Source organism: Corvus hawaiiensis, chromosome 2 (assembly GCF_020740725.1).
Source record: "Corvus hawaiiensis isolate bCorHaw1 chromosome 2, bCorHaw1.pri.cur, whole genome shotgun sequence".
NCBI lineage: Eukaryota > Metazoa > Chordata > Aves > Passeriformes > Corvidae > Corvus > Corvus hawaiiensis.
Window position 1 is genome coordinate 39,490,321 of NC_063214.1, and position 144,179 is coordinate 39,634,499.

The 144,179-nt window shown below is 39.5% G+C and overlaps 3 protein-coding genes and 1 long non-coding RNA gene across 9 annotated transcripts; 3 read left to right on the forward strand and 1 right to left on the reverse strand.

Annotated features, from left to right (window-relative positions):
- Nucleotides 1–14,564: 14,564 nt before the first annotated feature.
- LOC125321902 (glutamate carboxypeptidase 2-like) lies at nucleotides 14,565–41,841 on the forward strand. 3 transcript variants are annotated; one of them, XM_048295323.1, is made up of 19 exons: nucleotides 14,565–14,741; nucleotides 16,110–16,218; nucleotides 19,241–19,427; nucleotides 20,215–20,316; nucleotides 22,182–22,307; nucleotides 24,246–24,432; nucleotides 25,582–25,675; nucleotides 27,824–27,922; nucleotides 29,621–29,706; nucleotides 30,699–30,818; nucleotides 32,176–32,258; nucleotides 32,524–32,587; nucleotides 33,110–33,177; nucleotides 35,135–35,226; nucleotides 36,034–36,124; nucleotides 36,925–37,189; nucleotides 38,021–38,102; nucleotides 39,390–39,482; nucleotides 40,490–41,841. In XM_048295323.1, exons 1-19 carry the CDS (start codon nucleotides 14,624–14,626, stop codon nucleotides 40,677–40,679), a joined length of 2,256 nt encoding a protein of 751 aa, XP_048151280.1. In that variant the 5' UTR covers nucleotides 14,565–14,623; the 3' UTR covers nucleotides 40,680–41,841. The 3 variants fall into 3 exon arrangements, 2 of the variants coding, with proteins under 2 accessions (XP_048151280.1, XP_048151281.1); XM_048295324.1 differs by lacking the exon at nucleotides 14,565–14,741 and adding an exon at nucleotides 15,214–15,848; XR_007201757.1 differs by lacking the exon at nucleotides 40,490–41,841 and having other exon boundaries at nucleotides 36,925–37,035; nucleotides 39,390–39,478.
- A 6,800-nt stretch (nucleotides 41,842–48,641) lies between these two features.
- Nucleotides 48,642–81,106, forward strand: LOC125321524 (N-acetylated-alpha-linked acidic dipeptidase 2-like). 4 transcript variants are annotated; one of them, XM_048294515.1, is made up of 20 exons: nucleotides 48,642–48,773; nucleotides 50,283–50,394; nucleotides 53,340–53,526; nucleotides 55,113–55,214; nucleotides 56,028–56,153; nucleotides 56,802–56,988; nucleotides 58,081–58,174; nucleotides 58,457–58,555; nucleotides 60,243–60,328; nucleotides 60,934–61,053; nucleotides 61,450–61,532; nucleotides 64,492–64,555; nucleotides 67,344–67,411; nucleotides 71,248–71,339; nucleotides 72,778–72,868; nucleotides 73,530–73,794; nucleotides 77,042–77,123; nucleotides 77,554–77,670; nucleotides 78,120–78,212; nucleotides 79,800–81,106. In XM_048294515.1, exons 1-20 carry the CDS (start codon nucleotides 48,686–48,688, stop codon nucleotides 79,987–79,989), a joined length of 2,346 nt encoding a protein of 781 aa, XP_048150472.1. In that variant the 5' UTR covers nucleotides 48,642–48,685; the 3' UTR covers nucleotides 79,990–81,106. The 4 variants fall into 4 exon arrangements, with proteins under 4 accessions (XP_048150472.1, XP_048150474.1, XP_048150475.1 ...); XM_048294517.1 differs by having other exon boundaries at nucleotides 55,149–55,214; XM_048294518.1 differs by lacking the exon at nucleotides 77,554–77,670.
- Nucleotides 81,107–88,363: 7,257 nt separating this feature from the next.
- CHORDC1 (cysteine and histidine rich domain containing 1) lies at nucleotides 88,364–104,658 on the reverse strand. Its single transcript, XM_048294520.1, has 11 exons — nucleotides 104,501–104,658; nucleotides 101,083–101,132; nucleotides 98,991–99,047; nucleotides 98,343–98,503; nucleotides 97,682–97,782; nucleotides 96,697–96,755; nucleotides 95,610–95,680; nucleotides 95,228–95,333; nucleotides 94,109–94,228; nucleotides 93,414–93,476; nucleotides 88,364–92,887 (listed from the first exon to the last, which is right to left on the reverse strand). Exons 1-11 carry the CDS (start codon nucleotides 104,562–104,564, stop codon nucleotides 92,744–92,746), a joined length of 996 nt encoding a protein of 331 aa, XP_048150477.1. The 5' UTR covers nucleotides 104,565–104,658; the 3' UTR covers nucleotides 88,364–92,743.
- An 8,634-nt stretch (nucleotides 104,659–113,292) lies between these two features.
- LOC125321606 lies at nucleotides 113,293–118,377 on the forward strand. The gene is made up of 3 exons (XR_007201609.1): nucleotides 113,293–115,976; nucleotides 117,056–117,176; nucleotides 118,254–118,377. It is a non-coding gene; the product is annotated as an uncharacterized LOC125321606 (long non-coding RNA).
- Nucleotides 118,378–144,179: the final 25,802 nt, after the last annotated feature.

The window sequence follows — 144,179 nt, forward strand, 5'->3', positions numbered from 1 at the left end:
TGCTGAATGATGGATAGAAATAAGGTACAGGTAGGGGGAGTTTTGTTGTCTGAGTGAGGCAGGGATGGAGTTGGGATACAGTGGCCCATGCACTAGAAGGAAAAGATGCAATACCACAGCATAACAGGCAATATTCTGGTTTCAGACTTCTTTTCCTTCCACTTAATTCTACTTTATTTAATACAGAGAGGAATCTATTGGTCATAGTACCTGAGGGTATGTTCGAAAATCCTATCATGTGTTAGAAAACAGCATGACATTCCTAAAGTACTGGTATTTAACTTCATAGCCCCATTCACATCCTCCAGACCACTGGTCTGTTTAGGGTTTCTGGGCATCGTGAGTATTTAAGTCCATGCCAGGTACTCAACAGGGATGTACAGAATGGCACACACACCATTGGTCTGAAACACTACAATGCTTTGTCTAAGATGTCATACACAGAAAATACTGCAGTCCTTCAACAAAAAATACCCTCCAAATTATTTTTGGGTGAAATTCAAGGCAGTGAATCTGACTATTCAATCTCACGTTGATCTAGGCTGTTCAACAGCTTTCAATCCTTTCAGCTACGCCCATCTCATTTTCTTTGTTCCAAGCAGTGTGTTTTTTCTAGCTTGATCACTTTCTCCCTTTGCTCTACTGTCTTCTACATAGGAGTAGGAGTACAAATGAGGGAAAAACAAGAACCATTTCATTGTAATATTTTTCATTTGAGGACTGCTTTATATGTTTATGTGAATGAAACTGAAATGTGAATAAAATTGAGTGTGCTCTGTTTTATTTTATAGAAAAGTCCTGAAAATAACAGAGAGGATCATTTTCCAGTTGACATAGCAAGTCAGAGCCAGAGATCTCGGGTTCTCAGATGTGAACATTCACACACCTCAGAGAGAATGATTTTCCAAGAGTAGATTCCAATGCCTGTCTGCAATTTAAATGAATAACAGCAAGATAAGGTCTTTTGATTTCCCTCAAATTGAAATATTGCAATAACTGGGCATTTTTGAAAGTCTTAACACAGGTTTCTATTGCAGTAGTTAAATAACACTTTTCTCCAACATGCAGTCCAGAGTGGCATATGAGAAGCACACAAAGATATAAGGGCATACATTGCAACAGATATAGCTGATGGGGTTGTAAAGACACAGGTATTTTTGTGTCATCTCAGGAGCAGTACCAACATTGCTCACTGCAATATAAACAGATAACTTCTGTAATAATAATAAAATTTCAAGATGTTTCTATTCTAAAAAAACTAATATGCAAGATGGAATTTCCTCATGTTTAACATCTGGTAGAAATAACCACGGAGCTCTTCTGTTGCCATGCAGCATGAATGTGTCAAAAAGGTCCAAGAGTTGAGTCTATTGCACAACCAGTTCCTGAAGCAGTAGGATCAAGACAAGGACCAACAGTCAAACTGAGCTTCACAAACATTTCTCCTATTAAAAGTGACTGACTGGTGAAGCACCATAGCATCATTCTTCACTGATGACTCCATTCACAAAATGAGGAAGTATCCCAACATCCCAGTAAAATACCACATAAAGAAGTTTTCAAGGGTACTTTATCTAACATAAAAAAAATATCTTCCACCCCCACTTAAGCAGTTGGCAACTTCAAGGATCTCTCATAATATAAATATTCCACGGGCAGTATAAATTCAAATGCATTTTCAAAAAATAACATTACTCTGGTTTTGCAGCAAGAGGACTCTGGCAAGTAATTTACAGTTTCTGCAGTGCTCTACACTCTCTGTTGCTCTTAGGTAATAGCAATATAATGTGTGGTTTTTTTCTGCATATCTGTGTGCTGAAAGTGCAGAAACCTATAATATAGAAGCTATTAGAGATCTATAAATTATACAATATATATTCTAGGAGGTCAGATTTTACCACTACTCTAATGCAATACTAAGCTGAATAAAACCAATTTTTTTATTAAGAATCATGATATTGTTTCAAAGCAACAAGCGTCGGCTTTATACTCTTAGCTGTGTGAAATTGCTTTTGTGCTTGCTTGTTGGTTTCAGTTTTTTAAGACATTAGGAAGTCTCAAAAGCTCTAACAGAAATGAGCAGTAGCTTAACTATGCAAGACCCATTACCTGACCTTCAATCTGGAAACAAAAAGCATCATCAGCTTGGGGTGTCCATGCTGGGCTCAAAACATCCTGAAGATAAGGATGCGGCATATTTTCTTTTAGTGAAGAACTGGCAGTTAATATCCAAAGCAGAAGCTCTAATAGGCATGTTCTTTCACATTACCTAAACTGAAGGCAAATGATGACCTTGCCCTAGGGCATGAGTAACATTCTTTTTTCCTAAGATGAAAATAAAAATAGTATTGCCTGTTTTACTTTCCAGAAGAGAATGATCAGCAACTGCTGAAAACCTTCCCGGGTGAAATAAAGTAGGTCAGGAAGCAGTCAATGGCAAAGCCTTTCAGAAAACTACCAGCAAATGAAATGTGTGGGAAGGAAAGAAGTGGGCCTGTGATTTCTCATCCGTTCAGCCTTTCAAATGTGTAGGCTGCTGTTTAAGGTAGAACTGAGACACAGCTACTTAGACATCAACTCCTTAGCCATGTTACTTTTGAAGACCAGTTCTCAGATCAAAACCTAGGAAAAGAAAACTGGAATAGCAGCTCCAGAACCAAGACATATCCTGCCTCAGCATCTTGTCTTCTCTTTCAGTCAATGTGAAAGAGAGAGGGCAAAAGCACGAGGGACCCATGCCAGTAGCCCCCTCTTTGTGCTCCCTCCTAGGTACATCAAGGTGTGTCATCACAGCTTCGTTCCTGCTAACTGACTGAAGGTGTTGGCTGCAGCTGGCTGGCCTGAGCTTCATCCCACCACCGTGCTGCACCTTTCGATCAGATCAACAGAGCAAGAGGAGAGCCTGTGGCACTACCCCTCAGCTACAGATTTACAGTCCAACACGGTCCTGTTAAAAAGGATACTGTCCTACTATGAGACATTTTGATCTCAATACTCTAATACACTTTTCCATTTGAGCTTGCACATGCCTTGATTTCCATCAGCCTCGAGTAACCTCAGAGTGACACTAGAGCCTGCTGAGCCAGGAGCTTGCTGGTGACCAGGATGTCATGCTGGAGAATGATTAGGTTTTTCAATAGAAAAGTAGTAATGCAGCAGGATGGAAACCTTCCCTTTATTCATCCACATCACATGGTGACTGAAGAAACAAAAATTACCTTACTTGGCTTCTTACCTCCTCAACCTACACAAGTGTAGGATTCCCCAGCCACTATCACATCCCAACCATGCAAAAAGTTTCATTTTTTTCTTTTCCACAGATGAAAGACATACACCTCCTACCCCACACCATTCTAGATTAAAAGGCAGTTTTGGGGAAAGTTCTAACATTATTTCTTGTCATCCACTCAGTCATACAATTTTTCCTTTTGGATTTAAGCTTCATTTGAGGGATGGCTTCTTTTTTTACTTTTTCTTCTAAGGATAAAAGGTGTTCAAAGATAAATCAAAATCCAACAATCCTCTTAGAAAAATACTGTCAAGGCTGGATAAAGTCCAATTAGATAGATAGCCATTTGCTGCCCTTCCTTGAATCCAGGAAATCCAGAGAAACTACACTAATATAACGAGATTTTCTCTGGAAAGAAGCAAATGTCATTTAGTCACTAGGCCTTATTTTTTTTTTAGTATTCATCCCTGTTGTGTACGATCCCTCCCAGGCTGCTTACTCAAATTATCCAGTGGGGCAGCTTATCCAGTGGAGCAGAAGGAGTATTAAAATTCTAGGGTTTTCTATGTCCTCCAAACCCTGCCAGTTCAGAAAACCTCTCAGCACACAGGCAAAATAAAAGCCGAATACAAAGCACACATCTGTCAACTCACAGGAAAAATCAGCTTCCCCTGTTGCTATTCTTGTGTCCTCCTTGGACAGTAATTTCTAAATTGAGTAGCCACTACACTAAAATTGAAACCAGTTCTAAGAACTCCAGAAAACAACAGGAGTTAATAGATATTGCTTATACAGTGAATGCTACAGTGCTAGTGACCCAGAATCCCTGGGATCTCTCTTGGTTCTGTCTTGATAAACTCTGTGATCTTGGACATGGCCCTGCGCATTCCGGTGATAACTCTTCCAGACTATTTAGATAGCAAACCTTCTAACAAAGTCCCACCCCATGACAATTTTGCACAGGGTCCAGGCCAGCAGAGTTACATCTCTACAAATTGCTGGCAATTACCTCTGATTGAAAAAATTAAGCACCTGCTTTCAAAGTATCCAAGTCAGACGTCAACTTTCTTGCCCCTGATGATGTGAGAGTGGGAGAACTAAGTTATGTTTTTAACATTGGTATATAGGAGTGGAAGACTGGGCTGAAACAAGGAGATGAGATCCTAGCATGTTCCTCACAGGAGAAATACTCCAAGTAAACGACAGTATTGCCATATCTCCCACACAGTAGGCATGACACGGAATGAAAGAAGGCATAAGAAGGCAGGAAAGAATACATGGGGGTTAAAAAGTCTGGACAGACCCTCTCACATTGAATGTATGAGATTGATTGAGTGTTGGTGCAGTCAGCTGCATGTCACCAGATGCTGTCAAACTGGGGCTATTTTTTTCACAAGCTTAGGCCAGTGTGAATTGATTGCATGTGTATCATTGTTTAGTTCCACAAGCTGAGGACCTGACCTGACCTGACCAGATCAGAAAAGGAGCTGTAAGGAGAACATAACTCTCAAAGAATGAATTAATTTCGTTGATTTAAACGCATTATATTTGCACACATATACAACCAGATTCCTCACTTTCCCAAACGGTAAATGCTGTAGCTGCACTTATATAAAGCAAGCATAACTGGAAATCAGAAGAAAAAAATTGCTCAATTTTCAGTTGTATTTATTTTTGCTGACTTCCTTGAAAGCAACGCAGCTCTTGTTAGACTATGGTCTCGGGTCATAGATGTTATATAAATAGGAGGCGGGTATGCTCCAGTCAGTGGGCAGTCTGTGGCTGCCATCTGGTGGGTAAATGTAAAAATTACATAAGGAAAATAAGGAAATACTCCTATCTCTCGATCAAGCTTTTTTAAACTGCATTTTTAAAGAATATGTGTGTATTATCTGTTTCTTTTATTTCGGGGTTAGTAACATGTACGAGATATTCCAAGAGTCATTATTAATATATGCAAGTTCTCAGGAATTTAATTCTCATTACCTTTTGCTTCCAGAAATCATCAATTATTGTGTCCTCCCTCCCCCTCCCTCATGTAACTTATGCTCTGAAGACTAGATGTAAAAAAACTTGCTCTAAAAAGTAGTTGCATGTAGAAGGGCAAGAGATTCTCATGTGGTCTTCATCCCTTGTCTAGCAGAACACCAACCCTGCAGTCATTGCCACCCCCACCACTCCTGTACCAGCACATCCCTAGATCCTTTAGAATCTGGACTATATTGTCACACAGTAACAGAAGGTGTTGATTGGTTGTGATGTCCAGGAGGCTGATATTGAGGAGGTCAAGAGCTCCAGAAGAGGGACTGATGATATGCACATTGTGAGGAAGTCTAATGACTGAGGTTTAATGCTACTCAGGATGCAATTCTATTAAGTTTATGTAGGATAGATTGTTCGCTTTCACTTCCCCATCAAAATCCTTGCAATTTAGGGCTGTTCTATTTACATTTTCAAAATAGCATTTATTCTCCCCAGCTTCCCTCTTTCTATGCTGTCTTTTCAAATAACTTTGTCTTGTTCCAACAAAAGAACAAGTTGCTATTGGAAACATTTCTTTTTTAATCCCTTCTGTAGGACTGTCTGAAGGATTCACCCTGGGGTTCAGAATGTAGAACACAATTTCTCCAAGGACTCGGTGAAATACTGTGAGTAAGTCTGACTGCCTTTATTTAAATTCTTCAGGTGAGGAAGAAATGATTACACGTTTTGGTAAAATACTCATGTAAAACCTTCAGTCAAATATATATGGTTACAGTGCCATATTTCACAGGCATCCCTACATATGCATAGCACTAGTCCCACCTGAGGATGCAGGTGCCCCTATAGCACAAATTAATAATACAGCACATGAAATCTCACATATGATCCACATATGAAAATTAATGTAATTTTATTCCAATGATCACATTTATAGATTTGGATGCTAAATGAAGTCAACCTTCACAGCTCCTTCTTAGCATACAAGAAATATCCAGCAAGTTCTCAACAACTTGTTTATTTTAGTAGTCTTTTAGCAACAAAACCTAAAGTCTGAATCAATTTCACTGACCATCATCAGCTGCTGATGGGACATACTGAACTGATCACCATACATACCTACTGCCATATATTTTTTCGCTTCAGTCATCCACTGTGGAGGTGCAGGAATTGTGTTTGGTTTGTATTTCTCACATTTGTGAAGAGATCTTTTTTCATGATAATGGTATTCAGCAACGAAAACAGACTAAGACATGAATGGGACCTGATCTCTCATGCCTGCCATTCACATAGAAAGAAACAAAAAGATAGACATGGCAGGTCTCCTCAGAGTCACTATTTTCATTTACCTCACACTTGAAGGTTCAGAGGTAGATGTAATTTTAAACCACAGAGGCATTGGAATTATTAAGTTATCTCTTAAGAAGAAAAGGCATTTACAGCTGAAGTAAGTAATCTTGTCGTGAGAAGGACTGGACCCCACAGAACCAATTTCATTCACCTCGAAAGCTGGCAGAATCTCATTTCAGTCAATTTAGTGTAGTGCTTGTTTCAAGCTCCACTAGAATGCATTTTCAACATAAAAAGGCTCAGCAGAAGAGGGTTTTTCTTACACTGCTGGGTAGGACAGCCAACATGACTGAATTCTTGAAGTGAATTTCTTTCTTCAAACAATATCAAATTCACTGTCTGAACATGGAAAAACAGATGTTAGCACTTCCTTTTCACATAGAGTTTCAGAGAACTGATGACTTCTCTTTAGAGGTCAGGGCAGGAGAATGAATTTTTCCCCTTACACTGCAGGACTTCCACAAGAGTTATTTATTTTAAAGAGTTGTTTATTTCTTGCCTTGCCTTTCTTCAGCTTCTGTCTTTAATCTGACCTCTGTCCTTTGCTCACATTTTTTTCTACAGCTGCATATACTTTTATTGCTCTCCCAATTGCTTTCTTTATCAGGAGGTTGAGTGCACTTCAATTTGTCCTTCACATGGTGATCACACAAAGTTCAGGAGTCTGATTTACTTGTGTATCATTCCAATTTCACGCCAGTGCAGTTTCTTTTTAAAAAGACTAGAGAGGAAAACTGCTGTGGTTCAGGCCAACACTACAGGTTTGTATGCAGTACTCAAAATCATTCAAGTATTTAGGTGCCTGGGGGACAGTTCCCAGGCCACTGGGATATTCCTCAAGGAAAGACAGTGCTTGAAATATGCAGACAAACGGAAGGGAGGAAAAACCTCCCCAATTTTAACTGACAGTGGAAATTATGATACAGTAAGTAGAACTTTCTCTGGTAGCATTTCATTTTTCTACATGCACACAGTGCATAACTATCTTTGTCAAAACAATTTTCCTTTGCAATTGCAGCAGTTGCACATGCAAAGAACTAGTTAGCTCATTGTCTGAAAGAAGAATGCAGACTTATAGAATACTACAGTCTGGCTTTGGAATATTGTAGTCTTGTGGACACAGTCCAGGACACAGTACTGAGAAATCAGAGAATTTTGTGTCTACTACAATGACCTCAGATAAGTCAGAAAGACTCTGCACTTCAGACTCTATGAGGATCAAAAGTATAATGCATAAAGTGTTTCAAACAATCCAGGACAAATGGTGCTAAGGCCAAGTATTCTAATTTCTCTGTATAATAAAGAGCATAAAAAGAAGTAAAGGAGCATGAAACCTTCAACCACAGAATTATCCTGAATAGGACAAAAGTTGAAATAGACATTGTAAACTTCTTGAGCAAATACTTATTTCTTACATCTGACCACAAAAATCCCACTGAGAATTATTAGCCTCTCATTTCTGAGAAAATAAAATTCACAACAGGAAACTATTAAAAAAATAAGCTTCATATTTTGTATTATGATGTAATCACACAACAAACACAAATGTCCATAACAGCAGTGCCTATTTTTAACTTGTTTTTAAAAGTTAAAGCCACTATGTCTTGTACACCAACATAATTGAAATGGTTTTCTGCTTCTGTCTACTAAATCTCTTCCAGCTGCAACAGAAAATTTTAAAGAATAAGCAGCTAGGAACAGACAAATAGCCCAAATGCATACAATAGTGATAATCACAGCAACAAAACTATTCTATAAAATTCCAAGAATACATGCTGGCTAACTGTGACTCACCGTCAATAAAGAGGGGAATTTAATGTGCAAATAAGCACAGAAAAAAACCCCTCTTTTCTTTTGCTCCTGTAGCATGAAAAACCTAGGATATTTGTAGGCTTCAGAGCCCTCCAGTGCAGCTTTGAGGAAAGCAAAAATGGTCAGGATGCTCATCTTAAGGCAGCTGCAACATGACTAAACTGCAGTTTATTGATTTCTTGAGAGGCACATATTTTGATATCAGCTATGCTCTAACATCTGAGAGAGTTTCCATGCATACATTAGTCTGCTTCATTCTCCTTGTTTTCCACACTGACACCCCAGTCTTTGGTGCAAGAACAACAGGAAGAATATGTACTTGCGGTACTTACAATATGGGAAAGACCAGTGCCCTGGGAAGGCAAAAGCTGAACACACAGAAGAAATTCTGTATATTTCTATAAAAACTTGTTCTTAAGCTGTAGAATGATTCAAGGCAATTCAGCCATGGTGGAGTCAATTCTGCAGAAACAACAGACCATTTATGTTCTCATGGTGACCTTAACACAGGGCACCTTGAGCTGATTCAACATTCTGCTGCCAGAAAAGGGGCAGATACTCCCTGCTATCACATATGCAGCCTGTCTGCCTCCTCCACATACCAAATCAACACCATAATCCAGCAGTAAACTGAAGTTGAGAGCAGTAAATACTCTTCTGTGCCATAGTGATGAAACCTAATGAATCCATTCATCAGCAGGCCAGTGAGTACCACAATTGGAAGAGAACTGAGTTGTGAAGCCAAGAGCAGTAGTAACAGCAAAAGCTACTCATTCTATATGAGAAGCTTTTAAATCAGCGCAGGCACCTTCCCTTAACTTTGTACCTCTGCATCTTGCAACACTGGAGCTGCTGTTACAACTGGTTACAGTTGCGAATTTCCTCAGGTCTTTCCATGTGTAGCCCAGATCCTTGTGGGCCTTTACACTAGTTCACAGTACCTTCCTCTTCCTTCTTTCACAGTGTACTACCCAAAATGCTGTACTATTTGAATAACCAATCTCCCTTCTGCAAATAGATGGATATTTACTTCCATGACCTCTGTAGAAGTTAGTGTTCCAGCATTTCATTAGGAAGGCCCAGAAGATGGGAGCACAGGTATTTCAGACACAGTAACAAGTAGCACCACTCAAGACAGAAGGGAGTCAACAAAAGAGTGCACCTGGACGGGTAGTTACTGTGGCAAATTCATTACCATTTCCTTTAGGGTGTAAAAATTAATTCCCTTGGAGACCTTTAAGATCTGGGAGAGGAGGAAAGAGGATACAAAAAGAACCCAGAAGAGGGAAGGAGGACAAAATGAGTGAGCCACGACAGTAGAAAAGCAGCCTTGCCACTGCTGCTTTTTTTGACAGTCACCAGAGTCACAGGAGAAGGAATCTTATCACAGCAAATACTCCACAGATCTCCAAGCTCACAGCATAGGGTCAAGGCACAAACCCAATACAGCAGGTAATAAACTTGACTACCAATTATTCAAATCGAGGATGTAAGAGAAATAAGGAGACTTTTTTAGTAGGGTCTGTTTTGATAGGACAAAAGGAAATTATTTTAAACTAAATGAGGGTAGATTCAGACTAGATATAAGGAAGAATTTCTTTACAATGAGGATGGTAGAACAGTGGAACAGGTTGTTCAGGAAGGTGGTGGATATCTCATGCCTGGATAGATAAAGGCCAGGTTGGAAAGGGCTCTGAGCAACCTGGTCTAGTTGAAGATGTCACTGTGCATGACAGGGGGGTTGGCTGAGGTGGACTTCAAAAGTCTCTTCCAGTCCAAACTATTCTGTGAACCTATGATTCTAGGATTGCTTAGTGCTTTAAGTAGGCACAGAAGCAGCATTCTGACTTCTTTATACAGAGACCTGTAGGGAGAAAAATATTAAGCAAGCTCACCTTTTCTTTCCAGTACATAGCCATATGTGGCACCTTGCAGAACGGGATATTTCAGAAGCACTGTAGGGACTTATGAAAAATCAAAAGCAGCATGTTTTCTAGGCACCTTCGAAGTTTAATCTAGGCACTTTCTTATGCAAATACATTGAGAAGAGTATATAGTATGGGAAAGGAAAGCATGAGTTATAAAACTAATTATTTGCATGCCTGATACGAATAAAAAGTGTGAAACTGATATTTTGAATTGTTTGAAAATACGAAGTTAGAATAAAGCACAAGAAAATATTTCTAGGTGAAAAGACTTCTAGGTTTCATTTCATGCTGTTCTATTGAAATTTTACAACAATTTATGCAATTTATTTCACTTGTGAAGTATGTAACAATAACAAAATACATAAGATTTAATTAGTGATTGTTTCTATAGTATAATAAAGACTTGGAACTCATTAATTTGTTTCTTCATTTTTTTTTTTTTTTTTTTTAAGAAATAATTTCATCCTATAGAACCCCTGGGAAATAGGCAAGTCTTTTTATTTTACTATCTGTACCTCAAATTTTCAACAGAGAAACACAGACTTTAACATTTACAAAGCAGACCACATATTAATCCACAAGCACCTCTCTATTAAAATTACAGAATCATAGGAAACATTAGAAGGCACCCCAGAAGGGCAAGTCAGACTGACTCCTGCTCAAAACAGAGCTAGGATCCAAGTTAGATCAGGTTGCACAGGGCTTTGTTCAGGTGTTTGGAGAAATTCCAAGAATTTTTATGCCACATCTTTGGTCAGACTGCTCCCATGCTGAAGGCCCTGCAATCATGAAACTTCTTCTAGTTGTTTAAAGAAGGCTTGGCCCATTTTCTCAGCTTGATAGAGAAGTCAGTAGCAGGTGACCCCCATGATGTCCTCTTGCTGGCCTCCTCTCAAACCCTGACACATAATTCCACAGCAGAACTCCATGCGTTTAAGCATCTTCTTTTCATCTACTCTCTCACAGTTAAAACCGTAACAAAGACTGGCAGCTATAAGCAGACACATCTTTATTTGACAAATTATAAAGGCTGTCCTTGGACACCACATTAGTGTTACCTCCACACTAAACTGGCTGTTCCTCCAGCGGGTTGTAAGCGACACCACCAGTTCCACCTTCTTTGTTTTATGTCCTAAACAAAAGAATTCAGAACCTACTAACTCTAACATCTGTCAAAATAGCTTTGTGACTCAGAGTAATGAAAGGCTACTGCAAAAACCAGCACTGAGACAACTTTTCTCCATCCCTTCCCAAGTCCCAAACCTGAGTAAACTCAGAGCATGCATTCAGTAGGTATATGAAGAACCCTCCCCACAAATATTTCCGAGTGTTACATGCAGTAAATTACTGTGACATTTTCACATGCTAAAGGGCCAGCAAAGAATAGAGTTAACCTGCAAGTGTATAAAAAGAAAGTAACACAGAAGTTGAACTTATTGTATCTGTATTTGAACACCTTAGCATACAAATAGGTTCCTCAACATCTGCAAGTAAAGATCCTACCATTGGTTGCAGCCGGACCTAAGCAGAACTGTGTCACGGTAAATTATATATAAGTGGATAATCCTAAACAAAACATTGCCCAAAATTTGCATCTCAAAACCAGCAAGTTTGTTTCTTCAAGCAGGTGAATTGAAAAAGAAAAATTTTCATACATTCCTTGAATCTCAGAGATAAGAAAAAATAATTTCTAGTACTTTGATTAGTAGAAGATTTTTCACAGAAACAGGAGAAGCATTAACTTTTCTTACTTTTGGTTTAATGAAACGGCTTTGCCTACAAAGTGACCTGTATGATTCTGTATAGAAAAAGCATAACATTTTATGCATTTATCACAACCACCATTTACTCTTGAATAAATTTTTTCTATGACCTTTGGATGCTGCTATTGTATGTTTAAAGTTCATAATGTGCTGCCTAAGCTACAAGCACACTGAAAAATGATATATAAAACATCTCAAAGCAGTAATTCAGAACTTCTAAGTGGTGTGGGCAGGTCAATTATTTTTAGAGTACTGAACAGCACCAAACTTTTGACAATATTCCCATGTCAATTTCCTCACTGCTCCTTTCCATCTTATTTGACTTGAAAAAGTATGGCCATAAACCACTGGGATTGATGAAATCCCTCTGGAATATTAATCAAGAGATATGTTTTTGTTCAGTGCCTAGTCCCATGGTGCTTCATTAACCTAATTTCCAAGTGCTTCAAAAACTAATTAACTGATCCAGGGGCTCTCCCAAAGGTTCCTTATGCCCAAAGGTGCCCTGGCCATATTAATCTTTCTAAGAATACCAAAAGACATGTCCATTCTTCAGCCCACTTAACACTGTCTTGGTTCCATCATCCACCAGTGAATAGTTGAGGAGAAGCAAACACAGGCACATTCTGCAGGTACACGATGGGGAAGGAAAACAGACTGCAGGATAGAAGTAAAACCTTCCACCACGCACATTTCCAAACCAACTGTCAATAAGCTGATGGCAACTTGTCAGGCATCTGAGTTTTACTTTACAATGTGACAGAGTACCCTGCTCAGAGTATCTCTATAAGCAGGACTTTTGCACAGTAGTGTCAGACTGCATACGATAGTGCAAAGCAGGAGACATGACCAGTATCACAACCAACACTTCTGCTTTCGACTACCTCAAATGTTCCTGTATCAAGATTTCCTAGTGCAATAGGCTCTGCAGATGAGGCAATGCAAAGTCCAATGTCTGGAATTCATCCTAGGTTCAGGTTTTGCCTGCATCAGCAAGTAGTGTGGCTCAATAGAAGCAGCCCTGTAGAGTGCACAGTCCTTGCGCTGCTGCTGCGTACAAACTGCCCGTACTGTATGTGGACATGGGTACAACACAGTTACAGACTTTTTGTCTTAAACATCAGCTGTCTCCCTTGCTGGAGCCTGAGCAAGGGTTCTGAGGATGAAAATCCACACAGAGCCAGTGAGGTCACCTCTGCAGGCAAAGTTCCACTCTGTTCACGGCCTTAAAGGTACAGTCTTATCCCAAATATGACAACTGAACTGAATGGGGGGGTTTTTTGCAAAATCATACAGTGAAAATCTTGAGAGGAGAAAAAAAGACACCAGCAAAGTCAAAAGTGCAGAAAGTTTCAGCCTTGTCCTCAAACCGGCAGCTGGATGAACCCACTCTCTTTGGGGCTGTGCCTCCATAAAATGGAAGGAAGCACAGGGCATGGAGATACATGATAGTCAACCCACCCTCACAGGGGCACATATCTCTCTGAAGAGTCTTTATAGCCTGTCAGAATGTGTTGGGTATTGGAGTAAAATGTTTCTTAAAATATGTATTTTAAAACACAGGCTTTTACATTTCTTCCCCCTCAGATTTGCCTTGCTGGTGTTGCCAACTGTGGTGTGTGGCCCGTGGAGGACAGCATGGCATAGCACAGTGTGACAAATCCACAGCAAGCCAGGTGTGGAAGTCATTGCTCTGCGTTCTCACTTAGCTTTGTAATAAATCAAAAGAACTGTGTGCCCAGGTGGCCAAGAAGGCCAGTGGCATTCTGGCCTGTATCAGCAATAGTGTGGCCAGCAGGACAGCGAAGTGATTGTCCCCCTGTACTCAACACTGGCAAGATTGAACCTTGAATCCTGTGTCCAGTTCTGGGCCATTCACTTCAGGAAGGACACTCCAGTATCCAGAGAAGGGCAATGAATCTGGTGTAGGGTCTGGATTGCATGTCCCATGAGAAGCAGCGGAAGGAGCTGGGGACGTTTGGCCTGGAGAAAAGGAGGCTCCTTATCACTCTCTACAATTGCCGGAAAGGAGGGTGCAGCCAGGTGGGGATCGACATCTTCTCCCAGGCAACCAGTGACAAAACAAGAGGGGATAACCTCAAGCTGTGCCAGGGGAGGTTCAGTCTGGACATTAAGAAAAGTTTCTTCATAGAAGGGGCGATTAGACATTGGAATGGGTCCAAGGAGGTGGTGTAGTCACTGCCCTTGGAGGTGCTTAAGGAAAGACTGAATGTGGCACTTGGTGCCATGGTCTTCTTGATGTGGTGGTGTTCGGTCATAGATTGGACTCGATGATCTCAGAGGTCTTTTCCAACCTAACTGATTCTGTGATTCTGTGAAACACGGGGCGGCAGGATACCGGAGGGGTCTGGCAGAGGGGAGGTGGGCAGCCTGGAGCAGCCGCCAGGGCTCCGCCAGAGCGGGGGCCGGGCGTGCCGGCGGGAGGGCCTTTCCACGGGCGGGACGGGGCGGGGAAAGCGGGGAGAGCGGGGCTCTCCCGGCCGCGCCGAGGCGGGAGCCGGCGGGGCACAGCGAGTCGTGAGGCTGCCGGGCCGGCAGCCATGTGGACATCGCTCGGAGCCCGCTCGGAGCCGGCCGGCCCCAGGGCAGCCAGCGGCCGCTTCTGGGCTGTCGTCCTGGGCACAGCGGCGGGGCTCTTCCTCCTCGGGTTCCTCATCGGTACAGTGCAGACTAACCCTCCTTCGCATCGGGGCTCGTCCAGCCGGGGGACGTGGCTCGGAGACGGGCCGAGGAAGGGCCGGGGTGGGGGGAGAAGCGGGCGGGTTTCCAGCACCCGGGAATTTGTGCCAAGGGTGCCTGAGGTGAGTCCGTGCTCAGCCGGCCGATACCACCCTCCCTGCTTCCCTCCCTTCACACCGGGCAGGTACAGTCAGTGACCCTCTCTGGGATATCCAGCTCCTCCGCAGAAGAAGGGGTTTTTGTGTCTTTGCCTTGTTTTTCTATTTACTTTTTGTTAAAGTTAATAGAAATAAAATAATGCTGTGGGCAAAAGAAAGGGGCGCTGGGTTTGTGAGGAGGGGACAAAAGACATACCCCTCGACCCTGCTGCCTTGAAACAGCCTCAGCCCCAGCCAGAAAACCTGGGGCTGGCGGGGCACGGACAGGAGGGGAGAAATAGTCTTTAATTCAATGTCTCACCTACTCCTCGTCCCAAGCAGACAGGACTGAGGATTGCTGTCGCGAGAGATTCCCCCTCTCTACCTTTCTTTTGGTTCCACGTATGAATCAGGATGAGCTTAGGGGAGGAAGGAAAACAAAAGAGGCACTTGTATTTTGCAATGCCATTCGGTATGTACTTGGGATTGGTGCCATTGGGAAGTCCCGACTGAATTCCTCTCTCATGTAGAGCCTTTCACTGTGCCCGTGACCATTGCCTCATTGGTGCCAGCTTGTTACCCTCTTCAATCCACTGGTTCTCTCATTCCCACTACCCATGTAGCTGCTGCTGCGTAAGCTCTGAATGTGTACAGTCTGACTTAAAAACAGATGTCAGGAACACTTCTCTTTCTAGCCAGGTGTTCCTCTCATCACTTACTCTGATAGTGCTTGCTCAGTAAGGGAATGATTCCAGAATAAGAGCCAGACAGACCAGAGAGTGAGAAAGGAGTTAAAAGACATCTGTTCCTTACAAAGTGTGCCTGTGTTTCTGTGCATTTTTGTAAAGCTGCTGCCTTATTATGGAGGTAACTGTATGACTGACAGCATGATGTTCTGGCGCTCAAGGAAGACAGATAAGTCTCCTTAGCATCTACAGGAAAATAACAGGTGAATAAATATATATAGAGAGAGTATATAAATATATAAGAATATAGTATTTTATATCACTCAACATCTACCTAGGCAAATAAGTTCTCTTACCATTTGTGGGATTAACACATTAGGTTATGGTTGCTTGTATGTGCTGAAATAAAAACAGTTGTAAATGTAAAACAGTGCAAACCTTGTGGGGAGACCAAAGAGAAGTGGTGTATGTCATAAGAATATTGCTCTGATGTTTTTACTGTTGTATTTTTATGTGTTGTACAGGCTGGTTTGCAAAACCTACAGAAAAGAAGACATCTCTGAGTACTCATGAGGAGATGAGGACAGCATTCATGGCTGAGATGAAAGCTGAAAACATCAAACACTTTCTTTAGTAAGCAGTGTGTAGACTAATCAGTTCAGACAAGAAAAAAATAATCAAGTGGGAACCAGCCCAAGGATCACAGAATTGTAGAATGGGTTATGTTGGAAGGGACCTTAAAAATCCTCTAGTTTCAACACCCGTGCCATGGGCAGGCACACTTTCCACTAGACCATGTTGCTCAGAGCTCTCTCCAACCTGGCCTTGAACACTTGCAGGGATGGGGCATTCACAGCTTCTCTGGGCAACCTTTTCCAGTGCCTCACCATCCTCACAGTGAAGAACTTCTTCCTGATATCTAATCTAAACCTGCCCTCTGACAGTTTAAAGCCATTATCCCTTTTCCTATCACTACATGCCCTTGAAAAATGTCCCTCTCCAGCCTTCTTGTAAGCCCCCTTTAGGTATTGGAAGGTGCTGTAAGGTCTTGGAGCCTTCTCCAGGCTGAGTGGCCCCAGGTCTCTCAGCCTTTCTTCTCAGGAGGGATGCCCCAGCCCTCTGATCATTTTCATGGCCTCCTCTGGGACTTGTTCCATCAAGTCCTTGTCCTTATTAATGCTGGGCCTCAGAGCTGAGCACAGCACTGCAGGTGGGCTCTCATGAAGCAGAGTAGAGGGGCAGAATCACCTCTCTCAACTTGCTGGCCATGCTTCAAACAATTCAAAACAATGGAACATGACAATATAGATATTTTAAAGTCTATTAGAATTTAATGTAATAAATTTCTGTATTTTAGTAACTTAGAAGCTTTAACTGCAAGTACTTGATCTGTTTGTTTTAGGGATCTTATAAATGGATTATTTTTCTCTTAAGAGAATGTAGTATTTGTTAAAACTTGTACTTGATTTGTTTGTTTTAGGGATCTTGTAAATGGATTCTTTTTCTCTTAAGAGAGTGTAGTATTTGTTAAAACTTGTATTTACTCCAGTCAATAATAGACCACAAGTCATAGTTTATTGACAGGAATTTAGTTTCAGTGTAAAGAAAGAGCATCAGCTATTGTAGGAATAATCAACAAATTTGGATTTGCCTCATACTCCCAGTCTGATTACATAACATGGAGTTATGCAAAACTAAATTACTAAAAGACCATTTTCAGTTTATAAGATTGTGGCAATCCCACTGCTTTCATTCTAAGTGCATTTGCCATGAACTATTGCAAAAAAATTACGTGGAAAGTATGGTCTCTTTACTACATAGCAGTCATGTACTGGACTATAACATACACATTCAAAACCAAAGATTTAGGAGTTTTTAGAGTCTTAACCTGTGTTTTGGCTCCTGCAAAGTCAACTGTTGTTAAATAGCTCTGTGAAAAGACCTTCCTGCCCTCTAAACTCCCTGTCTGTACATAAACAGAAAACATTGTACCTCATTAACTGTCATGTGGCCAGACCTGCAGTGAAATAAGGCAGATGTTTAGTCACTCCTCAGAACTACCATTACAGGCAGTCAGATTAGAAGAGAAAATGAAGAAAAACACAATGTTCAGTTAAATGGGAATGTAATAGAGGAAAGTGTTATTGCACAAATCAGCTTTTAATGAAAATGTGATACTTAAACACTTACAGAAAACTTAAACTCATACAGAAAACAGCCATTCTCACTCACAATAACACATAAGTGTGGTCTTGGTTCAGTATATGTCATCCAGAAGACGATGCTGTCACTAAAACAGTGACTTTAGTACAGTATTAGATGTTGGCATGATCAGAGGAATGTGATTTTATACAGCAGCATTTGGCTGCCAAGGACTTTGTCTAGTTTGGAGAAAAGGAGGCTGAGGGACAACCTCATTGCTCCCTACAGCTTCCTAAGGAGGGGATATGGCAAGAGAGGTGCTCATTTTTTCTCCCTGGTATCCAGTGGTAGGATGCATAGGAATAGTTCAAAGCTGCACCACAGAAGCTTCAGACTGGACATGAGGAAGCATTTCTTTACCAAGAGGGTGTTCAGACTGGAAACAGGCATTCTAGAGAGGTGGTCAATGGCCCAAGCCTGTCAGTGTTCAAGAGGCATTTGGACAATGCTCTTAAGAACATGTTTTAACTTGGTCAGCCCTGAATTGGTCAGGCAGTGGGGCTAGATGAATGTTGTAGATCCCTTACAACCTATACTATACTATACTATGTATAGTTCTTTCCAAGTGCTTTCTTTGATGGCTTTGGTCTTATTTGAACTCAAGAATTTAAGTTTTTCCTAATCTCACACCCCTTCGTAATCGAAGATACAATTTCCTTCATTAACACCAGCTGGTGCCACACATGCTGCTGTGGCATGTTTATGGCATGGTCATATGATAGAATGAGGACATCATGATGACAGCCTCATTCAACTGAGGGTTTTTTCAGCTGGCTTCACCACTGGGCTTTCACAATGGTCTGGACAATTTTTTTTTTTCAGACAATGGGCTGTTCACTATTTATGTTCTCTTTTGCTGTTTGTTATTCATGCTGGCATGACTTTTAAGTCACAAACTGTTGAGTTTTTCTTTTCCTTGTTTATACAGTACTCAAAACTCACTCTCTTTTACTTACCAACAAGACACACTAGGAGTGAACCTTTAAATAAATCACTATTTGTGCCAAAATTAATTAAAATAGTGGGATCCAAGGAGAATATCTAGTTAATTGCAAGTAAGTATCAGAGTAATTATGCACTTTTCTAAATTGAATACACTAAGATAATTTTACTCAATTCTTTTATCATTTCACAGTGATAAAGTCTAATTGTGCATACGCCTACTGCTGCTCACAAGACAAGCAGTAAAAAAAGGACAACACCCCATAGCTGGTGTCATCACACCATTCTTGCTAAACCATGCTGCAAGGAAGATAAAAATACCTGTGCTAGATCAGGACAGCCTGAAACCCTTCACCTCAACAGAAAAACTCATAGATGCAGAGAAGTCTTGGTCCTTATTTAGCCTGAGTATATCTGATCATTTCTATGATGTTTATTTCCAGCTAGTCTAAGAGGAGTTCTGATTATGACCTTCAATGCCTGACCCTGCTCATTTCTTCCTTTTCTCTAGCAATTTTACACAGCTCCCTCACCTAGCGGGAACAAAGGAAAATATGCATCTGGCACAGCAAGTCCAAGCTGAGTGGAAGAAATTTGGTTTGGATTCAGTTCAGTTGGTTCATTATGATGTCTTGCTCTCTTACCCTAATGACACTAAGCCCAACTACATCTCAATAATCGATGAGCATGGCAATGAGGTACAAAATCCATAATTTTTCCAACCAGGGAACAAAATCACCTTCATACACCTGGGAAGGCTGTGAGGGAAAACTGTCCTCTGTTCACTTAATGGTTTTGGGCCTGATGCAAAGTTCATGGAAATCAGGGATTCCAGTTTGCTTTTATATTTTGCATATTTGTTTCATAATATATGTGCTAAGAATACTAGTATTTACCCTGATTCATACAGCATCCTGACATGTGGATTAAAGGACAATTATGTAAGTGAATTACTCCACGTAATTCAATTGTTTGAAAATCACTCCATTATTTAGAAAGAGGAAAGAAACCATGGTCAGCACCATTCTTTGCACTGATTTGTTGTACAGTATTGATGATTCTGCTAAATTCAATTTCTGGAAGATTAGAGTTTAGGCCTTGAGGTGTGCTATCACAAGGGGCATGAGTTCATTACATGCTAGCTCTAGTGCATGTAGAAGCTTCAGGGATGAGCAGAATGCAAGCAGTTTTACCACTGTGATCTAACCTGCTTTTATCTGCTGTACTGAGACCACTTCAGGGAACCCTGTGTTCATTTATGCAGGATTCTCTGTGAAGAGTGGAGATGGGATTTGTGTTCACACACTGAGCATGCCTACTGTAAAGGATGCCCAGTGCTTGCTGAAGTTTTGGCCACTTCTTTTGTAGAATTCTAAAACTAGAGTCCTTTAGTTTGCAAAAGCTTGTGAAATGTGCTTGTGAACAGAAAGTACTTATTTTCCATATTGCCTTGTTTACTTTATTCCTTTTCTCCTTTCCCATCAGATTTTCAACACATCATTGTCTGAGCCTCCTCCTCCAGGATATGAGGCTGTTAGAGATGTGGTGCCGCCCTACAGTGCCTTTTCAGCCCAAGGAATGCCTGAGGTAACGTAGTAGGAATTGAAGTAGTAACAGAAGTAGGAAAAGAAGCAGAGGCAGAAATAGAAATAATAGTAATAGAAAAGATGGAATACCACAGTGTACTGTAGCATAGCACAGAATATCAGAGAGCAATACAGAATAATGTGAAATTCCTTAGGCTTTAGTTCAAAACCCAACTTACCCCCAGCAGGAAAAGTGACCTAGCTCTGATATTCTTGGGATTATTGTCATGAAGCCATGTTCAAATTGAGCAGTCATACGTATCTTTGATTTTTTTCTCTAGTTTGAGTCAGAACTGGATTTTATTTTTTCTTTTCCTTAAAAAATATGGCAATAAATCTTTAATACCAGCTGCTGTAAATTTCCCCAGACATTTCTGTAACTATGCACCATTGTTTCCCTTCTTGGTGGACAAATAGACTGTTACATTTACACAGCCAAATGAACAGTCTCACTTTTCAAAATGCTGCTTGCCCAAGGCTCACATTGACAGGTATAGCTGCACAGTGTTGAGTATGCTTGAAAAGCTATTGGTGGCGATGGAAGTGTTGCTGTGATCTGAATTTAATGCTAATCCTTCATGTCTTGTTATAAATATGGTACCAGCTGATGGACTTTCTTTGATAAAGCTAGCCTGTGAAACAGGAGTTTTCTGGTCTGTGATCATTAGTGGTTTCAATTAATGTTTTGTAAGATTAGAATTTCTTGGTGTTTTTCGCAATATCTTTCCTGTCTGTACGTAGAATAATTTAGGTTGGCAGAACCCTGTGAAGTCATCTGGTCCAGGCTCTGCTAATGCTTCTGTTCACACAGCTGAGTATTATATCAGTCATGTACTTTGTGAAGTTTGTTAATAAGCTGTTCAAGTCCAGAAAACAAAAGGTATACTGTATTCATTTGCCTCAGATACTCAAAAGAAAGCTGGAGAACCAGGCAGAAAACCAGCTGAAGAACCGGTACAGAATCTGTACCCTGGGACATAAGAGTTTTGAGTGTTTCAAGAATTGCAGTGGGAATTTTGGAGCATAGAAAGATAAAATTAATGGGGTTTGACCTTTTATCATAATATATCACCAAAGAAAGACAGAATAACATCACTGCTTTATTTGGTTTGTGGAGAGAGTAAGTGATGAGATGTGGGAAATAATGAAAACAAGTTTAAAAAGCTTTAGCGTCCTTCTTTAGGAATTTGTTTTATTTTAATTAAATATAAGAACCTTGTAACCAATGAAAACAATACCTAAAGACAGATTGTCTTCTCAAAATATGATGCTGATTTTCACCTTATTATAAAATAATAGCTTGACAAGACCTCCAGGTTCTTAGCTAGGGCTATTAGCAATAGCATTCTCCAGTGAGCTGTTGTCTGCATCTATACTGCAAACAGCACAGGAGGAGCACGTATAAAGCTCCTCAGCAGGAATACCCAATGGGGCCAAGGCTCTTCTGAGTCCTTGCAGGCCAAGAATTTTATGTTAAAAACCATTCTATTAAACAAGCTGTGAACTGCACTGCATAAAATACAACTGAAATTTACTGTGGTGTCTGTGTCCAACATACTTACAGCTATCCAAGACTGACTCCAGCTTAAGCAGACTACAAAGAGAAGCAAATGCTATCTGAGCACTTACTTTAAGTTTCTGATACAGAAGTCATATGTGAACATTCTCTGTTTTGCACAAAGTCTGGCAGCTTTGGATTGCAGGATTCACTAAAAGTCACTTGTCTACGTAATTGCTTTACAATCAAAGGACTCATACTGCAGCCAGTCTCAGAGATCATTGTTCCCAGGTTGTTATCCTACTAGATCACATCCTCCTTTCAACATGCTCTTTGACATTGTTTCAAATCCTGCCTCCTTCTCTCAGGGTGAGTTGGTGTATGTGAATTATGGCCGCACCGAGGACTTCTTTACATTAGAACGTGTAATGGGAATTAACTGTACAGGAAAGATTGTTATTGCCAGATATGGGAAGATCTTCAGAGGAAATAAGGTAATCCCTGTGTATAAAAATGTTACTGCCCTTCTCAGTGTTATTCCCACTTCAACTGTTCTGCTCTTCAGCATTTTCAAGAGACTGAAACACTTCCCTAAGCTGTTCTGGAGATTAGAGAGTAACTGAGTTTTCATAGACCCTGCGTTCAAAGATGATTCTTTAGTAGAGCTTGTCAAATGTACATTTCATAAATATGTAATACATTTGTAGGATAAAAGTAAATCAGTTGGAAAATGTTCCATATTTTAATATTCACTTGCATTCTATAAATTGTTCCAAAATATCACTAATAGAGTGTCATACACTTAATTCTGAACTAGATCATTCTTCCCTATTGGTTCAGCTGTTCTTTACCAGGTCAATGTTGTGTTTCTTTATAATGGTTCTGTACACCAGACAGAGACTATAACTATATGGAGGTTATTTTAAATTCTGTATTTGTTTATTCAACGTCCCCGTCATATAAATTTATTTTTAAACTACAGTTTTAGGCAGATTTCCATGACCTAACAGGAAAGGACATAATCCTGTACATACTTCAGGCATACACTCAAGTTGTTTCTCAACAGAGATGTAAGAAGACAGTCTATTTTAAGTGTGTTTGGCTCTTGTACAACAACTAGTTTGACCCTAATTTAAGCAGGTCTGTGATTTGTATTTGTCAGTCACCTAAGGGGGTATCAAGCATGGAATTCACTGGAATGCCAATTCTTATTATATGCTGTTGATTAATCTTGTGTGAAGCTTTTAAATAGATAACTCACTGGTTTACAAATATATCATTTTCACCAGTGAAAAGTGGTATATAACTCATATTCTGGGTCAGATAATATTTTCACTTAATTGTTTACCACTCCAAAAGATACTATCTGAATGGAAAAGACTTAAAAATTGACAAAGGTTTTATTGTCTGTGAATCTTTTCTTAAAATGAAACACCAATACTTTAGAGTTGCTACTATCTAGAGAGGCAGTTTTCCTGTGATTTGGAAATTATATGCCCTTGTTGACACAAAGGGATATCTTAATTCTTACAGTAGTATTTCTAATGACTGCTTATATACTGAAGAATTTGGTAGCCTGTATAAAATCTGGAGGACTGTACAGAAAGTTTTTCAACTTCCTAATGGTGTGCAAAAATAGGATGGAGGATGAAGGCAAGTACTGCATTTCCTTTAAAAAAAAAAAAAAAAAGAAAAGGAAAAAAAGCTATGATATTTCTGAGTTAAAGTACCCAAATTTAAAACTGTTGAGGATTAGTTGTCACTCAGTCACTATCCATCACTTTCATATCTAGTAGCAAACCAGATTGGGATGTCAGAATGACATATATTGTACAATAATAAAGTCACACATGAACACTTTTAAAACAGCATCCAGGTCAGTCCTTCTGCCACAATAAGCCTAAAATATGGGCTCTCTGCAGTTAATCTTGTTCACAAAGAAAGAAACAGCCAAAGGCAGTTTCAAGCTCTCCAATCTTCCTGCGTAGTCTGAACCCTGAGATACATTCAGGAGTCATTTAGGTAAATAAGGTAAGTACAAGACTGCCTGAAAGATACTGTTGCATTAATGTGATACAGTTTTTTCTGTTCATAGTGTGTACATTTCAATAGTCAGCTGATTGTATTGATCTGGATGACTGAATGAAAACTCAGGTTATGCAGCAATACTGTGGAGGATGTTTTCCATGCCACTGTTGTTATCTCCCAACTAAAAGTCAAAGCAGCAGCAGACCTTTGACTTTCATATGAAACCTGATATCTGCATATATATTTTTCAGGAAATTATGAGACAGTTATGGGCTTCTTACTTATCCCAAGCACTGTAAAAGACCCTGAGAAAAAAATCATTGTAATTTATACTTTCTTTTTCCCCTTGGACTCTGGGGTCAAGCTATAAAGGACTGGATAGAGACAGGAGATGTACTTTGCAGGTGAAGAATGCTGAATTGGCGGGTGCCAAGGGAATTATTCTGTACTCTGACCCTGCTGACTACTGCGCACCTGGAGTAGATCCTTATCCAAATGGCTGGAACCTTCCAGGTGGAGGAGCCCAGCGTGGGAATGTATTAAACCTGAATGGGGCAGGGGACCCTCTGACACCAGGTTATCCTGCAAAAGGTGAGTGACTCTAGAGAAGGCATTCTCTGAGGGTCTGGTATCAGGAAAGGGCAGGGGGTGGGGATGTTTTCTCCCTTGTAACAACACACTTTTTTCTTAGTCTTTGTTGCTAAAAGAGGCAGCTTCAGGTTTCACTGCAGTGGGCCACTTCTGTAAATGGTGCATGAGAGAAAGCGAGGGGATATTAGGGGGAGCCCTAGAGTGCTGATCTGTATTCACCACCTTCACCTTAGGCTTCCTCAGCTGCTTGAGCTGTGCCTAAGCTGTTTCATTTAGCAACTGAACCAGATAATTTTGACTGAAATTCATTAAGAACTATCTATGCCAGCACTTGGGCCAGCATATCTGAGAGAGGCAGTCACCTCAAGAAAAGTAGTCCCTAAGTGAGGGGCAGTGTTGCCTCTAGGCAGCAGAACTTGAGCTGGAAGGAGATACATGTTCAAAACAGCAGCATGCCAGAACAGACCAGGAAGAAAATTTCTGGTTCCTCATGCTAGAGTCAGTGGTCTCACAGATGAATCCCTATCTCTCACACAAAGGGTCCCTGTAAATGTTGTATTAAGGAGGAAACTCTTCCATATACGCTTTTGTCCACATCATGAAGAGTAAGATTCTTATTTGTTTAAAAAAAATTATTTGTATTTGAGCTTTGTCAGAACAAAATCTAGATTTTGTTTTGTACACAAAAACAACAATCCAGAATATTCAGCAGTCCAGTGTATAAGATTTTATCTGCATCTCTTTCTCAACAGACAAATTTTTTTTAGTTCCCAGCTGAATGTTCCAAGCATCAGACTATGGGCTCCCTCTTTGTTCTAGTTCTTTCTGTGTAGCTTAGTCTGAACTTCTTTGTCAAGAAGAGAAATATTTCTACGTAAAAGTACTTCAACACAAAAAAGGAACAAATAATTTTAAAATTTCCAGCCATCTTTAAATGCATGACTGTAGACACTATAGGAGAACCTTCATTAGTGTCTCTCTGAAAACACATTGATAAAGCACAAAGAATAAGATCACTGGGAAGATGTCAGCTCAGCTTCCAGGAAAATGAAATGATTATTCCTGACTCCAGTGTTAGGACTGTGCTATGAATTGTGCAGCTTCCTTCTGAGACTTGTAAATATACAAATATCTGTTGTTTGCTTTCAGAATACACATACCGATTAGACAAAGCCAGCGGTGTAGGGCTCCCAAAAATTCCGGTTCATCCTATTGGCTATCATGATGCAGAGTTATTACTGCGGTAAGTGCATGGGGGGCATGAGGAATTTTTAGCAGATTGTTTTTTTGGAAGTTATGGGAGTATTTGAAAAGAGAGTAAAAAGACTTTTGTACTGTGCTTCTCCTGTAGCCGTTGAAATAATATGTTTGTTCCTCATTAGGAGGTAAGTGTGGTACCTATTGTTACATACCAGGTATGTTCAGAGTTGAAAGGATCATTTGTTATACATCTTGGTCAGTCAAGTATATTGGAATTACTAAGTGCCTCTCAGTGTGAATAAAAGCAAACATTTTTGCTTATCATGCCATTGAGGCTGGCATGATACCTGTCATGTAAAAAAGACCACAGATGAAGTCATTCATTTGTCCTGGGAAACAGTTGCCATGAATGTTTGATGAGACAATATCTGTCCTGTTCGCTGTTAAAGGAAGGTGTATTCTCTCTCTAATCAGGTGTATTATGTTGTTTAAATATGAAATGATGCTAGTGAGGCCACTGAGGAAACTGGGAGTGTGACAGGGGATTGAATAGACAACTACATGTAAGTAAGTGTGCTTGCTAAACATGCAAGTGGCATGGAGGCAGGCTACCAGCTTGCCAGTGGACAGCAGTCAAATTCATAATGGTTTTAACAAGCCAAATAAGTTCTCTAAAAAAAACCTATGATGTGATTGAGTTGACATACATGTATCATTCCCCTAAAAAATGTAGTAGAAATCATCTGTATCAAATGTAGAGATGCAGAGCAGGAAATGCCAGGGTTGGCAACAGTATGATGGATAAGTGTTTAGGGCAGTAAATGAACATAACCCTGGGTAAGTGTTTGTATAGGAATTTTATGCCTAAATCACATGAGCTAACATTCTGCTCTGTCAGATGCCTCTATTTGAATACTAAGTCATAAAAAAAAAATCTGTTGGTTCTCTATGCAAATTTCCCTTACAGTGTTGAAGCTATTTATTTTCATGTGAGGCAGGATTTTACTGTCTTTGCTGTTTTTGCATACCTGATGTTCATTAACACTGTTCTACTGTTTTTCCTATTTCCTCCCAAACTTTTATGGACTAATCCATCTACAAATTGTCTTTTGTTTAAAACTTTATAGTCATCACTGTTACCAGGATAACTGTGATGTCTATAAAGGTATAGGTTAAAAACCTCTTTTATCCACTGCCTATTAGTAGTGATAGAGCAGATTTATGTATAAATAAGATGTAGCCAGACATTTCTGTTTAATAAGTGGTAAATAATACTAGAACTTGATTTTAATAATTATAAATGAAACCTAAATCCTTTAAAAATACTGGATCATTGTTTTCACTTTTGTCTTGAGAAGTCATAGCTTCTTGTTATTGCTGCTATCACATTTTTATATAAAAAATTTAGTAAGGGCCTGAAGACTTGTTGAAGTGTTCTGTGGAATAAAGCTTGACTGAGTATTCATTTACAGTAGAAGATATGCTTTCATTTACAATAAATGTATTTTGCTTCCTGAGAGCCAGAAAATCCAGCATACCTTCTTTGTATCTCAGAAGTTCATGTCAAAAATATAAATCCTTCAGGGGAATAAGTCTGGGTGATTGCAATCCACTGAATTACTGCATTTCCAGTTGTCTTAACAGGAAAAACATATCACTTTTGACAATGGAACAAGAAAGGGTGACTTGGACTGATCATGTTTCTCCACTTTAGCCATCTTTGACACCCATCGACTGTCTATGCTATGAGATTAAACAGTGTGCAGGGACAGGCACCAGAAAACAATGGCCTGTGCTGTTGAAGAGTTGGAATAGGCCAAATTGCTCTCTGCTAATTCAAATGCAAATGCAATCCAAGGCAGTAGAATGTTCCAGGGACCATTTAGAAGAGGCAGTTTATATGCAAGACCTTTTGAGGCCACCACTGTTTCCCAGGGTAGCTGGAGGCCATTCCAAGCTAATCTCTATGCTCAGGATTATTGCTTTGTGTTAGTTTACTAGTATTAGTGTACCTAAAACTCCAGGCTATTCTCCTGCCAAAGCTTGTAGTATAAATTGTCTAAAACAAAGACCAGCACTGGTTTGTGTGTGCATGGGACCTAGCAAAGTGTGGTTTCTGGTTCCTCATTTGAGTTTGGTGCTGTTCTAAGGTGTCTGTAGCTAATAATGATTTCTTTTTTTTCCATAACAGTAATATGGGAGGAGAGGCACCACCTCATAGTAGCTGGAAAGGAAGTTTGAATGTATCTTACAACGTTGGTCCTGGTTTCGCAGGAAATTATTCTACAAGGTCAGTTTTGTTTCCTAAGGAGAGTGTGCTTGGGATAGAGGAAAAAAAGGTAGAGCAATAGAATTTGACCAAAGATAGAGTAGCTGGCTTTATTTACATAACTCCTTTAATTTTGGCTATTTCCTTGGCTCAGATACGCTCAGTGCAAAGAATTAGTACACTATGTCTTGATTTTATGGATATGACCTACTTCTTTAGTTTCCAGCTAGTCCTGAACCAGTTTCATTTGACAAGCATCTAGCCTTTGAAAAACTATTTGTTGAGAGTGAATTAGTGATTTTTTTTTTTAATTTTTGTTGTCTTTTTTAAATTCATGTGAGTCTAGCTTCTTGTCTTAGCTATTGACTTATATAAAGCAATATTAAACTGCTTTATATAAGCAGTTTTTCCAGTCATCAGGTTTTCCAGAAAAAGAGCTTAAACTACAATGTCAATTTATTGCTTCAGATTGTTTTTAAACTGAATTAGTAATTACAGTTTAGGACTAAAGTCTATGTGTTTCAATGTTGTCTGAGTGCAATGTACTGACTTCATATGAACTGTTTAACTTCATATTCAATTGTTCATACTTTTTGAACTTTATATGAACCCTTGGGGCTGAGTTGTTACACCTTCAGCTGTGGCACAGATAAACAACTCTTGATGTTATAGAAAAAATCTCTTGATGCACCTCAGGTTGTCTGATTTTCTGCTGCCTGAGATGCTGCAGTAGTATTGATTGTGCTGGAGTGTTCTTGTTTTGGCTGGGGTAGAGTTTATTTTCTTCACTGGTGGCTGGTATGAGCCTGTTTTTCGTTGGTCATGAACACAGGGTTGATAATACAGAAATGTTTTTGTTATTGCTGAGCAGGGCTTACGCAGAGCCAAGGCCTTTTCTGCTTTTTGTGCTGCCACACTGGCAAGGATGTTGGGGGTGGCTGGGAGGAGACACAGCCAGGAGAAGCTACCCCAACTGCCCAAAGGGATGTGCCAGACCATATGACATCATGCTCACTACATAAAGTGGGGGAAAGAAGGAGGAAAGGGAGACATCTGGAGCAATGGTGTTTGTCTTCCCAAGTAACCATTACACATGATGGGGTTCTGCTCTTTTAGAGATGGCTGAACACCGGCCTGCTCATGGGAAACAGTGAATTAGTTCCCTGTTTTGGTCTGCTTGTGTGCATGGCTTTTGCTTTATGTATAAAATTGTCTTTAGCTCAACCCATGAGTTTTCTACCTTTTATCCTTCTGATTCTCTCGCTGCTGGTGAGGGGGTGAGCAAGTGGCTGTGTGGGGCTTGGATGCTGGCTGGGGTGAAACCAGGACATGGAGTCAGTTCTGATTTGCACCAAACTGGAGAAAATTAGAACTATTTACCTTTTTAACATTAGATGTTTTCCATTTTTCTTGCACTGTTTAAAAAGTAGCTGCTAGCAAAAGATCTTTGGAGTTCTGATCCCGTTATCTATATAAATATTGTTGTCATCAGAAATATTACATAGCTGTCGTGGGCTAAATGCTATTCTCATTTGCACAAGTATGAATCCAGAAAAAACTACACTGTAATATTTTCAGATTTACTTTGGTTTAATAGGAGATAAATTTGGTCAAAATGCTTTCCTTATCATTTATTTTGTACACTTTTGAAAGGCGTCAAGACGTTTGATTATCTAATCTGGTGGATTTTCTCTTTGTATTTTCTTCCCAATACACTAGAAAGGTGAAAATGCACATTCATAACAACAATGAAGTAAGAAGGATTTACAATGTGATTGGTACCATCAGAGGCATGGTGGAACCAGGTAAAACCATTTGCCTTCAGCATAATGTGAGTGAGCAGTGACCTTCATGGTTAGAAGGGGGACATGAGGAATATAGTTTTCTCTGAAATACTGCACTGCATGATCTTTGGTGTTGAAATATTTATTGCACTGGCTTTCATATGGTTCAGGGTATGTCAGTACTTTCACTGTAAATGCTAATTTTCAAAGGGGAGTCATAACCAAGATGGAAATACTTGTCTTCAGGCAAGTAACTTTGCAATTGAAAGAATATTCTTAAGTGGATATTCTTCCTTAATAAACATGGCAATGGATTTTGCATTCCATTGGAAGACACTAGATCCACCACAATTGACTTTTTGTCTGTCTTACAGTCTCTTGTAACCAGTGTGATTTTATACTCCAAAAAACCAGATATATAGACACCCCTATGAATGATGATAACAACTTTTATCTTCTAACTGCAGCACTTTCCTTTTGCCTAAACCACAACTATTAACCATATTATAGTAGAACAGAGACCTAGTCTGAATTTTATCTCAATAATCGTATCTCTGCCATGATTTGGACAACCCTTTTTGTGATTGATTATATAGATCCAGAGAGAAATACTTCATTCAGCACACCCTAATGTTGTGAATTTGTGTGCTGTACAGATACAATTAGTGTGTCAGCTTCTCTGTGAAACATACTATTGTGAAGTATGGAAAGATGCTTGTATCTTTAGAGTAAACCTGTAGTATGTTTAATAATAGAAGTAACAATACAGAGTTTGAGGTTTTAAGTCGTGTGGGATCCAGTTATTGGGTTTGACAAATTCTTCAGCACTGACCGAAAATACAGAGAAATGTCTTCAGAAATTTAAAACTTTTTTACCTTTCTATCCTGTATTTTATAAACTTTTAATCTCTGTTGCCTGATACATACGTGGAAAATTAGAAATTACTTCAAGTTAACATCTCTATGTCAGGAAAAAGTTTTCCTAAGTAAACCTCCAAAATTAATTTCTCTAGACAGGTATGTCATCCTGGGAGGCCACCGTGACTCATGGGTATTTGGTGGCATTGATCCTCAGAGTGGGGCAGCTGTGGTTCACGAGATTGTGAGGAGCTTTGGAAAACTGAAAGAGAAAGGTAATGTAATGAAAGAATAAAGCACATCAAAGTAGCTGCTCTCAGCTGTGCCCATTGATTTCTGTGAGATTTAAAAATATGCTTGAAATTAAAAATGTGTTATTTCACTGATGTCTTGAATAAACACACTGCTGTGCACCTTGGTACATGTGAAGTACTTCTGCTCAAGAGATAGTACACCTGGAGGGAAACAAAACACACAATGGGGGATGCTGAAATAAACACAGCATTTAGGTACAATTGACTACTGTGTATTTGAGGCTGGTCAGACTGGATATGTCAGTGGTGTTATAAAGGTGACACGGTGGTAGACTGATAAAGGCTTCATCAGGGCAACACTGAGAGCCTTTTCAGCACTTGACTGTTGCTGGGAGGCATACTCAAGAATAAGTGAAGGATGTCAGTGTAATGCAGAAAATGAGCTGTGCAAACGTAGTAGGAGGTAGTGGTTAAAAATACCTCATGCCTAGTTGCATTAGAATAGGAACAAATGTCAACTGCACCAAGTTTCTGCTCCTGTCAGAGCAAATGCTGTCTCCCTATCTGACATTTAATGGAGAGAAGCTCTGACATAAATACTATGCAAGAGAAGTGTTCTTTGCCTGCCTATTACACATAAAACCTATTGACATTTAGTGTTATTTCCATTTCCTCCTGGTAACTGAATATCAGGGGAAGCTGTCTCTGGAATGCAAATGGGAAAAAAATTAAAAGTTAAAAAAGAAAGGGACTAAAAGATGAAAAAGTTCCTGTAGCTTCAAAGAAAACTTTGGGCTGAGACACAGCAGAAGGGCAATAGAGCCTGTTCCATTTGGCCTGGGTTTAAATTGAATGGAGGACTTCAAGTGAAAGATTTTTCTTTTGAAGGTGATCTGTCAAAGTTACAGGGAATCTCTTAGGTTTTGAAATCTGTCATTTGAAAGACAGGTCAAAGAATTTCTGTAGCAGATATGAAAATATGCCACTTTTCAGTCAGAGTAGACACTGGTATACAATGTATACTAAATAGAACCGACCAATAGGATTAGAAAAGCCTTCTTTCAAGAATTTGTGCACAGCACATTATTTTTCCTTGATCAGTTTTAGATTCTAGAAAATTTTCTTGCATTTAAAGGTCAGAGATGCAAAGGAATACATTATTTGGCACAATATTGAAGTAGAGGTGAGATTGCCACAACAACAAATCATTTCTTAAATTAGGTTACTGAAGTTGATGCTAAAGTTCCTTATAAATATCTCATTCCCCACAGATCATGGTAAAAGATGAGCCCCCCAAAAATGCCATATGTTTTCACATTAGTCATGTAACAAGCATCCTTTATTTTTGTAATACAATTTTCATGGTCTCTCACTGCAGGATGGAGACCAAGGAGAACAGTGATATTTGCAAGCTGGGATGCAGAGGAATTTGGCTTGTTAGGATCAACAGAGTGGGCTGAGGTAAACCAATAGTGTTCAAAAAGAAATTTCCATGGTAGCTGCTCTTTGAGAAATCTGCACTAGAAAGCAGCACTTCTTCCCTCCCTCCCCCTCTTTTCCTCACACACCACATTCTCCCTCTCCCTTGAGTTTCCTTTTGAACTACCAAGAATCTCTAGCTCCTTGCAGTATATCTTTGAAACATCTGTTTCTTTCATGAATGGGAAAGTAGTTCTGAGGGAAAAAAAGTTTATCAGCATTTTCTTCCTTTTTCTCTTTCTCACAGGAAAATGCCAAAGTATTGCAAGCACGGGGAGTGGCTTATATCAATGCAGATTCTTCCGTCGAAGGTACATGGATTTGACTTGTGTTTTACAGGAATAGTGATGGTATGACTGGGAGGGATTTTGGCTGGGAGATTTATAAGACCTTAGGTGTGATAATTTTTGTTGCATTAATTCAGAAATGGATATGGGAAGAAACTGTGACCTGGAATCATAAAGTATCCTTCAGATATTCCTGTTGTGTCAGGGAAAAAGTCCTTTACAGTAGCTACACTATTTGGGAGGTCATAGGAGAGGCAGGAAGTGTTATGCCATGAGTTCTGTGGCTTTAGAGTCAGCTTTTTCTCTTATAACATGCATAATAATCATGGGGCATAAGAAAAGCTCTTAAGACTTGCTTCAAAAGCTGGGCTGTAATTTATCCCAGCCAACAGAAATGCACTGAGAAGATCACAGGAAGGCTCTTGTCAGCTTGCTTCTCATAAAGAGTGTAGCTCCTTAATCCCTTTCTTGTTACTAAACAATGGCATGAAATTTCAGCTGAGGGAACTTCGTTCTTCAAATAAATAGCTTTTCATGTTTTTTCAGGAAACTACACACTGAGAGTGGATTGCACACCACTGATGTACAGTCTGGTGTACAGTCTGACTAAAAAGGTAATATCACTTGAAACTTTTAGCCAGTATGTTCAGTGCTCACTTACTTGATGGGGTTCTGTCTGTAAAATATGGTGTGAGATCTTTATTTTCTGACTGCAGTATCCCTTTTAGGTCAATAGCTAAGGAACTGGAGTTTTTTCCCAGGAGGGATAAGGGGATTCCAAGCTTATACCTTTAAATTATTAGCTATTCAGGATTAGGGGATTTTTCCACTCCTCCTGTGAAAGCATTACTTCTAAGAACAAAAGAATAAGGGAATGCTGTGAACTAGAGGACAGAAACAAGCACAAACCTGGCTGCCCAGATCAACTACTAGAATGCCCATGGTGGTGGGAGACTCTGACTCCCTTTAGGCAGGGGAAGAAAGTAGGGTGGCTACCATGTTGCTTTTGTGTGATGTGACAGGTTTGGTCAATGTGCTCAGCTTCAGTGTACCCTGTTAGTAATTCATTGTCTCTGACCATGATGCTCTCACACATTCGTGTGGAACACGAAATTAAGAGGTAGGGACCTTTCTCAGGAAATAGCCACAACATCCTAGATGTAAGATGTTCCTTGCTCTGGGAGTGGGTCTTAGAGGCTGGCATTTTATTTCTGAGGGTTTTTTTTCTGTTCAACTGTATCAAACAATGAACATTTAATTAGTTTTTGTGTATGTTTTAGATGCCAATGTAATGTATATTCAACTACTGTGTATATTCTGTGATCTGCTTTATGTATTCAGTTATCTGTCTTTTCTTGGGTTGATAATTTATTATCACTTGGAGGCTGGCATTAGACTGGTGCAAAAGTAAAGGAAAAGTAGTAAATCAATATAAAAATTTTCTGACAATTAAAAGACAGCAAATAAAATGTAACTCTGTTAAAAGTAGGTACCCAGATAAAGATATTTCTGTCCTGAACTCCAGAAGAGTTGATCACCTGCAGTTCCCATGGTAACCTGTGCTAAGTGAAGGTGTTCAGAACTGTCAGGAAATCAGGTCAGCAGAGCCTCAGTTTGGACACCAAAGAGCTGTCATTAAAATGTTGACCTAAATCCCAGTAAAAATGCTTGTGTAACCCTTCTTCGAGCTGGGAAGCAAAGGCTGATGAATGCATGTAACCACAGCTTGTTGGTGGCTGACGTCTGAAGAGAATACTGATCACGAAGCATGTCCCATGTGGTCCCATCCAAAGTTAATCTGTGGTTAAAAGTCTTCATGGTGATAATTCTGTTCTATGAACAAGTTCCTTCATGGACAAAAACCCAAATAAATCAGTTTTAATTTGATTCCTATTGTGGAGTAATTCTTAGATAGAAGATAGGTATATTAATAATAGAATGTATATTAATAATCTTTAATAGATCCAAAATAGTAAAACCTCAGCAGTCCATCAATATAAAGATGAAAAAACATCCACAGTGTTTAAGCTGCTCAGTTACCTGCAAATTAGCCAGTGATAGGAATGAACTTTAGAATGATCATGATTTGTATGCCCCTCTAGCAGCTATGATGACATAAACACCAGGTACTGTGCACTTAGCCCTTCTAAGGTGCTTCTGCATCCATAAACATATTTTTTGTGAATTGAAACAAGGTAGAAACAGTTCTGGATTTAAGTAAGACAAAATTGAAATTTCCTGCCAAAGGAAAGCAGATTGTTTTGGTTTTGTTAAGAGGTTTCTCTGCTGAATATTTAAATTAAATGGCTGAAAATCTCATAAAGAAATATCAGAATGTAAATATTGACTTGAAATGTTTTGCTTTCCTTGTGTTTTCTTCCCTCTAAAGTTACCTACTTTTTAGCAAATAAACTATTTTTCTGGAAAATGCTATGCATTTGAAGTGTTAAAATGGAAATGCAGAAAGGTTGAGGGACTTAAGATGATTTGCTCACTGCCCTAAGCCATAGGCTTGGTGTGATAACAGGTTGCTTGGTAACATTTAAAATTGTACTTTTTGTCTTTTTCTAGATACCAAGTCCTGATGAAGGGTTTGAAGGAAAATCTCTTTATGAGAGCTGGTATAAAAAAAATCCATCAAGTGAATATAAAGAGGTCCCCAGGTCAGTGAAAAAAGGAAACAAATTATATACCAAACATTATTATAACTTGTGGATTGTGGGTTTTAAAGAAATACTCCTATGAAATGCTGAGTGCTGAAAAGAAATGGTATGATTCTCAGCTGGTATTAATTTCAGAGTTGCAATGATTGCAGCTGATACCCTATTGTAACACAGTTTTGTGAACATGCCTTTGTAGATGAACAGGAGGCTTTATATATGAAAGTTTATAGAGATTTAGACAAATAATGGTAGTATGCACAAGCCAGTGGCAGGTGCACAAGATGTTAACTCAACAGCTTTCCTTTGCACTTTTTTCCTGTCTCCTGGAAGGCCTCTGAGTTCAGGTGGCTGGGGAGCACACCAGGCAGGATTTTGCAAAATTGTCCTTCAAATTTACCAGGGTGTTTCTACAGAATCTCAAAAACTGATATTATTTCATGAAGCCATGCTGGTACTGCTGTGATTTCTCTGAGTTGAGAGCTTGGGATAGTGGAAGCTCAGCAGAAGGAAGGTCATTGGTTCTTGTCAGTGATAAACGACAGTGAGGTGAATTCTCCTCCTGAGAACTGGGTGTCTCTGGCCTGGAGAAAGGAGACTGCCCCTCTGAGAATGCAACTGATGAGGTGCAGGTAATGTAGGAGTCAGAGGCAGTTCATGGTGTATTGACTAAAAAGAGCACACTAGGAAAAGACTGTGTAGTGTGTAGTGACTGACTGCTGAATAAATAACTGCCATGGTATACTTGAAAGCAAACTAAAATTATACTTTAAGTATTGTCACTCAAGACATTTTCCTCTTTCTTTAAAGAATAAATAAACTGGGTTCTGGCAATGACTTTGAAGCCTTTTTTCAACGTCTTGGCATCGCTTCAGGCAGAGCACGTTACAGTAAAAATTGGGTAAGTCTGTGTCTTTGGAGTTTGGTTTCCCTTGTAACTGCCTGAATAACATCACCTGTAAAGGACCCTTTTAGACTTCCAGCTTTTTAGGATAGTTCAGTTCAGTGTGTCAGAGTGGTGTTAATTACTACAATTGTATGTGCTACCTCAACACAAATATGTAATAAATAAGAATGATTAACTTGGTGTTAATCAGATAAAAGGACTTTTGCTCAGGACTAATGAATGTGCTCAAAATTATCTATGGTTGATGAAGGCTTCTGAGTAGCTTATGGTGACTTTTGAATGATTTGTAACACTTTACAAAGCTTTGAGTTCAAAATGGTTTGTATTTTATTGAAAATATGGGTTGGGCTCTGGAGCTTACTGTGAGAAGAGATTAACTGAGAAATGTTGAAGGAGCAAACTATTCAGTGCGGTCATTTCCTCTGAAAAGGAAGAAATATCCAAAGACACAAATGATCGTTGAATCCAGCAAGAGAGGAAGTCCAATCTCACCTGGATTTAGCCAACTGAGAGTTACGTGTCTGTGCTTAGCTACCTTCTTTGGGCTGTGTATGTGGTCAGTGGAGAGAGATTTCTCCAAATGACCATTCATCTCATCATAGGTTAATGTCTAAGAGAACCACCACTGACCAGTTTTTCTCCTTCGACTGTCTATAGTGACTACATAGGATTAGTATGAGCTGAACACATAAACTTTACTGTGCCTTGAATCCCACAGCAAAGGTTTTCAAGCCACACTGAAATATTCATAGCTGAAGAATGGTTTTGTTTTGGTTTGGTTTCTTCTGTTCCAGAACGTAGAAAAATACAGCAGCTATCCAGTTTACCACAGTGTCTATGAAACCTATGAAATTGTGGAACAGTTTTATGATCCCACTTTCAAGAATCATCTGACAGTAGCTCAGGTACGGGGAGGGCTGGTGTTCGAATTGGCCGACTCTGTTGTGCTTCCTTTTGACTGTAGAGATTATGCCTCAGCTGTGAGCAGCTATGCTCACATCATCTATAATTTGTCAAGGAATCATGAAGAGGAGCTGGCAACATACAATGTATTCTTTGGTACGTACAGTCTTTCATCACATCCTTCCTCTGTTAATGCTAACAGTGCCTTATATTAATGGATGTCTTAGTCACAACCTGGTATTTACCTGGTGCTGTATGAACAGTAAATAAAACAAGAGCAACACCCTCCATTAATTTGAGATGGGAATTATTTGGTCACTAGAATGCCTATGTAGGGACTATGCCACCACTAAATAGAGCTAACACTGATAGTTGCATGTGTTTTGACCTGCGTGTAATTTGCCAGTGTTGACAACAATATATCATTGCCATGTTTCCTTAAAAAAAAAAATCACACAGCTTTGCAGCTTATAGTGTTGGGTAATTCTGTGCCTGAGAAGCGTTTTTTTAATTAGCAACATTATAGAGTATTCAGTTTAGGATTTGGCTGCTAATGACCAAGATCAGGTACACGTGCATGTGTGTGGACACACACGCATGTTCTCAGTCTTTCTCAAAACTCTGTGTGGAGGGATGTAACAGTAACACACAGGTTGCTGGGATTTATAAAATCTACACAGTCTGGTTCTCATTCCATGATCCAGTTTTTGATATTTCTGTATATTCTTCAAGTAGCAAATAGTAAACAATATTCACAAAAATACTTATTTCTATTGTTTCTAAGAGAGGTTTTCACACAGAATTACATATTTTTAATGTAGGAATATGGGGTCACCTTCTTTTCCTTCAGTGAGACTCCTTAAGTGAGACTTTTAACAGTTCATGATCATGATCACAGTGGAAGATAAAGCTTTAATTGAAGAATTTGATTTGTTAAATGATATCTTCAGAATCTGAAGTTAAATGCTTTCTTCCTGCTCCCTCCAGATGCTCTGTTTTCAGCTGTGAAGAATTTTACAGAACTTGCTGCTAGCTTTCATGAGAGACTGCAACAAATAGATACCAACAAGTAAGTTTAACTCATTTTTTCTTCCAGTCAAATACTCCATGTAGTTCTCTGTGCTCAAGAGGGCTTAGTCTTGACTTGGTGCCACTTAATTGAAAAAAAGAAAGAAAATGAAGCTGCAGTTGTCGCAAGCGTTTTGATGAGCTTTCAAGAAATTCTATGCACCACCTATGCCAAAAGGCCTAGTTTGCACTTGACTTAATTCTTAATGTATTCTTTGTAGGCCATGCCCAGAACGACAAGCCAAACTTCCTTTTGTATATACATATATGTATGTTCCATTTCTTGGGAAGAATCTACTTTAGCCATATGCCTACCCTTAGGGAACACTAACTGAGAATAAAAGCCATCTTTTTAATGGCAGCAACTTTCAGATAAAGGAGATAACAGTAACCTCTTATGCAAAAGACAACATTTATGACGTATGACCTGTATGTGATATTTTCAAAATGGCTTTATTGATGGATGGCCAAAATCTATGCTTTAATTCAACCAACCAGTTTCAGTTTCTGCTTGCACCACTGTAAACTTGAAGCAATTTCCTTAGTGATAGTAGAATTAATCCAGGTTTACTGTGATATAAATTTTAACATTTTTTATTGTTGAATGCCTTTGAAGGTCTACAAGTTACTTTGGATGTAAACCACCAAGCCCACATATACTCTGTATAACCTTCTTCACAGTTCTTTTATTTGTTAAGCATCGACAGTATGCTCAGGGCTATTCAAAGCACACAGACACAGATGGTCTATGCTCTAGGGAATTTAAAATCTACCATCAGAAAAACTCAATCTCAGATGGCTCAAAAGATGATTGTACCATCACAGGGTTCCTTTTTCTGAGATGTTGTGATTTTACATAAAAAAGAAATGCAACTTTATTGAAGTAGTTTGTGGCTGGCTGGCTTTGTGGAAAAGAGGTTCCTTAGAAAACTGTTGTACAAAAGAAGAGAATGCTCTGCCTAAGCATCCTCATGAAAAGGAAATAAAGGAATAAGAGGCAACATGAGACAAAATACCTGAAATGCTGTCTTCTTCAACACTATCACTTGGCCTTTAAAAACAGCTTTAAGAGACTTTCCAGTTACGAACCAGACTCTGTCACAGGATAGATCAGCATAATTCTGTTGTGCAGGTTGGCTGACATGGGCTATCTTTTGTGGGCTACACTTAAAGTTCAACATCACAGATCTGCTGTCCTTCATAAATACCAATGTGTATGCCAGGATAAGAGTAGGTCAAACACACTGTAGTTAATGTATTCAACATATTGCCTTTTTTTTTTTTTTAGCCTGCTTGCTGTCAGATCACTAAATGATCAGCTCATGTTTCTAGAAAGGGCTTTCATCGACCCTCTTGGATTACCTGGCAGGCCATTCTATAGGTGAGAAAGGCTTACTTTTCTCAGGGAGTATGCTATGAGAATTCCTTTAAGATTTACAGGTCTCTAAATGGAGCTACAATGATTTTATTCACCACACTAAAAGTAGATGAGACAGGAGGAATAAGACTGAAAAGGGGAAACGACATTGGGGGAAACTTCAGTGTGACACACTCTACAGAATGAGGAAGAGTCTTGTAGGAAGCCCATTCAGATAATTCCTCTTGGTTTCATGTGACTTCTAAACAGATGTAAAAGTTTCGCCCTGGAGTCATTTTAAGTAATTTTTGTTGTAGGGACTTCAGGAAGTTGTTCTTATTATTTGAAAGTGAAATAGAGTATAATTGAAGTACCTACAATTTAAATAATTTTAAGAGCACAGTCATGGTAGCAAATGTAGTGTGGAGAGCAGTACTGAAACAGCTGGGAAGGAATTCAGTGGTCCTCTCATCCAGTTCAAGAAGTAAATCTTATTTAAGAGGCAGTGAATTAAGTCTAGCTTTTTGGTCCTTTTACCAGTCTGCATAATTAAGAACAGTAATCTCTCCACTAAAAACTAACTGCAGAAGGAGAAATTAAGATCTACAATCTTTGTACCTCTCATAGCTCATGGTTAAAAATCTACTGAGAACAGAGTCTCTTGTTAAAAGTCTTTCCTACCTCAAAGCCTGCCTGTATCTGATGGAGACTCTGTATAGCTCTGAGAAAAAAAGTTGGCTTTTTAAAAATCTTTTAATTTCATCTAAGTTGAGGGAAAGGAAAATACTTTAGTTAACTTTATCTCAAGTAGCTAAAAGGCTGTGGAATTCATATGGCTTAATGTAGCTTATGTTATTTTCTTGTTTCATGGACTTTAGCTACTATTGCTGCAATAATCTTATTTATTTACATCTTCAGTGTCAAGAGTTTACAGCTGGTATAGAAACAGACTAGTTTTATCCATAAAATAGTATGTTTTATTTTCCTAATGCATAATACTGTTATTTTTTTTTCCCTCAACTTCCCCACAGACATGTTATCTTTGCTCCAAGCAGCCACAACAAATATGCAGGAGAATCCTTCCCAGGAATCTATGATGCCATGTTTGATATCGAAAGCAAAGCTGATCAACATGAAGCCTGGGAAGAAGTGAAGAGGCAGATTTCCATTGCAGCCTTCACTGTGCAGGCAGCAGCAGAAACACTGAAAGAAGTAGCATAAATATGAACAATATAGTTGTCAATGAACACTAAATGTGACAGTTTGCAGAGGCCTTAAAAGTGGAGCATTTGAAAACACTAGGAGGATTATGACAAAGAATAAAAAATCAAAAAAGTCTTGGTCTTTGCAAATAATATACCCAAGTGGAATGCATTTAGTAATGTTAACAAGGTAATGTACTCCATTCTGAGAGCTCAGGATTTAGATGTCTTCTGAAGTGAGAGTGAAAATGTTTCAGGTTTTCTCTCAGCTTTGTATTTTAATAGTTGCTAACCACTGGATTTATTTTCAGAATTTTGAATTTTTCTAGCTTGATTATTATAGTGAGCTTCATAGTTCTTCAGGAAAAAAGAACTCATTTCATGTTTCTATCAGTTACTAATTTTGTTGTTGCCTTTTTGTTATTTACCCTGGGATTGCATAATTATACTTCAAGACAGACCTTTCAGCCCTCCTTTTACACAAAGATTCATGGATGGAGATGGGAAAACTGTCACATACCATGTGCGGGATGTATAATAATCATAACAAGTTTTGGGCAGCCAGCCCAGAATACTCATCCATGACATTCTTTTCCTCACATGCTGAACCTTGCAGCTGTTTGCAAATAAATTTAAGCAAGAAGCTTTTAGTCACTGGAATTAAAACAAGGCAGTACATCTTGTCAGACATATAGTCATCTCACAAAATGTCTTTCGAGATGAAGACCCTATTGTTACTCTTTTACCCAAAATCCACCCGTGCTATGCCTTGCCCATATAAAGGTGTTTTTAATATGAAGACAGAAGCAAAGAAAATTCATCATGTCCTTAGTTTGAAAGGATATCAAATTATTACCATTTTTGTAGAGTCTGTATGTCAGGTTATCATGTGCTGCTTACTCTTATGATGGACCGTGGGACATCCAAGATCAGACAGGGAAGACTCAGAAAATCAGATCCCTTCACCTGACATTTTGCCACTGGAGGATTACTAACCTCTTGCAGAGCTAATATTTTGTGTGATTTGATGTGCCATGCTAGCTGAGGACTCTACCATGTCTTAAAAAAACTATGATCTGATGGTTTTCAGTATCATGGTAGATTATTTTCTTTTCCATGAGGCTTCATTTATTCATAAATATTTCTATACTTCACATTAAAACCTTTTAGACAAGTTATTATAATTAAGTCATTATCTTGCTTAACTGTTGGTCTTTCTGATAAAATAATCTAGTTTACCAGATAATGGGAAATGCTCTTATAGTTATTGCCCAGTTATTTTCACATTTTTTATTAAATTGATAGGAGTAAAACCATAGAGATATCTTCCCCCAAATCTAGTGCTGATGGGAGACATTGCTGACTCTGTTTTCTCACTGCTGGCTGCTCCACTGCCCCACTTTTACCAGTGGAGAATTCATTATGAATGTCTATAATCCACCTCTGAAAAAAATTAACCAGGTTAGTTTAGTTATCTTAACCTAGAGGATTTTGTTTGCAGCAGTCAGGAGATTGATAAGCAGAGGGAGGCAACAATAAACAGCTCCTGTTGACCAGCTGGACACAATCACAGTATTTTTCTATTGCTAAGGAGGCTGAACTGAAGTGCCAAACTCCAAAATTGTGGAGATCTTTCCCTATGTGACCTGTATGCTGCTTCAGGAACTTTTTATTTCAGTCAAGAAGACATAATTTTTTAACCTCTGGCCTAAACATAGCATTGTTTCATTTGAGTTTGATTAGGGCCCTTTTTGTTAATAGTTAGCAGATAATATACAATGTCAGGGCCCAGGACCACACAAAATAGAGAAGTAGTCGCACTTAAACTACAGCAACATTCATGAAAAAAATCTGTTGCCTGTTCCCTAATCACTGCAAGGAACAGGATACAGGAATAGAAGTTCTCTCTCTCCTGTTGAGTACAAGCTGGAGACATAGGCTTGTGTGAACCTTACAAACTTCAGTGGGGCTGAGGGCCAGGTGCTGCTGTGTCAGGGAAATTCCAAGCACAAATCCAAGCTGGGCAGAAAATGGATCAAAACTAGCCCTAGGGAGAAAGATTTGGAGGTGTTTGTGGATGAGAAGCTCATCATGACCTGGAAAAGTGCACTTGTGGTCCAGAAAGCCAGCTGCATCCTGGGCTTCACCAAGAGAAGTTGAAGTTCACCATCAGGTTGAGGGAGGGGATTCTGTCCCTCTGGTCTGCTCTTGTGAGACCTCACCTGCCGTGCTCTGTCCAGCTCTGGGGCCTCAATGTAAGAAAGGCCTTTTGTAAGGAGTCTAGAGAAAAAACACTAAATCACAGGGCTGGAGCACCTCTGCCATGAAGACAGGCTGAGAGAGCTGGTGCTGTTCAGCCTGGAGAGAAGAAAGATCCATGGAGACCTCGGAGCACCTTCCAGTACCTAAAGGGCCTAAAGGAGGCTAGAGGGGGATATTTTATAAGGATATGCTCAATAGGACAAGGATGAATTGCCTTAAGGTGAAGTGCACTGTCCTTCTATTCAGTGCACAGTCCTTTACTCTCTCTGCCTCACTGGGTACATTCCTCCTGTGGAAGAAAGGGTCAAAGTTTGCAAGCTGCACTTGTCAGCAGTCAGCAGTGTAAACTTTATTTTAGTTGGAATCTGATAATGGTCTCCTGAAGCTCAAAATAACAAAGACTCCAACTCAAGGCATCAACATCTACTACCATTTTAATCTGATAGAAAGACAGCAGAGGCCGTGAGAGAGTTCAGGAGACTGTGCAACTGGCAGAGTCAGAAGGAAACTACTGATTTGAAACTGCGATTGAGCATTCCCCTGTTGCCATTTTTCCTGCCAGAGCTGTCTTTCCCACAGACCAGGGTCCCTTGATCTCTCAAGCCACAAGTTCAACCCTTAGTCAAACAGTAGGTCAAGCAGCACAACCGTAGTGTATCTTTCTTGCTGCAGATATTAAACTTTAGGGCCCACTTGCTGAGCAGCTACAACCTACAATTTACAAGCCCTGGCATCCGTCCTGTGTTTCATGTACCATGACTGGCTTTACTAATTGGCTGAATAGCATAATTATGCATTCAACACAAAAATGCATGCTAGTTTTGCATTTGGCATGTGTATCCTTGCCATTCTTTGAGCTTTTTTAGTTTACCAGGGAGTTCTGCATTTTAAGTGAGTAGAGGGTATGTAGCTCCCTGCAAGTGCTCCTAGCTTCAGCTGAGCTTCATTCTTGTTTTCACTATCAGAATGAGCAAGTCTCACCACTCCTGAACTCAGTATGAGGCATATGTGGTAACTGATAATTTTCCTCATAATTCTAAAAGTGATATTAATTTAAAGAAGTACTGTGCATTCAGGAGTTTATGGTTTGGATCATTTTTCTCATCTGCGCTAAGAAAAGGAGTCCTTTTACCCTGTAATCTTTTCACAATTTGCTTTGCATAATTTCTCTGACTACTTTGGCTTGGTTTTTATCTCCTTCCAGCTTCAAACCTTTGATTAAAATTAGATCAAAGTGTGTGTTTTCAAAATTGAGTAAAATACTCAGCTATTATCAGCAATGCCCTTGTAGAAGTATCTCACACTGGTAATACCTTAGTTCTAGCTGGAAAAGCCCAGTGTAAAAGAACAGGGTGGCTGATGGATGTGGCTTTGATTTCGCCAGGGAAGGACTTAAAGGAAGATGAGTCTTTTGGGCTACTGATCATCTCAAGAGCTCTGAGGTCACTCTTTGGGTAGGAAATGAGATGATCAGTAACAGCTACGACTGAGATGAGGTTTGGGTTGGAGCAGCTTCTTCCACCTTCTCACATATGTGACTTTGCATTCCTGACATGCTTTACTTCAGATCTTGCATGTCAGGCCCATTTTTCTCTTGACTCCAGGTATTCTGAGGAACATTTGTAAGACTTCATACGATGCCTTTAGCTTTGTGGTTGAGTTGTGTGTGTGTGTGTGTGTATGTATGCATGCAACCACACCTCATCTCGCTTCTGTTTCACCCAGATGAATGGTAATTACTCAGCCTTCATATGCTGGTTTTCTTCCAAGGAGTTTGTAGGTGAGATAACTCAGGGATGCTTTTGCAACCTGTCAGCAAGCAATTTCAAAATGTTTGTATATAAAACAGATATGATCCAAGGGGAACAACTAAAATTCTTGTGTAGTAATGTCACTCTTTTCAGCGGTCTCCACAGCACACCAAGCTGATTCATAGAATAGAATAGAACAGTTTGGGTTGGAAGGGTCCTCCAAACACCATCTAGTACTTTGTTGCTGCCTGTTCTGAGCTTCCCTTCCCCCTCCCCAAGACAAGCCAGCACTTGCCTCTGCCATGTGCTCTGACCTCCTTTGTTCCAAGCGTGGGCAAAACCAAATGTAACTCAAACTTGTCAGCAGTGTCTGATTGGCCGGTCACCCCGGGTCTGGCCCCAGTCCTCCCCTTTCCCCTTCTCCGAATAAAAGAAGGGCCCAAGAGGGGGCCCACCCTCTTTGGCTTTGCACCCCTTCTGCGAACATCTGTGTGTCTCTGTCTCTGTTTGAAAGCTTCTAATTTCAGGAATTGGCAACGGAAGGCTGTATTTCTGCCTCTTTGCTTCTGCTGGTGGTATCAGCTTTGCAGCTACCATTTTGCCGCTTTCAGAGCTACTGAAATGCTGGATTGCCCGTGCTATCTCTCTAGGCTGCCCGACGCTTTCTAAGGCATTGAACTACAAGCATAGCTGGTAAAAAGCTGTGAGTATTTCCACAGTCCTTTCCCTCCCTGCAGTGAGCAGGGACATCTTCAAGTGGACTGTGGTGGCCGGTTGACCTGTGGTTCAAGAGACAGAGAGAGTTCTTGGTAAGACAGTCACTGGCGCCAAAGACCTACCGGTTATGGTGATGGAAAGGAGCCTCTCCCAGGATGCCTTGTTTGGTTATGGTAATGTACCCCAGCTATGCTTCCCCGGTTGGCTCCTGGTGTTAGCCACACCCCTGTACTTAAGCTCGAGCTGTCACATGCTCAGGGTCATTTGCCTCTAGAACCCTTCACAAGTTGTAGCAATAAACTGCTTTCGTGGAACTCTACACAAGGACCCTTCTCAACTCCTTGCCATCGGCTTAATATTACTGAAGCCATCCCTGTGTCTGTGTGCTTATGCATGTGAGCCACAGAACCCTAGGGGACTCAGTAATAATGGACCAGGTGGGTCACAGCCCTGTCCAACATGACAGTGAATGTTTCCAGGGATGGGGCATCTACCACCTCCCTGGGAAACTTGTGCCAGTGGCTCACCACCCACATTGTAAAAAATTTCTTCTTTATATCTAGTCTGAATCCACCCTTTTTTAGTTTAAAACCATGTGTTGACCTATTGCAACAGGCCCTACTAAAAAGTCTGTCCCCATCAGTACTGGGTTTGTGTGGCAAGGCTTTGGTAGCAAGGGGCTACAGTGATGGCTTCTGTGATGAGCCCTGGAAGCTTCCACTGTGTCTGACAGAGCCAATGCCAACCAGCTCCGAGATGGACCCACTGCTGGGCAAGGCTGAGCCCACCAGTAATTGCAGCAGCACCTCTGGGACAGCAGATTTTAGAAGGGGAAGAAAGTTACTGTGCAAAAGCAATTAGAGCCAGACTAGAGAGGAGTGAAAAATGTGTGAGACGAACAGCCCTGCAGACCCCAAGGCCAGTGCAGAAGGGTGGAAGGAGGTGCTCCAAGTGTCAGCAGAGATTCCTCTGCAGCCCGTGGTGCAGGCCATGATGAGCACCCTGGCTGCCCAGAGCAGTATTCAGTTGTCTGAAAACAGGCTCTGCAGTTTCACTTCAGGTGTTGGGAGAAGTCTCACCTGGCCTGCAGCTCTTACGTCAGAGCTGGACACAAGTGCTGCCCTGTACTGGTTTGCTCTGTCTAGAGGTTTTGGACACTCCATGAACTCCCAAATGGCACTGGCTGTTTTTCTGTTAGGAAACAAACACTCTCAGTACAGAATAATTCAAGTGCTTAAAGTTAGGTGCTTATCACACTTTAGGATGTCTGGCCTGATCCCAGGATGGCCTCTGTGTTGCATATGGTAATCCTATGGCAGTGAAATCGGCAGTGAAGAAGGTTAAACTGAAAAAAATAGTTGCATTGTGGGAGAAGATGTCAATTTTTGGCTTTGTTTCTCACTATCCAAGTCTATTTTAATTTGTAATAAATTATTTTTCCCTAAGTGGAATCTGTTTTCAGATTGCCATATGATGGTAATGGGCAGATAATATCTCTGTCTTCACTTCAACCCATGAGCTTTTTCATCTTATTTCCTGCCTCGGTCTTGTTGTGGAGAGCATGTGATTGAAGACAGATTTACACTGTATGTTACACTTGCATTTAATTGTAACATAATATACTGCACCTGTGCCCAATCCATGGCGTGTAAGAACATGTCACAACTAACAACTTACAGTAATAGGACTGTATTTTAAGTGGTAGAAGCCACTTGGCTGCTGCTCGTTGTTCAACCTCAGCATTGCTAGTGCCCTTGTCACTTTAAAAAGACGTACGCATAGAAATAAATGCATTTCATACATTCTTGCTGTTGCTATTCTTGCCTTCTTCCTCCACTGATGTTATTATCATGTGAGGTCTAATTTTGATAGTAATCTCCAAAAGCCCTTGTCACTTTGCTGTCTATTATGTGCCAGTCCTACACCTGTGGTGCTATATAAATGCTAATAATACATCAATATGCTCATTCTTTTTGAATTCTGTAGGTGGAATTCCATCTGGTTTGTATATGTCAATTCAGATGCTGGTGTGAAATGTCATTGCTGTTCAGAATTTGTGATGGCTTATGAGCAGTTGGGAAATGACAGGAAAAATCACAAAACTGGACGTGTTTATCATTTGAACAAAGACATCCAGCCCTATGCTTAAGACAGTGGCTGTGACTGGTGCAGAATACCCAAGTGGTGTAATTTTTCTCTGAAAAGCCTTAGTTTAAGTAATTGGGACATTAACCAGTCTTTTCTGCTTTTTCTGAATATTTTCAGCTCATCAAAATGTATTTAAGAAAATTTTGATACTCGGAGTACTGAAGTTTCTTTCACAAAATGTATCTACTTTGTCCTTTGGGAGTGAGTGGTAGGAATTTGGAGCAATCCCAGCCTCCCAGAAAAGCGTTCCTGCCTTCAGCCATATAACTGGTCTCAAATGGGTGAGTCCTCAGTTCCAGAAAGGTCAGTCTTGGCTTCTGTGTCCCCATGAAGGGACTCAGCAGCAGGGAGTGATGTGCAAGGTCAGAGCAAGTTTGTGCAAAATGTAACGATTCTATGAATGTATGTTTTGGCTATTCCTTGGGCTGCAGTTGTTTCCTTCCCCATGAGGTACTGATGGATTTGAATAAAGTAGACTAGGAAAACTTGATCTCGAGAACCTTGTAATTCTAAGTGCAAGTTGCTAGAGAACCCAGGAAATAAATTTGCAACTTTTCCCAGTTGCAAATTGGATGATATCTGGAAGTGTTCTTGCTGGCCGATCTAAATTCTGTTCTCAGTTGCTCCATGTACACATTCCTTGCTAACGATTAATGTTACCATGGATTAAAAAGGGAAGCAATTCAGTGTTTCATTGGTAAAGAGAAAACAAGTTTTCCCTTAATTTCATCTCTTGGCCACTTCCACTGGAACACATTGTGAACAAGCCTAAAACAGGAACTTTCAAAACCAGAAACTCCTAATAACTAATAGAAATTAGCCTCTTAAGTAGTATATGTGCATTGTGTGGTGCACAGCCTGGATACATATTTGTTACAGAAGATACACATGCAGCTACACAGGAGCTGTCTGGTGGGGTGAAGCTAAGAAGTGGAAGAGTTTTGTTTCATTTGGAAAATTGTATCATCATCGCCTAGCGATTAAGGCTGGTTAGGCAGCGTGAGAGTTGAGAAGCAAAGAAGACAGGGACAGCCCTGGGGCTGTGGGTGGAAAGGGGAGGAGGAGAAGGAGGAGGAGGAGGAGGAGGAGGAAGGCAGCTGCTTGCCAGCCCTCAGAGCCTGCCAAGCTGCCGGCCGGTGCTGACCGTATGGCCAGGAGCAGGAGCAAGGCCGCCCTCCGTGCGTGGCTCGTGTGCCCTGGGCTGCTCGGCTGTTTCTTGCTGGGCTTTCTTACAGGTGAGTGCAGAGACCCAGGGGCTCAGCTCCCGGCTTCTTTCCCCTGCACATACTTGTGTGCAACGCCTGATGTGATTAACTCACCATCAGGGAGATTATAGTGCTCTTTAGCGACATGGTAAAGTACTTGTCCCACTGCTTTTCTAAGAAGTTTTTCTCTCAAGCATTTTTGGTCTTTAGGGAGTGAGGAACAGAGTGGTTCCGTGCTTCAGCTCAGGACGAGCCCTGGTGAACTGGCAGCTTCCCGAAACAGGCAGCCAGGCTTTCAAAGAGGAAAGATTAATACAAGAGTTTGAGACTTCAGCGATTGCAAGATCTCCCAGATTGTTTAAATTTTTATTTCCTGTTTTTTACTGAAGATATATTTAAATACTCCTATTCAGTTGCTATTTTAGAAATTAAGGGTAGAATGTAGAGAAGGAGGAGGAGTTTGACTGACAGCCAAGTTACTGAAATTTTCATCATGCACAATGAACTTTGCTAGAGATTCTTTTCTGATGTCACTTGCAGCATTTGATTTTAAATCTAAAACTGCATGTCCTTTTTAAACTTGTGTTGTAACACAAACCTAAGGCTAAAGCATGAAAGAAAAATCCATGAGGGCTATTAAATATATAAAATATTAGTTTAATTTAGGAGATCCCTGAGCGGCAAATTTCTGGTACTTGCGCTGTGCTTATACATTTCCCTGAACATCATCGTTTGGCCCTGCTCCAAAACAGGACACTGGGAAAAATGGACTTTTGGTCTGATCAAGCATCACTCTTCAGTTCAGAGAGTTACTACAATTGTATTTAAGTGTAACAGATCATATATACTGTGCATGTGACAGCACATATATTTGTCTTTCTTACAAAAAATTTCCCAGTTTGGGATTGTCTAGCTATAATAATAAAAGGATTTTTTTTTTTTGGTTGTTATTTTCTTAAGACAAACTCATACAGTTGATATACCCTCTCCTACTACTATTTATGGTTAATGAATAAACATTTTAAAACTGGATTGGGTGACAGTTAACTTTATTCTTTTAATTGTTAAATAGACTAAACCCACCCTTCCCCAAGTCTGTAACTATTACAGTGCTGTCAGGGTGGCTGTTGAGTCCTAGACCTTCCATTTAAATATGCTAACATATATGTTTTAAAATATATGCATAAACTAAATAAAGTAAATTCACCATGAGTATCAGGAGTTCAAACCTCACATTGCAAACAGTTAATTGAGAATTCAAACTATAGTTTAGAATTAATGAGAGACAAGTGCCTTAAAAAGGGGATTTACCAGGGATTTAGGGTGTAGTTTTTTCATTATGATACTTTTAGGCATTTCAGTCAATGAAATATATTTTACTTTTCTGCTTCACTTCTCTGAGCCTACAGACACTGACAGAGGGTGCTCTAAGCTCTGCTCATCCTTGTGGTTTTAACTGTTTAGTACCACAGGTGGCACCTGCGCTCAAACATGTGAGGACATTCTTGCTAAGTCGGAAACTTTTCAAATGTGTTTCAGGATGGTTTACAAAACTGACGGAGAAAAACCCCAACTCTTCAGATGTCCGTCAAAATGTGAGACAGAAACTTGTGGCTGAAATGAAAGCAGAGAACATCAGGAAATTTCTTCGGTAAGCCTTGTGCATCCTGTTTTTTGAACAATGTTATCAGGCAAGAAAGCCAGAAAGTAATAACATCAGCTCCAAGGAAGGGCCTCTGAAAGCAGAGCTTTTAAGATGCTTTGGAAGTATTTAGTTTGTATGGAATGTCTGAGGGAAGAAGAGAGAGGCTTACAACTCTTCTGTTCCCCCTTCCCCATTTTTGAAGTTGCCTTTTTGAAGTGGCTGTACTGTCAAGTGTACTTCCCTCAGCTGCATTACTGCCAGTGCTTACCAGTCTTCATGATTTCCCATCTTCTTGGTTTAAAGAAGCATGATTTTTTTTTCTTGCAAGTGTCTGAAGCTCTAACATCAGATACCTTTGCTTTCTTTCAGACTGAGATGATTTTACTGTATTTGGGATACAATGATTGACATGAATTACATCTGACTGATCATCTGCTCAGTGTCTCCTTAAACTTTCCATTTGAGCAGCTAGTCTGAGTAGAAAATTAATCTGTTAAAAATTAATGCTACAGATTTGCAGAGCACTGAGTTGCATGTATGCTTACAGCTGATATTTCCTTTAGTGTGGCCATACTGGATAATGTGCTGTTAATTGGGAGCTCTGACATCCCATTATACCCTGTCTTCTGTTTTAGAGATAAAGGGCTCTGTCCATGGTCAGTGTGCTTGTACAGTTGATTAAGGTTTGCATGATGCAATTGTTAGTAAATAATCTTTTTTTGCATCCCAGTGCATCCATGCAGTTCTTTCAAAACATCTAAAATGCTAGGGATAGAAAAAACCTTTTTTTTTCCCCACAGAAAATGAAAAAAACACACATTATTGTGTATATTTATATTTTCTACAGAAGAAAAAATATATTTATGTGAAAAGTAAATATATACAAACTCTGGTTATAAAAGTGTTGGTATTCAGCATGTAAGTCAGCAGCTGCAACAAGAACATCAAAGGATTACTGACAAATTAGATTTCTATACATTTATTCTAAACCCAAAAGGTTTCATACCTAATATCAATTAGCTTTTTAAGTCTACAGGCCTAATCTTATTTTGTATTTCTTGCTTTCAGTACATTGCAGAGTTCCTGAAAATTATGTTTGCGTGAGAATCTAGGCAACACAGCATGAAACAGCTCTGTAATTATGCCAAAGTCTCTTGGCTGTGGGACATTAATGGCTTCTCATTTGTCTGCTTGCTTTGGTGATGGGCCAAATGCTTCATGCTGATTGGGGGTTTTTTTGCCTAAATTCAAATAAAAATCAGGAACTGCAGAAAAATTGTATTAACACACTATCCAAAAAATTTGTTAAAAGCATAAAAAAATGTGAACTTGAGAATTTTGGTCCATGTTCTTAGTTTTTCACAGTACTAAATCTGCTTTTATCAAGTGGGGAAAAAATCTGTGAGTCTCAGAAAATGCAGACACTTTGGTCTTAACATTGTATCATAGCTCTGAAAAGGATTAAACTGCTTAGAAGGGAAAATGTGGAAAAAAAAAAATCATCATGTGTGTTTTTCCTGACGGCATATGTAGTATTTAGTACACTTAAAGAATTAAAAGGTACTTAAAATGCTTGTGAGAATTAAAGTGCAAGAAGACAACAAGCAACAAGGTTTGGCAAAGGTTGCTCCCAGACTTTGGTGCGTACCCACATAGTTTAAAGAGCGGGGATGGCAACAGCACAGAGGGTGTGGTATACTTAGAGAATCTGGATGCATTCAGATCTTGGGGCCAGGTGGGACTCATGTGAAAGACCTTGATATTATGATTGCAATGTTGCTGTAGTTGAGAGGTTCTGATGATTGAAGGAGGCCGCAGGTGGCTGAAAAAGGCTGATATTGTGCCCCTCCTTTAGTAAGGGCAACCTGGAGAGACCGTGAGCTGGTCGGCTTCAGGTCTGGAAGGGCGACAAAACATCCTTCTGGAATCTGTTTCCAAACACATGAAGGACAGAAATACAGTTAGGAACAGTCAGCATTTATTTCCTATTTGTTTGTGTGATCAGCACGATTGCATTCTGTAAGGAAATGACTGGCTACGTGCATGAGGCATTATAGTGGCTGTAACATCCTTGACTTCAAAAAGGCTTTGAATATCATTCTCCTTTGGAAGCTGAGGAAGTACACACTGCAGAACATGGGCTGAAAACAGTCTGAAGTGATATTAATCATGGTATTTGCTACCACTTATTAATGGTAATTAATAAGTAATTGCTGGTATCTGACATCTGTGGGGCAACCATTGACAAGTAGCCTGTTGGGAATTGGAAGGTGATGCTGAGTACCCGGCTGACTGATGAGCTTTCACCATTACTTACTTGTTCAGTGGGCCGAACAAACTGCAGACAGATTTCTTTAGGGTAGTCCAGAGGGACTGGATCCTGTTCCTGACTGTTTATCACCAGTATGTGTTTTCTGATATGGAAGTAAATGTTAAGAAGGATTTTGTTACTCAGGCTTTTGAAAAAGAAGAAAAAAGAGCAAACCTATGCAGATAATTTAATGTAATGATTTTCAAGCTAAACTTATTAGGACACTTTATGCCCACAGTACAAATCCATCATCAGATACCAGAATTTTCTGGAAGGCTCCTTTCTGAATGTGTAGCTCTCCTATATTTATTTCTGCTTCTTGCATACTGCTAATGTTCTTTTGCTGAATATTTGACACTGATTTTCATTGCTTGTGTGTAGATGTGGCCGTTCCTGTCATGCAAAGAGAAAAGTTCAGCTGACTTATTTTAAGGCCTGAGGAAAGATCTTCTGCTCTGACTATATTTTCTACATGTCATGAAGCAGACTCTGATGAGCAATCATGTTATATAGCTCAAACTTTAAGACTTTACTGTCCATGGAATGTGTCTTGAAGATTAGCTTTATACACACTGATCCTATTTCACTATTGTATCTCTCTGCATTTGATGCTTACTAGTGGTTTTCTGTTTTATTCTAGCTCATTTACCAAGTTGCCTCACCTCGCAGGAACTGAAGAGAATCTTCTTCTTGCCAAAAAAATTCAAGGCCAGTGGAAGGAATTTGGACTGGATTCAGCAGAACTTGTTAATTATGATGTGCTTCTTTCATACCCAAATGAAAAGCAGCCAAACTACATTTCAGTAATTGATGATCAAGGGAATGAGGTGATCTTTTCAATGACAAAACTATATTTATGTAAAACCAAAAAAACCCCAGTGACTTCCTGTTAAAAAAACAGTGTCTTCCTCTGTATTCCTACCTACTCAGCTCAGCATGTGCTTTATATTATTAAAAAAATCCAGTGCAAAGGGAATTCATATTTAGAAATGGTTTTCCAGGCTATGCAGAAAACACAGCAGAGTGGCTGAGATCTCAGTGCCTCATAACAGAAGAGCAGGGATATGTGGTGAGGCTGCAGTTAACACCAGTAGACCATAAGGTGTTAGAAGAGTTCAGCTTAAGGATATATCTAGGCTAATCTCCTGCTTCCATAAACAGCCTTAAGTGGATGCACAGGGACGTTTAAGAACAAAGAAATGTACTTCAGGCATGCAGTTCTTCCCAGTGTCCTGCTGTTTTCAGCTCAGGGCTTTTCCAAATGTGCTGCAATTAGTCTCTTGAAAAAATCCTTGTTAGACCTTTTCCAAGTATTTATCCAGTCAGTGACCCTCATTACATCTCTCTTCCAAGTACCTATCCAAACCCTGCTTGAACATCTGTACAATATTTGCTTCCACAACATACTGAGGTAAGGAATGCAGAGATATTGTCAATTTTATGTAGTATTGCCTTGTTTTCCTTGCTCTGAACCTGATTCCACTGGCTTCCCATGGTGTCTCTGAAGTTAGTGTTGGAAGTACTAATGAACTAGTCAGTCTATAGACATCTTCTCCCTTTTCAATACCCAGGGAAATAAAGAAGTAGATGTAGATTCTGACAAGGAGCCTGAGCAAGGAAAGGAGGTGGAACTGCTAGAGAAGCATCATAGCATATAGGTAAGGATGAAGAGCCAGGATAGAAAGTAAGGAATATGTGCTCAGGGATGACATGAGCTTAGAGGTGAAAGAATGAAGAAATTCTTCCAGAAACCCTGTAACAGTGTCTCAACTATAATCTCACAAGGTGACAAAAGGTGGTCATGAACCTTAAAGCAACATGAGTTTTACAATACATAATGATAAAAGGCAGTATGTTTAACTGGAGCATTACCAGAAGAGACATGAAGAGAATAATAATAATAATAATAATAATACAGGTGGGAGAAACCACAAAAGACACCTGGGATGGCATGGATGAACCAGGTGTGTTTTACTGTCCCCACTTCTTGGCAATTTTCAGTTACTTCTTTCCTTAGGTTTAGGCAGTGGCTGATGAACATCTTCTGACACGTGATCCATCTCTTTGTATTTATATCTGCATTCTATTACAAAAGTTCAGCTCTGGATCCCTAGCTGTGTTTTTGTTTGAACTTGTGTGCTAGTTAGAATTGTATTTTTGCTAGCAATTTATGAAATTTATAGTTTAAACTGCTGAAAAAGCTAACTAACTTGGCAAAAGCCAAGGCTTTTGATATTTTTCATCCATAGGACTGCAGTATTTTGAAACAGTAATTATTTGACAAAGAGCCTGATGCACAGAAACTGAATAACTGTCTCTTTTGACTTTAGTTTAAACTATAACTAGCATTTGCTTAGTGTGTGAATTTGTGCCTGGAGTGTTTGACCAAAGACTACTGTTATTTTTTTGATAGGTTTTCAATACATCATTGTTTGAACCACCTCCACAGGGGTATGAAAATGTTACTGATATACTACCACCATATAATGCTTTTTCAGCACAAGGAGTGCCAGAGGTAAGAAAAGAAATTATGTCAGGGTACTATTACCTATTTTTTGAAATACTTTCTGGGACAGTTGCTCCAACTTCTCAAAATATTTGTTGTATTAGTTTTAATTACCATTTGTCTTAATTAAAGAACACTTAGGCACAGATAGGCCACATATTATGCAAAGGTTAGAAGTCTTTTATGACCAAAAAAAGGTCTTTCTTAAGTTGCTAGAACTCTGAATCACATAACAAGTGAAATGTTTTTATCTTGATGGAAAATTTAGGATACATCTCAGATTGCTCCATATTATTCAGTCATATGTAGAGGAGTTGTTTAAGGCACAGGTAGAAGCAGCAATATTTAAATCAAGTTGGAAGACATTTCAGATTAAATGAATGCCTTCAAAGGCCACAAAAGTTCCTCACTTAATCTGCTAATTCATTATGAAGCAGGTCAGGGACAACATTGCATTGGATAAATAAATGAAATTATATAGTAGTGAGTGTTTGTGTATGCAAAGCATGCCACTGCTTTGTCACAGCCAGAGAAGTTTGTCGGTTTAGCAAAGTACATTGGTTTATTTTCCAGCCTGTTTGTAGGACTGTTGTTAAGTGTGGGATAATATCCAAACATCAGAAGCTCGAGCCAAAGCTTCCTAAAGAATATTGTGGATATCTTTTGCTATTGTTTTTATGGGCACTGGATCTCATTTGTAGAAATGCAAAAAAAAAGAAAAGTCCTCTATGATACATTGTGAATGAAACTGTATTTCTGATAATGGGTATTTTGTTTGTTCACTGGCCAGTTGCCACGACGTTGCTTTTCTTTTCTGCCCAGGCAGATCTGGTGTACGTGAATTATGGTCGTACAGAAGATTTTTTTAAGCTGGAGCGTGAAATGGGAATTAACTGTACAGGAAAGATTGTCATTGCCAGATATGGGAAGATCTTCAGAGGAAACAAAGTAAGGGTTGTGCTTTAATTTTTCCTCCGTGGGTCAGGCACTTTCATGGTAGAGCTTGAGGGAAGCAGTGAGGGCTGTTTGTTGGAACATATGAGCAGAAGGAAGCCTGCAATGTATCCATTGTGACTGCAGTCTAAGAATAACTTCCAAAACAATAAAACCAGATGAATGTATTAAACTCCTGAGAGAGAGATGACTGCAAACTCCCTAGGCAGTTCTTGCAAAAGAATAGTTTAGGCAACTGAGTAGTTTGTAGAGCCAAGGCTTTTGATACTTGCCATCCATAGAACTGCAGTACTTTGAAATAGGAGCGTTTTGACAAGGAGTCTGATGCACAGAAACTGAGAAACTATCTCTTCTGACTTTAGACAACAAATCTGGCAAAATTTGTGATAGTGGGGCAGTGGGGACAGTGCCTCAGTTTTATGTTCTGTGCTTTATTTCATAGCCTTGACCTATGACTAAAGGTTTGACACAAATAATGAACATATTGTGTTTCACTGTGCTTGGTCCTTCTGCTGAATCTGGGGTAATTTTCACTCTTTCACATACTCATCTTCTTGCATGGAAGCAAATCTCAACATTCAGATTTATTGCTGCATTAAAAAAAAAAAAAAAGCCACATCTTAAAAGCAAATAATTTCACAGGTTAAAAATGCCATATTAGCAGGAGCCCAAGGGATCATACTTTATTCAGACCCTGCTGACTACTGCGCACCTGGAGTAGATCCTTATCCAAATGGCTGGAACCTTCCAGGTGGAGGAGCCCAGCGTGGGAATGTTTTAAACCTGAATGGGGCTGGGGACCCTCTAACACCAGGTTATCCTGCAAAAGGTGAGTGAAAGTTCTGTAGCCTGGGCCATCAAGTACTTTATAAACTGGTGCTGAAAGTGTGTCACTAGAAATTCAATTATTTTCAGTACAGATGCAGAGAAAAATGCTGCTTGAAATTATTATTGACAGTGGTTAATTTCCTATTACATAGCAAGTTCTATCTGTGTCATTCTAACTGGTTTCAGTTAGGCAGGGGAAGAAAGTTCCTAGCAGAATCTTTGTATGGTCCCACACTTGTGACACTTAAAAAAGCAGGGTGTGTAGGTTTACAGACTGAGAAGCAGCAGAAAATGACTGAGAATTTATAACCATTTTAAAATATCTGTGTTTCTCAAGAGGACCAGTTTAAACTAGATTGTACCCTACCATCAAAGAGGGCTAATAGCTTTACATGGAGGTATGTTTCCTTGCTGATCATAAATTCCAAGCAGAAAACCAGTTTAAAATCCTTTTTAAGGGGAATTAAATTCCTGTAGCAAAAATAATAGTAGCCTGGAGTCTTTCAAAAGTTGGCACCATGTGCTTGTCTTGTCCTTGTTGGCATCCTAAACTCAGTCTGAACTAGGTTGCCTGCCAGTGCTGTCTGCTGATGGGATGGCTGTACAGGGGTGCTTCTGGAAAGCTCATGGGCTTGTGTGACCACTGTTGGGGGTGTAAGACAACCTAAAACCAGGTGAGATTGTGTGTGCCAGGCCTACCAGACTCAGAGGGACATTGCCTGTCTTCAACCCAGGTAAATGCATCTGTGGATGTTCTCTGTACCTTGTCAACCAGCTGCACAGGTGCCATCTTCACCTCACACACCAGCTTGGTTTCCCCACAGCCAGCCTAGAGGAGAAGTTATAATATGGTTGGACTGCAAATGTAAGCTTGCATCAAGCCTGGGGACTTCTTTTGCACAGCTGTGCAGATGCATTCCTGGGTTTGTGGTTCTGTCATTACAGTTTGGTTTCCTAGAAGCAGTATGTGAGAAATGATGTAAGAATCAAAAAGAAGCATATATGCTTGTGGCTGCACTGCTCAGAAGTGTTTCCAGTTTGGTAAAAGTTGCTCAGAACACTATAAACTTGACATTTTGTTCTGGTTTCTCAGAGTACACTTTCAGATATAAATTTAACGAAGGTGTAGGGATTCCCAAAATCCCGGTTCATCCCATTGGATATCATGATGCAGAAGTATTACTGCGGTGAGTATACATCAGTCCTCCTCACCAGAAGTCAGTATTCCCAAATGCATAGATAAATTTTTCACATTAAGATGGCAAAATCTATGCTGTTACTTGTATTTGCTACTCTTTTGTAGTAATGTGTGCTTCACAAAATGTGAAAAATTCAAAGCAATCTGTTTTTTGCAATAATGCTTTTAGGAATTTTGTAAAGCCATCTTGGTTTTGCTGCAATAATTATTAAGGGAATTTAAGATTTTAGCCTACTTGTCAACTGCATTTGTCTTGGTTTTCACTTCACAGTGCAATGGGAGGACCTGCAGCACCAGATAGCAGCTGGAAGGGAAGTCTCAATGTGTCTTATAACATAGGGCCAGGATTCACAGGCAACTCTTCTACAAGGTCTGTTTTAATACTTGCCTGTTTATACAATATTGCAAAAACAAAAAAGGAAAAAAAAAAAAAGAAAAAAAATCCCCCTGAAGGAAAGACTCTGAAATGATACATCTAGAGATACTCGGGAGAAATTTGCTACCTTCTGCTACAGTTACATTTGGTGATAATTATTAGAATTTGAAAATAAATTACATTAAAAAAAGATCATAGATTAGCAGATCAGGCCACATGACAATGACATTTGGCACTAAATTGCAATAAATCTAAAGATCACTTTTGTGTGACTTTTCCACATAAAAATAGTTTCAGTTTACATGAGTTATTATTCAGTGAGGACTGGTAGAGGATCTCGATGAACGGGGTAAAAATGCTGTATCATTATCACTACTCCATCTCCTGGATAACAAGAGTATGTCTGAATATTTAATTTTATAAAGACTTCATTTATCATTATTCTTTCCTGCTCTGCTTTAACACTAGCTGAAAATGAATAATGTAGGAATAACTAAATAAGAAAGCATATTTGACATAATTACAGCGCTGTTTGGAGTATCTTGAAGAACAACAGTGAGAAAACAATATGATTCATCTGCAAAACTTGTATTTTTGAATTCACTTTTTAACATCTTCCTACTTGGCAGAATAACATTTTTTGTAAATATGGATTAATTCTGCACGTAACTTCTTTCTCAGAGTAGTTCCATATCAAAATGAAGCTTTTGATTCTAGGTAGAAAGTCACTTGCACATGGAAAGTGTGCGCATATACGCATGCCCAAGGCACTGGTGTCAGTTATTTTCTGGGCAAAGATCCAGTGGCTGTCCTGAAGTAGGTTTTGATTTTGACAGCCATGCAGATCTGCTGCTGAAAAGATAACTTCAAATGTGAAACTCCTGAGGTTTTGCCAGACACAACCCCCCCATTGTTTGGTGCTTTGTTTCTCCTACAGGTTAAGGGGGACGAATACTGTATTCATTTTATCTCTCCCAGTACCTGGATTCCCTTTGTTTTTATGATATTTCACAAGTGGATTTTATTGGTGGGGGACAGGGAAGAAAAACCTGTGCTTCTCGTAGAAGGTTTCCTGCCTCTAATGGAAGATTACCTGCCCATGGCAGGGAGGTTGGAACTAGGTGATCTTTAAGGTCCCTGCCAACCCAAACCATTCCACTATTCTATGATTGACAAATCTTGGTCACTTAGGTCTGCTGTCCTAAACAGAGATTTCAATTTATTCCTGGATGAATATTCCTAATGAACTTTTCTCCAAGTTCTATATTATTACATGGACCTGTGCTAGAATATCAAAATGTATTCTTTATAAACATATGCATATCCACAATTATCATTTTGGTCAAAATGTAAATGTATTTTTAATTACTGTGCATGTTTTTCAGTTTACTCCTCTAGTACACAATTATCTGATTGGCTCCCATAAACAAAAATTCAACAAATTCTGTAAATCTTTGCAAATTTATAGACTGGACCAGCTTGTAGCGTTTTTTCTAAGGCATCACCAACAGGCTAAGCTGAAATAAAAAATGGGACTCTGAGACAGCGTGACAATGCTGAACACACATAAAAAACACAAAGCAGGACAGAGGCACAAACTCTGGTTTATATGTTAATATTATTGGCTTTTTTATTGGCTTATTAGTCAGAAATGGATATTCCACACTGCCTTTCATTTCAGAAAAGTCAGAATGCATGTTCATACAAGCAATAAAATAACACGAGTTTACAATGTCATTGGCATCCTCAGAGGAGCTCTGGAACCAGGTGAGCATCAGGTGCTTGATGACTTTAATTCCTTCTTTATTTGTGTTTGTTGAAGTTGTACTTGTGTTGTAAGAAGCTTAAAAATTTTTAAATGCCCATATAATATGGAGTCTTAAGAAATTCTTAATAGTTTTTCTGTCCTTCCCATCACACAATTTTTCATTGACATTACCAAGAATGCATTTTAATGGGAATGCTACAATGGTAGATGTCAGAGATTTTTTTTTTTTATGCTGCCTGCCATTTTACAGTAGGTTTCCCCTTACATCAGTCATACATTTTGCCTTTGCAAAATTTAACATCATCCAAATTACAGAAAACTAGTGATGATTTGGGACCTTAACATTATACTGTTGATACTTAGTAGCAGGTCATACACATGAAAGACTTTTAGATGGAAAAATATTTATTAAATATTTCTTGTCTTTAGTTGCATACCTCAGTAGAGTAAGCGAATGATTGCAGATTCCCCTAAAAAATAAACTTGTAGCACTGGTATTGATCTTGGAATTTCATTTGATACAAGTAAGGATGCAGTCAAAAAAAAATACAGGTAATCCATGTGCATTTTTAATTATGCATTGGTGGTGTATGTTTGTTTCCAGACAGATATATTATTTTAGGTGGTCATAGAGACTCTTGGGTGTTTGGTGGCATTGATCCAACGACTGGTGCCGCTGTTCTGCAAGAAATTGTACGGAGTTTTGGTAAAATGAAGATGGAAGGTAACTTACTACAGGTGTAAAGTAATGGATATGGAAAACAGAAGCTTTAAGGGACAGTGTTTTCATAAGCTGCTGTATTGATTTAACTTTTCACCTCTACAGAAAGTTTTATTTCTCATTATGAAAGATGCAAATTCATTGAAGAGATGCATATGTAGCACTGTGTGGTAGTTGGGTGAATTTATTCCCTCATGAGCGTAATGGTACCCTCTTAGCTGTGCAGAATGAAAATCTTGGATTAAGAAGAAATGCCTCTACAATAATGTATTCCTCTAAGGATTTTGAGAGGATTTTTTTACTGTTATATCAGTTAAGTGCTGTTTTTAAAGCAATTTCAATTAACTGTAGTTAGTCGATTTTTAAGTTGCATTTTCAAGTTTAACTATGTGATTGCAGGTTGGAGACCTAGGCGAACTATTATTTTTGCCAGCTGGGATGCAGAAGAATTTGGATTATTGGGTTCTACAGAGTGGGCTGAGGTAAATAAAAAACTGTGTAAAGCAAAGCAAAACTTGGAAGTGTGTTGCAGGTGGCTGCAGTACCCAGCATCTATTCCTGGACTGCAATCAAAAACTTCAAGGTAAAATTGGAGCACAACAGACTCCTTCAGGTGCTGTGAGGCACTCATATATTTATATAAATTACCTACCTACCTACTGTCTTACAACATAAGTGCACTAACTCTTCTAAGATTTACAAATCTCCTTTGATTCAAAGCTAATATTCTGCAGTGGTCTCTATGTGGAAATCTACCCCATCATTTAACAGAATGATAGTATTTTATATAACACAGACCAGTCCTTTTTCTAACTCTCTATTTGAGAAATTCCTTAGTTTCTCTAAATTTAAGTCCAGGTCCTGAGGCTGTGATCCATCAGCACACCAAGCCCTTTGTATGAAAATCAGTCTTAGTGGGCAAAGCAAAGGATAGGTAATCTGTGAGTGAATAGCTCAAAATTCCTGTGAATTCCAGCATTGTAGAGTCTCAGGGGCAGGACAGTCGATTAATTCTGTAGGAGGATCCCTGACTATATTCCTGCCTGAGAGAAGAATGTTGGAAAATTCAGAAGTGAGGTTCTGAGTGTTTCTGTCTTCCTTTTCCTATTGGGCATGTTATTTTTATCTTCCTTTTCCTGCCTGAGAGAAGAATGTTGGAAAATTCAGAAGTGAGGTTCTGAGTGTTTCTGTCTTCCTTTTCCTATTGGGCATGTTATTTTTATCTTCCTTTTCCTGCCTGAGAGAAGAATGTTGGAAAATTCAGAAGTGAAGTTCTGAATACTTTTATCTTCCTTTTCCTGTTGGGCATGTTCAGTTCTTAGTGGATTTGTTCAACCCCAATAAGAAATATAGGTCTTACGAGAGTTTTCATTGCTTTGTCTGTAAAATCCAAATTAGAAATAGAGCAGGCAGAAAATTGCCTGATGAAACACATTTCTGCTGAACTATGTCAATTTATTAGTATTCAATGGTTTAATAGAAATGTGTTGTCTTGTTCTTCTATTAGAATTTTATTTACAAGTTAATATTTAGCTATGTGGATAGAGTTTTCAGAATCTATAAAATAAAAAATTTTAATCTTTTTAGTTTAGTTTATTGGCATGTATTTCAGGAAATCACAAGATTACATAGCAAAATGGCACATGTCAGAGGAGGTAACAAACCCAGAAATAGGCTCCCAAACACCAAAGAGATTCCATCATTCTTCTGTTAACAAAACTGAGATTTTTATTCCTTCAGATTTGCACTAATTTTTTCACTCATAAGTTGTTTGTCTTCCAGCTGTAACAGAGTCTCTTCATCTTACTGTTGGTTTATGAAACATTAGAGGAAGAAAAAGTAATTTAAATTATTTTAAATCATTTACTGAGAAATTTTAAGGAGTTGGCATTAAAGTTTCATCCCACCTGAACTCTACTGGTGGCAAAGTGTGCTGTATATAAAACTTTATTTGTGATTTCTTTGTCTATGTATCTCTGCATACATTTACATGCTGTCAAGAAAAAACACACAATTGTTTTAATTATGAGGCATACAAAACAATGATACTTAAAGGATCAATTTCTCTTGAGCAAGTCATTAATAAATTAGGGAGTTTTCTTACGTTCTATTTGTTAAATATTGCTACTGCTGTTCTGTGATGAGTTTTGTTTAATAATTTGGTATCTAGTAATCTGTCATTCATTCTTCCATGAAATGGCAGCCGTATAAGGTTAGAAAACTGCAAGTGCAGTTCATATTTGAACCTGTGTTTTGATATTATTGTTTCCTTGCTTCATCTTGGTGGTGTGCATTACTACTCTTTTAGGCCTAAATTAGATTCAGTTTCCTAGAGACATTCCTCACAGCTTACATTCCTCTTCTCTGCAGCTGCCAGATCTGTCATGTATTAAATCTCGAGGAAAATTAACCCATGATTTTCAACATCTTCTGTGTAACAGAAAGAACTGCGATTGTGGCAGCATCCTTTTGCTACACAGATGATCTCCACTGCTCATAAACAAAGGACTTTCTTTTGCTGCAAATATGATTTAGCATGCAGGCAAGGCCCCATGTAGGCATACACAGGCTTGCTCCCTCCCGTCATGTTCTTTTGCAGGGTCTCCTCTACTGGTTTTTTTTAAGATATTAATTTCATTAATGTAGTGTGTAGCTATCAATTACCAATTAAAATTTTAGTTCCCATGACTTACAAATTGTTAGTTGGGTTATAAATTGAATGAATCAAGTAACAATTGCTAACCTAATTAAAATATCTGTCACAAAGCCAAAACCTCGTGGAATACCACTTACTGAGTAGAATATCAATTTCAAACATAATTACATGTTTGCAAAAAAAATAAACAAGATGTGTGTATACATTTAGCATGAAAGCAATGCTTAGGGGACTCAAAATAGTCAATCAACTGCATTTTAGTAGGGAATTTCGGGCTTTGACTTATACCTTTTTGAAATGGAAGGCTGTAGAAATGACAGGAGTGTTTGGTTTATCAGTGTTAAAATTGAGTTCAGTGCTGGGAGCACATATGAATAACTAGGGATTAAAAGCATGGAGGAATTCTGGCTGACCTCACAGTCACATCTTGCATGTTCAGAAAGTCCTGAAGTGCAGAGCTAAAATGCATGTAATAACCCTATTTTACCATGTTACAATTCTTTTCAATAATTTTCTTGTTCCATCTTGCTCCTGTGTGATGCAGCAGGCAGCATCTACATTTTGTGGATGTTTTCCACAACAAATTAAGTCCCAGAAAGGAATAGTGAATTTTATGTGCCCAGATCATTTACCCATCTTCAAACAATATAATTAGTAAGGTACACAGTAGTAATTATCCTGACTGAGATCTTAAAGGCAATGCTGTAAAAAAACAATGTACTTAACATGCTCTTGACTAAATTCCACTAATCGAAAGTAACACATTTACACATTTACAACCCTAGGAAAACGCCAAAGTCCTTCAGGAACGGGCAGTCGCTTACATCAACACAGATTCTTCTATAGAAGGTGGGTCTTTTATTTTTAACCTTACCTTACTTCACAGATGTAATTTTTAATAGTTCTCTGTGAATTATTTATTGCTTGAGATAGGTATTGTGCTGTACAGAATAAGTGTTACAAATACAGAATTAAGTGGAGAGAGAGAGCAATTTAAATTTTGATGCTGCTTTCTTTTGCAAAGAGTGCCATCCATGAGCTGCAGTCCACATGTCTGAGTCAAGAATGTCTCCTCTGAAGGAGTTTATTATTCTGTGCTAAGGAACTGAGAATTCTGTATGTTAAACTGTCTCTTAACAGCATTAGCTCTAATTTACAATTGTAGTTTTAATATATGACAGTCTGCTCCTTGCCCTGATCACAGCCAGCTCCCTTCCCTGTGGCGTTATAATATTTTGAGACAGTAAATTATTATGATTATAAGACCTCAGGCTTACACTTTGTGGGGGTGGGAGACGCTTTGGTGCTTTGAAACAGTGTGCTCACCTTTGTTGATTGCCAGGAGCAGGGAGTTATATATTTATTACAGCAGGACTTTTCTAGAAAAATAAGCGCTGAAGAGTGTTTCACAAAAAACCCTTATGCACCATTATCCAACTATGGTTGTCCTTCAGACTATGAGAAGAATATGTCATTCAGGAATGCTGCTTAGAAATTGGCCTTTTTTTTTGAGGGGGCCCAACACTATGATCTGTATCAGAAAATCCTTCTGAAAATAGGCTGTGCTTTTTTACAGAAAGACCTTTGTTGCTGTTGTCTGTGCTGAAATAATAGAAGAGTCCTGCGAAGCTGCTCTGCATCATAACCTCAGTTATTCAGGGCATTACTCTTCCCATGTCAAACCCAACTTATTTGGGCTTCCTGCATGTGAATAAAATGGATATCAACAGGCATATTTAGGAACTCTTTTTATTACTGTCAGCTGAAAATTTTGTCTGTCACAAAAGGATTGGAAAGAAAGAAAAGCCAAACCCAGTTTCTAAATGCTCAGTTGGAGTTGGGGAATAAGGAGGGTTAGAGCTGTTTCTTCATTTATGCTGCCTACATGCTGTGTAAAAAGTAGAGCTGAATTTCATGCCTAGAAAATCTCACAAATGAAATAATGGCTTTACAGCTGCTTCATATTCTCACCATGGATTGTAACGCATATTTTTTAGTTGGTTTGAAGCCAACGTGCTGCTGCCTTAAAAATTTTCTTCTAAATCTTGATTATTCAAACATGTCTCTTGCTTCATGCATTAAAGAAAATGTGAAAGCAAAACAACTGGAAAAGAAGTCTGTAATAAGGAAAAGAACACCATGTTCAGTGTGCTGGTTTAAGTATCTTGGACATTTTGTTATGATCCAGTTTTAAGGTTCTTAGAAATGCCTCTGCCCAAATTAAGGTGCAAATGAGACCATATGCCAGTGACAATACTAAGGGTTTTATTTGATGGTAAATATGAGAGAGAGAGAGAGAAAGAAAGAAAGAAAAAGAGAAAAAGAAAGAAAGAAAGAGAGAAAGAGAGAAAGAAGTAGAAGATAGGTGGGGGGGGACAGAAAGAGTGACTGGGACAGAGTAAGGAAAATATCACCACTCCATGGATCCCAGTGATGTTGGTTGATCCTCTCCAGCTGCTCTCTCGGTGGTGAAGGTCCCCCAAAAGGCACAGAGTCCCATGGGTGTACATGCTCAGGCTGGGTGGGCATGTCCGGCCATGTCCCCCTGGGGTGGGGGTCAGTCTCTCACAGCAGACTCTGGGTCTGTTGCACCACGTGCAGCCCTGTGGGGCCAAGCCTCTCACGGGAATGTCCTGTGGATGTGCCCTGTGGGGCTGGGGGTTCCACAGCTGGGCCAGTTTGTGTAACGGAGGATGGGTGTTTATTGCCTCTCACCAGAGGTTGCACCATGCACCCAAAACCTCCTCCTCCCCCTCGGCTGGGTGGAGTCTGTGTAAACCTGGCTTCTGTGAGCTGGGCTCTCCTCCCACCCCAAACTCAGCCAGGGACAGTTGCAGCTGGTGGCTTTGACCTTTTGTGGATGCAAACCTTTCCCTCAGCCTGAGATGACTGAACAATGCATTTCCCTTTATCTAATCAACAGTTTGACTTTCAGTTCAAAGTCCTACTCTTCAGGGAAACTTCTTCGGTTGTAGCTTCTTTATAATGAGCAAAACTTTATATCAATGTTTGAGGCATGAACTATTTTCAGTCTCTTGACACATCCCTCACCTGACTGAGCAGTAAAATCCCCTGTAGACACATAGCATCCATATACTCTTTTGAGATTTTGGTTTTTTTATTTATGTTCTTCAGAACACTTCTTATACCACTTTTTGTACAGCAAATTATTTCTATTTATTGTCCTACGGCAATGAAAAGAAGCAAAGCAGGTCATTGTTTTAAGCACTTTTGTAACTTGAATTTCCAGTTCTCAAATTCTGACTCTCCTTGGAAGTGGTATTTTTTCCATCACCTTACTTTTTTTGCCTTCGGTTTAACAAAAGCTTTGGGAATTGTATGAGTGACAAGGGCTTGTAGCTAATGAGGGATAATTAGGCATACTTCAGAGCTATGGGAAAGCTTACTTACATTACTATGGATGTACTATACCCAGTACATCATCGTCATGTAGTGGCAGTAACTCATACAGTGAGACCATGCAGTCTATTTCTGTATATATTCTGAGGCAAGATATGAATTCTTCCCTTAGAGTCAAAAAGTTTATCTAAGAAAGGACTGCTGGGTTTAATCCACTAAGAAGATAATGCCACTGGTACATGAAGGGAAAATTTCCATGTCTTTGTTTTATTTTCAGGTAACTACACATTAAGAGTTGACTGTACCCCTCTTCTCAACAAACTGGTGTATAATCTGACAAAAGAGGTACAGAATCAGTCTATTTTTTCTGCGTTTCTTAGAATAAGTAAGATTCCAAGTTTATTTGATGAAACTGGATTATTGAATAATGTCAGATTTATTTTATTGCTGCGCTGGAAGAATCTTGATCCCACCAAAATGAATAGCAAAACATCCCATTGGCAGTAAACAGCCCATGCTCACAGTTCCTCAGTATTCTTAAAAGGATTTAAACATGTTACTGACATAAGTGAGATCTTATTTGCAATATATAGTAAAAATAATAATAATAAAAGCAAGATGGCAAAACACTTCAGCAAGATCCATTCTCTAAAGTGATAATTGAAGGAAAAAATTTTCACATTGGCTAGCTACCATTTTCTCTCTGTCTGTTCCCCTGAATCTCCTCCATATCTCACTGAGCCCCTGAAATATGTGATAAATACTGAAGGATTGAGAAGGTTTTGTAACAGGTCTGATGTATGGATTTGCATGATTACAAGTGCTCTAACCGTGACTCCTTTACTTTCACCTCTCAGGATACTTTATCGTAAGGCTGAAAGGTTGTGATCCATTAAAGCATGGAACTTTATTGGCCATGTGAGGAGTTAACCAGATTAGGCACCTCTCATGAGCCACTGCCACCATCCTCAGATGTGGATTCATCTCAGTTAACAGAAGACAGCTCTGTCTGACTTGAGCAACATGGGCTCCCTGTAAAGGCATTGGGTAGAAATAGGTGCCTTAAGGATGAGATTAATTTGACCAAATGTGGTTGTCTGCCTTTGTATGTGCAAAGGTAGACAACCTGTACTATTGTATAGTACTATATTTACTGTTTTCCCCCTGATCTTAAGGGAACTCAGGTCACTTGTTCCAGTGTAAAAATCTGCCCTGCAACAGGACTTGGTAGGATGACTCCAGGTACCAATCTCCCATCCTGCCAGATGCATTCATCCTGAGTTATTTTGAAACCCAGTATGCTTTTACCACCTGAAATGCCACAGTTTAGATCTGGGGAGGTTTATCTATGCTATTCCCATTATTTCCTTTCCTTTCCTTTCCTTTCCTTTCCTTTCCTTTCCTTTCCTTTCCTTTCCTTTCCTTTCCTTTCCTTTCCTTTCCTTTCCTTTCCTTTCCTTTCCTTTCCTTTCCTTTCTCCTTTCTCCTTTCTCCTTTCTCCTTTCTCCTTTCTCCTTTCTCCTTTCTCCTTTCTCCTTTCTCCTTTCTCCTTTCTCCTTTCTCCTTTCTCCTTTCTTTCTCCTTTCTCCTTTCTCCTTTCTCCTTTCTCCTTTCTCCTTTCTCCTTTCTCCTTTCCTTTCTCCTTTCCTTTCTCCTTTCCTTTCCTCTCCTTTCCTCTCCTTTCCTTTCCTCTCCTTTCCTTTCCTTTCCTTTCCTTTCCTTTCCTTTCCTTTCCTTTCCTTTCCTTTCCTTTCCTTTCCTTTCCTTTCCTTTCCTTTCCTTTCCTTTCCTTTCCTTTCCTTTCCTTTCCTTTCCTTTCCTTTCCTTTCCTTTCCTTTCCTTTCCTTTCCTTTCCTTTCCTTTCCTTTCCTTTCCTTTCCTTTCCTTTCCTTTCCTTTCCTTTCCTTTCCTTTCCTTTCCTTTCCTTTCCTTTCCTTTCCTTTCCTTTCCTTTCCTTTCCTTTCCTTTCCTTTCCTTTCCTTTCCTTTCCTTTCCTTTCCTTTCCTTTCCTTTCCCCCCTCTCCCCTCTCCCCTCCCAATTTTCCTTTCTCCATTCTCCCCTCCCAATTTTCCTTTCCTTTTTCCTTTCTTTTATTTTCCAATCAATTCTTTCTATCTTAATCTTTCATCCTTGCAGAGGGAAGAAGCTGTGCTGTTCAAATATTAGCTCTGACACTTGGCACACTGAAGAGAATTCTCTTCTGACTATAAAATTTTTCATGTCCTTAGTGCTGCAGGGCCCTTGATAAAATAATTTACTTTCTGTCTGTAGTAAGCCACTAACTCAGGAAGACATTTTCCTGTGAAAGATAAACAAAGTTTAAAAAAAAATGCTCTGGGCTAAAAATAGTAACTTGCTCTTGATCTTAAGTCAACTATTCAACTATTGCTGGTTAGAGTAGAAAACTGCCATTAAAGTACCATGCAAAGTACTTGAGACTGACTTTAAAAAAATTAATGCCATATTCACTGTCATTTTAGCTTTTAACAGTGGAAGCATGATGTAAACAATAGAAAACCTGGCATCCTGACCCCTGATTATGCATGTCCAAAGGAAAGTTATTTCTGTTCCTATTAAGGAGTCCAACATCCAGTTATCCAACATCCAAAGATCTCTTTGCTCTTCTTGTTTTTTAGTGAGCCAGTTCTCACCAGAAAGAAGTGCAGTGTGCACGTGAAGTGTTTCCTTTCAGGGAGTTCTCATTTAAGTGTGGTCCCCAGCATACAGATGGGACATTCACCTATTGACTGTCTTTTTGGCCCTGCTTTACTGCCAGGGTTTAGACATTTGGTCAGCACCAGAGAGTGTCTGCAATAGTTCAATTCCAATTCCCCTGTGATTATCACTTCTCCTTTTGCATTTATACTTAAAGAACTCTGCATCTTCCCTTGAGTTAGCAGGAAGCTTATGCTGAGCCTAGATTGGGATCTAAGTCAGGGTAAATATTATGTTTTACTATGCTCTCAGTGTTGTATGAAAAAGCTGACCAATGCTTTTTTTACATGACCAGAGCTGTCGGAATAACATCTTTGCCAGAGCATAGAGTTCTTTTGCTCCCATATGTCAGAGTTCAGCTTGCTCTTATTAATTTGCCATTTTCACTTTAGCCCGAGGACTTGACCAAAGTACCCTGAAAATGACAGCAGCCAAGCAGTTATTTCACAAAATTGTTATTTTCCTGCTAGCTGCTGACAGAATCTCAGAGGTCAGAACCCTTTGGAATTTCAATTTGGACTCTGTATGTTTTTCGGTGTCGAATTTAAGTCCCAACAATATGGTGGGACTGTGTATCTATCCATGAATATTTATGCTTTTTATTTTGGGGGAAAAAAAATACATTCCTCTGCACATAATAACTAATCTTATATGTTTATATTTAAATTTAAATTTAAATAATTTTAAAGGACAATGTCTATTAAGGTTCTTTAAGTGTAGGTGGAGACCAGGGCTGGAGTCTTGAATTGTTTTCACTCTGCCACAGATTTTCTAAGAGCTTTGGTCAACTTATTTTATACTCTTTCATAGTTTTGTTGGCAGCATGATGACAGCACTAATACTTACCTTTTCCATCCTGGTTACAGAGATTTTGGGGTTTTTTTTAGGGTAAGGGTGAGACCTACATTTGTACATACAGTGTCTTGCACAATGATTCTCCAGGCTTGGTTGAGTCCCCTTGGCACAGCTGTAATATGCCTGGTTTGGACCCTTCCTTCCAGTACAGTTCTTTTGTACCTTTCCTACAGAAAAAGCAGTCAAATTTTAGGTTTAGCTGTGTTGATAGAATATTGCTGCTGTGCAGGCCAAACAGGCTTGTGGTTGTCATCTCCCCATGCCTGCTGAAAGGAAAGCAGCTGGGACACCCTAGTTTCTGGAGAAGTCCCATAGTATTTTATATGCTGTTGTGTGTGTACACGCACATTCCCCCTGTAGTAGATGAGCTCCAGGTAGCATCCTAAAGTTTTTAACCTGTTCTTTCCTACTGTCTGAGGTTGGTTCCAAGTGCCTGTGACATGCTTTCCTTGTTGGGAATGCATAAATGTGTGAAAGAGGCGCCAATATTCACTTCCCTGCACGCAGCAACACTGCTGGTTAAGAACGATGCAGGGAGCTGTGAAGATGTCCTTTGATAACAAATCGAGCTAGAGGTACTTCCAGTGAGATCTAATATTTCCCTCTCCAGATTTTAAGCCCTGATGAGGGTTATGAAAATAAGTCTCTTTATGAGAGCTGGCTTGAGAAAGATCCCACGACTGAAAATAATACCTATCCCAGGTAAGCTCTTAATATGTTTGGGTTTTTTCCCCCAGTATTTTAATCATATCATGGCATGGCTACTCACCAGAATTTTTCGAGGTGTGCTACTTATGGCAGCAACACAAAACCTTTTAGCACAAGGTGACTCTCTAGCAATATCTTTTATAGTAAAATAAAATAAAATTTTATTATTTTCATTCAATGATGGTGACATTATTCCTGCAGTAAAATGAAACCTCATACTTTAAAAAGGCCTTTTAATTAGTAGAAATGCAATGTGGAAAGCAATCAAAAAAAAGCAGGGTGGGGAAAGAGTTCAAAACATAGTTTAGTCACCTACTAGACAAGATAAAATCAAAATTATAAGGATAATCAAATGCTCAGTTGAAAAAAGCTGCCTAGAGCGGTAATTAAAAAGCAGTAATTAAAAAACTTGTGATAATTATTCCTTGTTTATACAATGGGTGTAAATGTATTATATTACAAATCTATGTATGAGTGTATTAAGACTTCATATTTGAAGGTATTAAAACTCCAAATCACTCTTTCAACCTATGACTCAGAAAGGCTAAATCTTATTCACAGTGTGGCATTACTGATGTAAGGTAAACAGAACCGCCCCTTTTTGTGACCTGACCAAAATGCTCTGCAGGTTTCTGGCCCTGCTGAGTTTCTGGATTCATTAGACTCACCGAGATGTCTTCCTTTTGAAAAAGCTATCAGATCCAATCTTTCTTAGTTGATGCAAACAGCTCCTTGCAGAAATGTATACTAACTATGTATACTAACTTGAGCTGAACAGAAAAAACTTTTTTTTTAGCTGAGAAACATTAATTATTCGCCAGGCCAGACATGTACACCAAAAACTGAACATCAAACGTAAATATTTGAAAATACTTAGGGTATTACGTCTGTCTACTGCAGTTTTCCTCCCCCTGCCACGGCGCACCTTCCCACCAGATGGCAGCAGTGGCCCGCAGGTGCCGGGTGCCGACCGTGCCTTCCGCAGCGGGAATTATTTATCGGTCTTGGATTCTGCGGTGGAATGTGCCAAGTACACAAACACATCTGTCTTTACACACACTGCTGCCCAATTCGTATTAGTTTGGAAATAGACGATTGATGTTTTAAGACGGCAGAGACATGTCTGGTACAGTTTTATGGCTCCTGTGCATAAAGTGTTTGTTTGTATTTTTAATGTCATCGCTGCCATAATTAGGATTGCTACAATTAAAAGATCTTCCTAGCAATATTGGATACTGAATCAGAGAGTTGGAATAAAATCAGTTAAGTAATTAAGCTTGCCACGCATCTAGTCTTTGATCTTACTAGTGTCCCTGATGTGCCCTTCAGAAGAACTGACCTCAATTTCTCTGAAAAATCTGCATTTTGCATAAATTAGTACCGTACTGTTCAGTAAGTGCTCTCACTAAGATGTTGTTTTTTCAACATGCAGAATAAATAAACTGGGGTCGGGCAGTGATTTTGAAGCTTACTTCCAGCGACTGGGAATTGCATCAGGCAGAGCTCGTTACACCAAGAACAGGGTAAGTCTGACAGATTGCTTGAAGAAGTTTGATAGTGCTGAGCAGTCATCCTGTTAAAAGCATTTATTCATAATTAATTAAAAAGCTTCAAAGCATCTTTGAATGGTTTGTATATCAGTGACATTTCTTAATTTAGCAAGAAACCTAAATGTTTGGAGAATAAAACATGTTACAGTGATATGTATATCCTATAGGATGTCAAGTTTACGGAAAGGTATTTATGGAGTCTGACTGAAGGTGGATAGTTTGTTCCACCATGCTATTAATAGTCCTCTTAATATACAAATCTTCCATAGTTGTGTTCAGAAAGAGCTACACAAGGAAAAAAAAAAGGCTGTGATTGAGGACTTTTGCTATCCAAACTCCAAACTGTTTTGACTCTTGGAGAAGGCAATCTGTGCAATGGAACTGAAGGCTGGTCTGTGTAGGTAGAGAGAAGGAAGCCTGCTCACTTAATCCTGTGCAACAGTCCATGGATTCAGGTTGGTTTAATTTTTTAATAGGAACACACAAAAATGAAGGATAGTAAATTGTGTTTTGTAGCAAATAGCTTTTTTGATTTGGAAACCATAACGAAACATCAGAGTCATAAAGTGATCAATACATCTCCTAACTGCAGTCAGAATACAGAGCACTGACGAATTTTCTTGCTCTTTTCCAGAAAGCAGACAAATTCAGCAACTATCCTGTTTATCACACTGTTTATGAGACATTTGAGCTAGTGGAAAAATTTTACGACCCCACCTTCAAGAAACAGTTAACAATTGCCCAGCTACGAGGCAAACTGGTTTATGAACTGGCAGATTCCCAGGTCATTCCATTTGACTGTAGAGACTATGGAGAAGCCTTAAAAGGATATAGCAACAGAATTTATAAATTGGCCAAGAAGCATGAAGAACAGCTGAAACTTTACAAAGTATCATTTGGTGAGTTACAGCCACAAGATTATTTCTTAGGTGCATTAATTAGAATCGTGCAGGGACATGTTACATCTGTCACAGCTCTGCAAATTTATTCCTTTCTTTCCTGTTTGAATTTTGCCATCACAGTAAAGAGCCTCTAGTTTTTTTCCTAAACACAACATAGGTTTGACACACTGTCTTGATGAGAGAGTTATAACAACTTTCATGCATATTATTAATGACAGGCATTATTACAGTGCTCATGGGCAGTCAAGGACCTCAAATGTAGGACAAAGAGGTATCTCAGCCTGCTTCTCCCTTCCTTGCTTGAAAAAGAAGACAAGTCAAGTGCTTATGGCAACTGCTTGGAACTTGAGGGACACGGGTGATCATTCCTCTTCAGCCAAAGACTTCATCTGACCCCAGGGAGCTTCACCATCCCCCTCGGTGCCTGGTTGCCATTTTTAGGCCACAGGAGCACTTCTCCAGCTCTCCTGCATTAATACATCCATTCATACATTTGCTGGGCACTTGAGCACATTGGTCTGGAGCACATAAACCAGGTCTAAAGCAGCAGAGTGTAGCCAGGCTGGGATAGCTTCCACAGTCATTTTCTGTCTCCCCTTTTTTTCTTCTTTTTTCCTTCTTGCCTCGATCGCTCCTTGTGTTTCTGCACCAAGGAGATTTTTCAGTCAGTCCTAATTCATTTGCTATCTGACAAACCCATGATTTAGAGACAAAAACTGCCTTTTGGAGATGCAGTCCTCGTTTGGGGTGTGTGAAACATTGTAAGTAACTCAAATTGAACCCACATTCGGGGGAAATTAAAAATTACATTTGAAACTTCATGTAATGGTTTAGGTGCAAAATTCTTGACTATTTTAAAAAGACACCCTTTTTTGTAAAAAGGCCAGTTGAGACAGAGGAAGCCTTGTGGGATGGATCATCTGGTCTGAGATTCTGCAAAACACAAGGAATTATTTCAGTATGTTCTAGTGTTCACTGCATCATGTCTTGTAAGATCAAATCTAATTATTTTGCAGTAGTGGAATATCTATCAAAATTGCTGTGAAATAATTTATTTTCATTGTTTGAGTTTCTATCTATTTTCAGATTAGAAGTTGCACAAACTACTTCCAGACCAATGCATCTATTCTTGTTCCTAGAATCTAGAAGCAATCTTTTTGATTGCTTTTTTTGGATCTTTTTGCTTTTCTTTTCACCCAGATAACACTGAAACTTCTCCTTAACAACTTTATAAATGTGTCATTCTGTCCATTTTTTTACAAGGCATGTTTTTCAGTCTTTTCATTATTTTCATGGCTCTTCTCTGATGCCTGATGAATTTTAAAATATTTCTTGAACGAACCTATAATTTCTAATTTATTTATTCTATTGCACCAGAGTACATTAAACAACATAGGTGGTTTTTACAATACTGTGAAACTTAAAGTTTATTTCACTCAGCATTTTCATAGAATTGCTTATTGACAACACTGAATGTCAGAAAATTGTTAATTAAGTCTGAATAAATCATATAATTGTCCTTTAAAATAATAGATTAAGGTTCTTATTTGCATTTAGATTCATATTTTAGCTGCTCCTCTGCAACAATGAAGGCTGGAAACCTTTTTTTCATAAAATATGTGCTTGTAGCCATATGCTGTCAGGAAATAATGTTTTCAATTGGGGAAAAAAGAAATGTGATGTTTTCTAGAATAGCCAGCATTGACAACACCGAATAACTAGCAAACACAAACAGAAAGTTTCTTACATATTTTCAGATGATCTTCTTTTTTTTTTTTTTCTCTCTTAAATCCCCTCCTACTGCTTCTGAAATATAATCTGTTGCTGTGATATAGCCATGGTGTCAGCAGGGCAGAACTCTGCCCCTGGGAAACTTAGAGCTCTTGCCACAGGGTTGTGGACAAGTGTGAATTCTCACCCTCACGAGGTGATGTGTCCCTCTGTGCTGCAGTCCATAAACAACTTGGATACACAAAATCTGTGCCTCCAATTGCATCAACTAAACAACAGTATCAAGACAAGAAGAAGCAAGTGTAGGCTCGTGATGAATAAATAAGTTTGCTAGAAATAGAAGAGCAAATGAGACTGAGGAACAGCTTTCAATAGGAGTCCTGGGAACAGAAAGCCTGTCATGTGAAATTGAGTGATAAATGTATAAACAGTGAAGGGATAACAGTTGCCAACGGAGGACTGGATTTAGGAGATGATCTAATCGTATGTCCTATCTTCATGTGCAATCGAAGAGAGGATACTCTAGTTTAGCTGAAGTTTTCTGAAACCTGTGGGCAAAATTTACAAGTCTTAAACTTTCCTTCTTTCTAATTGAGTTGAGTTTTGGTGAGGCCAGAAGTTAGCCTCATAACATCCACCTGTTACTTATTCTACAAAAATTACTTGCATAAATCGACACTTTTCCCAGGTCTGTGTTAAATAGAGCCTTCCGCAAGAACATCATCACAGCTGCTACTGCCATTAAAAGGAAGGCCTGCTGCTAATAACTAAGTTATTCCACATGTCTTGGACGTACTGGCAGGGAGAGGGCAGGAAGAAGCAGCAGCCATTCCTGCCAGCCTGACTGCACACAGCCAGGCAAACCCCTGGGGTCTGAGTGGCAGCGCGGCGGGACAGCACGGAGGGCCATGGCAGCGACACCTCCTGTGCTGCAACTCCAGCGTGCAGAAAGCTCAGGACTCGGCTGCTTTAATCCACCGTGTCTGCCACTGTGTGCCACGACAGCTGTGCCTTTTGTGCCTCACCTAACACTGCTCAATGCACGTTATCACACTCTCCTGTTGTGCTGTGAATAGGACATCTTTCTCCTAGAGTGAAATCCTGCTGTTCTTCCACAGCCCTCTGGAACAGCTGGTATTCTTGATGGAAGTCAGGCTTTTTATACCTGAACACTGCAGGGCATTTGTTCAACAGGAAACTGCAGAGCTCTCAGTTTGCAATGACAGCCTATTTTTTCCTTGCAAGGCAGAGGGAAGATGTATGGTTGTGAAAGCTTTACCAAGCATTCTGCTTTACTGTTGGTTTCATTGCAAAGGGTACTTGCTAGTAGTGCAGCTCTTTAAAGTCTGCATTAGGGAAACCTCAATTATATAAAGACAATTATATAAAGACAAGAAAATTAATGCTATTATATCAGCAAGACAGACGTAGATCTTCTCCCACTGGGCTACTGAAAGGTATATTTGGCTTAGTAGATACTGTGAAGTTGTTAATGTAGTCCTTCCATTCCTAGATCCTCTTTTTTCTGCTGTGGTGAACTTCTCAAAGGCTGCTGCTGAATTTCACAGGAGACTTGAACAAGTTGACAAGAAAGAGTAAGTCTGAAAAAAAAGTTATATCTGTATAATGTATATATTTACATCTATTTATATACATAAATATATGTATATATACATATATACATATATAGATGTATATTTATATACATCTATATATTTACATTAGGTACCCAGAGTGGAAGTTCTTTATGTCTTCTATTATACAAGGATTGTCTCTGATTAATGTAGAACAGAGCCCTTGAACTCTGAGTTAGGCAGTGTCTGCTAAGATGAATTAGCAGCTATAAGAATGTTTCCTGTGATTGATAGTATGAGCTGTAGAGCTTATTACTAGTATCAGGTTGTCATTAAAATTACTGTAATGCATGGAAAGGCAGGTAGCAATGAAAGTTAGACTTGGACTGAGATCTCTATTTAGACACCTACGATTGAGTGCTGCAGGTGATGCCAGAATTTGTACTTTCAGCACACTTCAAGGAGAGGATGATGCTTCAGAGTATCTGAGATGCTTTCAAGCTTTCAAGCCTAAGGGCCCTGCAGGACTACTGTGCCCTCTGAGTGCAGTGACTGGAGGCCACATATGGTACCAGTTGTGTTTAGGCAGCTGAATCTCATCCTTACTATGGTACTGTATAGATTAGAACAGGACTATGGACATTTGGCTTATGGGTGGACACCAAAATTTAACTATCTTCATCTTGATGTATATCTCAGCCTTCTACTCCCCTCTCTTAGGTGGCATATTTCCAGTGCCATTTAATACTAAGCAAGTATCTGACACTCTCAGGAAGTTTCCCATTTTATTTTGCATAGTGTGAAATCTTGTTGAGTTTTCTAACACAAAAATACCAATGCATTAATATAACATGGATTCAGTATCTCCATTTGCAAAACCTCATGGTTTTTTGTCAACTGTAGACCGCACTTGTCTTTTTTTTTTCTTTTCCTGCCAAAAAAAAAAGAGAAGAAAAGTGTTTTAAATGAAACATGTTTCCCCACTGTGTGACATTTCTCCACCTCCCTCTCCTGCAGTTCACTTGCAGTGCGCATCATAAACGATCAGCTGATGTTGATAGAAAGAGCTTTCACTGATCCTCTGGGCTTGCCAGGAAGGAAGTTTTACAGGTGAGGCTAAAAGTTTCTTGACCTGCTGTCTAAGGCACTGTATTTTTGCAGCTGACTGGTCAGCTGAATTGCTGTATAGGTCTCACAGGAATTACAGTTCAGCACATTGCTTTAGGTACAACCCAGTGAGTAGTGGACTTTGTTTATAAACCTTAAGGAGAACTCCTTGGCTACATCAGTCCCATGGAGCCAAATTCCTCTCTTTTTGCTCTCTCTATATTAGCACAACACCATCATACTCTGCCTTTTACTTGTAGGTGTTCAGTACTACTGCTGTTACAACGTGCTCTTGTGAACGAACATCTGCAAAGTGAGGACTGAGTGGAAAGTGAACTGTATTGAAAAGAAATGTGAAAAGAGGGTAGAGTAGAAGGGAGACAACAATGAGAACAGATGTGTAGTGAGGGTCAGTTGAAGAGAGAAGCCAAGAAGGGAGAGCTTGGGGAGAGTTTGGAGAGGGAGAGACCTTTCGACACAGGACAAAGGCCCGTGAGCTGTGCTGCAGAGCCCCATCTGTCGCAGCTTTGGCTGCTTCTACAGGTCCTCCAAAAAGCTTAAACCACTAACTACTATATCCTTTCTAGAAACCCAGTGCTTTTATTAGGAATACCTGACGAGAACCCAGCTTTCAGTGTCAGGCATGTGACCACCTCACTTTGCTCTCAGTATCCCCCTTTTCCCAATGACTGGATATATCTGACTTACTGATGCATGGCTTTCACACCATGCCAGAAGTTCTCGTTCTCAGTTCTTCAGGTAGAACTGAGAATCACACTTCCATCCTCCTAGGATAAACTGTCATTCACACTTCGGGAAGAATGAAATAATTTCTTTCTGGAGTTCTTGTTGGGTGTTAGGTATTATTTAGAGCTGTATGGGATTTTTAAATTATTATTTCTTACTTGCTTGCATTTATTAATGTAATTTTAATGTTTCTTTTCATTTGGGAGGACTCTTTCACATGCTGTAAATGTGCTTCGATACTTCATAGTTAAAATCAAGTTGAGGAGATCTGTAGCTATTCATTATTTAGGAAAAAACCCCACACCAAAAAATAAGATTGATATTTGTGCCTTTCTGATCCAATATGATCACTTCGTTTCTGAAGAATTGATGCTTTTCTCAAGAATTCACCCACAGATTTTTTTCCTCTCCTTTTAAATTCCCTTCCCAGGTAAGTAATCTGCTGATCATCATGCACTACTTAGTTGTTTTTGAGGTTTCTGTTCCATTTCTCACAACACACCTATAACTAGTTTTATTCCCTGTTCCAGATTGCCAAATTACTTTGACAAGTTTGTTGAGCTCCCATTTTCAAAAAATGTAACATGGTTTTGTTCCTAATTAGACAAATGCGTCATTTCTTCCCAAGGAGAAGGCCACCTGACCTAAATCTGTGCCCTTTCCAATAGATTTTGCTCTTGGGACTGCTCCTGTCCTTTTAAATACCAGTTTCCTGTGTATTTAGTAAGTTCTGATCTTCCTGGGATTCACAGCTGCTCTATATAGCACACATACAAATGAACACACACCCCAGTAATAGTTTCTTTTGTTTAGTATAATTGCATTTTCCTTCTTTCCCCACAGACATGTTATCTTTGCTCCAAGCAGCCACAACAAATATGCAGGAGAATCCTTCCCAGGAATCTATGATGCCATGTTTGATATCGAAAGCAAAGCTGATCAACATGAAGCCTGGGAAGAAGTGAAGAGGCAGATTTCCATTGCAGCCTTCACTGTGCAGGCAGCAGCAGGAACACTGAAGGAAGTGGCATAAGATGACGGCTTTGAAAACTCCCACAGCAGAGTCTGGCATGCAGAGTTATCAGGCTACTGCAGTGGTCCTGTCTCCCTGAGTGCCTGCTCCACCTGAGTCTCCAGCATCCCAAACTGCATGGCAGGTGAGCAGAGCTCTGTGTGTCAGAGAACTCCTGAGCTAGGAATTGCTGCCTCTCTGGTACTGACAGAACTGTAGCTTTATGAACAGCCCTGGATGGAAGCAAATCTGGATGTGGGGAGAAGTGGGAAGCAGGGGAAGCAGGAACAATAATTTTCTGCTTAAAATTTTCTGAGAGATCTGCCAACTTTGAGGACCCAATATTTTGGATGTACAGTTGCAAAAACCATTATTTGCCAAGCTACCTGCAAATTTTGTCCATAGCAGTGTTCAACAGCACACATTTTGACAGAAAAAATGTAGCACTCGGCCTGTCCATTTGTCTTGTTCTGATAATTACTTTTATAATATTAGACACCAAAGGCATCTCTGCATTTCAGAATCTGTTCTGCAAGACTGGTGAATGCTTTTTACACTGATTAGCTTTCTTTTCCTTTAAAAAAAAAAAAAAGTGACCCTCCTACTGATTCCCAAAGCAATACTGGTCATTCTTGATAATCAGGGAAAACAGCTGCTTATATGGAGAAATACAGAAGCATGTTCTCAGTGGAGTGCATGTCCATCCCTCTGAAAGTCACTATGCATCTCCCTCCTTTATCTGCACTTTGGAAAATAAAGATTTTGGGGGGTAACCAAAAGCTGACCTCCCTGCTCTTTTTGGCACTTTCTCTTGTTCCAAACCCATGGCAGCTTTTGTTCCTATTTTTGTCTGGGCAATCTCTTTCATATTTTTTCCATCTGAAGGAGCTCGAGGACATTGTTACTATTGACATGGGGCTTGAGATAATTCTGTCTTCAACTAAGACCTGAAGAAGGTTTCCCAGCAGGAGCTGATTTTGCTTTCAAAAAGGAACTGAAATGCATGGGAAGGCCAGTTGTACAAAACCATTTAATTTGTATAAAACGGAAAAAAATAAATTCTTGCTTCATTTGACCTTTAGATGTAATTCTCATTTACATGCTTTAAAATGAATAAAATTGCTAGAATTTTACTGAATCACTTGTAGGAACTGACACTAACCAATTTCTTCTCTTATGTAAAATATACTACAGTTTTTCTCACAACCATAAATTGCACCAGGTTGTGGGAGTAAAATCCTCTTTGTTTTATGGGGAATAGAACAGATGTGGTACTAAAAAGGACAGAATTAGAGAAGCAGGACAGAGGAGTTGTTCTCATCTCAGATGCCTTGAATTCAAACAAGGGAACCAGAAATTACTTCCTGTGGGAGGTTGTTTTGGGGGATATATGCCACCAAGAAGAGAGGCTTTCACTGGCATCCCCTACAATAAGCCTTCATGGAAGACAAAGAATTGTGTACTTGTGGATGTTGTCCTCATAATTTACTGTTCAATTGCTTTTCACAAGTCAAGCCTTAGGCACATAAGGAGGAAATTGCACTTCCACAGTCCATGCTTTACCTCTTTTGTTGAGAAATGGAGTGCAAAACTGACCTTGCTAGCCTGCGGATAAGAGACAGGAGTAGTTGATGCTGGGGCACAGAACAGGTGATTCTCTCCCTCTGCTCTGGTGAGGCTCCACATGGAGTGCTGCTTCCAGCTCTGAGGCCCCAGCTTAACAGGGATGTGGGCCTGTCGGAGCAAGTCCAGAAGAGGCCATGAAGGTATCAGAGGGCTGGAGTATCTCTCCCATGAGGACAAGACTGAGACAGCTGGGATTGTTCAGCCTAGGATAGAGAAGGCTCTGGAGAGACCTTGTTTACAGCTTTCCAGTATCTAAAGGCTGGAGAGGGACTGTTTACAGGGACTTGCAGTGATCGGACAAGGGGCAATGGCTTCACACTGGAAAAGTGTGGGTTTAGAGTAGAAGAAATTCTTTACTGTGAGGGTGGCGAGGCACTGGCACAGGTTGCCCAGGGAAGCTGTGGATGCCCCATCTCTGGAAATGTTCAAGGCCAGGCTGGATGGGGCTAGTGGTCTAGTGGAAGGTGTCCCTGTCCAGGGCAGGGGGTTGGAACTAGAGGATCTTTACGGTCCCTTCCAACCCAAACCATTCTATGATCCTATGAACAGTGACTACATTTTTGTGGTTCTCTTTATTTTTACCTAACTGAGGACACTCACAGTTAATAAGTTCATCTCCACATCTGTAGCTGAACTTATTGTTGAAGGATATCTTGCAATGATGTGACTGATACATAACTGCACTGGCTTTTTTTTTCCCTTTCTCCGGATCGTGTGCCCTTCCTGCTCCATCATAACATTAACTGCAGTGGGCAGTACTGAATGTGCCCCCAAGGGAGGGTTAGGATATCTAGATGGTGGAAAAAAACATTAGCGCTCCTTCCTTATGAGCAGCAGCCAACCTTGGATCTGTCAGTTGTTGCTGCTGTAGCATCATCAGAGTATAAGGCAAACAAGGAGTTTCCACTAGAAAGGAAGTATTTGATGAAACTTGCTTCCTCCTTCATTCACAGAGATGTGTAAGGCAGTGAACAAATGTTTCACCAGTAAACATAGTCTTTCAGTGGTAGCTAGCCTTTGAAGTTCTGTACTGTTACCTTGCTGCTGCAAAAGAACATACAATCTCTCCTTGTTTCCCTGTGCAGTTTGGAGCTGTAAGAATAAATTACAGCTCACAACAGGCTGAGTGCACAGCTGGCATTGATCGCTTTGTTCCTCTTGTCAACTTAATTGATAACTGTGTGAATGTGAGATTCAGCATAGCCAGCTACATCCTGAGAAGTATACAAAATAGATTAAATCTATTTCCATTCCTGTCTATTAATTTCTACTGAGGGAAGCGACAGCCAAACACTTACAAATAAGGAAACCAAACCACTTATAAACGGCTTATACTAACTGATTTCCACAAAATCCCTTACTCTTGGTATTGAAAGGATCAGTTACTCAGAGCTCCAATTGCCTTTCCTTCCTCAATGAGTAGGATCTTATGCTCTATAGACAAGCAAGTAAGCCTCTGTTCCTCAGTCCAAAGCGTAGCTCTGCCTGCCCATAATTTTAAGGTGTGGGAAGGGACTTTTTCACACTCTCTTTACAAATGGGTAACACTAGATCACCTACTCAGTCCTTCCCCAATTCCATTTGCACAGTTCCTTCACTCAGCCTGGCTGAAGCAATCAGTGAATCCTACAGCTGGGAGAAACTGACCCTTCAGCCTAGACTGGGGCTGCTAAACCATATGGCAAAATAAAACTTGGATGAACAAAATATCACTTGGATATTTGGGTTGTCAATTGTCTCTTTAGAAAATCAGTTCCAAAGGGACAGTGCCTGGAAGTTTATTTCAGCCTGGAGACAAACTTTTTTGGCAGGACCTGTTGCATTAGTACAAGAGGTAACAGTTTGAAACTGGAGCAGGGTCAATTTAGATTAGATACAAATAAGATTTTTACAATGCAGATGGAGAAACACTGGAACAAGTTGCCCAGATTGATGGTAGATGCCCCATCCCTGGAAACATTCAGGGTGAGGGTTCTGAGTAACCTACCTGATCTAGCTGAAGATGGCAATGGGGTTGGAGTAGATGGGCTTTAAAGGCCCCTTCCAACCCAAACCTTTGATCCCATGATTCAGATTCTCTTATGGTTGAAATACCTTTGGTTTGTCTTTGGAAAGAAATCTGTAACACTGGGTGATGGAATCTCCTAGTGACACTGTGTCAAACTTATCTGGGGACCTCTTCCTGCAGCTGGTAGGAACTGGACATACTCAGCATGACCTGTGTTTTTCCTCTAGTTTCATTCATGGGATTTCTATGTACAGTTAACAGTGCTATTGAAAAAGCTGAATGATGGTGAACATCATGAACTTCCCTATGGCAAAGCAGAGAAGACAACACTTATTAAATGGAATACAGAAATCTTGCTTCTGCTGTTCTGAGCAGAACCAAAGTGCTCTGTTCCTCACTGAACAGCACCTGCTCACAGGAAGTGTCCTTAGAGAAACCAGTAGGAGCTGAATTTAGTCTTTGTTAAGGTAGAAGATTGTTCCCATTACACCACTGAGACTTGTGCCAGTTAGAATCTATGAAGCCAAGGATGCTCCTGCCAGCATCAATACAGTGCTTCTCCTGATGGATCCTGCACCCTTAAACATCTTCTTCAGCTTGGGAAGCTCAAAGAATCTAGGAGGAGGAAGAGGAGGAGGAGGAGGAGAAGTAAGAGTGCTTTGTTAGGCACTTCATGCGGAAGGGCTGGACCTGATACAAATAAACTCCAAACACATTCCAACCTCTCAGTAAGGGAAAGAACACGAGAGGCAATAATAGAAAAGCATTTCACAGGAGGGTATCGGATAAGAATAGACTTGCTAAGTTCACATGGCACCTTCCCCAGATGTGCTTTGCTAGCTTGCTGACAGTGCAGCTGACATAGTCCTGACGCTGCCATCCACATTGCTTCCAAACTTGGCTGTACTTTTAGAAGTCTCAAGTCACAGTTGCTGACTGTTGTGACAACACACCCTTACGTAACCCATAAGAAGCAGGAGTTCAGGCAGAGGAAACATGGTCAGCTGTGAACACTGAGCACTGAAAGATTTAGATCTCTCTGAGGTCACTCATCCTATCAGATATTTCTGGAACCAACACCTCCCTACTGAAGCACGGCTTTTGTTTCCTCAGCTCTCTCCCAAGCCATATTTCCATACTCTCTGCCGGAGCCTGCATGCCTGGACACCTCCTGCCTGTGCTAAAGCTCTCTTCAGCCTGCAGCACACAGCAAATTACTCTGGTGTAGGTTTCGGACGGGAGATCTCTATAAGCAGATCTTTGAACATGCGGTTTATTGCAAAGGGCGTGGGTATAGGGGCACTGCTCAGAGCTGCCAGACTCAGCTCGGAGCAGGCCCAAGAGAGCAAGAGAGCAAGCGGGTAAGAGAGAGAGAGAGAGAGAGTGAAGAAGAGTAAGAAAGGAGTGAGAATGAAGAAGTGATGAAGTCCTGGTTACAATACAATAAATCATCTTCTGTACTGAATATTCTAATTGTCACTAACCAATCTAATACAAGATACAAATCCTATAGCATTTACATACAGCCTATAAGAGTTCTTATATTACCATAGAGTGTTACATCTTAACTTCTAAAAACTACTCTTTGGACCCCTTCTGCTGAGCTAGTAGGGTCTGCTCTGACCCTTGGACCTGCCTGCAAGCAGAGGGTATTGTTCAATCAAGAGGGGATTACCTTCAGTCGGCCATACCATTGTTTTCCAGTTGTTCAGTAACTAAGACTTGGTATTTCAAAAGTGGCTTTCATTTCGATGTCGCCTGTAGTTTTCATATTCCCAAAATCTTTTGTCAGGCAATCATATTTATAAGGCTTTCCCGTTTCATCTTCCCCAACACTCTGGCACTACCCTTGCAGGAGTGTGGGCACTGACAGTAGGGCAGTGCTGCCCACTGCCACGGCAGAGGAGTCAAACACAAACATCCTGCCAGTCTCATTACAGGCAGAAAGAAACCCACTTCGTAAGTAAAGACAGGTTCATTGTTGGTATGCTTGAAATCATAACTGTGTGATCAAAGAATGATTAGTCTCTATTAGAAAAGAAAAAGAAAGAACAAAGCAGTTATAATATTTATGAGCTGTTTATCTTCCTGGGATCTCCACTATTCAGAAGTGCCCCTTCTCCAATCATATCATGTCTGTGGTTCTCTACACCACATCCCATGCCCCAGTTTTCAAGGCCCCTACTTGTATCCTTCTGCAACATGGCACTAGAATCAGAAGTATGTTGCTCTACACAGTAAACCTGCTTCAGTTTTAGTAGTTATATAAAACTATGTCTACACCAAGCAACTATAGAATGAGAAACAAGGTAAACCAATTAAGACAATAGTCACCTGGCCATGAGAAAAATTTAACAGCCAAACAAGCAAGAACAAAGCTGCAGGCAGGTTAAAAGAAATTCAGACAAAGCAAGCCTGGCAGGTTCGGGGACCCTGCAGAGCTGGAATGGAGCTTCTGCCATGCTGCCAGCCATGGGAATCCTGTGTTCATTGAACTGTTAGCAGAGATCGGCACTTGGGGACTACTTTGGGGAGGTCACAAATTTTTTAAAGAACAATCATTAAGGACAGCTACTTTCCATAGTCATATATACACTGAGTGTTCAGTCCTGGTAAACCTGAGAAATGGAAGAAACGAACCCAGCTTTTCTTTCTGTATTTTCAAACCACCCCTGCCCATCTAATTCAGTCTGACTGGACTCTGGTTTTGCAAATATTCTTGTCATCTACAGTCTGATAAAGAACAACTTGCCTGAGGACCAGATATTTATATAGGATTCAGAGTGCAACTGCAGAACTCAGCACTTGCCTCTCAAGCAGTTTTACACTCTTAAAGCACAATTACCAGAAGAGAAGAAGCTGGAGAAGCTGGCCAAATCTATCAGCTCTCCCACAGCTACTGCTCAGTCTGCACAAAACTCTATTTACAACTTCAGGGAAGAACACCTGCAATGCATGGAGGAAAAGGGAGGACGTACAATGCTGCAGGTTGCAATATATTCCTGAAGAGTTATACGTATTTAAGTACCCTCATGGGACAGTTTAAGGTAAAACATATGTGCATTATATAATACAATTATGAAATACAAAAACTCGTTAAAATTACACATGGTTTAGCTTAAGAATTATCCACTCAGCATTTGGGTATTGCCACTCAACCACACTGAAGTTTTTGGCCACTTTCCATTGTACAAGTCCCAACCATACCCAAGTCTTCAGGCAATGTGTGCCAATACAACTGTGTAATAATAAATGAAACAAATTTAATTGGCTGTGTTGTAAAGTAAAATGTTGACGAAAAATAACAGCAAAAGAAGTGCTGATCAATGCCACGGTGCTCACACAGCAAGGAGATGAACTCTTACAAAAGTATGTGAGGAAACTATGAAACACTGTCAAGTTTAGCAATTGGGAGTTGTTGCCTTGTGTTATCCTTATCATGTTTTCTCTCAATTATCTCATTTTTCTATTAATATGTGAAAATCTTTCTCTTAAAAGCTTATTTTGAACTACATTTCAATATCCTCCATTCATTTTACCAGCCTTCTCTTCTTTACAGTTGTTAATTGCTCTTGGAAAGCACAAGCATCCCAGTTAAGTTACTAATCCAGTGAAGTAAAACTGGTAACAGAAGAGCTGACAAGCTTCCAGTTCACAAAGCTGCAGTTAAAGAACTTAAAACTACCTCTTTATTGTAGGTTTTGCTCATGAGTAGACACTCCAAATCTTAACTGCTTTCACTATAGGCAGAACACTTAAAATTTGGGGTTTTATGCATATAATGATTAACCTGATTACAAGGCATTCCCTTAAAAAACCTCTAAAATTAAGTCCCCTGGGGTACAGAAGCACAACTCTGCCTCCTTATACACAATTTCCAATTAAGGAGGAACAAATTAAGTTAAGCACACTGGGCACATTAGGTTAGTTTTCTCCCAAGCATGGAATTCAGCAATAATATTGCAGTATCAATATTTATCATAGGTTTAAATCACATTTCAGAGAACAAGGTTACTGGACTGAAAGTATTTAATAGATCATTGTAAGGTAACAGCTCTGCCTTCAGGTAGCTTTAAATGAATTTTGTTGCAATGCAGCTTTCATTAAAATTTAACAAGTAACTAATTTTCCAAATACTTGTTTCCAGTAGGTAACAACAGTATTTTATTCAAAAGGATGCTTCCTTTTTTGCTTAGCACTCATTTGACACAGTAACCTGTGGATTAGTTGGTAGTATCTGTGACAGTACCGTGGTTACCTCTAGTTAAAACATCCACCCAACTTTGGGAAAACACCAAGCATTTATTACCATAGAAGATAACAGGCTTCAAGAGGTGAACCCTTTTTCTACACTGAGTGAATGCCAGAGGTTTTGAAAAGTATCTTTTTTTTATCCGAGCAACAATATCTTCAGCAACTTTAGAAACAGCTGCTGTATCTGGAATAATTCCACTTCCATTAAGTTTGTGACAGCTCAAAATTCTTGGACTGAACTATTTCTGTGAATGAGAGAGGCCCGCATCTCAGTAACCACACTCGGATTTCTGCAAAACTCACATATCCTGACTGGGCTGTAGCGTTAGAAAGCAACAGGCAAAGAAAGGACATACACATGGGGAAAAACCCCTTGGCGATGCAGTTTCCCTCCTATATAAACTCACATGTGGAAAATGTCCACTTACATTTTATTTCAACAACCATGTTGCAAACCGACAGGGAAGTTCTCACCCATAACAAAAGAAGTCAAAAACCAACCCCAAATGCAACCAGCATGTAATAAGAATTTTATTGAATACATTTAGAAAAAAACTAGAGCATGAAGACATGAGATTAATTTCTGCATGTAAGTTTTATGAATGTGCAGAATCAAACAGCCATGCAAAAAGTCATCTCCTCTTCAACTGTAATTCAAGACTCTTATCATGGCAAAATTATTACCGCCCTAAAACAGTGTTCCAGACACATAATTCATTACTTTAAAAAGGATCTCCTTCCTGGACAGAGGTAAAAAAAAAAATTTGTAGCAAATTCCGAAAGAATAATGATTAACAGGTAAAGTATTTAATCAATACTCATGCCATGTTTAGAGAATGCAAGCCAAAAATGCATCATTATGTAGAATAGCTAGATTTTTTTTTCCAAGGCAAAGTTCCTAGTAAAACTAATTCCTAAACTACTGAAATGGTGACTTGATAATGTACATGATCCAGAATACCATCCAATGGAAGATTTTTTTGTCAGGTTGTATCAGTGCCATGTATGACCTAAGAGTCAGAGTAGCTGAACAGCCCTGTGCTTAAGTGTATTAACATTTAACATAAATTCCAATTCCTCCAAGAAATGTTGTTACAGATACAAGATCGCAGAATTGTTAAGACTGGAAAAACCTCTAAGATCACAACCACCAAGGCAGCACCACCACTATATGTTCATTAAACCATGTCCTTAAGTGCTATATCCATGTTTTTTGAACACATCCAAGGATGTGCAGACTGCACTGCTTCCCTGGGCAGCCTGTTCTAATGCCTGACAACCCTTTCCATGAAAAGCATTTTTCCTAATATCCAATCTAAACCTCCCCTGGCACAACTTGAGGCCGTTTCCTCTCATCCTATCACTTGTTACCTAGGATGTAATGTTAGGGGTACAAAATGTGTTATGTTAGGTAGGAAAATGGGCTTATACACAAGGAAAAAGATTAAGATTCCTGTCATAAACTTGTATACTCATGCAATTTTCCATATTATAAAGGAATTATGAAGGTAAAGTTTTATATGCACCTGGACAGTCAGTTCTGACTTGTGTAACATGCTTGTCTACACGTGTAACACATAAACCCATACTGAAACACACTACAGCTCTTAAACACTTATAAAAATATAGCTAGACTGTATCAACCTAATCAATTTGATAAATACAGCACAACTTTTGAAAACATGAAAAAAGGATAAATTCAACACCAAGTACTCCTGTTCATACTGGTTTGCAATTTAGTGTCATATTAGACAGGTGAAAGACTGTGATCAAAAATCACTTTGCTTACTTGACAAATCTTGCTTTTGGGAAAGTATGATTAGTACACTACAGCTGGCCTCGCCTTCTCTCCACACTTACTAATAAAAGTTACAGCCAAGCCAATATTCCATCAAAGTGTCTGCTACCACCATGCATGTCAAGATGTCATTGCATGAAATACCAGGATCACCATTTTCCTTGGTATGTTGAAGCCTGTTGTGAGCAACTGCTCAAAACACACAAATTCACTGGTGATACAGATCTTGCAGCTTCAGGACAGAGGCAGACATATGGTTATAAAAAACTGCTAAGAATTGCTGCAGTTAAACAGACAGTTTATGGCAGTCTAGGCCATGTGAAGGTTTATCTTTCTATTTTGAAAAGGATCCCAGGCCATAGAAACTATGCTATTATTGTAAAATCAATACCTTCTTGCCTCACCAAAGCTGGTGGGGGTTTTATGGGTTCTTTAATTTGTTTGCTTGCTTTTTTAAACAAGATAAGTTTTAGATGTGGTTTTATTGCCACTGGTAAGGAGAGTCATAACAGAACATCTGAAGTATCTTTAGTTTTGTGCTGAAAGTATAAACAACAGGAGAAGAGCAGGAGGAATGAATAAAAAGCAAAACCAGAATTTGGGACCATGTTTAAAGGAGCTTTCTCCCTCCACTTATGGCCAAGGTGACTCAACTACCAGCAGAATGTAGTTTGGAAGGGTGTAACAAGTAGTTACAGGATCCCAAAGCCTGCATGAGTCACAGCAGATGGTCCATTCATCCACATTTCTCTCCGTTTAAGGTACTAAGGCAGAATATGACTCATTTCAAAACAGAAATTCTGTTTTCCCAAGGAATTCCATTTTCCACGTAGTTCTTTAAAATGGGTTTTACATTATGTAAACCTACTGCATGTGAGGATGCAAATTAAGTGAAGATTATGTTTTCCACATTTTTTAACATATTTAGGATATTTATATATCCATATGGACAGACACATTTGAACTTGCTTGAACTTTATTCTGGCATTTAAGCACTACTAATTTTGCTGTCCAAGTTCAGAGTTCTGCACACACAAACACAGATGGCATGCTAGCAGCTACAGCTATCTAGAATTTTTCATCCACTGATGTTCTCAGTGTCATACTAGTAAGTGCCCCACTTGTTGGTTCAGAACACATCAGAAAACATCTGTTCAATTTTCAGAGGACTGCTTGGCAGGCACACATTTTATAAACTTGTACCCTATCACTCTGCAGTACCTGACATTTTCAATTAAAAAGAAAAAGGAAAAAAAAAAGGCATTATTAGAGGTTAATACAATCTATTCAGCAGATCTTAGAGCTGGAATTTTTAAAAAGGGCTCAAGGGAGTAAGCAACCATGCTCAAACTAAGTGATCGAGGAAAATGGATCTTGAAAAGAAGGCAGAGAAGCACCAAAACAAATTTTATGTATGTGTGTATATATACATACATGTTACATTTGTATCACACCGGTGTTACTTTCTTGGTGATCAGGGATGGTTTCTTTGGTAATGTATTTCCTACTACTTTAAGCATGAAGTAGGACTTCAAGTACTGTTAGAGACAGAAGTCTGAGCTCAAGTCAAATTATACCCATTGGAAAACAGCAAGATTCTTAGAAATCTGTATTTCACTTCAGAATGCCTTTACAACACCCTGTGTTTTTCTTGACACTATTCCAGGTTCGCCAAGGCTAGTAGGTGAGCATCCATCATTTTCACAGTCCACAAGACCTCTTCTTTACATATACAGGATTAGGCACAATTAATAACAGTGTGCATTTTGTGTTACTTTTATAGGAAAACATTTTAATTTCAGCTGCAAGCCAAAATTAAGGAACTATTCCAAGCAGAAAGAAAAAGCAACATTACTGCATGTGTTGCTGCTTGGATAAAAAAAGAAATAAATCTCATCTTTACAACTATCCTGCTTTCAGCCACATACCTTTACTGATGAACTGAAAACAAAACTAAGGTCTTGATTTCTAATTACCTCAAGAGATACAGTATTTTTTTAAGTATTTTGATTCAAAGGTACAATTACAATTTGAGACAGACATTTTAAAGCATGTTGTTTCTCCTAAGATTTGTCCTGTACATAAACGCAGTTCTTACATTACCATCCTCAGAGTCAAAAGATATACACATCTATGTGGAAATTATTTTACCAAGACACCTACAGTGTGTCCTGGCTTCTCCTACTACACATATCCACCTACTTTGAGAAGAGTCTTGAGATTTTCAGTGTTGTAGAATAGGATAGAATATACATTCTAAAGGCTGTCAAATATATACTTTGGCAATTTTATAATAGTTTGCTGTTTACATACTCTTCACAGCTGAAATGCTAAGTTATCCAGCCATTTCACTGTCCATTTGCTTTTTTATTTAACTATTCAAATAGCAAAAGTAAAGGAGTTAAAAAAAAAAAATCCCTTCTTGCCAATTTTTAAAATTTTAACCTGATCTGCTTTGATACATGAAAGACAGCAGGAGTCAGCAAATACTAAAATCCTTGGAATAATACCATTTATTTCATCCCTCCATAGCCAACAGGTATTGAAACAATCCTTCGTTTCAGAACATGGAAGTCTATGAGAGTACAACTTCATATTTCTGTTTATGTAACCTTTTACTCTAGATGTGGAATTGCATGCTAATCAGTTCAAACTCTGATTTTTGTATCTGCATTACCGTATGCTTCCTAACAGTGTTGGATTTAACACGAGCTACTGAAAGCATCCAGTCTAAACAGAACAGCTGAAAAACAAAGACACCCACTGTGAACAGAGAGCACATCTACTGGGATAGTCAGTGCATGGCAGGGAAGGTTGCAAGCAAAGGGCAATAGCTGTTTTACTCCAAATTCCCATGGAGACACTGCATCTAGCATAAACATACCCATGGGAGCAAGAGCAGAAATAACTGTTACCCTTTTAAGTTTACACCCCCATTTACTGTGCGTCAAATTTCTTTCTAGAAGGGAACAGATGATCTAGCATTAAAAAAAAAAAAAAAAATCTATATAAAAGTTAAATATTTGATTACAGTAGCAAGTCACCACTTCATCATGGGAAATAAGGAAATAACTTGTCTCTTGGAATCGTTATTGATCTGAACCTTCCTGTTTTGGTTGTGTGTTGGATACTGGTAATTCCAGACTTGCCCATAGAAGGGGCTCTGCTTTTCTCATAGTGAGCTCAATCTTTGTAGCAGTCATGTTCACGTAACTCCTCTTTACATCGATCACCTGCAACAGAAAAGGTATTTCAAGCTTCAATTCAACAGACTGACAGATATTTGGGAATCAAGTTAGGGAGTACCCCATCACTAAATTTCAGTAGATGTTTATGTAGATGAAGATCCCTCTGGTATCTTGAGAAGTCAGCTCTTTCCCATTCCCAAGCTATGGAATGCTTATGGCATAAACATGTGCCTATGCATATCTAACATATACACTGGCTAACATACATAAGCATGAGTTTTCTGCAACACCACTACCATGGTGTTGGGACCAGAAAGGACCTTGGAAGGTCACCTTCTGTGCAAAGCAGCATCCATTATGATGTCACACTGGATCTCCTGGGGCATTATATTTGGATTTAAATGTAACTACTCAATGTCATGCAACTGAAATTATTTCAATAAACAGAGTAATGAGGAAAACCAAACCATTTTGAAAGAGAGGAGGCTAAAGGCTTATGTTCTGTTTTCCTTCTGGGGTTTTTTGTTTGATTTTTTGTTTCTTTTTAATAGAAAAAAAAATTTATACTTACTCCCCATAACTTAACACTGTGATGAAACTCCTTTTCTCCTTCAAATACAATATGGATATTTATCTTAACAGGAAAAACAACAGAAGATTAGAAAATTTTATCACGTTAATAAAACATTTGACACCTCAAGCATGTTTAAGCAAAATATACCATGTAAGGGCTAGGATCCTACAATGACCAAAGTAATGAAAATGTCCCTCAGAAACAGAAGTGAGTATCTATTTTAACAGATTCTGACTGAGTTGCAGTCAACAGTGGCCACTGGTAGCTTATCAGTTTAGATTAAGAAATCAGAGAAGCATTTTAACACCTGTGTAATATTAGTAGCTGTGAAACAGCACACAATGAAGAATGGTATTAAATTCAATTAAGTCAAATACAATTAAATGATGAATCTATAATTATTCACACATACGGTGATGCAAATCCATCACGCTTGGGTTTTAATTATGGAAGTCAAATTAAAGTTGTTTTTTTTTTTTTTGGCATACTGTATTGAGGATTTTAAAAAACCCACACATTAAAGTGCAGATGTCCAAACAGAAGGGAGAAAAAAAGATATACATACTTGAACAAATGCAAATGCCAAGAAAAAGCAGTTACTCAAAAAAGAGTCTTATGCTATCTCTGCCTTGTAAACAAAGCTGAGCAGATCTTCCTAAGTTCAAGTTGCTGATCTTAAGGTAGAGCCTCACCATTGTGCTATTAGCTTCTACGTAGCTCAGATCAGGGACAGAGTTTTTAGCATACACAGAAATAGTCACTTCTCCTCCAGTCTGGTGCCAATCATGCCTGCATGGAACTACTTTCTTACCCTATATAAGGAAAAAGGTACAGAAAAAAGGTACAAGATTAACAGCATAAACTATTTCTAATAGCCAAATGGCATAACTAATAAAGGACTGTATTTCATCTTCACAGGAGACTCCACTTGCAACTCTTCTTACTAAGTATTTCAGTATCTGCCCCTTAAACAAACTACAACAAAAAAAGTGTTACTTGGTGGATCAACTTCCTTTCCAAGACTACAGTTAGCCAACAGTTTATAGAAAGGAACTGAATGAAGAAAAACAGTGTCATGACTCAAAGAATGCTTCATATTCCTGCAAAAACATTTGTTACCCTCTGTTCTCTGATGCAGAAAAAATAAACTATGAAAAAAGCCCTCAAAAGAAAAACATAAAGCTAAAGTAAAAAACCCCTTGTTGGACAGAAGCCCATTATCTCAATACACATACAGTTAATATACACATAGTTTCTTTAAATGTGGGTAAATTCTTTACTCTCTTTTTCTACAGTCTCCTGCTTTAGGCTCACAACTTCAGCTGTTTTTTAATCCCTACTTTCTGCACTTGCAAATAATTCTTGAACAAAAATATAAATCTTCAAAGCAAGCAGCAATTATAAGATTTAAAGGAAGTAACGGATTTGTGAATTGCTCTAGAATAACTACACTTTTTATCCCTGATGTTTGCAATGTCAAACCCATTTTGCCTCAGCAACAGACAATATACTCATAACGAGAAGTTTGTGTTCACCTGTATCCATCCTGTCACCACATTATGTTTTTCAAGTGTTTTGTTCCATTATTATATTCTATAATATTCTTAAAGAATCAAGTATACCTGTACCGCAGACTACTTCACACTCCATTTCTCAGTTTTCCTGCTGTGCACAGTATCCTCCACATTATGTCAGAGGTAGTAATCTGTAATAGCTTAGCTACAGTAATAAGTCAATCAAGCTACAAACTGCATTTCAGTATTCAAAACTGAGAGTGGCCAATTACAGAATGCAATCTTAATGCTACTTACTGCATCCTTTTTAGTCCATACGTGTGTTCCTCTTGTGCAGCCTTCTTGAGCTAAAAATGTATTGAAGTCAGAAGTTTTTCTTTTACAACAGCTCCAATACTTCATCCTTGAAAGTTTGCAAAGTAATTAACAAACAATGTTTAGGACACTATTTACTGTGAACACTTAAGATCTTTCCTTTATGCAACATTACTTTTGCTTTTGTATACCCTCTTCAAGCATTGCCATTTTTGTCTGAAGAGGGAATACAGAATAAATCAAGGTAATATCTACAAAGAAAGCATGAACACACAACAGATTAGTCAAAAAAACCCTGAAGGTAACTAAATAGTAACCCTTCACAGAATATAGGTACAAAAATGGAAGTTAGCTGAATACTAACCCTTCATGGAATATAGGTACACCAGAATGGTATATACATACTTCTTCTGTGCTGTGTGGTCCTTCGTATGTCTGGTGGGACAAAGCATTTAAAGTATATTACTGTTACAGGATTTGGAGCAAGGAAAAAACAAAAAAAACCACAACACAAACCAGAAATACTGACCAAAGTACGACAAAGCTTTTGGGTAAATAATCTAGATCTAATGGCTTGTCCTAGCTTCTCCAAGTAACCATTCAACCTTCATTCACAGAACAAAGCCACTGCTAAGAAGCTGTACTTCATGTTAGTTCAATGGCACACATCAATGGTGACACCATCTGTGATTATAAAGGTCACTTTAGATCCTCAGAGATATCCGTGTTTAAAATACTCTGAGCATTCAGAGGAAACAATAACTTACCTTGAAAATAAATTAAATTTATCATTCATGAAACACATGAATTCTCAAAAGAAAGTAAAATAAACACTACACAACTTAGCCACTGAATATCAGATCAATTCTTCCCAACACAAAGACTGCCAAAGTTCTCCTCCCACCAGAGCTTTGATAGGTAATGCAAAATCTGTCAGGTAAAATAGCTATTTAAATCCTAATGTCCCATTTTACACAACGCAAGGGTGTCAGTGTAACTTTCACTTACAATGACTATGTAATATAATGACTCATTTTGGTGCTGGAAGTGTTAAAACACTGACTTTTTAATTCTTCATTCAGGAAGCATTAACTGATAAGATCAGTAGATGCTTCTGATCTATATACAGATTATCAAGACCAACTCAAGTGTTATCAGTAAGCCACCTCTCACCAATTTTATATTTAATATTTTAAGTTGAAACATGTAAGTAGCATGGATTTGACAAGCTTACTAATTAGAAGTTCATGACAGGTTTAAAAAAAACAATCTTAAGAGTTTCTGCAAACAACTCACATTTGTCCATTCTAAAGCATGTTATCAAATGTGCATTTGTTAAACCCAATGGACTTTGTGCCTTTTCCAAATCTACTTGTAGCACACAAAAACTGCTGTTAAAAACTCACTTAATAGCTGAGCAGCTGGATTTAGAGTACAACTGAACTACTTACTTTTGAACAGCCTGCATTTTTACATGCCGTCCCAATCTTGATTTCATCACTATCTTCCTCTGTAAACAGAATATTACAGAAAATAGAAAATGAATTGTGTAACCTACTGAACACTTTGCTTTTATTAAGAATAAAAATGAGCCAAGGAGGAGATTAGAAAAACCTCCCTCTTCAAGCTTCTATTTTCTGTCTGGCATTGAAATCTGCCAGAGAGGTACAAAGAAACATTCTCAACACTGTATTACCTAAGCATCAAATTCTAGGCTCTGTATCTTTACACATTTTAAGTGGGGTAAATAAAAAAAAGGTAAAGACAATCATTACAATCACAAAGGAAGAGAACAATTGTTCACCTTGTTCAGTTTTGTAAAACTAAGAATGTAAAAGGCTTCAACTGCTGTCTATAAATACACACAAGGAAATAATCTGGGTACCATGGAGAAAGAATAGCTAAATTAGTTTGGCACAAGAACAAAAGAGCATAAAATAGCCAAACCGTAGGTTGAAATTATAAAGTTTCTTAAGGAGCAATGTAGTTCTGGAACCTAATTCCAAATAAAATGTGGGAGGAAAAAAGAGGAAAAACAGATGAGGGAGAACCAACTAGTCTTCAGAGGGATTTCACCAGTTTATGAAGGCTTTATATGATACTGTGTCTGCAGCAATAGGGAGTAAAGTTCATTTCTTGGTAACTCTGTCACTCACATATTCAGAAATGGATGTTCCCATTACATCCATTCTAAACAGGAAATCTTAGAAAAAAACCAGTTCAAATAACGTTAAGGACAATGTACTGCTCCTGACAACTAAGTCTCCATGTTAACTACATTTTAACTGCAATCGAGATTCCCTGGACTGGAAGGTAATTCCCAGATTAAGAACATAATTACATGAAACTATCACTTCAGAAATTACAAGATCACCATTTCATTTATTTGTGTGACAACTAGAATCACACACCTACCTAATCTCCCTGTTTCCTTACCTTTTTTCCCTTCGTTTTCTGATGACAATTTCAGTTTATCGAGAGCTTGTTTCAAGGAAGCTGACACTTTCAGCTGCAAATTTGTCATTGGCTCATCTGGGCTAAAAAAGTCCATGCATTAGTGTCAATTCCATGAAAAACAATTTATAGAAGACGAAGTAGTAACTTGTAATCTTCCTTCAAAGCTCTTCCTTTCAAACTTCCCTTCAGCAAACAAACTACATCTGTAAACACTAATCCTTATTGTTTATGAAAAAAGAGACTAGAAACTTAGAAGGCAGTCTTGGCTTTCAACTGGAAATCCTAAATACTCTACAAAAATAAAAAAAAATCAGAGATACAAAATAATCTAAATACAAGCACCCCAGGATTATTTTTATTAGTTTAAAACACTAAACACAGTTACTAGTGGCATTTTAAGCTATGAGGTTATAAACCTAAATTTTTACTTCTTGTGGATCTCAGTGCTGAGAGATCCAGTACTTCCTTGTCATAACCAGGATTCTTTTCTCTTATTTTGAAGCTTAAGAAAACATCATCACTGCTACCAAAACTAAGGTCTTCTACATTTTATGAAATGTGCAACATTGAATAACCGAACAAGCCTTAACTTGGCGAACTGACTACAAATTTGGAAAAACTTCAGTTTCATGTACCATACCTTGGCCTTTTAATTGTTTCCAATGGTTTTGGTGCCTGAATTATGTGTTCTTGAAATCTGGGTTTCAGTTCAGCTAGCTCCTTTCGTTCAGAGGTAGTTTTGACTTCTGGTTTAACAGGCTCAGGAGGTTTCTCGCTGTTATGGAGACCCTTTGTACAGCCCTATTGTGGAAAGCATATGTTCATAGATATATATAGATATAGGCAGTGTACTTTGTGTGCATTAAAAATTAACAGAAACTGCAACAAGTTTTCTTGACTCATTTCTTCAACTCCATCTTCTCCTTTAGCCCACTCTAAACACTGGTTGCAAAGGAAATCCTACTGCTAAAGTGGAAAATCTCCTAACTTGGATGTAAGTTAAAAGAAAAATGCATACTTTCTGCAGTCAAGCAAAGCAGCAATAAATGTTGACTTTCCTTCTTTATTAGCAAGTAGTTCTATCAAAACCTATTTAGATAATTTTAATCATTAAAGCTTGAAAATGAGACTTGACTTCAGCATTATATGAAGAAAAATAGAGCATGTAAGAATTAAGACTGTTTCAACAGAAGTAGGCAAATTTAAAATATATAAGTATACATACCATTTAATATTAATCACTATCATTTGATAAGTATAAAAATTGTAAATAATCATGAGTACATACCACAATGCTTAAGAAGTCAGAAAAGTCTGTTGTTCTCCTCTTACAACATGACCAACCCTATAAGCATTTTGGAATAAAAACAACACAGCAATGACTACCAGATTTGACAACAGCAGAATATTAATTATATTCCTTTAAAAGATGTGGCACATCAAGATCAGCAAATGTTTTCTTCCTTATTGTGGATATTATTACCATCTGCATTTTTAAAAGCCACAAAACTCTTCTAGCTTGCTCGTACTGCCTTAATCAGAAAAGTTCAGTAAATGTGAGGCAATACTTGCATGACAAGTTAGATGCCAACTCTGTACAACAGTAAATAGGAACGTTACTTTGTCTCATAAAGTAACATGTAAGCAAAACAAACAAATACTACACCTGAGACCAGGCTCACCTGTGCTCCAACATACAGGCCCTCTTCCAAAAATGATAGAGATTTTTTTTTTTCTTTTCTTGAGCACCACTCAAATCTTCCGATTGCTTATTTCCCACCAACAGAGCTGGATATGTGCATTGCACAGTTATCCAACTACATCAATCAAGAGCACTTTTTACTATATAAACCAGAAATTTAATTTTAGAGCAAATTGCCTTGCCACTGTGAATAATGTATCTTAGATCTCAAAGAATCTTATTAGAGGCAACAGCTTGACTAATGCACCACAGCTTTGAAAGCTTAAGTGGTGCAACACAATGGGTTTTAGGTAGGTGGTTCTAAAATACCCTCAAAATATTAACCATTTCCACGATTGAGGAGACAAATTCACCCTGCCCACCCAGATTATCTAGAACTCATAGCAGGAAGAAAACTGCTCATATGCAATTATGATAAATTTTTAATTAGGCCAAGAGATTGAAGAAGGATAAGGGGGAAAGCAGTACCTGTTTATAAACAGTGCATACATAAGAGAAAGAGGGAGTAAATGTAAGTTTTTGAGCTAACTGTATAATTTCTCTCTTTATAATTATGTAGAAGATTTTTGTACTGTGCTATGAGTACAACTATAATTTTGTACAAAACAAATTGCTATAGTCTAAGCAACTGTACAGTATTTGATCTAAGAGTATTTGTCCCAATTTGCCAGTGGCACACGATGGCCGACTCCAGAGTCAAGTACTGCAATATAAGCAACAGCTCATAGCAAACACACCGCCCAGCACAAATGCAGAAGCTTTCACAAGGCCAAAAGACATCACATTGCTGGGATGAGATGCACTTTGAGTAGAAGCAGCTCCTTAGTATCAAGGAAAAAAAACACTCACCCCCCTCAAAGCTCAGCTAAACAGCAGTTTGGTCTTCTAAGAGAAGTCACTCAGGCTACATCTATACTAATAGAGTAGAAAGTGCCAGGCTCCATCTTTGGACACCAGATTTCTGACCACACACAATCAAATTATTAGAATGATTTCCAGTACTGTTTTGGCAGTTGTATCTCAATGGATTCCCTGTAAGCACTTTGTAGGCATCCAGGAGATCCTGAAGTAATAAAACAGTTTAGCACAAAACCAAGCATGGGCTGTGCAGTTGGCCTAAGCACTGGAGACCAGTCACAGGTATATTTAATTCATCATTGAAGATGGAGCCCAAGAATCCTGGACAGCTGCATAAGAGGCATGGGTGACCAGTCCCAATTTAACCAACATACTCATTTGGCTGATTAAATGAACGTGACTGTTCTTTACAGCAGACAAATGTCACATACACATTAGTGCCCTGGCCACATTAGACCACAAGCAGCTGCTCTGAATTCCAAGCAGGTTAATTAACTGAAAGAGTATGAAAACCTCTCAACAGCTCCACAGTCCTATTTAGAGGACCTAATTAAACTGCTGAGAGACCTAAAGTCAGCCAACCAACAGGAAATAAGTCATCTAGACTTGCATGGCATTTAGACCATATGAGCAGAGTTTTAAATTTCTTCTTCAGGAATGAGTAACTGTGCTTTTCTAATTTTATGGGGTTGCTCATGATAGGCTAAACATCAGTTTCTGAATACTGAAAGATCTGGAATTAAAAAGAAAAAGCAGCACACTATTTTACGCATATGAAAAAACAGAAAGATAACACTTAAAAGGACAGTTGCATACTTACTTTGAGAGCATCATGAAAGACAGGCACACCTGGGTGGTATGTGCATGAATCTAGAAGACAATAATTATTATTAATATTGAGGCATACCAAGAATCTTTATTCATATGATTACAAACCCAGCAAAAATGTCACATTTGCCATTCATGTATGCCATGAGCTGCCCCATTTCCCGAGTGCACATCATTACTCAGAAAAATCCAGACTCCACAGAAAAAGCTCTGTGAGTGCACATATTAAACCTAAATAATCAGGACTTTTTTCTTCTTAAGTATTACACAACACCAACTAGAAAGAAGGTATCTAAGACAAACTACTACTTCCACGTGGAGCAAGTAAACTTTCTATGGACCATCCCTGGCCTCCATCAATAATCAGGCCTTACTGGTAATTTTGCAGAAGTAAAACGGTGACCCTAAGGCTGAACCTGACAGACAGAAAGTACTGGTTTACTGCTTCAAATACATCTATTTGCACCTGATCAGAGCTTTCTATTGAGAAGCATTCTGTTAAAAAATTCTCTTAATGCAAATAATGAGTTCACAATTTTAAGCATAATTAGCTTGGTTTTTTTTTTTCAATATCTGTAGTATCCTAGGCCACCTAAGGACTTGAACCCAAAGGTTAGTCTTCCACATGCATAATTTTTACATGTCAATACTATTTATCACTAATTAATTCTGTACAAACACTACACTGAAACACAACCTCCATTAATTAAAGTCTTTATATTCATAGACGTTATCAACATTACACAGCTGTTCCTTTTTTACTTGTATTCCTTTCACACATAATAGAATTGCTCTGATTATATAACATCTCACTGACATTACTGCATGGGTAGTATTTTACTGATCTGATTCTAAACACTATCTTCTAGCCTTTAAAATAAACACTTAAAATTAAAAGTGACACAAACACATAATAGGAAGCAAAAGAAAAAAGTGATAAATAACTTTATTAGCAATCTGCCTACAGATATTTAATAGGCAAAAACCCAACTCAAATGTGGTTGTTTTCTTCTTTTTTATAAACATGTAGATTTTTAGAGAAATCTTGTTTTGTACGACTTGCTTTGATTTTATATTCAGTGCCTAAGTCTAATACACTAATACAGTCTGAGGGACATCAGTTCCCACCTTAACTCAAAAGGCACATATTTTGGGACATTGGTCCTTCAGCAAGAGTTACAAATATAGACATAAACCTCTATCAATTTCTTCAGTTTCAGAATGAAAAGCTAATACTGGTAAACCTCACAGCAAAATTAAAAAGAAAAAAAATGGTAATTTTGCATAGAGACCAGGACTTCACTGTTAAATTAATAAAAATATAAGTAGAGGTTATTTTTTTCCAAAAGTATAAAATTATGTCATTAGAAGCATCATGAGAGCAAAAATAAACTCTGTTTGTAGCAAAGATTATTTCTGACTCAGAAGACTTAAATGAATATTTCTAATTCTTCATAAGCATTCATCAGTAGAGAGGTACTGTTAATAACTGCAACTGTTTTAGAGACCAGAACCATCTCATAATCAATTAACTCAGCGGTGGCTATGCTCCAGCTCACAAGGCAGACACAGAGAAGGGTCTGGTCGTCCATCTGGCCAAGGGCAGTCCTTTTTCCTTGCTCCCTGGAGCCTGCTCTGCAGCAGGTACATCATAGAGCGAATGACAGCCCGCTTGGCTGCTGCCTCCTGAGCGCCCTGCGTGCTCCACGAGGGAAGATACCAGCACAAGGAGCTCTGCAATGGCTCAGCAGAGCCACAGGGATTTGTCCACTGAGCAGTCTGAGCATTCTCCCTGCTAGAGGACGGCAAAACATCAGCTTGTCTGCGCTCATACTGAGTCCAACAGCTCTTGTCTGACAAGAAGAAGGATCCCATCACACACTAAGTGGGGGAAACTGGAAAATTAGGATACAAGCAGATAAAGGCATATTCTACTTCTGATTTGTATGAGATCAGATTCCAGACTTTGGTTGCTATCCTACATTTGTCACTGAGAAAAAACAACCCAAAACAAGTTACCTCTCCACTGCTGTTAATAACTTTCGTTCACCAGGAAAGCCAAAGTATTTCAAAGCCATTTTCTCTAACCCTCAGATAATTTTTGGAGACACAAGTACCACCATTTTTCAGGTCTTTGTCGTTGCTTGTTTGGGGCTTTTTTGATGTCAATTTCATAGCGAAACTGATCCTACTGTGTACATACTGCCATCACCTTACTTCTATCATTAAAGCTCAAAGTAGAAATTTGTAGGGGTCACCCAAATGCAAAACCTGGTTCTCTGTAGTGATCTGTGAATAATTACATTTACCTTCAGAACTGCTTAGTCTAGGACACAGGGATTCCACTACATGTTTCAGTCATTTACTGAAACTAATTTCATCATATGAAATTGTTTTCCCTAGCCCAAGCACCACAGAGTTAGCATATGGCCATGCCAACCTGACCTAGTTTACTACAACTTGATCACAAACCATAAATAAACGATACTTTTATAACGAGTACAGGTCATGAAGTCTTAATAAGAATTTTTTTTTTTCTTTTACAATAAATACCCCTATTTGCTTTGCCTTTTGTGGTGGAAGAGATCACTAAATGGAAGCATTCCACAACTGTGCCTGCTTCTCCTGCTACTAATGTTAGCGAGTCCTACTCAACATGCTGCCCACCTCTTTGGAAAGCACTTAGCTCAGAAAAATAAACACATTTTATTGACACGGTTCTAAATCACAGAAAATGCACAGGCTAGAACATGTTAGACTACTTCTAACCCTGGGGGTCACTAAAAATTAAGTTTCTAGAAATTTAACCAACAGAGTTACTTCATGAACGAGGTGAGGGCAAGCCTTCTGAAAACTCAGATCACTCTTCTGCAGCCTCTGCGGGATTGTGAAAACCAAAATGACAGAGCTTTAAAGATGTTTCACCAAGATACCCAGCACACACAAGAGAAGCACTGCAAGCGCTCAAGGCACTTAGCAAAGTAGACACACGAGTGCCCTTCAGACACATTTAAATACCTGCGGCAACTCCACACACTTGGACTGAAAAAAAAAAAAAAACCAAAACAAAGCCAAACCAACAAACAATAAAAACAAAACAAAACAAAAACAAACAAAAAAAGCCGCTGGTAACTGCGATGTATGCAACACCCACAGAGGCCCTCAGCAGAGAAACCTACGTTGGCCTTAAGAAGCTTTAGCACACATGACAGCGATGAGCAGCGCCGGGCCAGCCCCGGCTCCACACGCGTGTCCCCGGGGCACCCCGCGGGCTGGGTGACAGCCCCGCAGGGCCGCGCAGCCGGGCGGGACGGGCTCACACCGCCCCGCAGAGCCCCGCAGGCCGCCCCCGCTCCCCGCGCTGTCAGCGGCACAGGCACCCGCGCCCCGGCCCCTCCCGCCGCTCTCACCCTCCGTGTTGCTCTCGGGATCGAAGCGCTGCCCGCAGCCCCGGTTGTAGCAGAGCAGCGACATGGCCACGGCACCTCCTGCTCCGCCGCCCGGGAGAGCCGACCCCGCGGTGCACGGCGGAAGGAAGGAGGCAAGGAAGGAAGGAAGGAAGGAAGGAAGGAAGGAAGCCGAGCAGCAGCACCGGGGGCGGGGCAGCTCCCGCGGCGGAAAGAGCCGGCCGGAGCCTTCCGGAATCTTCACGAAGCTTCGGGGTACGGCGAGAGCGGGCGGGGAGCCGCGCAGGCGCTGCTGCGGGGCCGCGGAACCGCCGGGCGGCTGGGCCTGCAGTGGTGCTGCGGATGTGGGTGAATGCTCGGCCGCGGGGGAATTTCTGGCGCTTTTTTGCTTTGTTTTGGTTGTTTTGGGTTTTTTTGTTGTTGTTTTCTTTTTGTTTTGTTTTGTTTTTGTTTTCTTTTAATATAGGTTTTCTAAGTCACTTCAGAAAAAATTAAAAAAAGGGCTACGTAAAAACCCCAGTAACTAGAAAGTACTAATACTTACTTCCTAAATGCCTATGAGTTTGATTTGAAATAAGTGCTCGTGTGTGCGTATCAAAAGGCTGTGTCGTCTGCACTGAAGCAGAAACCGGCGTCAGAAACCTACTATGAGAAATACTGATTTATGTTTAGTTTTCTGAAAGTTTGCCTGGCTGCTCCTGACAGCTGGTCAACTTACATATCCTCTATAGCGTGCATTATAGAGGTTGTATTTAAAATCATAGAATAGTTTGCAGTGGAAGGGACCTTCAAGATACCTACTTCCAGCCCCACCACGGTAGCAGGGACACTTGACTAGACAAGGTCACTCCAAGCCCCATCCAACCTGCCACTGAGCACTTCCAGAGATGGGGCATCCACTGTCCCAGTGCCTCACCACCCTCACAATAAAGAATTTTTTCCTAATACTGAATCTAAAACTTCCTTTCAGTTTGAAGCCATTCCTTCTCTTGTCACTACATACTGTTCTAAATACATAATTAGAGACATCTACGTTTCTGCATGCAAATACAAACTGATTTCTCGGGGTTAAACATCTTTTGCACAGCCTTTTAAATAGAATTGCCTAGGAGTACAGCATATGACAAATTCTGAAGCACACGTGCACAGAATGAACAATAAAAGGTGCCTCCTTTTAAGGGATAATCAGGAGACTGCTTCTGATGTAGCCCCGAACTTTTGCAAACTTAGGAGTTTATGCCTGACGCGCTCTGCTGGCATCTTTTTCTGTGTGTCTCACATAAAGATACACGTTTGTTTGAGCCATCGAATGCCGAGTGCTTACCTCTGCTCTGCAGTTCCCATTGAGGCCTCTTGTAGTTTCAAGCAGAAAAAGCCCCCCACTCTCTTGCTATTCACCAGAAGCATTTTAATGTATAAATAAAAGTGGTGATAAGAGTTTGGAAAGAAAGGGGAGATGTAAGAATGCTTCTCTTTCTATATAAAAGCATTTAAGTTGTTTCTTTTTGTAAGATGCCTTACTTTATAAATAGAAGATTGACAGAAATGTTGCATATTTAAAGTAGGTGTATGTACATCATTACCATAAGGTGAAGAATTGTCCTTAAAACATAAAATTCACCTGTTTCCCTGTCAGTGAAAGTGCCACATGAGAATAAAATATGATTTATATCCATAAAATAAGTTCTGTGCTATTTCTGTGACCATGGTTGCATTTCATCCATAGTGTGCAAGCATACATCCGTTTTAGAAGGAACCAACATTTTGTTGGCTTTGTACAATGCAAAAAAAGTTATGCTTCTGTAGAGGCAGTATCAACTTCTGTTCTAAGAATATTTTTTAAAAATTCAAGAGGAGTTGTTTAAGCAGCATGGTATTTATTGGATTAAGCAGTAGCGTTCCTATGACGTTAGTAATGGAGTTTGGTTCTAGCACTCGGAGAAGACTTGTGAAAAGAAAAATACAATCCATGTGTTCCCAAAAAGTATCACGTGTATATTCCACACCTGTTTGCTGTCTCAGTGATATGGAGACATGCCTTTATATCTCCTAGACAGAAATCAAAAAAGAATGTATTTGCTTCATAATTCAAAACTCTACAGCATATCACATTAAATAAAAATTAATATGAAAACTCAATGTGTTGTCAATTCTAACACACACAGTCAGATCTCTGAAGGTTAACGAGCTGTATCCATCATCTTTGAACGTGACGTTAAATAGAATGAGGTTTTTTGTTTCACAGAACACAACAGAAGCAAACAATGGTTTGTAATCAACTCTTGAAATCGCGTGTATTCAGCCTGTACAAAACACTACAAATTTACAGTACATAAGACTCATCTCACAGAAGTCTGCCTAGCTTCAAAAAGGCATTTTCTGTGCTTGATAGGAAGGCTTGAGAGGCTTTCAACCCAGTTTTGTAAAGATAGAAAGTAACTTGTTCAAATAAGATTTAGATATTAATCTTGTGGGCATGATAGACTTAAATCTAATTTATTCCTGTATATTTTGTGTAGAAACCTTTCATATGAGATAAAGATAATTTTGATAAAGATAATATGAGAAAAAGATAATTTTTATGTGTTTTGTCCTTTATTTTCAGTTTCAAAGTTGTCCAGAGTGTTAGATTCCAGAATGCTAGACAAACTTTTATGGTGTCTTTAACAACTGGATCTTGTATTAGGTGTTCTAAGACATCTTATCTGAGAAATAGTTAAAGATTTGTGAGTGTACACTTTTTATTTTAATTACAACTGCTCTATTTTTCTCACGTTAGAAATTCTACAATTAAACAATTTTGGAAGCAGTGTTCTACTTTGAACAGACATAGCACAGGAGAATGTACATTCTGGATTTTATGTATGTATGCACATGTCTTGACCTGATGAATGTGTTTTCTGGCTGACAGCAGAGGGATTTATCTCCCACCTCCCCCACCCTTTTTTTTTTTTTCCACAGAGCTAGATTCTGTAAAAAGTCTTCCTCTGAAAAAAGCTACCCTGAATTTTTACCAGTCAAAAGTCATTCCATCTTGTCCATGGATTATGGGACTTAGGCATATTTCCAAGCATTGGAAATGGCGTGGGTTCCCTGTAGAACTGGAACCTGTAAAGAAACAGGATGTTTCAGTTCACTTCTCAAGATGCAGAATCTGCTGATTTGCTTGCCAGTTTGTTGGGTGAGGAGTCTTTCATCCTGGCATCTTCAAATCAGGACATTGTTCGTGCAGAACTGCTGAACATGGGATTGCCCCAAACTAAATCAGTTTTCAATAAACCTGAAGGATGGTGAGGAGAAGGTTTTCAAGGTTCAAGCTTCAGGCTAGAGCTGTTGTGTTGGTAGCACCTGTCACACCAGCATATTTTGGCTTCTAATCAGAGGCAAAGGGCATTTTGGGTTCCCTCAACTTCCTTGGAACAGCAAAGGAGTCCTTGAAATCTAAACGGATTCTGAGGACTCATTTAAAATCAAGGCAGGTAGCTCTGTTTCAGATCTAGAAATATCAAAATGTGAAATAATAAACCGATCCTGTCTTTAGGAAGCTTAGCAGAGGTTTAAAATACAAATGTAAATCCCTGTAAAGCTAAAAGCGAAAAGCCTGCAGAGTTTGCAAGAAACTGTCTTGTTCAACTGAATATGTTCAGATTTGATGGGCAGAACATCTTAAAATGTCACATCTCATGGAGAAGCAGAACAACTGACTTTTGGGAGAGAACACTTTTTTCCCCCTTCTGTCATTTTTTTAAATGCCAGGTTTTCCCAGGAGGTAAGAGAGATTAAACAGCATCCTCTTCTAATAATCCACCAGAGTGCTTGCTGCTAAAGCATGACCTGAATTTAAGTAGATGCTTCATTAAGGCTCACCACCTCCTTTGATATCAGACTTTAGCACAGGCTTGCTGTGCAATTGTTGGAATTCATTTAAGGCAGAATTTTCAAAGGTAATTTTCTAAGCAACGTAGGTGCCTGCAATATCTAGAAAACATTACAGTATTTTAGGCAGTTTTCAGAAGTCTGCTTTCCGGTGCTACTAAGGAGACTGGAAATTTTGTTACTGAGTTCAGTAGGGTATGGGATAATATGTTGATGGTTTCCATTTAAATTTTTCTATGCCTCTGACCTCGCTGCAGAAAGTAAAACCTGTTTGATGCAGTCTGTACAGCCATTCTCCAGAGTGCTGCTTTGTCATAACTTGCAGTGATGCATGTATTATAATGACCTTTTTCATCCTTCCTGCAGCTGAAACAAGATTGAAATACTACACAATCTGTGACTAATTAAACATAAATGCTATGGTGAAATTTTAAAAATTCAACTCCTTAGTTGAAAGAAGATACTAAGATAATTTGTGTAGATACATACAGTGCACTAATGCTGTGACCCAAATCAATCTGAACACAAAGTTGATAGATTACAGGAATACTGGTGGGAGAAGAACTGAAACTAAATATGCCATCCAGAGGGACCTTAACGGACTTGAGAGGTGGGCCTGTGTAAACCTCGTAAAGGCCAACAAGGCCAAGTGCAAGGTCCTGCACATGGATCAGGGCAATCCCAAGCACAAGTCCAGGCTGGGCAGAGAATGGAATAAGAGCAGCCCTGAGGACTTGGTAGTGTTGGTGGATGAGAAGCTCAACACAACCTGGCAATGTGCTCTCACAGCCCAGAAAGCCAACTGTGTCCTGGGCTGCACCAAAAGCAGTGTGACCAGCAGGGTGAGGGCAGGGATTCTGTCCCTCTACTCCACTCTGAAAAGATCCAACCTGCTGCATTCAGCTCTGGGGGCCCCAGCACAAGAAAGATGTTGGAGCAAGTCTGGAGGAGAGCCATGAAGATGAACAGAGGGCTGGAGCACCCGTTTTTTGGAGACAGACTGAGAGAGCTGGTGTTGTTCATCTTGGATAAGAGAAGGCTCCAGGGAGACCTTAGAGCAGTCTTCCAGTACACAAAGGGAACTACAAGAGAACCAGAGAGGGACTTTCTACATGGACTTGTAGTGATGGGACAAGAGATAATGGCTTTAAATTGAAAGAGGTCAGGTTTAGGTTGGGTGTTAGAAAGAAGTTCTTTACTGTGAGGGTGGTGAGGCACTGGAATAAGTTGCTCAGAGAATAGAAGTGTTCAAGTCCAGGTTGGATGGGGCTTTGAGCAACTTGGTCTAGTGGGTGACATCCCTTCCCCATGGCAGGGGGTTTGGAAGTAGATGATCTCTAGGGTCCCTCTTCCAACTTAATGGTTCTATGAGTCTCTAAATACAGATCAGATATTTAGAAGTTACAGTATAGTAGTACGTTCACTTTACCTTGGTGGATATTTTCATGGAGTGTTTGAGCTTCCATCTCCAGCTTTTTGTCCTTTTTTCTTCTTTTCTCTTGGAGGTGACTAACAACTAAATCTGGTTGAAGTTCTGAGCACCAGTTTCAGCAGCAGAAAGGGCTTACATTAGAAGTGACCTCGCCTTAGTTCTGGGAAATAATGATGACCTTTACTTTGCTCCTCTACACTTTCCTCACGATTACTCTCACTTGCTCAGTATTACCAAATTTATTCAAGGTGCTCTCTTGGACAGGTCCCCACATCTGATGTTGTTTCCAAAATAAGGGTATTTTAAATGTGTAAATACACAATGTAAATTTCTTTGTCATAACAGTTCTGAAACTTGAATCTAACAGCTTCAGGCTTTTCTGGAGCTGACATCTGGCTACTTAAGACCAAAAGAAAAAAGTCCTGATTTTGTTTGGCAGCTACAGAAGTTTTAAGAATAAATTGTATTTAGAAAAGGTAGAAAAGGTCATAGCACAGCTAAGGAGGCTGTGATCTGGTTATGCTTTTTTTCATTCAATTCACTGCAAGCAAGTGTATTCAAGTAAAGGCAGCTGTCCAGGATACCAATCCCCTTTGTTTCTGATGCTGTGAAGTTAGTGGGACTAATTGCACATGCAATGGGAGAAGTATGCAAAAGAATTTACAAGACTGCACTTCTTGTGAGATTTTTTGTAGTGATGTTAGCAATGGATTTCTCTGTTCATTGATAATGAAATACATTGGGTTGAATCACAACACTTTTTTGGGAGAGAAAAGACGTGGAAAAAGCCCACTTAGTTTTATGTCAAGAAGTTTCGTTTTGATTATGAAAAATTTAAATCTTCCTAATTACAAAACAGAAAGGTTTGCAAAATGGCAGTTTAAGTTTTTGTGTGTAATTCCTATTTATGTATTAAAGAAGATGGGGCAGTAACATGTAAAGTGTGCAGACTGAAAAACAGCAAACGTATTATGAACTCGGTGTATGCTGGTTAAATAAGTGCTAAGAGTTTCTGTCAGCCAGAAGGTGGTAGCAGAATTCTCCTATAACAGCTCTGGATTGTGTTCCAGAAGGCATTCTCAATACAAAGTGATTTTGAAATGCGGTTCAGAAAACATATTTTTTTTAGTAGCAGGAACAAATAGCACTGACATTTTTTTCATTTGGCAGCATCTTTGAGTAGAAAAGTGTCTGCACTTATGCCTGAGATGTCATGCATTGGGAATGCATGTAGGATCTGTTACTTGGGTTTTGTCTCTGTTTTTTTTGCAATTGTAATTATGGTTTTTACAGACTTTTTAATGCCAAAGGGAGCCATTTATGGGCTGAAATGACAAGAGATTTATTTTCCTCATAGTGTCACAAGACTGGAAGATGTCAGTACCATGAGAAGCCCAGATAACACATTATTTCCATCCAGAGTAACTCTTGTCATTCTTTCACAGATATAAACACAAATGCAGAGTGATATCCATCGGCTGGGACTGATGCAGCACCCCAGTCATACTCTTATCAAGGGCAGCAACTTGAAGATGCGAAGGGATAAGTTTTATTACTCTTATTGTTTTGTGATGCACTTGTGATGGACCTGTCTGTTCTTATGACCCAGCCCACTGCTGGGTTGGGGCAGCGAGATGCCAATCAACCCCGGGCCCTCCCGTGGATCGAATTTCCCCGGGACACAGACTTGGAGGGTGGGTCGAGGGGTGGCTCAGAAGCTTAAGCCGCATTCTCCCCATGGCTGTGCCCGGGTCCAAACTGCCTTCCCCTGTTCGGGAAAATTCTCTCTTACTCGGTTGTTCACTGGTTCTTTGTTGTTTCTCCCACCTCCTGGTTTCCTCCATTGGTTCTTGTTGAATTGTATTCTCCTCCTGGCTTGTAACTCATTGGTTGCCTTCCCTCTCCCCGCGGTTTTCAAACCCCATGTAAAACTGAGGGCAAAAGCCTCCCGGTGTGATTATGATCATTGCCATGTTCTGGTTGCTAGACTTCTGACAATAAACCTGTTGGAAGCCTTACCAGAAGCCCCTCTCTCTTCCTTTATCTCCGAGCGAACGTGAGCCGATACCGCCGGCTCCTGCCGTGTCTCCTCTGCCAAGAAGGCGGCGAGCGCGCCCAGCAGCGCCCTTCCTGATGCCGAGGTCGCTTCTGCGGCGCACAGAAGTAACACCGCTGGATTCTCTCTGACCTGGGGCACGCCAGAGCTCGTGCTGCGGGCACAGAACTGCGTTACTTGTGATACTCTTTGTGCACATAGCCATTCCTGTTTCAACAGAGACACTCTTCATCACTGCAAGAAACTTCTGAGAAATTCAGGCTACGGAGCACAGCCTGCCCTTCATTTTTTCTTAACCGCTGTGTCACAGCTCTGATGATACTCAGTACTCCTCTGCAGACTTCTTTAAGAAATTGTTCTGTATCTTAGAGATAGTTTCTATGGTAACTATGATTGTGATTTTTGTAGTTTGTTGGGGTTTTCTGTTTTGTGGGTTTTGGTTTTTTTTTTTTTTCTTAAAACTTACTGGATAGTTTGGAAATAGAGGGAGCTAGGCTTCAGTGTGACATCAGGAAGAGTCACCACAATAAAATAAGCTAGAAAAATAAGTCATTCTGTGCTTGATCTAGCTATCAGTAAACTGAAATAGCAGTTCAAAAGAGCATCAGTGTCTTACTTATAAGCTGCCTGACTTACAAGTAATGAGGCTGGAGCTGCTGGAGCTATGCAGGAAAGAAAAAAAAAGGAAGAGCTCAGAGCAAGCTCTGCCACTCTTACAATTTTGCACCTGATGATCTTTTTAAAATTGGCTTTTTGTAGTGACTGCAGCTTTCCTAGTCTCCTCTTGCTGCAGTTCTGATGGAGAAAAACATTCACCCAGAAGATAACAACAACTGACTATTATATCATGTGTACTTCTCTCCCCATTTACTGTTCCTTATAGTATAAATATGAAATTGTTTGGGGCACTGTGTATACAGCAGTGTGTACAGAATTTCTAGTGGAGCCACAACAGTGACAGTGATGAAGATATGAAATGAGCTGGTTTAGAACACAGGAAAAGATGGCAGGAAATACAAATTATAAGTAGATATAGATATCAATAGATCTATAAGTATTAGAATACAGATATAGAAAACATGGTAAAGACCCAGTGGGTATGTACTGTGTAAAAGACATGCGAAGATACTGAGATAATCACAAATTTCAGACATTCATTTTGCATATATGCTGGGAAAGCATTTGTGGGAAAAGTCTCTTTTAGGCAAACATGTAGGTGTTGTAAAGATGCCAGAGGTAAGTTTGTAGATTACATTGCAACACCTGGGCATTTGAAAAGCCCCACAGTAGTTTGCCAACAGTCCTGTTTTCTCTTGAGGCAGAAGCTAGGAGAGGGTTAAGCCAAAATGAACTTATTCAATGGAAATTCAAATACTTGTAATAAATAATGAATGTACTAAAATTGTATTTAGAGATCATTAGCGTAATGCTTACCAGTTCTCTGTCTGTATTTAACTGTTTCATCTAAAAAGAAGGAGAAAAAATGTTTATTTTGGGGAACCAAAACAATGATATGAAATCAAAGGGGGCTGATGAAGGAAAAGATGCTCTTAGTAAGTAGAGTGCTTTGATATTTTGTCATTACTGTTAAAAAAAATACATTATCCTTCTGTTTTGCTGCAAAATGAGGGAAAAGGACCACATTATTCAAAAATGCTTTTCAGATATGGAGTTCAGTTCAGCACAGTTCTGAAGTGCACAGTGACTGCAATTTCAAATGTTCACAGTTACATTACAAAAACTTAAAAAAAATTACAAAAGTGTAATTTCTATATAGGTACAAGCAAATCTTTTAGAAACAATATATGATTTTTTTATATAAAAGTCTGAGAAGTCCAAATGAAACTCAAAGATGTTCCCATTTACTTTAAATTGGTACTTGGCATCTCCTTTGGGATTAATGAATGTTATTATATCTTCATATAATGCTGAATGACTATTTGCTGAAAAATTGAGGTTCTTTTAAGGTCCCTTAGGTTGGGCACTAAATTAATTGGGTTATTTGAACTCTATTAGTCATCTGAAACAACTTGGCCTCTATTTCCTGCTCTTAGCAACTTATTAATGTGGAGAGGAGAGGAAAAGAGCAAAGGAGAAAATGTCAGCACACTTATTTGCGGGTAATGCTTCCATCTGGAGAGCAGTGACCACCACAATTCTTGCAAAGAGGCCGAATTGTACAAGCCTTCTGGAGAGCTGCTTTCCTAGAACTGAAGTGAAAATGCTATTGCAGTTAAAGGTAGAAAAGACCACATTCTGTAGTGTCCTATGTTGACCCCTTTGAAATTTTCCATTGCTGGCAGTGAGAGACCAAGTGAGGAATGAGGACACCCAACTGCCACTTGTCCTTCACACAGCTCATATTTCCCTTCATCCTATCACAATGATGTAATTGAAGTCTGCAGCCTGTGTCTATTAAGCTGTAAACAAATGCATCTGTCAGTCAGTGAGAAATTTTAGAAAGAGGAAAACCATGCAGTTCATCATATGTAACCACTAGGAGAAACTTAAGCACTGAAACTGCTCACACTGATCATGTTCTCAGGCATGAGCAATTAGAAGTAGGACCAGCAAAACCAGGGTATGTATTTGTAATTTCAGCTGCTGGGCTGGTTTCAGAATTCTCCAAAGAGGGATGTAAATAGTCATGTGACCAGCTGTTTAAGCCTAAATCCGTAATAAAACTAATGAGTTATTTCAAAATATATGTGAGCAGGCAATTAGTTACTAGAGGTGTTAAAAAAAAAAAAAAAAAAATCTATATTTGTTGTGCAAGGGAAGCTGGAGGTCGTTGTATCCAGAATTTTGTGTTTGTAGAATAGATCCCAGTGGATGCAGGTGCATTGCACACCAAACTTGTGCGGGCAGTAGAAGAGCACAGAAGCTTTGGAACAGCTCTTCTGGGTGGATGCTCAGCTCCAGAACAAGTGATGTGATGGCCAGGTCTGCCTTGGATGGTCTCAGCACTATAGATCAAAGCCTCCACAGGAACAGTGCCTTGCAGTAATACCTAGTGGCAGATAAGCATGTGAGCAATGGGCCTGTGTAAACTACATGGTGTAGTTTGAGCACAACAGCACCTGCCAGAGGATGGGTTCTTCGTCTAGAAAGGCTCATGCACTCAATGTAAGAAGTGTGACGTTATGTGATACTAGACTGACCATAGATTTTACTAATTTCAAGCTTATTTGGTGAAATTGTCTGTTTTGTTTTGTTTTGTTTTGTTTTTTCCCCAGATTGTTGCTCATATCTCTACAGTTGATGGCAGTTTCATTTCTGTCATTTTGCCTTTATTCCAGTGTGCCATAATCCTTGCTTAACATCTCCATAGAAAACTATATTAGCAAGCAAAATATCTGCACGCTACAACCTGTTTCAGAGCTTAAGGTTATGAGATGGGTATTTTCCTTATGATCTTCTAGGTATCTGCATTGCTATTCCACATTGGAAGAACAATCTCATCAGTAAGAACTGTGAGATTTCCCTGTTTTCACAGTTATGTGAATGCCACCCTTCCTCAAGTAATAATCACTTGCTAACCTTGCATTTGTTGCTCTTTCAGATTTCGCAGCCAGAAGTGACACTGCTGACAGCTTGATAAACTGTTTGCCACTTATGATGGCTTTGCCTCTTCCAGGAACATTCTTTCCCGTGTATACTCACTTTGAAGAACCACCCTGGTTTTAATCTGAAGCTTCTGCACAAATTAGGCAGCCTTTGCTCTGCAAAATTACTGGGAGGAAAAGAGTGAAATTGTGGCTTAAGAAAACATTGCCTATAATAAAAGATCAAGTTCATGTGGAAGAAGAGTTCTGTGGCACTAATAATGTGGGTGCCTCTTGATGTGGGTCCTAGTTTCACATGGGTCTTGGCAGTAAGATGATACAGAAGAAGATACAGTTTTCAGGTTATATCTTGCATTTCATTTCATGGTCTGCTTCGATTATTTTGTTTGCTTTTTAGGTAATTTGGTGACAAATTTACCGACAGGTGGTGCTGCTGCTCCAAATCCTCTCTGTTCAGTCTTGATTTGAAAAAGGAATGTTGGCGCTTGCATTTCAACATTCCAGAGGTTTCTCAGGCTCTAGAGAAAAACACTATGAAATATTACTCAAGTATAATCTTTTATATGTATTCCTGGGAAGATAATGACAATAATGAATCAGGCTCTTTTATTATAACAATGTTATTGTGCTTGTATATAACATCTTTCAAAACAATTGGACTCATCCCACATGTGAAAGATCTTGGACTGTCTGACTCTCCTTGCCATAGTGTCAAGTAATAGGCAATGAACGTTTTCTTAATACACACTGAAGTAATTATTTTCATACATAATGCTTGGGAACAGAGAGATACTAAAAATTACCTGTCTGAGTCAGGTGGGAAGTCTTTATCAAAGCAAGGAATAAAATCCAGGTAACTTGTGTCATACCTAATTTACTTGCTGTTGGTTGGGCGCTCCTTCCTTGAGAAATAATTCGAGAAAGGATTTCTGTCCTGTCTGGCACTGACAGAAAAATTACTGTAACATCAGAACAAGCAGGAATATGGTCCTGCTACCTCTCTCTTCTTTTCTAGAAGCAATGAGGCATAGCTATTTTATTGCGTTTGTTGTCATTAGTCAGGGCTACTGCTTGTTTGTCTGAGGCTACCAATAAACACAGTGTGATTTATGCAGAACTGCTTGAGGGATGGCTTGACTCCAGAAGCACAGTTTAGCCTTTGTTTGGCAGTTGTTTGCCTAATGCAGAAAAATGTTTATGAAAGCTATGAAAAATGAATCTATGCTGTAACACCCAGCTTGTAAAATCCACTTGATTTATCCTGCAGAAGATATTGCAATATAAAGGAATAATGAAGACAATGCCTGCCTTCATTTTCTCTTATTTTTTTGTTATGCTGTCATCTTCAATATTATTGCAATGGATTCAGGCCTACATGGAGTCATCATGACTAATGAAATGTCTTTAAAATCAAAGATGATCTGTGATGCTGAGCTTTGAAAGGTCATTTTTTAAATCTAATTGTAACATATGTGGAATTTTCTTTCTCTTGTATGATTACTCTGATTTAATCATGAACCGTAAGGGAGAGATGGGGTGGAAGAGAGAGAGTAGTAGAGCATTTGAAGAGGCATTGTTGCCTCTCCAGAAGTAGGTCATCCACCCTAAGTGCTGTGTTACTGTTGCAGGCTGATTATTGCCTCGTCCTTTCGTCTGTGGGGAACCTTAAAGCAGTGGTTTCCCTCTTGGGGCCTCTGAATCTCTGGAGGTCTTCCTTTCACTTCCTTTGGATCCTTGGTCTTGGAGAAGGTATCAGAAAAACAAAAGTATATTTCTTAGACGTGATATACAGGGACTGCCATTTCCAATGAAAAAATAAATATATCAGGGACAAAGTAGGAAAAAGACAAAGTAGGAAACTTTGAAATCATAGATATTAATGATGGTCCCTGCAGAAACTGGGAGCATGAGGGTGAGGAATGCAAAAGCAAAAATGCAGAAACAAAAGAGCTTCATGCTGGGAATAAAGCCCAGATTTTTCTACACCCAGGTGAAGAGGGCTAAGAAGGCAATTGCCTGGAAACTCTGAGGAATTGGATTAATCTCCATTATCATTTGAATTTGAATCAAGAGTGCACTTTTGAATTGAACTGCCACCATCCACATTTTCTTTGCTTTTGTTCAGAGTAGTCTCAGAGCACCTAAACTAGAAACATCTCAGATGAAACCAGGTTGGAAGAGGTATCCCAGGAGCACACCTGGTCCATTTTAGTTGGTAGAGAGCATTCAGGAGACAGTAATGAACTAGATGCAATCTAGTCCAGTAATCTGAAAGAAACCTCCTGAAAATGTGTGGTGCAGGTATCATATGATAATGATCATATGAAAGCCCTTGATGACAGGGGTTTTGGTCTGCTGATGGTGGTCACTGCTAAGTGCTAAGGACAGTGCAGCTTGGTGGGTGGTGTGCAATGGGGTTCCACCAGTGACCACTCTGAGGCTATGGGCCAGTCTTCACATGGAGATGCTCCCCAGTCTTCATGGTTTCGAAGTAGCCTTCCCAGAAACAGGCTGGCTCTCATGGTGTCTGGCACAGGTGAGAGCTGGGTGGGCACTGATTGACCCTGTCATTGTGGGTAAAGGTGAGCACGGAGCTCCAGCCAGAGAAGGGGATTAACATGGGTGAAGGGTGGGCACCCCACTGCGAGATGAGATAGCTGCAGCACCAGGGTTTACCTGGCTGACCAGCAGGGGAACAAAGGTTTTAAGAAAGTTGAAGAGTGTGGCAGTCTCCCTGCTGGAGTCCTAGTTAGTTATGCAGTACTGTTCCCCTGAAATGTTCATATTGTCTTGCTGAAGTAGGTTTTTTTTTTTTTTAATTTGCAGGTCCTGTTAAACACAAATTGGTTTAGCTCTACTACATAGTGTGAATAACTCTCTTCATTCCTTGATATTGCTTCCTTCAGGGTATTTAAACTGTGTTATCATCTCCCTTCAGGCTCCTTTTATCTGACAGTATATATTAAACTCCCGTTTTCTCTATTTTTTAAGTCACAGTCTCAAATCTTGTCTTCATTTATTTGCCTGTTTCTTAAATATGTGGGATAAGCTGGCATATTGAATTGAAAATTTCTTATAATTCTAGGTAGATCATTACTGCATTATATAAAGCTTCTCAGGATTTGACTTAGGCTGTTTTAAATATATCTACTGTTCCAGTTTCTTTTACACACCCAGGTTTGTTAAATTAGGTTTGTTAAATTATATATGCATCTAATTTAAGGGATTTTTATGGGTTTGTTTTGATTTTTTTGTTGTTGTTGTTGGGGGGGTTTTTGGGTTTTTTTTTAATTGATTTTGGTGTTTGAGTTTAGTGTTGCTTAACAAGTGAGATCTACAGAAAATGTGTTTGTTTGAAAGGCAAGTTGAAATTCTACGAAATATTTTTTTAACTTGATGTTTGTTCTCCTTTGCTTACATAGAAGGTCTGCAGAGTCTGCAGTCCTGCCCCAGGTATGGATGCCTTTGCACTTGGGCATAATCTCATTAGTATCACCAGGTCTTTCTACAGGTACTAAGGTACACCAATATAAATCCAGTTTAGGAATTAAAATATAGCTATGACAACACACAAACCAAAGGAGAGCCTTAGCTAAGGAAGTGATGCATGGTTGGAGGATGAGGGACAGTGGGAACACATGGAAGCAGGAGATTGACAACCTGCACAGAGGCATTCTGCAGCTTCTGTGTCTGGAGGTTTCCAAGACCAGACTGGATAAAGCCCCATATAACGTGGTGTGACCTCAGATGTGGCCTTTCTTCGAGCAGAAAATTGGACTAGAGACCTCCTGAGCTTCCTTCCAACCTGAATTTCCCTATGATCCTATGAAAAAGAATGGTGATGTATGAGAAAATATTAATAACCCATGGGAGTAAATCAGTGTTTAGTGATCTTCCTTCCATAGTTGTTATTATATTAGATTTGAACAACCTCAAGAAAGAACATATTTTCATTTCTTTAGCAGTTGGGATCAATCAATTGCTCCCATAATACACACTAGAATACACTATAGAATATTTTCTGGTCATATCTTCAAATGGCAGAATCAAGTTTACAAACATCTATAGATGTTTATGGTTGACAATAGAGCCTGATTTAGGAACCACAGCGTATTTTATAAGTAGTTTGCTGAAGCAAATACCCTTTCATGTGACCATTTTAATCAATCATGATTTGTCACTGTGAAAGGGTCAGGACCATAAAATATAACAGTATATAGACTCCCTATTAAAGAATCTTCCAATCTGCTTTAAAATCCTGTAACCTTTTATAATCCTATAGCAAATTCTATAACACCTCTCTGTAAAGGTTCAGAATGCCTACTCACAGAACCTTGTGTTCTGAACTACCAAAACTACTGTGTGGGGGGTTTTTTTTCCTTAAATTTTAATAGATATATTCTTCAGAAGGTCTCCCATCTAAGTATAAATTTAGTCCAAGGCTGCTTGGCATATGACATCAGAGGAGATCACGACACTAGACAGCACAGACCAGGTTTGTGACATAATTCTAAATAGTCTTTCAATTAAGCAGAGGTTAAATATTTACCCCCATCAGGTATTACGCCATGGTTGAATGAGATGAAATATATTGGTGTATTCAGTATGAAGCCACTGAAAAAAGTCAGCTGTTAAATAAACACAAGTAAGGCAGATTTATCAGAGAAAAAAATTTTAGATGTAAACAGGTTGTTATGCATAAGTGCATCCACAGAGGAGATCTGGCTGAAGAAAACACCTCAAGACTTGTGCTTGGACCTCAAGAATTCATTCATTTCCCAAAGCAATCTGATGTGTTGATTACTGTAGCCATGGCGTAGCTCCTCATTTTCCTTCCTTCCTCCCTCCCTTGCCCCTTTCTCCCTCTCAATTTTCATTTACTTACTTCCTGCTTTTTTCTCTCCCTTCCCCTTCCTTTCGCCCTGTCTCACACATCTGGAGACTACAGCCTACAGATATGATTTTCCTAAACATCCAGTATATTGCTGCTATAATAATACAGAAGGAAAGGGAATGAACCATAAAATCATTGGCAGATCAAGGAAAAACCTGGTCTGTATCACATGGGAGCACAGGACTCAGAATAATGCGGGGGTTTTTATTTCTAAGGAAGAATTGTAATGATATGTAAATTAAAGGCAGAAGAATGGAAGCCCAGACTGCTGCATGAATAATACTTCTGTAGTTCTGAACAATGAGGATAAGAGTTTTTCAGATGGCTCCATACAGCCACCTCTACAACAGTTACATACAAAACCACATCCAGTTTTGTCCAGACATTTAAAGTGTCCATCTGGGGATTTCTGTTCAGGAGGTGTTCCTTATGACCTAAGGCATCGGTGAAAAGAAAAACAGAAAACTGAACACAGGCAACATTGTTGAGTCCACCCAAATGAGTGTAGGAGATGTAGTTGCTCACTTTTCAAGACAAGTCAGCTGTGAACATCAAGTCTAATGTTCTTCAAATTATGAAAAGAATTATTAATTGTCTTACAGGTAAAGAATATTTATTGGTGTATTCAGTGGCAGGGCTTTTTGTTTTTTTATGTGTAGTGCGAAAATAATTGAGGAATGAAAAATTCTTTTTGGGACTGTAATAACAATTAATCAAAGTTGAACATGTTATAAAATATGGCTTGGATGTTCATCTGATGCAAATAAACTCTTGTTTGAAATCAATAGAGCTGTGGCAGTTTATGCCAGCAAAGGGCTTGGCTCTTTTTCTTTTGAATTAATAATTTACCCAATCATTAATTTTTCTTTTTTATAGGTAAGTGCCAGATTTCAACCTGTTCATTCACAAAGCTGTGGAACATAATCAGTTGTAAACTGTAAATCCTGTCTCCCATAATTCAGTGCTTTCTAGGATAGGCTTTGTCACTGTCCATTTTTCTCTTCGGTTTCATCAAGGTGCAATAATGTGAGTTTAGTCATGCTGCTGGTCTGAAATTAACAGTTGAAGAGTACTGGAATTTCTTCTTAACTGTGCCTCCAAAAATCTGGTATAATACTCATGAAGTCTTTAGTGTTACAGTAGTGTCAAATATTTCCTGCCCTCAGATATTTACTGACATGAAAGAAAACGGAGGATCTAGGCTGATGAGGAGCTGTTTTTTGACAGAGACGGAGAGGTACTTTGTCAGAAACAATGCTGCAGCATTGTAGCAACAGCATAGGAGATCTCAGCAGGACATCTTAGAGAGGGGAGGGTGACTGTATTTTAAAACAGAGCTGATTTCATTCATTAATCCACACATTTCCACAGGCACGTGCAACACCAAATCATGTATGTTCAAATAGTTGCTCTTCCCTTGCAGCACCAAGATGCTGATGTGCAGGCAGGCAGACCGAGATTCCCAGTGCTGCCCCAGGGACACAGTTGTATGTCACTCCCTCAGACAACAAACAACAGGACAAACAGAAACAGCCTCGAGTTGTGCCAGGGGAGGTTTAGATTCAACATTAGGAAAAATTTCTTCACTGAAAGGGTGGTCAAGCGTGGCGACAGGCTGCCCTGGGAAGTGCTGGAGTCACCGTCTCTGAAAGTGTTCAAAAAAGGTGTAGATGTGGTGCTAATAGACATGGTTTATTGGTGGACTTGGCAGTGCTGGCTCAATGGTTCTTAGAGATATTTTCCAATCTTAATGATTCTATATTCTATGACACAGGGGGCGAGAGAAATAGGCCAGGTTCTCTTCATGTCTTTTGGGTTTGGCTTAGGTTGGTGATTTTGGATGTACCTTTTTTGTTCCTCATATAAACTGGAGATTAGTCTCTGCATCCTGTTCCACCTGGGAGCACTCAGGATTTACACACTGCCTTTTCTTTCCCAGTTTGGGTATCCTGAGAAGAAACATAGAGATGTGCTGGGATCTTGATGACCTCCTGATCTAAGTGACATCAATGCATCATTTGCTTCTAGCCCTCCTCCTGCCATGTAATTCTTTGTGCTGCTTCCACACCTGTACATTTTTATCTATACCAATTTAAGCACCTCCACTGCAATTCTCTGCACAAGACAGATGCTGTTCTCCTAATATTTAATGTAGACATTCATGATGAACTGTGATGCTGAAAAATACATTAATAGGGGCATTACAGAACTGATATCCAACTCGTGTCATAAATTGTCATATTAAATAGCAGTATATCATCACTGGTGTATTACTTCCCACAAGAAGTAATGTTGCAGTAGCAGGACTATTATGGGCTTGAAGGCAAAGGAACATTAAGCTTGTTTTTCATTTAATCCACAGCTGAGTATACCTCATAATACAGGTAATTGCTGTTAAGAGGTGTTAACATAATCTGCATATCTTCTTATCCTTGGGACTGAATTAATCTCATCTAACTATAGACATCTGCAGGGCTGACGTGTACTTCTGAGATACCCAAAGTTCCATGTTACTGTTGAAGAGAAACGGACACTTCTAACTAAGGTGCATTTTTTTGGCTTATCTTAGATGCCTACTTTAGCATAAGAAAAATAACAGCTAAATATGTTTCCCCCCTCTCTTCCTGATTATGAAGGAAGCCTATAGAGACTAGTTCAAATATGGAAATCTACATTTAGTTAGTAACTACCACCCCAGATGCCTACTTTCTGTAATAATGGCCCCACAACTATTATTGACACCACATGTGGACAAAATAAAATTTGCCTGCTGCCCCCCAACAAATCAAATCAGTGATGGAAATATTGTGGAATATAAAGATTTGAATTAAAATATCTTTTCTTTGTGCATAGAATGGAGGGATTGACTTCTCTTGGGATGTAATTGAATGCATTTCCTTTTAGTGAGTGGCGACAAAATTCATTTTTATACAAGGGGAGTATTTGATCTGGAATCACAGTTTTTCTCCTGGCACATGATAAAAGCCAATCAAATATCTCCTGCACACGACAGCATTTTGTATTCCATTTTCTTCTTACTGATAATTGAGTTGATAACCCGTTTAGCTCCTCTTTACTCTGGTAGGTAAAGATCAGCAGCCAACACAACCATCCAAGGCAACTGCGTTGAAGCTGCTGTATCTTTAATATTTTTTGTTTTCCATGGCTTCGACCTACTGCTGCTCTTGCTAGTTTAAAGGCTCAGATTTCAACTTTTCCATATGACCAACGACTCTCTATTATCACTTCTTGTATGTTGCAATGTCTGTCCAACTCCTGTTCAACTGTTATGGCCAAGGGTTACAAATGTGGCTACTAATTTTCAGTGCTCCCTCTGGAATACTTGAATCCAGCCAGAGTGGCATGGGTCCTGCCGATGACATGGCTGACAGCTCCATACTGATGTTTGAATATCCCACTGGATCCTAAATAGTGCTATATGCTTAAGTTTAGGCATTTGAACCCTGCTCCATCTGGTTTTGAAATTCTTGGACTAAAATATTGGATGGGGTTTTTTTTGAGCTGTATTTCAGTAAGGTAAAGGAAAAAGTAAATAATTTGTCCTGAATGGGATTCCCTTTGAATGACTCAAGGCTCATTCATCTACTAAAAGCCACTTTTCCTGCCCTCTCAAAGCCCCAAACCCCAAGCTCTTTTCAACGTGTGTAATTGCTATTAAATCGGATCCAGATGTTAAGAAATAACAAACTGGTATTAAAAGCTCGGTGGAAACATATCAGCAGAATGCAGTGAAGATGGTCACAAATGTCATGTCCAATGCTGCATTGCAAGTGCTGAAGCATTTTCCAGTTTCTGACTGCAACCCACATTAGCAAACCAAGCCTGATATTTTCTTTTTTTATTTCTTATATTTTTTAATGTTAATTTCTTCGTACAAAAGGCCTTAGCAAGTCAGGCACTTGTGATGTTCAAAGAGCTTGCCTACAGGAAAGACTTGAGTTCTTTGAAAAAGCATGTAGGATCAGGAACGTTGGTTAATATTTACTGGCTTACAACTGTAGATGCTAAATAATAATCAGTTGCACAGCAACGCAAAAACAGAATATTTCACAGAACTAGAATTAGTCCTTGAGCCTTTCCTCTGCTCTAACAGGTTCTGTCAAAGTAGATAAAGAAGAGACAGGATCAGAAACAAGTGCTCTGTCAAAATAAGAGTTGACAGCAAAAGGAGTTATTGTACCATGGAAATGGATTGTGCCATTTGAAATGGAGAGAAAACATGCAAGAAGAGTTAAACTTATCCCTAAGACAAAGCTCCTGGAAGCAGGCTGAGTCCCAGAACTCTGCTGCAGAAGCAACACCTATGAAGTGACAGTGGACAACAGAACAGGTGTTCAAGTGCGATGCCCTTTGTTGGTGGCAGTGGGAACAGTGTATTTGAGAGGGAAGCCCAGCAAGGACTACTCAGTTACTGGGGGAAGCTGATTGTGGGAAGAGCTTCTAGTACCCCACTGCATGACAGAGGTTTGATGGTGACTTAACAGCCTTTCGGTAAAAGGATGAGAATATGCCAAGGCTCTGCTCCTTGCATGACCCAGCATTCCAAATGAGTAACATGTCTCTGTATGTAGATGAGAAAACATGGTTTAACTTCCTTTTCGGGAAGGTCTACTGGCTTTTTTCATTCGTCTCTCTTTACAGAAGAACTTGCTACATGTCCTGACTGGAAGCCTTGACAAAAAAATGAGAAACAAAAATTGGGAAGAAGGAAGTCCTTGAACTAATATTCTCAATAATGCTTCCCATCATGTTGACTCTCTTGTTCTAATTTGCACTAAAATTGACGTACTTTTTTTTGGTGCTGGTTTAGGCCCCTGTTCAGCATGATTACAAATTTGAAAACTGTGGCTTTAGCTGCGCTGGAGAATGCTGATTTCAGGTTCTGTTACATTATGTCAATACTCTCATGTCACTAGTGCTGTGCTTTCATATTGCTTATTGTAATGATCCCCCTCCTGTAGTCCACGCTGAACCTTTGCACACAGATGATCAGACCTTGCTCTCCTTAAGTACACAGTGCGTTAGAGCCAATGGGTCAATAGCAGCTGGCTGCAAGATCAAGCCCTGACTTTTGAAATAACCTTTGCCAAATCTGTAGTCTATGAAATCAACATTATTAATCTTAAAACATCTTCCATCCACAACCAAAACTCTGAAATGCACATTTGGGATAGTGCAATACTTAATGAAATGTGAACTTTATATGTGATGGATACTGTCCCAGAATGAAACAGGCAGAACATATCCAGTATTTTCAGGCAGAACGTGTAATTCATACCAAAGACAAACCTTGTTTGACTTCAAGACATCTCTTTGTAGAAGTTGTATGACAATCTCCCTTCCAAAAATCTATCATTCTTAATTAGATAACAGTGAATATTGATAGAGAATGGAATAAATATCCATGTGGTGGTGCTTTATTAGGACTTTTCTGGATCTGTGCCTTCATTACATTCTTAGTTTTGCACGGTCCAATATGTAGAAAGAAAATTCTTAGTTGCTGTTGTGCTGCACATTTTATGTCAGAAATGCTGGGAAAATATGCAGGGGTGGAGGAGGGGAAATTCTTCTTTCTGCAAATAGCTTATATAAGCTGTGTACATGCTACCACCATGACTTAAATAGCTGAAGGTCTTCTCCTGGCTGTATTCATAGAGTAACAAATTTTACCAGTATCATTAAAGTGAGCATTTTAAAGTATGAACAGGCATTTAAAAGATGGCAGTGGAGCTCTTACTTGGCAATGTCTCACAAAACTCCGAATCTGTGGAAGTAATTGAATGGTAGGGGTGGAAATGGGCTAATTTCCTTGTCCTAACTGAAGCAGCTATGAAGACCAAATCTGAATGAATCATCACAGGCTCCTTCTACAGTTGGGGTGTGATTCATCCTGTGCTATCACAGAAACATATAGACTTAGCTCCCAGAACTCCAAAGTTTCAGAATTCACCTGTTTACAACATTCAGCTCTGCATATTTCCAGTAGCCTATTATTACACCCATTAAGAGTTTTTTAACAATTTCTTTTGAGTGCTTGAAGATAGTTATTCCATAATGTTAATGAGCAGACTTTCCCTGCTGTCAGATGTGATATTGTCAAGACTCCTGAAAGCTCAAGAAAGTAGACTCTTGAAGAAAAGGTATTTCCATATATGAATTAACCCGAATGAGTGATGTACAGAAAGGCATTAGATGATATGAGAAGGAGGCAGTCTAAGTCCAATGCATAGATGTGGTTCTCTTTCATTCAAATCAGTGGTTTTGCACTTCTTACAACTTGGTGTCAATAGCAAGAGACAGGGCCTGTGTTTACCACACGCTTCTTCTTTCACAGGGATTTTCACAGTGGTTATTACAAGAATTTTTCATTGCCAAATATCAGCAAAGTGTCATGGGGCTGTACTTTGCCTCTTTCCACGTAGCCTAAGCAATATGTTGCAAGATAAGTCTTGCATTGGGTGCTTTACCTCAAAGGCCCTGGGAGTACTTTTCTGTCTTCACTGTATATGGAGCCAAGATCTGGGAGTTGTGGACAATAACATGGGTTAACCCCCTGTTAGGGTGCCACATGATTTTTTTTGAGCTTTGGCACCTCAGTAGTTGATGACGACAAAGTTCAGCACCTCTATTAGATGGGTTGAAAGTGGTCTTCAGTGCCTTTTCACTTGCAAAGTAGTTGACAAAAACAGAACCCCAAGGTGGACTTTTCCTCTTCTTAATATTAAACTCTCTTGCTTTAGAAAACTGGTTTTATGGTTTAGTTAGTAATTATTACGCTTTTTCCTTGTAATGGGGTTTAGCTCGGCATTTCATTTCCCAGTACCAAAGTGAGCAAACGCTGTAGTGTAACGAAGCCTTCCCATACAATAACAGTGCCACCAACTGCTTTTTTGGGGGGAACAAGTAACTGAGAAATGTTTACACAATAAATAAACATCAGAGCTATGTGTTGTTTCCTGGTAAACAGAGACACAGACCCTCATAACACTATAAATTGGTTTCTTAATAGTAAAGAAACCAATCTCTCCCTTTGTTGGTCTGAAGTGCAATCTAGTATTCTCTGCATTTAAACTCTGATAATATTGTTCATTATGTATCTCAAAGGCCATTCCCACGCTGATCTCACAGGCATTAACATCAACCAATCTGCTTGGTAAATATCTCTGAGATGCTTTATTGCTCAGCATGCTGGTAGTCTGCTTATGTACTAACTCTAGCCACTTTTAACCTTCTATTGACAGTGAGAATAAGTCATGAAAAGTCTCTTTCTCAAACAGGGACATGCTGTTTTCATTTAGTTTCTTTTGGAGAGAGGTTTGATGCCTAGAAGTGGTGTTGGTGGAAGCAAAGGTGATATGCTGGCTTGTACCAGCCAGTGTGATAGCCCAGAGCTCAGGGAACAGGGATGTACTGCTGGGTTGTAGCACTCCAGCCTTCCTCTGCATGTTCAACTCAGTGCTTGTGGCAGCATTCCTCAGGAAAACAGCTACCTCCCATCTTCTCATTTCATGCTCTCCTTGCTAAGATCACAGGGGAAATAAAAGGTTTTTTCAGTCTGTAGTTTGAATAATAGGGTTTGCAGAGTGAATCCTTGTTCCAGAGTACATTTCCCAGGGTGTTAGAGAAATGCCCTCCAAATCCCACACATTAGCCATGCTGATTGGAGAAATGCTCTGTGTCAATGGAAGAAGGGAAGACTGTGCAAGGTGTCATGGCTGCTTAGGAGGAGGGCAGAAACCTAATATAAAGGCAGATGGAGGCTTATGGACAGAAGAAGTATAGAAAATGTCAGTGTAAGGCTGGATGATTAAACCAGTGCTGACACATTCCTTTTATAAGGGAGGAAAAGAAGCAAAGACATACCTCTTTGAACTATTATAAAATGAATTTTTGGAGCAATAAAAAAATGGAAATCATAGCCTGAAATAAAACTCAAATCTGTGCTAAGAACTGTTTCTGTGGGGGCACAGATGGATAGAGTCTAAATACCAGACCACATGTCCTGCTCAGGACCCAGCTGTGCTGGGGGAAGAGATCACCATCATTCTCTTTGCTGGTGGCTGTCATGCCTTTAGTTCTGCTTTTGTGAAATAATTGCCTTTAAGCAAAAGTATCTGGATCATAATAAACAGTGTTATATCCATAATCAGTGCTATTGTGAATGAAATTGAAAAATGCCATGTAAACCTCTCAAGTGGTGAATGGAGAGAACAATATCCAGCTGCTATGTGGTGACATGCACCCGAGGTAGCATCATCCATGAGGCAGCTTGTCTGCTCTTGGCTTTGAGAGTCAATGAAACTTAAAGATTAGCTACAAAATACTTACTCTGTGATTGGAAAGGTGGGTAGAGGGGCCAGCTGGCTAAAACTATGAAATATTCATGTTTGGTCTCATCTCTTCTCCCATGTTCTCTTTGTGCTTCCTTCCTGGTCCTTTTCTCTCATATAACCTCTCCTCTTCCTGCCTATCAGGAAATGTCTTTATGCCTTGAAATCCTTAAATTAATTTTCTCTTTCCACTTTTTTCTTTCTCTGAGTTTTTCTGCAAAGAAGGTAATCTCTTGTGTCTTCCCATGTTACCTAAAATTCCTCTGCTAAAATGCGCTATTATAAACAAGACATTTGTTTTTTAAGTCTTTCTAATTTGATTTTCAGAGCTAAGATATAGCTTGTAGGGCCTCTATAAATAATAGTAAAATACAAAGATAATCCCTGGTACCTATTGACTGCATTCAAAACTGACCTGACTGGAGAATCCAGGTATATGTTTGGAGGAGAAAAAGGAGAAAAAGAGGGAAATCTGGTAATTTAATTTGCTGTAGGTATATGGTAGACAGCATCTAATATGCTTAAGCAAGTGCTACATATAGAAACTGAGTATCTCTAGATTTTTAGAAATCAGGTACTCGAGTTGTATTTTCACTCATGGAATTTCCTGGTCACACCAATAGATGGCAATCCATCTTCATGTCCCTTTGCTTCTTCAAAAGTGAACTAAAAGGTGAGAAGGAAAGAGAGAAAACAGTTTTCCTCAATTTTTTTTTTCCTTTTATGTGTCAGAGTTTCAAAGCTAAATGTTCAAATGCCCTGGAAATGAGAAATTATCTGAAAACTAGTCCACTGCATGCTACCACAGCACAAATTACCCCATGCTGTCCTGTTAGATTTAATCTGCTTGAATCGTTTTTGGAAGGGATGATATGGGATTTAGTTTCCATGTGAGCTAGTAAACTGAGATTAACACTGTTCTACTATTGCATATTTTAATCTAAAATTCAATTTATTGCCCAAGTTCTACATTGTAAAACCTTCAATAGATATCAAAAAGATAGGGGAAAAAAATTGAAAAGAAAAAGAAATCTTAAGGCATATAGAAGATACTTGATCTTCCAGTCTGATTGTGCTTTGTGCTACAGCAGTGTAATTCAGCAATAACTGCAAATAACATATCTCAGTGTCAGATTAGCAAATCTGATGGTAAAATTAAACCCTAGTTGTTTCTCGTTTGCTCTGCTGCCATTGTGGGAGCACTTGTGGACTTCGGAGATAGCTTTTCTAGCAAAACTGGCCTCCGTTTGGATTATAGCATCTGATTGTTGAATTAATTTAACCTTTTTACTCCCTTTATTTACTCATATACTACCACTACTGCCACAGAGCCCAGGGGCATACGAGATCATTTTTAAAGAGATATTTCCTACAAAAACTAATTTAATTGCTGCCCAGTTGTTTAAAAACTGAAAATTACAGGGAAATTAATGCCTTTGCCCTGGCTGTGCAGTTCTCTGCACCCAGGAGTGGTCTGAGACCAACAAGTTCAGTTCATTTGGCAAACAATACTTATTCCAGCTGCACTGTCTTGTTGATCCAGGGTGTAGCTCTTGCTGCACAAAGGATAAGACTTTATGTGGAAAGCAGATAAAGAGTTGCTCCCTGTGGCCTGATAGCAGGGACTGAGCTGCACGGATCCCAGCAGGCAGGGTGCTCACTGGATAAACGAAGCAGCATCACGGGGAGCTGTACAGCCCCGCCACAGCCGCGCAGGCCTGGGGCTGCAGCAGAGCTCAGTGCTCACTCCATGCTGCTGCTTGAAAGGCTGCCCCGAGCTCTGCACCCACCGCCCTCTGCTTCACCCCCAGCCCTTCTCCTGGCCTCCCGTGGCACTGCATGACCTGCTTCCCTCCTGCAGCGCTTGCACCAGGCTTTCAGAAGATGTCTATGCGGGTCTCTTGTTCTGTCTGGCACCATCTGAAAGGCCCACGCTATTTGGGAAGAAACCATGTGCTTCTACAGTGCATACTTTTCCCTGAATTCTTGGCATCCTGTAATTTATTCTGTCCCTTCTTGCACTACCAAACAGAATACTGCAAGTCAGTAAACAGGCCTTAAACTAGAGCTATTGTTAAAGAAAGAATGCAGGTAGTGCTGAAAATAAATTGCATCTACTAGCAGTGCACATTATGAAACCAGGCATTTCTTATGGGATCCTCCCCTTTACCAAAATTAGTGCCTTGTGTAGGAAGAATAGCTCTCTTATTTAAGCTGCAAGTGTTTTGTTGGGGGTGCTCATAGTTGATGAATAGAGCTGAGGCTCAAGAAGTTATTGTGGGTGCTAAGGATGGCAATAGGGCAGCTAGAACAGTAAGATAAGAGAAAATGATATTTCACTCACTAATTACCCACTCTTTTGGTCTCCAGGTGTAAACATGTTGTGCTTCCAAGGGCCACAGGCCTGCAGGTACAGAAAAGGGCGTAAAGTGCCTTGCACCATTCTTACCTTTCATAACATTTCTGCCCTGAACTTATGCTCTCATTTTATGTAGGCATTTTATGTATTTTATGCACTTCAGAGGTTAGGTTTTTTTGTAGCAGGACATCCATTTACTTCCAGAGGGAGTATTATTCTGCCTCTTTGCATTTTATGAAGCCTTTTCCTTTAAGAAAAGAAAAAAAAAATGCCCCAGCCACAGTCTAGGATTATGTGAAATGGGGAGAGAATACACAAAACCCAGCCTTCAGCCTCAGGGATGAATTTCCATAATCTGAAGCCAACACCAGATGAACTGCTGAAGGGTTGCTGTTTAAGCCTTGATACCATTACCTCTCCTCTTTGACCTGAAGGGATTGATTACCTGCTCCTGGAGTATTAATGAGTTTGCTGAGCTTCTCTGCAGCAAACCTGTGGGCATGAACTTTCTCTTGCCTGAAAGAATGGAGGAAAAATCTCTGAGCTTGTTTTCATGGCTCCAGTTTAATTGCTGATACAGGGGAATTTGTCATTTCTTCAATGAACAGCGCCAGAATCTAAGAATTTTATATTTCCTCAAAAAACCAAAAATGCAGGGGAGTCAGGTAAATGTAAGGAAGGAATGGGAAAAAGAGGAAAACACACTAGCATTATTTTCCTGCTCTCAGAAATGCATTTGCTAACACAGTGAATAAATATTAACAAGGCACAAGTCTCTGTGCAGGCCCAGCCGGTTGCCCAGTAGATCCATAGCACTCTGATCCTAGTGAAAGTGTCAACTTCATTAATGGCAGCATTCTCCTGACACACACAAATTAGTCAAGCATGTGTGCAAAGTTAATGAATATAAAATTAATGGAGTATTTTTGATGTCTTTTGTAGATATTTCTAAGTAAACTTAGATGCTTATTTCTTGAGCTAGAGGGCAAAGTCAGAAGACTACTAAGTCAATAGGTTTTTTATTCATTTTCAGTGAGCTTCTGAGCAGGATCTGGTAGTATAAGCACAGCAGAAAGATGGGGCTCTGGGTACAGCGCCAGGCTAAAAATTACAAGACTCAGCTTTAAAGTTAGGCTTTTAATCTACTGCAACTTCATAGGTAATTTTACCCTCCATGCCTCAGTTTCCCTCCAACAGCTGCTGTCTTTCTTCGGGTTGGAATTTACTCTTCCTGATGGAGATTTGCTGAACCCCAGCTGTGAGAAGGACACGGACTTTCTGGGAGACCATTGGGGTACTGTAATGTGGAATGTCTGACCTGTAATCACAGGATAGGAAACTCCTGGGCATCAGTAGAAGCCCAGAGTGCACTGCTGACATCCACATGCTCTGTTCTGTGTCACTGCAGGCCTTTGGCATTTCCTCTGTTTGGGTTCTGGATCCTTTCTGAGCATGGATTGTCAATTTCACCAAACAAGGGCAAAAGGACTAAATGCAAGCAATTTTCAAAACAAATGCTGAACATATCAACTCATGCAACATTAATTTCATTATTATGTGGATGTTATGTGCTACTCTGTGTGTCCTGTTTATTTCACAGCATGCTTGCACATTTAATGTATGAGTTTGGAAGGGAGAAGGAGTGTAACTTCACCTGTCACCTGGGGAAAGTTACCTTGTTAATTTTCTATTGTTTGGCATTCTGAGCTCTTGAGAAAAAGCTTCAGGAGGTTTATCCCTGCCAAAGAATATGACCTTTGGTGAACTGAGAAACACAGCATGCAGTCTCTGTCTTAAACCAACTGTTGCGTTGCTTGTCATACTTATTTAAATGTCCTGCGGCATAGCACAAGAAACCAGGAAGGTTCACATGCAAACTCACCGGGATTATGTTGGTTCATTCCCCAAAGAAATACATGCTTTCACATAAACTCAGCTTCTCCCATAATGGAGAAATAGGAGGAATCCTTGTATCATGTTGGAATGACTGTCAAATGGAAGCTACATCTGCCACTGACAGGAGCAATGGGGCCATGTTTGGCCCCACAAGTAGAAGCTGGATTTATTCTGAGCCATCACTCCTTTTGAAACATTTCTGTTTAGTCAAAGACCTGCATATGGGAAGGGGAATGATAGATAGCCATATTAATTCTGTCTTTAGTCTAAGCTGAGACCACCAACAATAAAATGCCACAGCATTTTTTTCTGTAGCATTTCCCTAGGCTAAGTTTCTGCACAAGCCCTAAATGTAGATTTCCATAATATAGTATATTGTGATGTCTTTAACATGTTGCCTTGGCACTGATCACTGAATTTTCTGGGTTTATTGTATTGTTGGGCTTAGGGAAAAAGTCCCCTTAAGGAAGAAAACTCGATAAAGAAAAAGTAAAATAATGATTTCTTAAGGACCAAAAAGGCAATACAGGCTCTACTACAATCCCTAGAAGGAGATTATGCAAACCAAGGGAAGGAGAAAGGGAGCATTGCAAGGGAGCTGGCAAAATATCTTATGAGAAAGGAAAATTCATGCCAAGACCAAGCACCTTTTCTTTCATACTATCCCCTCAATGCTTTTCCCAGCTTCCTTCCTGATATCTCTTGTGTCAGCAATAGGTCAAAATTTATGGAGGATTTGGATACAGTGAGTGTCCCTTCATTTTCCCTAGTGTTTTCATGGTTCAGTATAGTACATTATTCCCCTTCAGTCTTTAAATTCTGTTTCCCTTCAGGAAAACCTCTGTTGCTTTCAGAGATTCTCTGGAGGGTTTTCCCGGTCTTATTTGGCTGTTTTTCTCAAAAAGACTGTCTCTTGCATTAATATCTCTGTCCCCAAGCTCCAGTGAGCAAACTTAAGGTGGCAGTTTATGTCCAAATAATTTTGCTAAAGGGTCTTATTTATTTGAACTTCTTCTGCCTAAGCATTAGGACTTTAAAGCATCCAGCAAGGGTGCAAATATTTCAGTAATGGAGATGGGACCCACAACTTGTTGTTGTTTCATGTTTTTGTTTTGCTAAGAATATCTGATACTTTTCATCAATAAGACTTTGCCTGGCTGATTGGGGACAGAGTGTAGAGAGTACTAGGTAAGAAAATAGTGAGTTCCTCCTGAACTCTTTCTAATGGCCTTGTACCTTAGGAGCCCTCAGGTCAGCAGCTTCCAGCAGACTTGGATTGTGATACGGACAGTGAACAGAGAGGGGGCAGAATTACTGAGCCTAGGCAAAGATACTATGGAGAATGAGTGACAACATGACCTAGATGGTATGGATTGGAATTAGAGGGCAAGAAGCAGGTCACTGGTTCACTGGAGGTGAGATAGGCATGTCTTTGAAAAGGATCCAACTTTTGGGAGGGAACTGGGATTGACTGGACAAGGAGCCTGGTGCAGGAGAAGGAGCAGGGAGATGAGAACTGAATGTGCTTGAAGTCTGATGGCTGGGATTGGGGTGAGAAGCTTGGATGGAAGCTGGTGTGGCAAGGTTTAGGAGAAGCAATCACTGTGAACCATGTGGAGTGGAATGGAGAGCAAGAGGAGAGCAGGGTAATGTTGGAGTGAATCAAGCTGGGGCGGGTGAAGGGAAGGGCAGACACTTCATTCACTCACTGCCTGCCTTCCCGCACCAGGCTGGGGTTTCCATACCGTATTTCCTTGTTCTCTCCACATGTGAAGGCTTCCATCTCCCCTATGAGAGAAACATATTCCCCACTCTCCATGCTGATTCACATCAAAGATGACAATCAGCGCTTGCTTTCAATTACTTCATTAGTTTGAATTGGTTGAAAGCTATTTTTGTATCCTTCAGGGATCCAGCCTGGCCTGAGCTCTATGACTGACACCACATGATGGAAGAGATTGAGCCTTTTTCAATTTTGCAGTTTGTCTGCATATTGCAGCAAGAAATACTTTTCCCTGATTTCACTTTTTCTTTTGCACATTTCAAATTAATCTCTTGGCCATTATCACAAGCTGAATCTGGTCTGTTTATTTAGCTGGATAAATGTCTAATATAAAATCTCATTAGCCCAACAATTACCTTTGACACTACAGATGAATAAAGTCTCTTTGCCATGTAAATTAGGAAATCACAGTAAGTCCCTTCCAGTTCTGAGAAGGCACAGTTTTGAAAGACTTTCAAAATGCAGAAAGTCAGTTGGAGTGAATTTCTGCAGTGGCTACAGTTCATATCAGACATCCCAGATACCACTAGACAGGATTTTATTATTACTCCTCATGATAAAGCTGTCTCTATGCATCATATGCAGACCAAAAGCCTAGTTGCTACATTAATCATTCCACTTGATGATTCTGTCAGTTCTTCCTGTATGGCATTTCTCTGGAAAATTGCAAAAAAGAAGAACAAGAACTGGTCTACAAAGGAAAGGAAAATCAGAAGGTGAGTCCATTCTTTGCAGTGCTTTTATTATAGCTAGTATTAACCACTATTAATGCAAAAAATATTTACAGTATTAATGCAAGAAATGCTTAAAGTGCAGGAAATTTGGATTTGGGTTTGATTTCCTCCTCCATTTCTCAGGTATTCTCTCTGATGGGGTGAAAAGACTCTCTGTTAGTGAATATGCAAGAAGCTCAAGATTTGGGTACTGAGAGAGCTGGCAGAAGTGCTCACTGAGCCACTTTCCTCATTAGATTCAATATTAGGAAAAAATTCTTCATGGAAAGAATTGTCAAGCATTGGAAAAAGCTGCCTAGGGAATTGGTTGGGTCACCTTCCCTGGAAGGATTTGAAGGAAGGGTAGATGTGGCACTTGGGGACATGGTTTGGTGGTAACTTGGCAGTACTGGGTTAACTGGTGGACTCAATGATATTAAAGATCTTTTCCAACCTAAATTTGATTCTATGATTCTATGATTTCAAAGCCCAAATCCCATTCATAGCCAAAGCCATTCAAGTGGCTCTGAGACTGATGTTTTGAAAATTTAGTTGAAAACTTTCTGAAGTGACAGGCATTGGAATCTTCAGTGTTTGGTTTCCCAGTCCCTCGGGTACTTTTACAAATATTATCCAAGCAGTGTTGCTTGTAAATGGGAGCTTTTTAATGGGCTATATTTGTTCAGAGAACCTGTAAAAGCGAACATGAAAGTGTGCGTGCACAGAAGAAAAAGAGCTTTGTATGAAGTTTCCCATTCATGTAGCTGTGTTGTGTCATTCTTTCATAACAAATGGAGCTATGTAGGTTTTCCTACATGGCAGAAAAATAATTGGGTTTCAAGTAGACATGCTAGAGCCTTGTTTACTCAGATGTCATTCCTTTATGGTACAGCACCTCTAATTCTGTAGGGCTGTTCAGCCAACCAGGTCACCGGCAGCCTCATTATTGTGTGCAGGTATGGTATGCCCAGAGTGAAAACTGAGACTGGCAAAAAGAACACCTTGTAATTAACCCTAGCATGGCTCACAAGCTAGGATGATGGTTTTTAATATTGAAATTACATTTAACCACTCCAGTAGAGATGAGCAGAAAGCAGGAGATGTAGAAATAACAAAATAATGAACTGATTAATATTCACAGTATAAAGAATTCACTCTTCCCATCTGTTAGAGATCACTATGCATTCCATACTTATCTGTCTGTAAATCAGAAGCAGACTGATGATTTGTAAAAAAAAATAGTTATTTATTCAGAAAACTCCATCTCTCTTGATGTTTAGCGGGTTGCCTGTTATCTGGATTTTACAAATGCGGTTAATTGTCCATAATTCTACTGAATTTTTTTGAAAATCTATTTTCAGCTTTGGTCAGAAAGTGTTGTGCATGATTATCCTAATCATTACAGTAGAACTTGACTGTTAAGTGCACCTCTAATTTCTGCTGAAGGCAGTGGGATTTACAGCAATCAGCTTTAAAGATGGTTCTCCTCCTAGGCCTGGATCACTTGCTTAATCTCTGCAAACTATATGGCTTTTGCTAGAGTAATTTCTTTGATCACTACCCCCTGGCCCGAGCCATTAGTGTTTGGGGACTGGCCAGGTTTCTATTAAGAGGAGAAATTGATGACAGAAATCAGACAGCTTTTTTTGGTGCTGTCCTCCTTATTTACAATGAATATTCACAAAGTTATGCTTCCCTGAACTTGGCAGAAACCCCTAGAGGCAGCTCTTGAACACAGTTTAAAAATCCAGTGCCTCAAATGCCTTTAACTTTGTCCCTTTTTCAGGGCTGCTGGTACAAAAGTGTTTTTCTTTGGTTCACCACTTTCTTTTGTCTTGCTCCTCTGTGTTTCATGTTCCACCCGAACATGAGGTACTGTGCAGGTGACTGAGCTACTGGAACAGGCTGCCCAGAGAGGCTGTGGAACCTCCTTTCCTAGAGACATTCAAAAGCCATCTGGACACAAATCTGAGTAATCTGCTCTAGGGGACCCTGCTTGAGCAAGGGGGTTGGACTACATGACCTCCAGTGGTCCCTTCCAACCTTACCCAGTCTGTGATTCTGTGATTCTGTCCTTGCAAACACTGTCTTGCTGCCTTTGGGGCCAGACTCTCAGCGTACAGACACCAGTTCAGCCAAGGTCCTCTCTTGCTTGTCTTGACCATCAGCAACCATGGCCACCAGGTACCATCTTCCATCAAAAAATGCAGTTTCTTCCCCTGTGGGTGAAAGAACAGTATTTAACCAATGCCATAGTAAATTGCAGCTACTGTAATCCCTTGTTTGCAGATATAACCCCATTGACTGTCTATATTTTACTTTATTTTTATAGTAAGTGTTGACATGAGGTGCCAGTAAAATACAGGTTTCAGATGAATCTCTGAGTTGTTACTCATTTTTTTCCATAACCCTGAGCTTGCTGTTCCTTGTGGGTCCCTTCCAGCTCAGGATATTCCATGATTCTGTGATTCTCAGATGGGAAGTCATCTTTCAGAAAGTGTGTATTTACACTAGTTTCTCTCTAAGGCTTTTGGATATTAACAATTTTATAACTTATCAGCCATTCTGTCTCTCTTTCACATGATTCTCCACTCCTGTGGCTTTCAACTTCTTTCAGTTTCAAACTCTTACAAGTTTTTCTGTGGAAGTGTAGACCTCTGTGTACCATATTCTAGCCTACTGACAAAAGCCTTTTATTTCTTACCCTTTGCAGATCCCTTAGAAATTTTCTGTGGGCTGCCAGACTGAAAAGCCACAGATCTGCTGTCAACCCACACCAGCAGGACTGTCCTTTTCCTTTTCCCTACTGCATATGCATGCTTTTACTTGGAGTATATATATTCTTGGCAAATGCAAAGTTTGTCTCTGGCCAAGGGATTCCAAAAGAAAAGCCTTTACCACGATTACCCTTTTCAGCTTGTATTGATTTTGAGTCTTGAGAGATTTCCTGCTAAAGACTGCTAAGGTCTTATGCTAGCTAGAAAAAGAAAGAAAAAAAACAAGCTTTTTTTTTTTTTTTTAATCAAAAGAAAAACCAAACTTGAAACAGTCAAGCATCAGCGTTTCCAAGGCAGCCTCAGTACCAGGAGACTTGACATTGCTCAGGACCAGTAGGTTCAGTTTTCAATTCTTCTTTATGCTGTTGTCTTCACCCCAAACACTGCTCTGCTCTCTCAGTTGCTTTCTACATCACTGCAAGGTCTTGTATGCTTTCATTAATATTAACAGGGATTCTCAGGTTTGGAAACCCTGTGTCTTACTGCGAGGACTCTGCCGAGACACCTGTCTGAGTCAAGACCACACTGAAGAAATATTGGCATCTCTTTTGTGTCCATGTCAGGTATCTCATCAGTAGAACTTCAAAGTGCTTGCAAGACCCTAATGGTGCACATGGCACTATATATATTATAGAAATAACTAGAAAGAAGACAAGAGAGATTGAAAGTATATTGCTAGGAATGGTACGTTTGTGTATTTGTTGTAAAAAGTTATGAGCTATGACTATGCCCTTGTGTCTCCTTTGCCTTGATTTTTTACTGTGCAAACACCAAAAGACCACAAATAGCCTGCCTTTTGTGCACCTGTTTTATGGAGAATCCTTAAAAATGATGCAGTATGTGGTGTGTGGGATGGTTTTGTGGGGTTGTAGGGACTTCTGTTCTCTCCTTTGTGTCTCTTCTTACAAAAGGGTACTACCATACTGGCTAACAAGGGAAGTGCTTGAAACAAACTGCATATACCCTCTCTTCCTATTTTCGTGTAACAGAGGGGGTACTCGTAGCTGCAGTTCCAGGCTCTGCCTGAACCCTCTTTATCCAGAATTAAGTCTTTTGAAGTCCTCCAGAGCCTGAGCTTATTGGTGATTTCAATGCTCTTTATTTCTGAATATAAGAAAGTTACTAACTAGGAACTAGCTTCCCAAACAATGTCAGGAAGCTTCAAAGCAATGTGTGCAATTCACTATAGCTATTGAGAGTAGCCAGACTGGTCCAAAGGGGAATTTGGAAAAAGTATGCAGCTCCCCAGGTGCAGAGAGTCTCCGAAGGCACTGCAGGAGCTCTGCTGATTATTCACCCTGTCCAAACTTAGAGAGGCAATTTGAGACAAGATGGTGTTTGGAGCTTTTTAATGAGCTGGAGGAATTTTGGTTCAGACATACATGATTATGGTGACTGTGAATCAAAGACACAGATCTTTGAATTGGGCAAGTGACATGGAGCACTCACTCATCGGACCCCATGGACAGTGGCTATGAGGCAAATTCCAATCAAGGGGAGTATGGACTCTGTCTCTGCATTGGCTCATGGACCTTCAATTTTGCAAAATGGAAATATGAAAAACTGAATGGGAAGAAATCCAGTTTTGAAGCTCTGAGAAGGGAATTGCAAAAGAACTGATCTGTTTTTAAAAGCCTTAAATCCCCTGAAGCTTCTGATTAATTTATTGAAAAAGTGTTCATAAAAGATGTAACCAAACCCAAATCTGTTGCTTTGGTAAAAAAAACATTCAGGATGAAAAGCCCAGGGCTTTGCCCTGCCAGCACAGAGAGAGCATTTCAGCTGTCATCCGAGTAGGCACCTGTCACTCCCATCACAGCAGGAACAGCATGATTTCTGGCCTAATTTCTAGAACATCAGTGGTATTGAATGGGGATCTCAGACACTATGCAAACCAGGACCCAAAACTACAAACACTGCTTCTTTTTTGCTTTTTCTCTTCCCCTATGAAAGCCTCAAGGAATATGAAGTCATCCATAAGTCTCTTTCTGTTCCCCAGGCTTTTCTTTCCACAGTGATGGGCTGATCCTCATATATTTGCATGATGGTCTGACCCACTTTGAACAAAGTTATATGCTGATCAGTGAAAAACAGAATATGCTTTCCTGGCTTTTGGATTATTATTCAAAAGGAAAGGAGACCCAGAGCAGCATGCCATGTTCACTGTTGCATTACAACACCTCTGAGTAGCCAAGCTTCAGTAAAACAGACCCAAGGAGGAACCAGAGTCTGCCTTAATACTACAAAAACTTTCTGCAGGCATCCAGCTTAGCACAGTCTGGAACAACTCTGTGTCAGGAGCTGTGGGATGTGAGTTCTATGTGGGAAAATGAAGTTTGCTCTTTGGTTATAACTGTGGTTTAGCTGTGTGTCAGGGCTGTGAAATCACAACGCACTCAAGACATTAATTCCAGGGGTAGTCCAGCAGCTCCTCCTGGTTTGTCACCTTCACAGACAGGACAGCTGACAGCATTGCTCTGCAGTGAAAGTCTCTTTCTAGTGATCTTGTCCATACCTGCTGCTTGTACTGTTGAGTCATGCTGTCACGTACTGTTGTTCATGCACACTTGGAATTCTGTCTTGGAATTTACTGATCTAGTCTCGCTATCAAATCTGTAAGAATTAAAGGAGAATTTAATTGCTAAGAAGCATTTTGCCCTATCCTAAATTTGATTTAACTGCAAAGCAAATAGGTCTCCATGAATGTCTTTGGTTTGGGTTTTTTTTTTCCCCTGGACAGTGATTAATATAGATTTAAAAGCAATATTCATAAATTACTTGGCTCTTTTATGTTTTGTGCCAGTGATTTTGTGTTTATGTTTACATCACTACTCTTGTAGCTGTATTAATTGCAGGGTCTATACAACATCAGATGCTGAACAAATATACATGTGATGGATCTGAAGTTCACCAGATCCAGTGGAAAGGCTGGAAGCCTTCCTTTTGGTTGCTCTTATTTTAAAGCAGAAGTAGAGGTGCTGCATATAATATATATAAAAAGGAGACGATCAGCTCCATCTGAAGGGTCCAGTCCTTCAAGAATTTGCCTCCCAAGGATTTTCTGTGCTGAAAGTTCTACATTTCCTAACATTCAGAGATCTCTGTAGAAACACATTTAATTGTTGCCTTTATGGGACCTAGTCATAAAAATAATAATAAAAGCATGGGTTTATGACAACTGTAATGTGACAAACATTTGGCAAATCTCTTGGAAAACTGTCTCTATTTGTGTCTTATATAGACCAGCACTCCTCAATAAGAGCAGAAAACCCCAGCAGAGATGACAGAAAATAACATTTTAGAGATTGTCCCAAGCTAGTTTGACTTGCTACAGGTACCTGAGTACTTTTGAGACAACCCTCTGTAGGTTGCAGCTTCTGTAAATGAAGAATATAATGAAGGATTACCAGGACCAGATGAAGTATTTCTACCAGTTATGTAACATGGATGTGTTAGGGTCAGTCCCACATGCCCTAATATAGCAACCCCCTTAAACATCTGCATACGTTCAAGTCCAAGTATATTTTTGCAACTGTTATTGTGTACAGAGCAGAATAATTGAAAAATTACTCACAGATAAAATGCATTTGGCAAATTACAAATGGGTATCCATAAGCAAGCTACTGGATTTCTGTTTTGGATCATGAGGTTCAACATCCCTTAACACACTGTTTTAGGCTGCTGCATACCTGACCCATAATTTAGATAATAAGGAGAGTTAAGAAAGACTTCCTGCTATATTTACATTTATTCTGCACTGTAAAATTTGCAGTCAGTGCTATTGATGAGAAGTGGACTTGTGGCAGCTATGTTACAATCCTGACTGAATACAAAATATTTGAGCCAGACAGGGAAGCAGGCAAGAGGCACAAGAAGCCTCCTTGTGCCTTGCTCTACCTGAGAAGTACAATCATAGATTTTACCAGCTCTAAATCTTACTGGGTGCTCATTTTGAACCTAAATTTGACAGGTTTTTAAGATGCCATGAGCTAAATAGTTTGAAATGGCACTTTATCGTCTGGCTGTGTTTTTGAGCTCAAGTACAGTGGTTGCCATGCTTCATGCTGAAGTCAGGGCTGCCAGCAAATGTGAGTGTGATCTCAGCACACCTGCCAGATCAGATCTCTCAGGTTACTTTGCACAAAAATACACTCAGATTTTGAATCCCAAATAGCCTGAAGCAGGAGATTTTCTTGAACCTGAGCTGGGATACAGGAGTCCAAGGCATGCAGCATCACAGCTTTAGGCACTTTTCTGTAGCAGGGAAAGGCAGGGCTGTGGGTGCTCAGCTGAAATAACATGTCAATAGCCAGCCCAACTGTTTCTTGGAGTCCTGCTCCACATGCCCTTCTGCTCCTGCCCCACGGAAATGGGGAGTTCTCAGGGTTTTTACAAGGTGGCATTTAGCCCTGTGTCTGGCCTCCTCTGGCAATGTTTCCTGGCCAAGCATCAGTGGCAACAGCTTCTTGTCACGGATATTCAAGTAATGTCTTGAGTGTTCAGGATGTCACATTTGTGCACATCCCACATATTTTATACTTAAATGTATCAAAATTAACCCCTTCTCCAGGAATGATCACTTAAAAGAATCACTAAGAGTAGAAGTGAAAATAACTAAGCAATGTTTTTGCGAGTCATTAATTCATATGAGTGGCATAAATAAATAAATAACATGGCAAAAACAAATATGGCAACAATAAATTGATTTTTGTTGTAGTTTGTGCAAAGAGTAAGTACTCATTTAGTCTCAACACTACTGCTGTGACACAGGCAACTAGTTATAGCCTCATTTATTATGGGCAATATATAGTGCAGATATGGTGAGTCCTTTACCAAGGTCAAGGATTAAGTAGGGAAGGAAGTTGCATGTAGGGCCAGACATCCTGACACCTTTATGAGAGAACTTGTGACTTCCCTATGATTTGGTCAGTATCTCTGTTAAGTGAATTAAGAGTGAGATTTGTCAAGCCTCCTTAAGATATTAGTTGCAATTAAAACTATGCCTTCCAGTTCCTTTTTTCCACTTAGGAAACCTAAGGCATTTTATTTTTATTGACTTTGCAGTATCTCCAGCTATAGACTTATGGAAACTAGTGAAGAAACAAAATGCAAAACAAACTAGCAAAACCAAAGCAAACAGAAAAAAAAGACAATTCCCGCTTTCAGCAGCAACACAGAGCTAATCCCTGCAGTGGGCATTTGTAACAGCCAAAGCAATGAGGGCTTCCACATATTTTAAAACTATTTCACAACCTTTACTGATTTCTAATGAGGCTGAATTAGCACCTTCCTTATTTTCTAGAGGCTGCATCTTAGCATCAAGGTTGTTGGAGAGGTGGGGAGAATGAAATCATGTGGCTGTGCACAGAGAAAGAGAAGCCTCTGAAACTGCTCACGCTTGGCTGGAGTTCACAGAGCATAAGCCAATTTGTGCACCCACAGAGCAGTTCATTTCTTGGCAGCTGAATCGGAATAAAGCTCCAAGGCTACAGCGGCCCACAGCCTGCTGTGACTCGGTGACCACAGAGCCTAATTTGTGCTGGATAAAGCCCTAAAGAGATTAACTGACTCATAACATATGCTACTTTACCTTCTACAAATGAACCTCAAATACAGTGCCATGTTTCTGAGCCCTCTCTAAATTTTGCAAATACCCCACCACTTAGTTACAGATATAGGGGAACCTGAAGAAGAAAAAAAGTTATCATTCCTACATTTTTTACAAACACTTCAAAAGATTATACGCTTTCTCTGCCAGGAATGTGACATTTTACATTAAGGAATCTATAAAAAATACATACATTCATTTTAGGAAACCTCTGAGCAGCAGCAGTGCAGGTGTCTTACCTGCGGCACAGCCATGTAGGAGAGGCAGCTACATCCAGTGTTGGGTTTAGCCAGGAATGGCCACATGTAAGTCTGTAAAAGTCACTGAATCTCTTCAGTTTCCCCAGGCCCATAAAGAGCTCCTTGGAGACG

What these genes read in the sequence shown, in the direction of transcription:
- LOC125321902 (XM_048295323.1), top strand. Translation starts at nt 14,624, where the DNA reads ATGTGGACATCGCTCGGAGCCCGCTCGGAGCCGGCCGGCCCCAGGGCA. An exon ending in GATGCAGAGTTATTACTGCG is followed by an intron (nt 25,676 to 27,823) that starts GTAAGTGCATGG and finishes TTTCCATAACAG; the next exon opens with TAATATGGGAGGAGAGGCAC. An exon ending in CCTGGCAGGCCATTCTATAG is followed by an intron (nt 39,483 to 40,489) that starts GTGAGAAAGGCT and finishes ACTTCCCCACAG; the next exon opens with ACATGTTATCTTTGCTCCAA.
- LOC125321524 (XM_048294515.1), top strand. Translation starts at nt 48,686, where the DNA reads ATGGCCAGGAGCAGGAGCAAGGCCGCCCTCCGTGCGTGGCTCGTGTGC. An exon ending in AGATCTTCAGAGGAAACAAA is followed by an intron (nt 56,154 to 56,801) that starts GTAAGGGTTGTG and finishes ATAATTTCACAG; the next exon opens with GTTAAAAATGCCATATTAGC. An exon ending in CAGAGGAGCTCTGGAACCAG is followed by an intron (nt 60,329 to 60,933) that starts GTGAGCATCAGG and finishes GTTTGTTTCCAG; the next exon opens with ACAGATATATTATTTTAGGT.
- CHORDC1 (XM_048294520.1), bottom strand. Translation starts at nt 104,564, where the DNA reads ATGTCGCTGCTCTGCTACAACCGGGGCTGCGGGCAGCGCTTCGATCCC. An exon ending in GTACCTATATTCCATGAAGG is followed by an intron (nt 95,334 to 95,609) that starts GTTAGTATTCAG and finishes CAAACTTTCAAG; the next exon opens with GATGAAGTATTGGAGCTGTT. An exon ending in TATGGACTAAAAAGGATGCA is followed by an intron (nt 94,229 to 95,227) that starts GTAAGTAGCATT and finishes TTCCTTATATAG; the next exon opens with GGTAAGAAAGTAGTTCCATG.